The sequence below is a fragment of the Phodopus roborovskii genome, unplaced genomic scaffold (genome assembly GCF_943737965.1).
Source record: "Phodopus roborovskii unplaced genomic scaffold, PHOROB, whole genome shotgun sequence".
In the NCBI taxonomy this organism is placed as follows: Eukaryota; Metazoa; Chordata; class Mammalia; order Rodentia; family Cricetidae; genus Phodopus; species Phodopus roborovskii.
The window spans coordinates 9144702-9276249 of record NW_026126625.1 but is presented as its reverse complement, the minus strand read 5'-3'; the positions used below and the strand labels follow the sequence as shown (position 1 = coordinate 9276249).

The window sequence follows — 131548 nt, the reverse complement described above, 5'->3', positions numbered from 1 at the left end:
GTAGTTTTATTTTATAAACCATAGTCCTTTGGGGATATTCTCAGGAGCAATGTCTCTGGGTCCTGTGTTAGTTCTATTTTTATGGTGTTGAAAACCCAAGAGACAGATTTCCGAGGGGGCTGCATTAGTCTGCACCCCTACAAACAGTGTATAAGAGTTTCCCTAGTTTCCTATTCACCATCTGGTGGTGGCACATGCTTTTAATCCCAGCACGTGGGAGGCAGAAGCAGGCAGATATCTGTGAGTTCAAGGCCAGCCTGGTCTACAGAGCAAGTTCCAGGACAGCCAGGACTGTTACACAGAGAAACCTTGTCTCAAAAAAAAAAAAAAAAAAAAAAAAAAACCAGAAAAAAAAGTTTCCCTTTCTCCACATCCATGCCAGCATTTGTTGTCACTGGTATTCATGATGATAGATGTTCTTACTGGGGTGAGAGAGAATATTAGGGTAGTTTTAATCTACATTTTCTCTGATAGCTAAGACTGTTGAACACTTTTAAAAAGTGTTTCCTAGCAATTGCATTTCTTTTGAGAACTCTGTTTTGTTCCATAGCTACTTAATTTTTTCAGTCAAAGTATTTGATTTCTTGGTCTCTAGTTTTTTGAGTTCTTTATGTATTTTGGACACTAATGCCTCTGTCAGATGTACACTTGGTGAACATATTCTCCCATTCTGTGAGATGTCTTTCCACAAAAGATAGTCTTCTTTGCTGTATAGAAGCTTTCCCATTTCATAAGATCCACTTGTTAATTTTTGGTCTTGGGTCTTGTACCATCAGAGTTTCATTTAAAGACTCTGTTGCAGTATACCCCCTACTTTTTCTTCTAGAAGTTTCAGAGTGTCAAGTCTTATGTGGAAGTCCTTGATCTATTTGGAATGGATGTTTGTGAGTGGTGAAAGAAAAGGATCTAGTTTCCCTTTTCTGCACATTGATACCCAAGTTTCTCAAAACAGTTTTTTAAAGATGTCTATTTTCCAGTTCATATTTTTGGCATTATCATGAAAACTCAGGTAGTTGTAGTGGTGTGAACTTATACCTGGCTCCTCTGTCCTATTCTACTAATGTATGTGTCCATTTTTTTTTTGCCAATATCATGAAAGGCTTTTTTGTTGTTGTTACTGTTTTTTTGTTTTTGTTTTTCTTATTTGTAACTCCAGTTAACTTAAATTCAGGTGAAGCACAACCACTGCAAAAAAAAAAAAAAAAAAAAAAAAAAAAAAAAAGTCTGCTCTGGCTATATTTGGTCTTTTGTGTTCCTTTATAACTTTTTGGTTTTTTTTAATTTGTGAAGAATTATCCCACACTTTTGACTAGGATTGCCTCGAATCTAGAGATTGCTCATGAGTGGATAGGTATTTTTACAATATTAATTCGTCTGATCCATGAGTGTGAGAGATCATTCCATCTTCTAGTACCTTTTTTAGTGTCTTAATTCTAAAGTCTCTTCATTGTAGAGGCCTTTTATTTTCTTGGTAGTTTAATTTCTAAGTGTTTTAATTTATGTAGCTATTATAAATGAGAACATTTCCCTGACTTTATTGTTAATATCCTTCTTATTTGTACATAGGAAGGCTACTGATTCTGTGCGCTGATTTTGTAATCTGAAACTTGGCTGAAAGTCTTTACCAGCTCTAGAAGTTTTTAGGTGGAATCCTCATTGTCTCTACTGTATAGGAATATGCTACTGGAAATAGGAACACTTATCTTTTCATATTTGTGGCCCTTTTATATCCTCTTTTTTCTTATTGATCTATCTAAGACTTCAAGAACCTTATTGAATAGAAGACATGAACACTTCGTGTTAATTCTGGTCTTAGTAGGAGTGTGTTGGTTTTTTCCAGTTAGCATGATGTTGACTACAGCTTTGACATATAAAGTCTTTATTATTATGTTAACATATGCCCACTCCATTCTCTCTCTCTCATCCTTCCTTCTTTTCTTCCTTCTTCCTTTCTTCCTTCCTTCCCTTTCTTCTTTCATTCTTTCCTACGTCTTATCTAGTTTTCATGTCAGGGTAACACTACCTTCATGAAAATGTTTATTAACAATCCTTCCTTTCCTACTATAAAGCAAGTTGAGTAGAATTAGTGTTAACTCTTTGATGCTGTATTTACATTTTGTTCAATCCTAGAATATATTATTTTATTTTCTTAATTTCTGTAGAAACCCACACAATAGTGTGTTGCTTAATATCTGTGAATTTGTGTGTTTTTTATATTGTCTCTTAGTGTTGATTTCTAATTTTATTTCAGTGTGCTCAGATAGAATATAGGATGTTACTTGAATTTTCTTATATTTGTTGAGGCTTGCTTTGTGTCATGAGATATCATTTATGTTTATTTTGCACAAAGTTCCATGAAATGCTGAGAAGAGTGTGTAATCTGCTGTGTTTGGGTGGAATGTTTTGTAGATTCATGAGGTCTGTCTTATTTATGGTTTCATTTAACTCCAATGTTTTCTATTTTTATTTTTCTTTCTAGATGGTCTGTCTATTGGTTATTGTGATATTGAAATCCTAACTATTAAAGTATTGGGGTAAATTTGTTCCTTTACATCTTGTACTATTTGTTCTATGGAGTTGGGTATACCTGAATTTGGTACATATATGATTAGAATTGTAATATCTTTTTGGTGGGTAGTACACTTACTGAGTATGAAGTAGCTTTTTTTTTAAAAAATCCTTTCTGACTAGTTTAACTTGGAATCCAGTTTGTCTGATATTAGAATAGATATACTTTTGTAGTTCTATTTGCTTAGAGTATCTTTTTCCATCCTTTTACCCTAAATGGTATCTACCATTAATGATAAGATGTACTTCTTGGAGTCCTATTTTCTAATCCAGTCTGCTAGTCTGTGTCTTTTCATTGATGAATTGACATCATTAATATTCAGAGTTGTTATTGAAAGATGTGTACTCATTCCCATCATTTTGTTAGTTTTGTGCCATTTTCTTAGATTTCTTTGGGTTAACTAACTTAATGTTGCTTAATTTTCCTGTATGTTCTCTTGGAATGTTTATCCTACTCTTCAGGCTGAAACAATTCTTCCAAGATCCTTTGTAGACCTGCCTTAATTATTCTTATATTTTTGTTTGTGAGCCTAGCCTTTAACGGCTGAGCCATCTCTCCAGCCTGGTACTATATTTCTTTAGTGTGTTTTTTATCACAGAAAATTTTTAGTTTCTCTTTTGATTACAATAGATAGTTTTGCTGGGTGTAATAAATAGTCTGGTTTGGCAATTGTGATCTTTTAGAACTTGGAATATATCTTTCCAAGCCCTTTGGGCATTAAAAGTTCCCATTGATCAATCATCTGTTATTTTATTAGGTCTGCCTTTATATGTGTCTTGACCCTCCTCTCTTGCAATTTTTAGTACCTTTTATTTAGTCTATATTTTTATTGCTTTAATTATCATATGTTATTCCCTTCTGGTCTTGTCTATTTTATATTCTATTTTATATATACCTGGATGGGTATCTCTTTTTCTGGTCTTGGAAATTTTCTGTGGTTTTAATGACAATATTAACTATGTCTTTATCCAGGAATTCTCCCCTTTTCCAAGTCCATAAATAGATTTGTTTTTTAAAGGTGTCATAAAGTTTTTGTGTGTTCATCGTGTGTTTTTATTGAATGATTCAATGTTTCTACTTTGTCTTCCATCCCTGTGTTTTTGACATGATTCATTCTGTTGGGAGGATTTCCACTGAACTTTTATTAGGATTATTGAGTTTTTCATTTCCTGTTTCATTTCACTCTGGGTTTTTTTTTTTTTTGTGATTCTATCTCTTTATTGAATTCAGCTTTCATATCCTGCATTGTCCTTACAATTTCTTTCATCTATTTGTCTTTTTTTGGATTTCAACTATTTTATCCCTGTTCTCTGTAGGTTCATTTAGTTGTGTCTTGTCTGAATGCTTTAAATTTGTTGAACACATTTGCAATTGTTCTTTTGCATTCTGTTTCTTGATGGAGAGCAGAGATGTTGATTGATATATCATGTTGTTTGTATTTTTACAATGTGGATTTAGCACGCTGTTTGTCTTTTGGTATAAATTTTAGCCTACCAGGTTGGAATTCTGAGGTGGAGATGATAGAAATGGTGGTTTGAGGGCAGCCTCAACAGTGTGAAGCCAATGCTAAGAGGCAGGGATGCTAGTGAGGGTAAGGTCTCATACTGGGGTCTGGGTCAGAAGGAATGAGTAGAGTAACTATGGTGTATAGGACCTAGGGCATTATGGTGTTCAGGACAGACTCTGGGGCTAGAGGGACTGTATAGTACCAGAGTCTGGGGAAGTGGCAGGGTTGCTTACCACACTGAGGTCAGAAGGATCCTATGGCAGCTGTTGGGCATGGGACTAAAGGTGTAACTGTCCAGATTTGGATTGTATTGGAAAGTCGATGTGGCCACTCAGAGTTATAAGATAAAATATATAGACCCAATTTCTATGACTATGATAGAGGGAGAAGTTGAAGGTTAGATTGGCAGAAAGTAAGAGAGTTTTAGGGTTACCCTGGATTCATAGTACAAGAACCTTAAGCAGAAAGTGGCAGAGAAACAGAGAGGTCAGTATCTACCCTAAACATCTTAGGGCTTGAGTTGCACATAATGATAATTAAAAGGCTTTGGGGTAGTTTGGAAACATGGACTTGTGTACAGATGATGCTAGGAGAGAAAACATGCAAGGTCTCAGAAGCAGTCTCTACCAATCAGATTCATGCGCACTGGCTCCTACACAGATTCCATTATCCCCAGCACAATTTTCCTGTCAGCTCACTCAATGACCATCAAAATTAATTCATTCATGTCGAGTTCCTCTGACCTCCTAATGGACGCTCACATATCCCAGAGCTGAGATTCTTCTCCAAGCCCCCATGTCCTCCATTTCTTTTTGAGTGTGTGCGCCTCCAGAGGCAGCACCCATGCCACTCAATCACTACTCAGCAACACCAAGTGCATATTTGGAATAAATGGAGGTAGTTCTTTTTGGTGATTGTCATTATATTTTGTTTGTGCTCTAACAAATAAAGCTTGCCTGGAGATCAAAGAGCAAAGCTAGCCACTAGTTAACCATTGAAGTCAGGCAGAGGTTGCATATACCTTTAATTCCAGCATTTGGGATCTCATGCCTTTGATCCCAGCACTAGAGAGGAGGAAACAAGAAGTGTTAAGACTGGGAGGAGAGAGGAATATAAGGTGGACTTGCTCCTTTTCAGGCTGAGAAGTTGGCAAGGTAAGAAGTGGCTGTTGTCTCCCTGATCTTTCATGCTCTGATCTTTTATATTCTGTAATACCTGATTCCAGGTTTTTATTATTAAGACCAGTTAGAATTTGAGCTACAGGTGATGGGATTGAAGTTCAAAGTACCGACTTACTGAGGTCAACACAAAAAACGCCAGAGATTCTGTAGTGTGAGTTGCTATCAGTGTGGGCTCAAGGAGATGAGGGATTTGGGGAATGTGTGGAACGGTGTGTGGCCATGCAATGGTGTGGTGGTTTCTCTGATGTTAGGTATTAGGGAAGGCTTATGCCTGTGGGAGAATGGATAGTACTTTGGAGACACAGCCTAAGAACAATGGGATGTGGGCTCAAGTCTCATAGGGACCAGTATAGGGGAAAATGGTGGTGGAAAAGCAAGGTAGCAGCAGAAGACCATAGAAAGAAAGCTGTGTCCTGGGGCTTCAGGGCTGCCTTGGTTCTTCACAGGATAGGATGAAAGTCAGCTTTAATGGAATCATTGCAAAATGCAAGGACAAGAAGAGACTAGGATTCATGGTCAGTGGTAGAGGAAGGTAGGGGCAAAGCAATGGAAGGAAAAGAAGGCCAACTATGTAGTTATAGAATCAGGGATATGTGCTTTGTAGACAGTACAAACAGAGACAGGAACCCACATGAGGGCCAAGCCTGCACAGGAGCCATGTCTACTGATTCTTACAGAGACCTGGAGTCAGGAAGCCCAGTGAGCATCAAGCTGACAGAGGAATTACATCCCTTTATGATCATAAAGACATAGGGAAGGAAACCCAGGTGAGGGCTAAACCTATGGTAGAGCTGATGTTAGGGATGCTTTGGGTCCTCACAGCCTCACTAGTGACTTCCCCTGGCATTGCTGCTTGTGTAAAAGAAAGGAAATATGCCAAATGCACTTGGGCAGCTGACCTGGTGGGAGTGGGAATGCCTCAATGCCATCTTTCCACAAGACTCAGTCTGTGTTTTCATCATTGAGCTCCTTTTGCTCCGGTCTCATGCCTGACCTCAAAGTCATGCAAGCTACCCACTCCCTGTGTTCCTAGTTCTCTGATTTTGCCCTTTGCATTTAAGATACAGTTTGTTTTCTTTCTTTTCCATTTTTTGTTTTTGTTTATTTGTTTTTATTTTTTGGTGATTTGACTCTGGGCCTCCCTTATGAACTGATCGCTAGCCCCTCCGCAGCCCTTACATATATTTTTGATTACCTCAGAGTTCACAGACCATGGGTCTCTTTCTAGTTGGAAACCATCCATGCACATTTAGTTCTCCTGGAGAGGTGGGATTCAACAATAGACTTTTGTTTCTATGGCAGTCTCCATCCCAGCATTCCAGTCATGCTTCTACCTCCTCCAGTTTTCTTCAGCTGTGGCCAGAGTCAACTCTCTCAGAATAGGCTGATATCAGGTAGGAAGGGCAATACTAACTTTTGCACAGTGGGTTTATCATCCTTTACTCCTCCAAGGAGAGAATAAAGTCATGATGTTCCAGAGAAAGCCCTTTGCTTTGGTTCTGTTAACCTAAGTTATTTCTGGTTTTCCCAGATACTCTCTGGGTCCCCAATTGCTTCATGGGTCCCTCTATAAGCTCATACTTGAGTCATCTCCTTGATTAATTAATTAATTAAAATGCAGGTTGTGTATGCAGGTGCATGTGGCCATGTGGTACATGTGTGTGTGTTCAATCTTTCACTGCTATGTCCAATCTAGAATAACCTGTCGATTATTTTGTCACCATATGGGATTAGGATGGCTAGCAGCTGCTGCCTCAAATTGAAAGGGTCAGAATAAGAGTCGGTATACTTCATCCCTGAAGAAAGAAGACAAGCTGTTGTGCAGGAAGGAAAGCCAGAGATCCTCCAGGAATGGTCAAAACATTGGTCAGTCTCCCATCATAAAGAAGCTGGAGAAAAAGATCAAGACTTGAACAGGAGTAGAGAGTGCTCATGGGGAGGAAACAGAGGCAGAAAAGACAAAAGACTGGCTTGCAAGTAGCCTTATATTGCTCAGCACCCTCAGTGGAGTTGTAGATCTAGCAAGAGCTGACTTGAGTCACACCCATGAGGATGGAAGAGGGCATTGAAGTTGGGTGGGCATATGGATGCCCAGCTGGGACACTGCAGCATCAAGTCTGGCCTAAGGCGTGTGCCAAGAAGTCCTCGCAGCATTGAACTGACTTGCTGGTGACTTGGCTAATTTCTCACTGTGACCCATGCTTCCTCTTGGGAATTCATGCATAGTTCACAGAGTATTTTGGAATTTTGTGTGTTGGCCATGGATGAATAATAATGAATATGAATTTATGTCTGTGCACGAATGTATACACAATGCAAAACATACATAATAGAAAACACTTGCAAAAAAGCAAGAAAGGCTTCTAGAATTAAATGAGACACCATGTTTTTGAGTCTTCAGAAAAAAGTCTATACATTGAACATAATAAGATGCGACAGGTATAAAGCACATGGAAGGTGAATTAAGGTTGGATCCATTTCTGCAGTTTGCTGAAAAGTCCCTGGCCAGGGATCCCTGCAGACAAGGCAGCCCTGGACCAAGTGTCTTTGACTCATCTTGCTGGTATTTGTGGACAGAGAAGTATAGCGAATGACTCCTTAGCCACCAGCACCGGGGACCGAGTTGGATTTAGGGGTAGATTCCTTGTCTTTAAGAAAGTCATTTCTCCTTTATGCTTCAGTATCCCCAAGCTTGTGTTGAAAGGCCACCAAAGAATGAAAGTCTTTGCAGGTGCTCAACAGGGTTCTGGGGCCTGCTAAGGTAAGGATGAAGACAGCAATTGTACTCCTGTTAATCATTCAACCATAGCAAACTTCACATTAGTCCATTTCAGTGCTTGCTGTTCTACTCTTTGAGAAAAGAGGTTGGTTCTCTGAAGACACATGGCTTACATCCTCCAGAAATGGTCATCATAGATCTGTCTGGGTACCAAAGATCATTGCTGTCTCACCTGGAGGCTGATGTGATGGGACTTGTGATTGATTCAGCTATTTAGTTCTTGGTTGAGAAACTGGTTGGCACTTTTGGCTTGTTTTATATGAACACTGTGTGTAAGCTCCACCTCTCTATTTTCTTAATAATTCCCTAAGATCTCTGAGCATATGTTTCTATAGTTTTAATGAGGGAAGATGAGGCTTAATGACAACATCTGTGCTGTTCCATTCTTTGTGCTGCATGAAGTGAGCATTAGCTGCCAGCTAAGCATGTGTTGAGGTCTCTAATCATTTACAACCAATCAGAATTTGGGGGTTGTTTCTCTTGACTTGTACTTACCAATCTCTCAGGTTAGAGAGGCAATCTGTGCATTTGTTCTTCTTTGAATTCTGTTTGAGGCTTAGCTTATCATTGCCATCAATGTTTAAAAATGAAAAAGTATTTAAAATAACATCAATTGATATGACAGATTGTTTCTCATTCCTTGAGTTAAAAAAAAAAGATAAAGCCTATGGGCATTTAAAAAATTATAGGTTGGTTCAACAATGTCTAGTGGTGATGGTTAATCTATATTGTTAACTTGACAAGGTCTAGGATCACCTATGAGACAAATCTCTAAGTGTGTCTGTAAGGGAGATTCCAATACAGTTTAACTGAGGTGGGAAGACCTACCTCAAATGTGCACAGGACCATCCTTTGGAATAGGGTCTGCACTGATTAAGAGCGAGAAATTACACTGAGCATGAACATTTATTTCTCTACTTCCTGACTACTGACACAATGTGACCAGCCACCTCATGTTCATTCCTCATGCTGTACCCTCAGATTATGAACTGAAATAAATGACTTCTTGAAAATTATTTTGTCATGGCAATGAAAAACATAACTAATAAAAACAGGAACACTGATCTTTAGGTGAACTTAACATCCTTGGGTTGAAAACATGTGGTTTAATGCTTATCATTAGTTCCCAACTATTTTCCTGGGTTTTCTGAGTCAGCTGCAATTTTCTTGGGTCTCTGTCACTTATCACTACATGTGGCAGGCAGCTCTGTCTGTAAGAATGTGTGAGGATGGAAAGTCTTTGCTGATGTCTTCTGAGGACAGAGCCTGGAGGACAGCAGGTCACTTGCTGTATAGACCTTTGTGGACAGTGTCTTGGAGGTCTGTATCACATTTGATTTGAAAATGCCAAAGGGGAACACAGAAACCCAGGACATGGGAGTGAGAGTGAAGTGGGATATCCACCATGGAGCAACATACTCCTCCCATTCCTGAACAATGTGTTTAACTGATTTGTTTGGCATGGATTAAAACAATGGCTCCTTCCTATGTTGTGGGGTTAATGTAAAGGCCATGGGATGTACAAAGGAATATTCATGAAAATAAAAAGCAAGTCGATTTTACTTCTCCAAATTTAATTTTGTGTCATGTAGGTGGATGAGCAACACACCTTGTTTTGTAAACTGTCTTGCTCACTTAGCATAATCTTATAGACCTCTTCCTGTGAATATAAATGTCAGCATGTCTCCCTTTTGTATTTAGTCTGTTTCCAGGGCCACTGCATCTGGGGACCATGAAAATGGCAGGCAGGATGAGGCTCTCTTGATGCATCCTACAGGTCCATCATCTGGGACATTCACTACTTAATCAGCATAGAGTAGAGCTATCAGCAGGAAGTGCCATTCTAGGTTCCTACCCTTACCCAGGGTGACTCTCAAGGAGCTGTTCTGACCTTAGGTGCTGATAATAGGGGCCTTTCTTGTAACCCACATTGTTGCTCTGAGAAACAATGATGATCTTGACCTGTCTTCTTCAAGTGTGGGTATCTACCCCAAATAGGATCACACAACTGAATGTGAGGGTTGTGGAAAATTTGTCAAGAGTAAAAGGTTTCTGAAGGTACAATGATCAAAATCTAATTTAAGTCAAATACCAAATTTAAGATTTTTCTGGAGGTTCTGGCTTGTGCTCATGGGGGGGGGGGCTCTCACAGCTTTATAACCACCTATTATTGTGCATCACAAAATCAGCCACATAATGCCAATAAACATTGTCTGCAAAGTCTCCACTCAGATGTGAGACTATGCCATGAACTGCAGGGGCTTGCACAGTGCACCCAATGCTTTCTGTTCTCTTTTGAAATGTAATGGGTTAGTTACAGATAACAAAGGTTTAATATTTCCACCATACCCCAGCACGTATTAAATATGTAAATCTATGGACTGCATTGTGAGATACTATGCATTGGTGAAGGTGAAGAGAGTGAGGCTGTGGAATATTCAGCCTTAAATGGGACATCTGTATCACAGTCTCCTCCAAAGGCTAAAGGGACAGTGAAAAGAGGGTGGAGGGTGGAAAGACTGTCACAGGTAGACGCAGTGGGTGGCTACAAGCAAAGAGTGTAGCTGCACGTATGAAGTCACAAAAATTGTGACACCACGAACAAGATTTGAAGCCATACAAAATCACAGCGTACATAGAGGAGGTGCATGCCAAGTCCATCCCAAGCTAAGGAGCATTGACAACTGATGGCTGCTGGGAGAGAGAGGATCAGTTTTCTTTTCTTTCTTTTTTTGAAATTTTTTATTTACATTTGAAACAATGTCAATCCCAGTTCCCTCACCCTCCTTTCCTCCCCTATCACCCTCACCAAACCCCAGCCCCCAGGGCTGCTCCCCAGGGAGAGTGAGGCCTTCCATGGGGAGTCTTCAAATCTGTCCTGTCTAGGTTGAGAAAGTATCCCTCTATGTGGAATGGGCTCCAGAGGTCCATTTGTATACTAGGGATAAATACTGATCCACTACCAGAGGCCCAGTCCTCCTAACTAACATCCACGTTCAGGGGGTCTGGGTTGGTCTTATGCTAGTTTCCCAGATATCAGGCTGGGATGCATGAGCTCCCCCTTGTTCAGGTCAGCTGATTCTGTGGATTTCTCCAGCCTGGTCTTGACCCCTTTGCTTATTATTCCTCTCTCTCTGTAACTGGATTCCAGGATTTCTGCTAGTGTTTAGCCGTGGGTGTCTGCTACTGCTTCCATCAGCTACTAGATGAAGGCTCTAGGATGGCATATAAGGTAGTCATCAATCTCATTATTGGAGAAGGACATTTAAGGTAGCCTCTGCACTATTGCTTAGATTTGTTAGTTGGATTTATCCTTGTAGATCTCTGGGCATTTCCCTAGTGCCAGATTTCTCCTTAAATCTATAATGGCTCCCTCTATTGGGATATCTCTTTCCTTGTTCTCCTTTATTCTTTCCATGTCTCAAGGGTCAGTTTTCTTTAAAGGTGTGGCTTCTGGTATATGAGCCTTGATCCAGTGGATGCTTAAATGCCCAAGAGAATGTGAGCGGAGCAAATTGGACTCAAAGCCTTTAAAAATAAAGGGAGGGAAGATAGATCACAAAATTGGAGGAGGGGAAGGAAGGGAGAGTGAATCTTGGAGGAAGTGTGGATGAGAGGTGAATATGGTCAAAATGCATTCTATGGAGTTCTCAACGAATTAATTAAAAATTGCTATCAGTTACTGATTGAGTTTCATTAAAGATCTATTACATGTATTTCTTCTTGTGATTAGAACAGAATTTGCAGCCATTTTTGAAATAACCCTAAACCTGTTTTGCTCCATAATGATACTAAGCAGTATTCTCCAAATTGATGGTCACACATTATTGGACAACTCTACATTCTGCAGCATCAAATACTCCCCTAAGATTTACCCCTTTATGTAAAAATAAATTCTTTCTCATTCATATGCAAAATTGCTTTTTTCTTTAATAAGTGGTAAAATAGTAGATAAGTCAAATAATTGTCTTACAATAAATGCCTTTATGATTTGTGTTGTACTTTAAGAAAAGCAGTGCTCAAGAGAAAGATGCCATGCAACAGGGTTCAAGCCGGCAGTTTTTGTTGTTGTTGTTTTGTTTGTTTTTTTTGTTTTAATTAGGAAAAGGAGAAAGTGGGGAGGGGAGAAACCAGCCTCAGGGGACAGGAGCATCAGGAGAGAGGAAAGAGAGGCAGAGATAGATAGATAGAGAGAGAGAGAAAGAGAGAGAGGGAGAGAGATAGAGAGAGAGAGGAGGAGGAGGATGGGAGGTGGCCTTTTAAAAGGGAACAGAGTGAATAGGCACAGGTGGTGCTCTTAGTGGCTGCAGCTGAGGGTGTATCCTGTCAGCACCCCAAGAACAGACCAGTACAGGTGCCTGAATACTAACAATTTGTTGATAGATGCTTGATTTGAATATCTATCTTAAACACCTATATTCCCAAGGATATGTAAAATTTTCTTGGGTGAAAAGGTGTCATGAGAGAGAGAGAGAAAGAAAAAAACGACTTTAAGAAGCCCCAATCTAAGGAGTATTTGTGTGTGCACAAGTGTGTCACTTGAGTAGAGTGACAGGGGTTCAAAGGACTCAGGGCAACCACAATAGGAGTTTATTCTAGGAAGACGCAGGTCTCTTGACAGGTACATCGAGAGCTACACCAGGGTCTGTGTCACTTTGTTCCCTTGGATCCTGAGTCCACTTTCAGTTCTGCTCACCCCGCTACTATGTATCCCTTTGTCTTTTCATTGAAGAAACCCAAGTATTTGTTTAAGCCAGCAGTCAAATTGGTCACTTAAAATAACAGTACATCTTGTCCAAGTCCAAAAATACTACCCAGTGTAAGGAGGCAAGCAGGGGAAATTGGGCAGAGGAGGCTGACGACATTTAACAGTGCACTGGAACCCCTGCTCTTTGATCCCTCTTTTTCAGACATAGGGCAGGAGCCCAGATCCTTCTGTTTGTCTTGATTAAAGTCAGCCTCCACCTTCCCCAGAGCCCCTCTGCCCTTCTGGGGACACAGGCTGCATTCACCAGCAGCCACTCTGCCCAGACCCTAAGCACACTTTATGAAAGGCGTTTCCCACTTGGATTGAACAGGCGCTGTGTTTGTGTGTGAGGGAGAAAATGAATCACTGTAACGTGGGGCTAGGATTTGGGGTGTTGTGTTTGTCCCATGCAAGCACATAAACACAGCAGAACTCTCTGGAAACATTAGGGGCGGGCACAGAAACTGGAGTGATTCGGTGGCCCCAGCAGTGGGGCACATTTTTCTTATGTCTTACCCCTCTGGGTTCTGCCCTCTCACAGCATTCTCCAAGTCCACAGCAAAGGCTGAGGTTTTTGCATTTCTGTCTGTGGTCCGGGGAAAAGGCATAGGATCTGAGGGCTCCCTCCAGTCCAGTGAAATACACACTCATTTCACACGGAGGCCGGAGTTGGAAGCGACCGTTGTGAAACGTTAAAGATTTTCTGGCAGTGTGAAAGGGATTTTTTTTCCCTTCCTCCCTCCCTGCCGAGGAAAAACAGTTCTAAGAAGAGAGTCACTTTGTAGTTGTAACTCCCATTCAAAGACTACGAGTCCTGAGAAGCTGCTGATTTCTGTGTCTCTTGCGCGTGGTCTGTGAGAGACTGTCACTGGTCCTTACCACCCTGCTCATGAGTTTGCCGAGGACCATCTTCCCCAGGAGGGAGGCCGGTAAGTACAGCCTCTTCCTCTATCTCTGAGGACTTGAAGGGGCCTGAACTTTTTGGACATCTTCCCAGAGGGGTGGGAGAGCAGTTTTCCTTACTTGGTATAGCCTGTGTGTGACTATGTGCACACGTGTGCTATGAGTCTGTTTGTCCTTGCAAAGGCTGGCTGGACTCTCACCCTCCACGCACTTGGCAGAGAGGTGAAGTGCATTATCACCGGGTCTCTTCCCCAAGGGGTGAACACACCTGGCTTTCTCTGTGGCTGTTGCTGGTAAGGAGCAGGGCCATCCATGTCCAATGCTGGAGCTGTCACGGTCCCCACAGCAGAATACAAGGGACTTGTGCAGTGGGGTAGGATAGTGAAACAGATGGATGGGGACCTCCCAAGTCTGGACACTGAGGGTCTAGGTCAATCTTGCTGGAGGCCCTGCCTTTCTGCAGGTACAGCCCATGAGATGATGTCATTTCTTATGACAGCCCCCTGAGTGTGCTCTGGAAACAGACACAAACAGGCACTGGACAGCCTAAGTTAACCCCTCTGCCCAACTGTGAAAGCCGATGAAACTTGGGTTCCACTTTAACTTTGGCAAAGGGAATGTACACATGTTTTTCTTTATTGAGAGAGAGAGAGAGAGAGAGAGAGAGAGAGAGAGAGAGAGAGAGAGAGAGAGAGAGGTCAAAGTCACAGGCTGACTTTTCGAGTTTCAGAAAGATATGGACAGAACTCTTGAGAGCTTTTGATTAGCTCCCATAAAAACCTCTGAATTCAGAGGGAATACAGAAGAGGGGCAGGCTACCACCCGACCTGGGGTGTGGTGTTTGCAACTCTAAAGGACCTAGTTGGCTTCCTAATCTTGGAAAAGGAGTTTACCATTGCTCTGGCTCAGTTTCCTTTTTTGCAGATCAGGAGTAATCCATTCCTGTCTGAAAGGGAAAGAGAAACAATGTCAGAGCTTAAGTCTGTGAACATTCTGATTGGCAAGGGCTCTCCTAGGTGGCCAGCACCTGAACTGTCACAGGCACTCAGGCTCTGGAGTGAAAAGCAGAAGTGGTTTCCTCTGGAGCAGGGAGCAGGCTTCCATTCAAACACCTCTTTTTAGAACATGTGGATGTGTCTTTTTCGCTGGGGGGGGGGATCTGTTCCAGCAAGAGCTGACCTGTACTTAGCCAGTACTTGGTGCAGTGCTGGGTAGAACCATCTTCTCAGCTTTTATCTGGTTTCTGTCTCTGGCCCTATCTCCTTCAGTGAGGTTTCCCTGGCAACAGACTGAGGCAGAGCTGTGAGAGTGGGAAGTTCCCTGAAGAGTGCTGTGGGTACAGCACCCATGAGGGTAAAGGACACAGCAGGGAAGGCAGAAAGACAGGGATGGAGCTTCAGCATTGGCTCTGGCTGATGTGTCTGCTCCTAGAGAACTTGGTGCCCTTGCTGTATCAGTCACTACACGTAGGCTGTTCCTGAGTCTGGACCATCATCATGGGCAAGGCAGCTTTGGGAAAGGCTAGGAGAGGTCAGTGGCAGTCTGTCCCCAGCAATTTTTGCATTGGTTGTGGGAACAATGTCATAGTCATGGGGTAAGGAGATTCTCTGAGTGACAGCTACTCACTAAACCTGACTGAGTGCCTGGTCTTTTATGAGTTTCCTTATCCACAAGATTGAGCATTAGCAATATGGCCACCTGTCTAGTTGAATTCTTACAAAGCACTGTGATCTTGAATAAGTCTATGTCCATCAGAGATGGACTAGAGATGACTCCAGAAACCATTCCAGCAGTACCAGCAGTAGATTACTGCTAATGTAACCATGGTGGTTGCCTGTATCTGTCTACTCATATGACTACAGGTGTTTTGATTTCTTCCATTAGAAATTCGGAACTCAGACCCTTGCAGAATCCCTGTGCACAGAGCAGCTAGCATAAGGGTGTAGGCTTGCAAGGCAAATACCAGTTCTGCATAAGCCTGACAGCAGGAGGGGCTGGGACTGGAGACTTGCTATTGACTTTCCCTGCCCCAGGGAAGGAGTCCAGCTGTATGAGACACCATGCATGTCTTCAATAGTTCAGAGCTTTATAATGTTTCCTGGGACACATGTGGATGTGGTGGGCTTTGTCTAAGTCTAATATCTCCTTCCCCGACCTCTTTATTTTCTGGTTTTCTTTTCTTTTCTTTCCTTTTTTTTTTTTTTTGTGGACAACACTTGTAATGTTCACTTCATTGCATTTTAGCTTACATTATTTAAAAATAGTTACACATTGAAAGTTGTATTAGCAAAACCAAAAAATAGTAGATATGTTGAATTTAATTGATTGGTATATTAAACAATAAAGTATAAATTTAGAATAGTATTGTTGAAAATAAGCAGGAACAAGTTGAATATAAGTTATCAGGAAGAAGTTCCTATTGCAGTTCCCATGAGAGAAATGCATTGGATTTCAGGCTTTCTTACATATGCAAATTTTAATTTTTATTAACTTTGAAAGTTAGTAGAAAACACAATGGGTTTTATTATGCATTTTCATATGTGTGTCATTACGCTTTGTTCTAATTCATGTCCCCCTTTCAATTTAATTTTCAATACATGAAGATTGAAATCACTTTCTTAAACACTTGGGATTCATTTACAACACATTACTTGTCTAGAGCATTCTGTGCTCCAGGCACTGTGCTGGGTGCTAGAGAGCTAATGGTACATATTAAATAAACAACAGGCTTAAAAAACACAAAGCTGGAGGATCTGAGAGGCACTCGTTGGGGAGACCAAACTAATGTGGTGGGTCAGAATAGGCTTCTGGAAGGAAGTCTTATGAGCTTTTGTTTTTTCCAGGGTCTGTGGGTTTAAGTCAGGGGCAGGTCTGTTGTGGTGGGGTGGTGCATTGACAGTAGACAATTTGCATAAGATGATGGGGTAGGAGGACTAAGAGTTTGAGACCAGACCTTGCTATACTTTTCTAAATAGGTGTTGTGGTGTACACATGTAACTCCAATACCTGGGAGACTGGGGCAGGAAGATTGATGAGTCTGAGGATAGGCTGGACTACAAAGTGAGTTTAAGGCCAATTAGGGCTAGATAGTCTCAGTAAACAGCACCATCATCACCACACGGGTCAGGACAGAGGTGGAAATGCAGGTCCTAGGCAAAGGGTACTCAATAGTGTTGGACCAAGGGGAGACAGTGGCCCCAGACCTCCCCACTGAACTAACCACTGTATAGGAGGATGGTTTTGCTAGTGGGACAAGATTCTCCCTGCCATCAGCCAACTGTTTTTGTTCCTGGTCCCAAGTATGCATATTATTATGAGGCCTCCCTGTGCCTTCTGGAACACCCTTTGTAAGGTCAACTTCCTCTTCTTCCTCTGGAGTATGTTCAGCAGAAATGACTTGTCAGGGCCTCCCTGATCAGAGTTTACCTTACCTTCCCCACCATGCCAGAGCATGGTGTACATGTTTCTGTTTGATAAATGACTTATTGCAGGCACTGGGAGTTTCAGAAAACAATTTGGGGTAGGACTAAGATTTAAATACTAGCCAGTGTGTTTCATGTATTGAAAATCATGTATTAGTATGCCACTCTATGGCTGTAAAGTAATATTCACATACATGTGTGACACACACACACACATGCACACATGCACACACATGTATACACATATAGAGATTTTCCACAGATGCTTCCATTTGACATTAAGTCTGGATAACTCCTTATCCTTAAAGGTACTAGAACCTAACCTTGATGGACTAAAACAATATTGCCAGGGATTATTTTACTATTTCTTATATTGATGCTTCAGTTTGCTTTTGATTTTGTGTTTTCCAAAGCAGCATTAAGAAGGGTTTCAAGCACACAGAGAAGCAGAATCCATTGCACTAACCATTTAGTCAGTGTTCTGTTGCTGTGAAGAGACACCATGCCCATGGCAACTCTTATAAGAGAAAACATTTAATTGGGGGCTTGCTTATAGTTCTGGGGGTTTAGTCCATTATCATCATGGTGGGGAATATGGCAGCTTGCAGGCAGGTGCTGTAGCTGTTGCTGAGAGAGATAGGCTGGGCACAGCATGGGCTTTTGAACCCTCAAAGCCCATGTGTCACACTTCCTCCAACAAGTCCACACCTCCTAATCCTTTCAAATAGTGCTACTCCCTGGTGACCAAATCTACTAGCCTATGGGGCATTCTCATTCAAGCCACCACACTAACCATGCCTGTATCCATTAGCTACATTTGATTTTGTCATCTTTCTATCATTGTATCTACCAATCGCTTAGTCATCTTCTCCTTCCATGCTCCATCTTTTTGATGTATTTGCATATGTGTCAGATATCACTAAACTCCAGAATGTACAGAACTACCACAACATTTGACAATTTACAGACAGTGAAATACACAAGTCTTTAAAAAAAGGATTTATTTATTTCTATGTACATTGGTGTTTTGCCTGCATGTGTGTCAATGCAAAGGTTCCAGGTCTCCTGGAACTGGAGTTACAGACAGTTGTGAGCTGTCATGTGGTTGCTGGGAATTGAACCCCAGTCCTCTGGAAGAGCAGCCAGTGCTCTTAACCATTTAGTCATCTCTCCAGCCCCAACACACAAAAATCTTAAGCCAATGTGTAGGGTACTTTGAGAAGTGTGTGTACTGGTGTGAGACACAGTGATAGGGAATATTGGACTGGAAATGCAGCTCAGTTGGTAGAGTGCCTCTCTATCATGTGTAAGGCTCTAGGTTCAATCCCTAGCACTTCCTAAAACGGGCATAGTGGTGCAATCCGATAATTCTGGCATTTGGGAGGCAGAGGAAGAAAGATAATAAGTCCATTGCCATTCTTGGCTACACTGTGAATTTGAAGATAGCTTGGGCTACATGAGACCCTTGCCTCCCCTGGTTCCCCCAAAAGCCACCATACAAGAAAACTCTTGTGTGTACTTTCAAATTGCTTGGTGGACATATAACATGCCACTAAATTTAAAGGCTTATTCAAGTAAACTGTAGTGTCTGCTTCAGCATCTCTTAGCTCCAAAGACAGAATTTTTACATGTGGTACCCTCATAATGGGTACAGTGGAAATCAGATTCTATAGCATGGGGCAGCTCCAAGAGGCGGGTAACTTTCCACTCAAGGGACTAAAGGAAAGTTATACAGAGACTGATACAGGCTCTCACTAAGAGCAGATGAGGGTTGCAGCTTTTAGTCAGATAGTAGGATGAGATGAGCCAATTGGGGCAGGAAGATGGAACAGGTGGACTATGGGAGCAGATCAGGGATGATGAAAGAACTACATAGAGTCTCTATGCATATTTGTGTCTTTTCCAGGGCCTCAGGGGCCCCAATGGATGCTGGGCAGGTAGCATGTGTTCATCTGCCTCCCAGAGGCTGCCCTGTGTTTCTTGATACAGCCCAGCCCAGCCTGGCCCCAGCCCCAGCCCTGGCAGCAAAGATTTGCTTTTACTGGAAAGTACACTAGAAGCAGCCGAGAGCAGGCAGTGTTGGGGACAAGCTTTCAACTGTCTGAGCAATCGAGAGATGTTGTGACAGAGAGAGAGGGTCCAGTTACAGGGCCTTGTGGCTGCTATGCCCTGCTGGTTCCTCCTCCCCTCTTTGGAGAGCAAAATGGGCACTGTAGTTAGTACCATGGGGTCCAGAAAAGCAAAGCTGGTATTTGAGCTGCCTGTATGTCAAGGAGCAGGCCATTCTTAATAACCCATTTGCAAAAGGGAATCTGGCACTCAGACAGGAGAATGGCTCGTGGTGGGTCACACAGCCAGTGAACAGCAGAGCTGAGGCCACAGGACACTGGACTCCAGGGCTAGTGCTCCGTTCCCTGTCTGTCTGCCTTCTTTTGCCAGGGTGTGAGCACACGAGCCCAGCCTAATGCAAGCTTAGCCTCCTATTTGTCTACCCTGTGTCCATGTGTATGGGTCTGACCTAGGCATCCTTGTCTCCTGCTTCCCTGCCCTCCCTCCTCCCTGTCTTTTCCTCTCTTTTTTTCTTCCTCCTCTAACAGCTACTTAGCATACACTTTGTGCCAGCCCTGTGCTGGGTTCCAAGGCTATAGAGGGAGACGTCCCTGGCATGGGGAAGTCACAGTGTAAGGCAGATACACAAATGAAAGACAGGCATGAAGTGCTTTGAGAGGGTGGGAGGGCAACCCTAACTTCAGTGATGTAATTGGCAGGCTATGTCATGGAGGGCTTCCTGGTGGAGGTGACAGGGGCAAAACTCAAAAAACATACAACTTTGCTGGGAAGCAGTAGCTAGTTAGTCTTTCTGTCAAAGGGGTGGGCTGTACTGACCCTGGGAGGTGGAGGAAGTAAGGCGCATTTGTAGGAGACAAGTCTATGACCTTGGCAGAGATTTAACATTTTTATATACCAAATCAGTCATACCAAGACAATAACAAATGAGGAAAAGAAAGGATTTCTTCATCTTTAAAATGTTGTTTTCTGATACGAGGCAGGAGGCAGCGTTCCTCAGATAGTTGTGTGGGCAGAGAAAGTGTGGCCAGTTACTGCCTGGCACGACTAGGCACACTCCTCCTTGGATTCTATCTTTCCCAGTCAGCTGGACCCAAACCCCACCCCTTGGAACACCTCTGACACCATTAAAAAGCCAGAAAAGCCAGAGGAGATTCGGCTACCTCCCCCTAGTTTGGAGCCAGCAGGACCCAATAGGGTCCCAACTATCGCCAGGGCTCTGCTGGGTGGGGCTGTTTGCTTTCTCACCCTGTATATGAGCCAGTGAGAACTGGCTTTCCATTTTTTTTTTTTCCAGGTGGAGAGGTTGGCAGGGTGCTGGTGCTCAGTAAACTGCCCCAGTCCTGTCCTTAAAATAGCACCACCCAGGCTGGGACCACTCCCTCCAGCTTTGTGTTAACCCTTTCCAAACCTGCCTAACAGATGGGGACCTTGGGACAGTCAGAAATCTCCAGCAGCTCAGCTTGGGAAAGTGTACTTCTTCAGCCATCCAGAGGATGCTGGGTTCACATCTGGCCTCTGCATCCTGCTGGGTCTTCTTAAGGGAAAGAGTGGGAGCTGCAGCACCTTCCAAAGGCAACTAAAGAGTGGTCATTCTCCGGGTTACAGCTGAGCCTCTGTGAGTTCTGTGCAGGGAAAACTGACCCCACCACTCAGGTTCTGCACCTCCAGTGACTTCCTTCATCCTGTAGCTCTGAAATAAGGTCTCCTAACTAAATTCTGTTCCCTCGAGAAGAATACACTCCTCTGTTTCCGTGGCCTGAGGCCTTGAGGGGCCAGGAGTGAAGCGTATGCTTTTAAAGTGCTATTTAACCTGAGTCTAATCATATGAGTTAGATGAAGGAAATGTCTGTAAAGGCTCTTTGTAAACCGTAAAGTACAAACAAATGTGGAAAGCCCATTACAAGGCACCAGTCGTTTATTTATTCGCTCAGTTATGTGTTGACTCATTCTGTAAATGTTTATGGAACCCTTATGTGGGCCTGGTGTGTTTGGGGGACCCTGCGGTGAACAAAGCAGATGAGGTCTCCGTCTGGGGGACTATAATCTAGATGGGATAGATTGACGATTCACAGGGACTCAAATAGGCTAACAGGTCACCCTCCAATGGTGGCAGGTTCCCCCAAAGGAAATAAACAAGGGTAGCATAGTAGAGAGCTTGGGGGGTGGTCACTGAGGCTGAGTGGACAGGACAGGCTGTATTCAGGACAGAGCCAGCCTCCAAAAGAACTGGAAGGGGAGCTTTCTTGGGACAGGAGCAGCTGTGGCAACATAAGCTTGACTTGTTTGAGAACCAATTCAAAGGCCAAGGTGACTGAGGATTCTGTGAACAGGAGGTTCCCAGGGTAAGGAATGATGGCAGGAAGCACAAGGGCTGCAAGCTTCTCCTGCCATTACACATTCCTAGACCTGTTAGCATATGCCACCCCCCCCCATTATCTCAATAACACCCTGAACTTGGAGTTTCTGATTTCCCTTCTTAGACCAAGTCCGGGAGGCTGAGCTCACAGAACTCAGTTCCCGAGTTCTAAGTAAGGCCTAGTTCCCCAGCTGCTGCTTCTTTGCTTCCTTTGGGCAGCCATGAGGCCTGCAGACTTCTGGGTAGAGAGGGAAGGTCCTCTCATTCAGAAGGCCTGATGTCCTAGATATGATAGAGTTTCCAACTTGGGGCACAGATTACATATGAGTCAGGGTCAGTCAGGGTCCTGACTATACTTGGGAATGAGTTTATGTTATGAGAGAGAGAGAGAGAGAGAGAGAGAGAGAGAGAGAGAGAGAGAGAGAATATGGATTATGGGAGGGTTTGGCTCTGATGCAAGGGATACAGGTTCTTCAACCTTTCTGCCAGAGGGGAAGTAGCCACAACAAGTAATGCTTGTTGGGGTCCCAGTTACACTGTCTGGATACTTCAAGCGAGGCTATGGGTGCACAGAGCAGGCAGTACTGACCAACGCCCCCATCACATGTACTTTAGAAATTCCTGCACCTTCCTCCAGACTTAGTCCCACAATAGAGGACTGTCCCCATGCCTGCTGACAAAGGCAGCTTTGTGTTCAGAATGCCCTCCCAGGACATCTCTTGTGACCACCCTGGCTGCCTAGCAATGCATGCACCTCCACAGTCTTGCATGGAATGTCAAGGGCATCCCGCAGTTTGCCCCCACACCTTTGTTAGTGCATAGGGACCTGGAACATTTGATAGAACATCAGAAAACATGCCGGAGAGGCCGCATAAGGGTCAGCCTGTTGCTCCCAGGGGGGTATGCTTAAGGAGAGGTATATGGGGCATTCTCTTGGGGCAGATGCCACCCTGAGATCAGACTCTTTGAAGGGACATGGCAGGGAAAGATATGCTGGTCACATGATAATAAGCACTCAGGAGGGCATGTCCCTTGGGAATGGTTTTCAATGTGCTTCATGGAAGTTAAGTCATTGGTCCCAAATAGAGCATGCTCAGTATCATGAGGCATATCTATGGCTGTTGCAGAGCTGGACACTTCTTCTGGAGGATGTGGCTGGGGCCTGAGACTATTCCCACAGTCAGGAAAAGTATGGCAGGAAGATGGGAGAGAGCCCTGAGTGGCGGAGTGAGGAATACTTTGTTGAGAGCTCCCATGCAGTAATTTGCCAGCCATGACCTTGGAGAAAGTTTCTTGACCTTGCTGATCCAATGTTTAACTATGACTCAAGCTCACCAAGCACAGCACAGAGTGAGTAGGTGTACCCTGAATTTTTGAGTGGTGTCTTTGTGACATGGTTATGATAGCACTTAGGTCGTTGGCAGGATTTTGTGTGTGTGTGTGTGTGTGTGTGTGTGTGTGTGTGTGTGTGTGTGTGTATGTTTTTCAGCGTTGGGAATCTAACCCAAAGGCTTATACATGCTAGGCGAGTACATGGCTGCTGAACTACCATTCCGTGTCTAAATTTTGTGTTGAGATAGCCTTGCTTAGTTGCCTAGGCTGGCCTTGAACTTATGATCCTCCTGCCTCAGTCTCCTGAGTAGTTGGGGTGTCAGGTGCATGGCCATCATTACACTGCTGTGCAATAATATTTATAGAAAATTCCTGAGGGTGCCAAGCCTTGTCTGTAGCCCTCTTGTCTTTCTAATCATACCACTGCTGCCTGAGAATGTCAGGGACACTTGGGGACAGAGCAGGAATCTCACTGTGCCTTGGAACGGGCTACCGCCTGGGTGCTCCTGCCAGCCCAGATGGTGGACTTTGTTGGGAGGTTCAGCTCTCTTCCCTGCCTTCCCTCTGTTTGGACAAAGCCTCTCATGTGGAGAAGTCAGATGGCTCTGGCTGGGAGGGGGTGTTCGCATGAATCTGTGCCAGGTTGCACTCACTCACCCAGCGTCACCTGTCCAGAGCAGGTGGTGAAGGTAGCATCTGACAGGGTGTGCCATTCCTCTGAGCTGGGATGTGACTCGGTGTGAGAGAGGCCTCAGTGTGAGAGAGTATTCCTCACTTACTCCTACCCGGGGCCTGGTGCCCTGATAGTGCGGATTATTGGTGTTCTGGTCCCTGCAATTTGGAGAGAGAAGCAAAGGTGGAGACATCCTGAACGGCTGCACCAAGAGGGCCAGGTGAGTGACTGGCCCCTCATTCAGTGAGTGGAGCCACTGGTCATTCCCTGTAGGAGGGAACTGACTCTTCTGAATGGGGAGTGATTTGGTTGCTAGGATGTAATGTCCTATGGAGGCTGCAGGGAAGGCTCAGTGGGGAGACTTGTTTGTACACAAGCCCCGGTGTCACCATGTTGCATGATGGGGCTTTTCTAGTCATGGTGGGTGGTTGGATGCCCTGGTTGTGGGTTTGGGGGTTTCTGACTCCCTATTTGGTCATGTCCTCATTGCTGGGGTGAGGAAAGAGTTAGAAAGTAGAAATAGGTAAAAGGCCTTGGGTACGTAAAGGATGTTTTCCTGTTGACCTGGCTAGGTGGGTGCCATGAGTATGTATATATGATGGCCTTGATGGCGAGAAGGAAATTCACCATGCTTGTGGACTCCTGCACTTAGCTTTTGACCAATTCCTGCTCTAGTTCCTTCCCAGAGGTGCTAATCCCATCCTCTAGCTCCTAGTGTGATTGCTTCCCATTGTTGGGGACTCAGGTGACAAACATGAGGGTAAAGATAAGCAGGGCAGTGTCTCTCTGTCTGCTCTTATTTGGGAAAATTGTCTCTTTCTGGTTGAGCTACCCAAAGATGACAACGGCATCCTAGGAGCCAGCTGGAGCCATGTTGGAGCTTCCAGAAGCAGGCTGGGGTGACCACCCTCTACAGTTTCCATTCTTATTTAGTTAGCTCCCTGGAAGAAGGTCACCAGATCTCCTTCTTTGTCCTCCTCTCTGCCCCGCAATTACACAGTGGCCAGTTCTTCTGAGCCCAGTAGAGGCCCTTCCCTTGCCCAGAGGCTGCCAGAATGCCCTGTGGAAAGCGGAAGTGGAAGCTCCAGCTAGTCACTTATTCCTTAATGGTGCTTTCTGCCTTACCCTTCTTAGGCACTCTTCCAGCCCCAGACACTGTGCTGACTTCTTTTCAAACATTGCCAATGAAGTCATATGGTGTGGCTCCCCCTGAATGTTGGGGCTCACTCAGGGGTGCCTTCTGGGCCTTAACTGTAGCATCTGACTCTAGGTTTCATGCTCATTACTGTCCCAAGACACACCTCAACAAGAACAAACTGGTCATATATTCACAGAGTAAAAACATAACAGAACAGTGTTCACTGGCAAGATGGCTGGGGGCAAAGGCAGTTCCTATACAAGCCTGGTGACCCGAGTTCAATAACTGGAACCTAGTGATGGTGGAAGGAGAGAATCAAATCCAAGTCGTCTTGTAGTTCTCCCCATGTGCATGCTTACACACACACACACACACACACACACACACACACACACACACACACTTAAAAAAAAACTCTATTGGATCACAATCCCTTGGAGGTTTTGTGTGTTTGTTTTGTTTTGTTTTGTTTTCAAGACATGGTTTCTCTGTGTAGCCCTGGCTGTATTGGAACTTGCTTTGTAGACCAGGCTGGCCTCGAACTCACAGAGATCCACCTGTCTCTGCATCCTGAGTTCTAGGATTAAAGGTGTTCACCACCACTGCTTAGCTTCCTTAGAGGTTTTAAATACTCCTTACAAACAATTTTAGAATTCATTTCTGAATACTCATATACAAAGAACTGAGGCAGAATTATTTTTAGGAAAAATCAGACCAAAAGCCAAGAACCTGCCTGCTTTTTGTCAACTCTCTGTTTCCTGTCTTCTGGATCCCCTCATGAGAAACCTGAGAACTTGGGGAGGTGGGGCGCCCTTTGAATTGAATTTGGTCATAGCACAGAGCTAACTTTCCTGAGCAGCACCTTAAACGTTAATTGCATCCCTGTCCCCTCTTTTCTACATTCCTAAGCTCAACTGCCACCGAGAGATTTGTCTGATCTAAATGCCAAAGGGCCATGCTATCTCTGACCCCGCATTCAGGTCCCAAGTCTCTGCGCATGGGTGGGTCTTTGGTGAGATGCTTCAAAGAGTCACATCAGCCATAGCACTTAACTCAGGCCTCTGCTGCAGAAACTCCCACACTAGGAATAGTGTCCACCTATGTCTTTGGTCCCCAGTAGGCTGCAGGGGACCATGTCTTTTTCCTGTGTGACCCAAGTGCCTGAATCACAGTGAACCTTAGACACTGACTGTTGTGTGGATGAACACCAGCAGTGATATTAGAGACTAGAAAGATGCAACAGTGGTAAAGTGCTTGCTACCCAAGCACAAGGACCTGAGTTCAGATCCCCAGTACTCACATAAAAGTGGGCTCAGCATTTTGTGTCTATAAGCTTTGCACCGGCCAATCTATCCAAAACAGCAAGCTTCAGGTTAAAAAGTAAGTTTGCTAGCAATAGAAGAAAGACATCTGTGTTGACCTACTGCTTCCAAGGGTGCATGCATAGGGGTGTATATCCATGCACACAGCTCTTGAGCATGTGCATATTGTAGCACACACACACACACTTTATTAGGTGAGGGAATTCTTTGTGTTTGCACTGCGTTATTAGACTGGCAATACATTTCTGTGAGATGGACTTCATCTAAAAACACAGGTCACTGTTGGCAGCCGCACACTCCCATACATAGGTAACAAAAATCCAAGACAGCAAAAATAAACAAATGGCTCTAAGAACCCCATGGTTCTGTTTAGGAGACAGCTTGGAATTAGCTATGAACTCCAAGTTCTTCTCTCAGATCTCTGCTGAAATTAGGGCCCATCCGTGTCAGTCTTGTAATTAGACAAGGTTGCTTGGTGTCTGCCAGAAACATGAAGAGGTCCCTGCCCGAAAGAGCACAGAGCAGATGGGGTTGCTGAGCGCAGCTTGTGCGTGAGCACGCCGCCTGGGGAGAGAACGGCAGAGAATCAGAAGCTGTGGTGCCTGCTACATGCATTGCTGGAAGAGAGAAGTAGATGCCACAGAAGCAGCTCCTAGGCTGCTAGCTCCCAGCACTGTGGCCCAGATGTCAGGGCCCATGCAGAATAAGGATCTTCATGGGTCTTGCACTGTGGGGCCAGAAATATATCTGTAATGGACAGGTGCAGCTAGGATGTGGCTGCCCTGCTCTGCCAACTGGAGGTGGTCACCACCAAATTGCACTTTGGCATATCCACAGGCGCTCCCTGCTGCTGGGATGCCAGGGACTGGCACCCACTCTCTTCTGCTCATGGCATCTCTTACCTGGCCAGGCTAACCGTGAGTAACTCTGAGCCCTTTTCTCAATCTTGCCTCAGCATAGGAAAAAGCCCAACAGGGAACTTAGCCTCCAAAAGGTGACAGAAAAGGGTCCATTAAAATCAGGGTCCTTCTACATCAGCCAGTGCTGTGAGACCCAAGGGCACATAGAGAGACTCAGGGAATCCAGTGAAATGAGAACTCCAAGCACTCACCCCACAGGAACCACCTGGAAACATCAAAGGGAGCTTCAGGCTCACGGTTTCCAACATAACTCTCAAGTAGATTGGAAATCAATACAGATGGCGAGAAATTCCCTTTTACATATAAAACGAATAGGGTAAACAAATGTAGAAGATCCTTTACAGAATCAATCCTTTTGCAGGTGTATGTGTGTAGTGTGTGTGTGTGTGTGTGTGTGTGTGTGTGTGTGTGTGTGTGTGTGTGTGTGCCCATGTGTAAGCATACATGTGGGTGGCTGCCTGTGTATGTATGTGCTCTTGCTCATGAAGCTCAGAAGTTGGTGTGGGTATCTTCCTCATTGCTCATTGAGCAGGGCTTTCACTGATCAATTTGACTAGTGTAGTTAGCTGGCTTGCTCTGAGGATATCCCTCGGCTCAGCTTCCCACATGCTGAGCTTATAGGCAGGCTGCCACACCCACTGTGCATTCCTCTGGGTGCTTGGGTTCCGAAACTCTGGTCTTTATCCTTGAAGGGCAAAAGTGCTTTACCACTGTGGCATCTCTCCCCCACAGTCATATGTTTCATAAACTTCCTACTGGGTTTGTTTTCTAGCACAGTAAGGGTATTATTTTGTTTTAGTTACATAAGTTTATTTATTAATTCATAAACATTTGCTTACCTGTGTATCTTATTGTAGCTAATGGCATGTTCCATGATATTAAAAAAATATAAACTCAAACTTTGATTCAGATCATAAAAGTTTAAAAAGCAGTATTACAGGGCCTCAACGGGACAGAGACGTATGGGGTGTGATCCTAATACCCTGGAGTATACCAAACTTCTCTTTTGGCCACAGAGGCCATCTCCCTGCTGTCCAAGGCAAGGACTTCTGGCCCAGTTAGCTTTGAGCTGTCTTTTCCTTTTCTGTTCTTATGTTTGCCTAACTGGGTGAGTAGCAAGGGTTAGAGGTCAGTGTCTGGTCCAGTCTTACATGTCTGCCCTTCCTCTCTTCTCCTCATCCTCCAAGGGTGGCTGTTGCTACTTCCAGTCAAACCACAGGAGCAGGAATAGTCACAGCAGTTGCTGAAGGAGGTGGGGGACTGCCAAATTTACTGCACACGTGATATCTGGGCAGCTGTTTTCCCAGCACTGAAATAATTGTCAAAAGCAGATAATGAAGTATATCTGCATGTGTGCATGAGAGGGGTGGGTGAGAGGCCATATGAGCTGTTAGCCTCTCTGTGCAAATGATAGTTCAGAGAACACTTAGAACCTTACTCATCTAATATGCCATCTTACAAAGTCAACCTTAACACATGCCAACGAATAAAAAACACATGCTCAGACACATCCCTGTGGCTACAAAACAATTAAGCTGGAATTTTCTAATAAAAAAATAAAGAAACTGAAAGATGCAAAGTTGAAAGTTAGTTGACAACAACCACAACGTCCTTGACAAGAATGGAGTTTAAGCTGAAGGTCAAAGCTTCAATTACTGACAGTCTAAGAAATGATGTAAGAGGGCTGGGGCTATGACAGCACCTGCCTAGGCTTAGTTACTAACCAGCTAGGTAAGAACAATAAGACACGTGACTTTCAAGATTCCTGTGGACGCAGGAGTCAGAGGAGGCTTTTTAGCCTTAACTAATAGTGACAAAGATAGCAGACATGGTGACAAGAGTCAACTGACAGATTGCTGTATTTTGGAAACTGGAATACTTACCATATCTTCCTATTCAGCCTAATTCCAACAATTCTTTTTACTTTAATAAATGTATGAAACATTTCAAAGATTCTTTAAATAATATTTATTACTTCTTTGAGTGTATCATACATACCATATTTTGACCACATTCACTCCCCACCCCCAAATTCCTCCCATATCCATCTTTACCTTCCCACCCACTTATGTTGAGTTTTTTTTTTTTTTTAAAAAAAAGCTCATTTAATCCAATTTGTGTTGCTCAAATAATTTTGACGATGGAGCCATCCCCTGGATTGTGGTTGACCTCCCAGGGGTCATATCCTTAAAGCAAACTGACTCTCCCAGGAACTACGAGTTATGAATAGCTCCTCAGGTAAGTGTGGAAGTTCCTGTCCACTGCCACCATCCATGCTTGGATTTTGGATGGCTTGAACCTATATAAAAGTCCTGTGCATGCTGTCACAACCACTTTGAGTTCATATGTACAAGTGCCACGCTGTATCTGGGAAGCACTATTTTGTTGTTGGCATCCACTGCTTCTGGTACTTACAATCTTTCTTCCCACTTTCCATGATGATGATGGTGATGATGACGGTGTGTGTGTGTGTGTGTGTGTGTGTGTAATGTAGGTGTCCTATTGATGGAGGCTTGAACATTCTACTGTCTTTTATTCTCTACACATTGATCAGCTGTAGGTCTCTGTGTTAACTGTCTATTATAAGTAGACTCTTCTCTGATGAGATTGATAGATCAGTGATCTGTGAGTATATTGATAAGCCATTGGGAGCTGATTTAACACCATGAACATTTAACTGAATAATAATGTAGGTTCTTCCATAGGGCCTGTGAACTGTCTAGCCATAGGTTATCGGCCCTGGTAAAAGTGCCAAGTACAGGTTCCATATTTTGGAAAGGGATTTAGATCAAATCAGAAAATGTTTTGCCACTTGAATAATCACTATTGCATCAGTGGGGGTGTCTTTCTGGGCTTATTATACCTTGTAGGGCTCACAGATGTATGACACTGATTGTTTCATTTTTCCTCCAGTGGAATACATAGCAGCTTCTAGCACTATGAGAGCTAGCCAGTAGGGATAAATCCTCCAAGTCAGTACCAGATGATTAAAAATTAGATGTAGCATAATATTTTTGTCAGACCATAATCTTGAGTTGTGACTGATATAAAAATGAACCAAACACAGAAAACAATTATATAGAAAGGGAAGGCTACTTCTAAACATATACGCCAGCATTAATCACCATCTGATTAATCACCTTCCAAGTAATCACCTTCTGAAAGTGATTAGTAGTTTGCTGTTTATTCAGGAAGGTAAGGGTTTTTTGTTTGATTTTTTTTGAAATTAAGACTAAGTTTATATAATTCTTTTATGATATTTCTTAGCTTTTTAAGACTTCCACCATGTTTACACATATAGATCAATTTCATTTCTATTATTTGCTGTGTAGTATCCTAATAATGCACTCTTACCTATTTAACAAAGTCTCCCACTGATGTACCTTTAGATTGTTTACAGTTATTTATATTTTCTCATTTATCCTTTTCTTTCTGACTTTCTTCTATCATTGTTTCTTTCTTAGTTTCTGTGGACAGAAGTTTCTGTCCTGTCTGGTCTTGAAGTTTAGTCCCAAATAAATACACAAAGTCTTATATTAATTATAAACTGTTAGGCTAATGGCTCAGGCTTCTTATTGGCTATCTCTTTCTTATTAACCCATTTCTATTAATCTGTGCATCTCCACTTGGTCTTGGCTTACGGTGATGCCTGGGTCTCTTTTGTCCTTGGCAGCTACATGGCATCTGTCTGGCAACTCACTCTCTACATTCCTCTTCCTAGAATTCTCCTTGTCTGGTAGCCTGGCCACATCCTGCCTGTCCATTGGTCCAAACAAAACAGCTTTATTTATCAATCAATATGAGAAACATACATTCACAGCATACAAAAGGATATCCCCCATCAAGTCTGTCTCCTTCCTTCCTCCTCCCCTCCCTCCATCTCTCTCTCTCTCTCTGTCTTCCTTTAGAGAAACAACCTCTCTGTGTAGTTCTGGTTGACCTGAAACACACTATATAGACCAGGGTAACCTCAAGTTCACAGAGATAAGCCTGCCTCTGCCTCCTGAGTGCTTAGATTAAATGTGTGTGCCACCATTCCTAGCCCATTCTTATCCAGGCTTTCATTTATACTATTTTGAATGTGTGTAGGTGCATGTGTGTAGTGTATGTGCATAAAATTTACCGAGCAGTTTAAGTCCTTGTCTGAATTATTTCCCTCAGACCTCCCAGTGGTTAGCATAGCTATCTACAGTTCATGGGTAACTAAGCCACACAAAACATGCCTTGCTTAATAGTGCAGAGGTAAGTGGCAGATCCACCATTCAGATGAGGTTAGCTCAGAGTTAAGTCTTTGGTGTTCTATTCATAACCACACTCATCATTTTTCTGACTACAACTGTGCCCATGAAGCTTCCTGCAGATGGTCACTCAAATCATTTTGCAGTGACAATTCTCCTTGGATCCTGGAAGTGGGAATGTCATAAGCACTGAGTCTTAGCTAGCCCCTCCAGAGTGTCACTGGCTAAATATGCATGCCGAAGTTTTCCTAGATTCTTCTTAAGATCAATTGCATGTTTTACTTGTGCCTCCTTATACTGTTTGCCCAAGGGCCCTGTCCCACCTAGTCTTATGCCCTCCAACTTGGGTGGCTTTGAGACAGCTAAAGATGCCCCAACCCTGCCTGTGCCTTGGTGATTTAGGGCTACTTCCCAGGGTACCAAAGATTTAGCACCTGTGTGAGATATTCATACTGGCCTCTTAGGTACTTTCCAGAGTCCAAAATGTCTTTTTAGATGGCTCTTAAGGTCAAAAAGGTCAGCTCATGTAGCTTCTAGTCAGTCTCATGTCTTATGTCACTAGAGTTCTCAATGAAAGACCCGCGGAGCACGTGGATCCTCACGCCCCGACTCAGGAAAGACCCCCCCCCACCCAAATCACTCATGAGAAGCGGTCTTGATGCAAAAGCATGAGGTCTTTTTATATTCTATATTCCAGTGCACTGGGGTCCGCAGCCATACTCCACGTGGGGGTAGAGGATTGGGAACCCTGGGTACAGGATTGAGACAGCTTTTGTAGGGTTACAACAAAGCCCACACATCATAAACCAATCATTTCATAGCATCCAGTGCAGACCAATTAATTTGAATTATCCAAGCCCACACATAGCCCAGGAAGTCTGCTTTCTGCACGGGCTTCTGGGTGAGGTGACAAGGCTCATTTCCTGTGTTCACTCACTCACAGGTGCTGTCGTAAACAGCCCTGTCGTAAACAGTCAAGAATGTGACCTTTTGCCTACTCCTGGGGTCAGTGGAGAGTTAGGCTAAATTTTTCCATCCTTACATCTCCAGTCTGTGGTTCTAAGTGGGATAGTTTTCCCAGTGTTGGTTCCAGCGTCAATGGGAGGGGCCTCTGAGATGCTCTTCAGCTATTAGTCCACTGTATTCAAAGTCCCTGCATTGTGCCAAGTCCCAGGCAGTACAGTCTCCTAGGGGATGTAATTGGGTAGAGGAAGAAAAATGACAATAGAGTACTCCAACACAGCCTGCTTGACTAGTGCAGTTTCTAAGGCCCAGAGATGCTATCTGTCTTCCTGATCCTGTGTAATATATATATGGTCAGACTCAGTGGTGGGTCCCATGAATTCTATTACAGATCTTCTTTGGGTAGGAGAAGGGACATTCACCTCTTCCCTTCATTTCTTATCTCTGAATCACTTTTCACTTCAAGACCAAAAAATATACCCCCTGGGCTGGAATGGCCAGACTTCAAAACTTCCTTTGAAATAGGACACTGTGGGAGAATGCAGAAACTCCAAACACATTTATCAAAGCGTTTTCCTCTTGCCACATGGTGATTTAAAATCCTCTCCAATCCTCCAGTCAGCAAATGATAGTTCCGGATCGAAATGTAAGGCCGCATGTGAATTAGGAGGAGGAGGGAGAGGGAAGGAATGGAGGAAGGAGGGAAGCGGAGAGCAGGCAAATGGGCAATGGGGAAGGAAGGGAGGAAGGAAGAGAGAGGAGGTGAAGGACTGCAGAAGAGAGGGAAGGGAGACTTCTGCCACAGCTTGTATGTGGTCTGGAATTTTCTTCAAGGCTCTAAAGGAAGCAAGTGTCCACTGGCCTGTAGTCCTGTCCTCTCCCTTGGCACCGTACTCTATGTAGAGGACAGCTCAGCTGTGGTTAGTTGTCCTAGCTACTTGAGGACAACAGTCCCTACCCCTCTTCTCCAGGTAATCTCCTGCATGACAGGATGAGGTGACCCTCATGTAGCACCTCCATTCTGTGCGAGGCCTGGCATAGAGGACCAATAAATCCTCTTCCAGTGTTTGGAGGGACACTGGCCAGGACTTGGGAGAACAATTTTCTGGTCTGTTGACCTTCTCTGGGCTGGGAAGGCAGGAGGTCCCCTGAGGAGTGTCATGATGAAGCCCTTCTGTGTGTAGGAAACCTCAGGGCAGCCTCGTGCAAAACCCTTGAGGGACAGAGGAAACCTGGTAAGACACTGGCAAGGGATCCCTGGGCCTGGGGGAGGCATGTAAGAGAACGGCTATTGGTTTGAACTCTCAGAGAGCGCTGAGGAGGAGGGTGGCACAGCTGGCCCCCAGCACAGCTGACATTTGGTTTCAAGAGAAAGCAATAGCTGGTTCCAATGTCCTGAGCACAATTGCCAAGGCTAAGCGGAGCCATGCCATGCCATGGTTTCAATTATTCTCTCTCCAGCCTCTGGCCTCTGCCTATCTTGGTGCCAGGCCTAGAGGGAAGTCCCTTCCTCAGAGGCCCAGCTGTCCATTTCTGTGCTTGCGCTCCTTTCCTTTTTACATTTTCTGGGGTGGCAGGGCTCCTGTGGGACAGTCTTTGCTCTTAGATGGAGGATGAAGACCTTGCCCCTCTGCTTCCTCCCTCCCATCTCATGGTCCCTGCCATCTCTCAGGAGAGCCCAGCCTTAGAAATGGCCTCTCTCTGTAGAGTAGCTTGCTTTTTACAGCTGACAGTACTCAGTGGACACATTCCAAAACTTATCACGGGACGAGCAGTTTCCATCAAGGAATCTGACCTTCATCTGGCTGAAGTCCTGCATGCAGCCAGTATCCCCAGCCAAGGAAGCCTATAGCTTTACACCTCAACCTCAAAGGACCCATAGCTTCTTTGCTCTGGAAGATGCCTAGCAGATGATTGGTCATGGCTGAGGGACATGTGGGTTAGGAAAGAACATAGGGGAGAAAGGGAATGGGGTACATAATTCCAGGGTCTATGGAAATTGTTGGACCAAGACTGCCAGAACCAGATGCTATAAGTGGGAAAAGACAGAGAGAAGGCGAGCTTTGACTGGAATGGAAGCAGCTTGGGAAATTCTAAGGCCCTAGGAACCATTATTTTTCACAATTTAAACCTCTAGCGGCAGACTAAAATACTATTATTCCATGAAGATATAGTTTTAACCCCAAACCTGAATATGTTGATTCACATAACAGACTGAGTACCACAGCTTCAGGTATGGTTGGATCCAGCTGCTGTGTGACAGCATCTAGGCTTGGTTCTGCACACATTGCCTCTACCCTTCTGTTCCTGGTTCTTTTTTCCACTTCCCTCCTCATCTGCATGGCTTCTGAACCTTCTGTGTCAATGTTGCTCTCCACAGCATGGTGCTCAGCAACTCATTCTTACATCTTCCCTGCCTAGTGCCAGAAAGTCCTAGAAGGATTTTCACACAAAACTCATTAGTTTTCAAAGTTTCAAATGTCGAGTGTGCTAGTGCTATCTGTGATACACACACACACACACACACACACACACCATATACACATCCCACACACTACATATCCCACACATCACATACATATACCATGCATGGCTCATGCATGCCCAACAGGTTGGTCTGAAAGGAAGTTCAACTTAAGTTGTGATCTTCAGTGATTCTGGCATTGAGCTCCCAGTTCTGGGAACTTGAAAGGACAGAGAGTTGAGACATGCTGGAAACATCAGCCCAAGGGCAGCTGCGATGGTTTGGATTTGAAAGGGGATATCTGAAAGAGAAACAAGAGACAGGAAGAAAATGGCACTGAGAACTCAAAGACCGGGAATAGACAGGGAGCAATCCTCTTAGACAGTGAATTTCAGTGGAGCCGTTTGTAGCCTCTGGACTTTGCCATTGAGGCTCCGGACACATTAAATGTGGAACTGATACAGAGTTTCCATGGCTTTGGGAGAAGGAAGCAAATCCGGGTGCTGGATCTGAAAGCAGTGGTGAGTTGTGGAGAGAGAGTAGAGCACAGAGCATTTATTCAAGAGTACCACAATGTGGGGACAGGAGCCAGATTTGTGTGTTTCTAACCCTAGGGTGGCCTTGAATTCACTACATAGCTGAGGCTGGCCTTGAAGTCCTGATCCTCCTGCCTGTGCCTCCCAGATGCTGGGATTACAGGCACCACTGTGCCTGACCTACCATGTATTTTAGGGACAGAAGAGGATTTAGTGTGTTCATACTCTGATCATTACGACCCGGTGTAGATGGCAATGCCGGGTAAAGGTGAGCAAGGCAGCAGTGTGGGGCTGTGAGGAGCCAGCCTGAAGGCTCAGGTGCTAGCCACACTGCACAGTTTATGATGCTCACTGCCCTGTGCATTGGTTATCTTTCTGTGACACAAGGGCAGTATCAGAGCCCACACATCCTTTCCTCAGGACTACATGGTAAAGCAATCAGAACGCTGCCTGGCACACTGCAGTGACATTCTGAAGTAGTCATCACTGAGGGCATGATGGAGGAAATATGGAAGCAGCACATTCCTTGGCCAGCACTGGAGCCCAGCTGGTGGCCATGAAGGTTTCCTTGTACCAATCTGCTCAAGAATGAGTGTGGCCTGCAGGGCTCAGAAGCCTGCCACCAAGCACAGTTGTCACTACAGGCTCACTCCATTGTGGCTGGAATCCTCTTACCATGTGAACTAGAAAGATAGAGAAAATTGAGCTTTGGGATATTGGCAAGGGGCACCTCATGAAATGGCCGATGCTGAGTTATGTTCTTTTTTGTATTTTTTTTTATGTAGTGTATGCAAATGTATGGTTACAAACATTTACACCGTAGCATATGTGTGGAGTTTAAAAGTCAGAGGACAACTTGGAAGAGTCAGCCTTCTACTGTGTGGGGCCCAGGGATCAGACTAAAGTCCTAGGCTTAGTGGTAAGCACCTTCATTTTGCTGAGACACCTCATCTTGTCAGCCCAAGATGCAATAATGCTTTTGGTTTGCTTGTCTTTTTTTTTTTTTTTTTTAACATTTTGTGTGTGTGTGTGTGTGTGTGTGTGTGTGTGTGTGTGTGTGTGTGTGTGTATGTTCTATTGCCATGGCACAGGTGTGGAGGTCAGAGAACAACGTGTAGAGGTTGTTTCTCTCCTTCCATTATGTGGGCCCTGAGTATCAAACTCAGGCTGTCATGCTTAGTGGCAAGTACCCTTACTTACTCTTGCCATCTTCTGAGTTAATTTTAACTAAAGCATCCAGCACAGTGCCTAATACACAGACAGCTGCCAAATAGTCACACATCTAATTATTAATACTGAAAGCAGTTAATGGGCTGGGGGATGATTCAGCCTGGAAAATTCTTGCTGTGTAAACAGAAGGCTCTGAGTTCAGAACTCTAGCACCCAGGTAAAAATGCAGGTGCAGTAGTGCCCACCTGTAATCCCAGTGTTGTGAAGACAGACAGGATGTCTGGGGTTCACTGGCCAGGAAGACTAGCCATATAGGTGAGCTCTGGGTTCAGTGAGAGACCCCATCACAAAAAACAGGTGGAGAATGGCAGAGGAAGACACCAGGTGTTGATCTGTGGCACAAGTGCATGCGTGCATGCTTGTGTGTGTGCATGCTTGTGTGTGTGTGTGTGTGTGTGTGTGTGTGTAAGCCAGGTGTTTCAGACAGTATCCTTAGAAGGCATTCTCTTTTGGGGGGTCATGTGAAGATGTTTATGTGATGAAATGTTAGAAGTTCTGTGCATCTCCTGATTCCATCCTGCATCCTACATGTTCACAAACATCAGGATGCATTGCCAAGAGCATCCCACAGTTTGTTGTTCTGGCAACAGGCTTTATTTTGTGGCTTGGACCCAAGTCAGAACATGTTTGGCTACAGCATCGGGCCACTTTGCCACATGTCTCATGGACACTGAATCCATGGGAGGTGCCTCATGGTAAAACAGTGTGGATGACTGACAGAGTAGGCACTCATAGCCGTACGTGTCACATTGGTGAGGGCGTGTTCTTGGGCCTGAAGGAGGGCACACATATTTGTCAAGAGGCAGCTGTGTGCTAAACTTTCTGCACTCACCACAGCCACAGCAAATTAGCCTTTCAAAGACTCCAGTCTTCAGATCTTCACCCGGGATTAGACTACATCAGTGGTCCCTAGGCTGAGTCCTTGGTTCTCAGATTCCTTTGGAGACACTGTAAGAGATACTAAGGAGTACAAGGGGACCGAACAGTGAGCTCCATCCTTCTTGACCTCCTCTTTGCTCCCCTTGCTCTGTTCTACAGACTAGAGCTTCATTTAAAGATTAGCTTCCAATTTTAAAAGCCTTACAAAGCCACGGTCCCTTGGAACAATTTAATTCTAAACCTTTTCCCATGACTGATTCTTAGCTCTTTTGCTAGACTCTTGGATTTAATTTTCTGTTCTCTATTCCTCAATTTCCATGTCTGTAGGATGAATTCTTGGATAAAGATTTTAGGCTTGGTCTCTGTGAGCCTGGGACATGGAGAGGGTGTTAACTTCTTGAGTTATCTAAGTCCATTTGGCCTGCAAACTGGCTGGGTCCAGGGATTTATCTGTCTTGCTTTGTGGGCACCCATAGCTCAGTTCCAGGAGCTGGCTGCATCACACACCACTTCTTCCCATTTCTTTTTCCTTTAGGGACTCATGCAGTGGCTGCTAAATCCAGTTCAGCTGGCACTCACCGGCCAAGGCTCGGAGAACAGGAGAGGAAGAAACGTGGCCTTACTTCCTCTCTAAGGATGGAGCCCCACAGCCACTCCGGAAAGAGCCGGAAATCCACAAAATTTCGCTCCATCTCTCGTTCTCTGATCCTCTGTAATGCCAAGACCAGTGATGACAGCTCTAGCCCTGATGAGAAGTACCAAGACCCTTTTGAGACGTCGTTGTGCCAGGGAAAGGAGAGTTTCCTTCATTCCTCCATGCAGTTGGCAGACACATCGGAGGCTGGGCTCAGCAGCCTTCCAGATCTGGCACTGGCCTCAGAGGCCGCTCAACTCCAAGCAGCTGGGAGTGATCGAGGCAAACACTGCAGGAAGATATTCTTCATGAAGGTATGGTCAAGATCTGCATCTCTGTCAGGGCCCATCATTGCTGTCTGATACCATGAGCTAATCTTTGGGTCCATTTAAGCAAAATCAGAAAAGCAAGTTCTCATTTTGAATAGCAACAAGGGAAAAGTTGAGGCAGGACTGACTAGAGCTCATAGCATCTGGTACAGCCAACACTCTTCTCTGAGATATTCGGTGACAGGGGTGTCAGTTGGAGATAGACTGAGCCTAGATCCCTGGTTAAAAAAAAAATGCCAGCAACACTAGCTCTCATTGCTACACAAGCATCCCTGGACAGAGTATAGACAGGTCAAAATACACCTATCCTTTATACCCAGAAAGGTAGGGACCTGGACACAAGAGAGGCCTTGGGAAAGCATGCCAAGAAGCATGGATGAAAGCTAGCTTCCAGAATGTAACTGCGAGTGTTTTCCAGGTCCCTTCAGTCAATTTGAATGTTAAGTGTTTGGGACTTGAGAATGTTATCTCCCTGTTAGATGGCTGTCTGTCTGTGATAGAGATCATGGGGGTATAGGACATCCAGGGTAAAGATGTGTTGTAATTATTCCCTAAGGGGTACCATGATTTTGTTTTTGTGCCATCTATGGAAGAAGGGACATCTTAGGGTCCAAAGAGTCCTGGACCTGGAGTCATGCTTCCCACACAAGATGGGCAGGATCCAAGAGGTTTTTCCCAGTCTATTGCCAAGATCCTGAGGAGGTCATGTGGTCAAGCAGCAGAAAGAGAAGGCATCCTGCTGCCTTGGTGAGGTCTATACTTTTGTACACATTGATCCTCAGGAGGCAACTCACTTTTGAGTACTTACCTAATGTGTACTGTGAGACCATGCTATGAAGCAGATAGAGGTGATTGTCCTAGTAACATCTAGACACTAAAGTCCTGCCTAGAGTAGGCTGTACCATCACTTTTGGAGTAACTCCCACTGAAGAGCCTTGAACTCATGGAGTAGAAGGCAAAGCCAGCATCTTGATGGGCTTCAGGTAAGCTGTCCAGTCTCTCAGCTTGCCATGAATGAGGAGAGATTTACTCACCTGGGGGTTTCATATATCCCAGGCCTGCTTTGAATTTTCTATGTAACTGAGGAAGAACATGAACTTCTCATTCTCCTGTCACCATCTCTCCAGCGATGAGATTGCAAGTGGTGCTACCACATCTTATTTCTTTAGTGCTGGGGATCAAATCTAGAGTTTATTAATCACAATATGAACTTGTGCAGATGAAAGCTCAGGTAAAAGAGATTCCAAAATCATCTGGGAATCTCACCAACTCCTACTGTGTACTTTATTCATTCACTTTTGTTTACTCACAGGGCATTTTCTGAGCACCTACTATGTGCTGGGCACTGTGGTGATCCAGATCCTTCCCATAAGGAACATGTTTAGAGTGTAAGCTATACTCCAAGAGGAATGTGGGTCTGTAGGAGGAGCTGAGAAATAAGGAGCAGATCTCAAGGGGGTACTGGCTCTCCTTCCCCAAGGCAGTATCTATGGGTGTACCTAGCTAGAGCAGGAATTAAGTGATGGATTGTCCTGGTGTGTCTTGCATCTGGCCAAAAGATGCAGATATCAACAACTTAATGAATGATGTAGCATTTGTAGAGAAGGGTAATGGAAACTCGTTGAGCAGGGCCAGGGGTGTGTGGGGTCATAATGAAGCACAAGGGTGCTGTTTGTGAGACACGTGTTCACAAAGCCTTCTCTGCCAAGCAGGCTCTTGATCAGGATCTCAATAGCTTTGAGGATTCACTCACTGACTATTGCAGCAAGAGCATCCAAGACAGAGGGGTATCATATGCAACAAGGGGAAGAAAAAAATATTCTAGGAGTATTCAGGAGGTTGATTCAAGAGGATGGCTGTAAGTTCAGGGCAAGCCTGGGCTACATAGTAAGTTCAGTTCAGCTTGGGGGTACACAACATTTTGTCTGAAAAGTAAGAAAGAAGGGAAGTGTGTTGTGAGTATCAGAAAGTCTAGAACACGAGGCAGAGAGTAAAGGGGAGAACAAAAGTGTGGGAAGCCAAGGTAGCAGCCAGGGTCCTAGGCAGGGCTGTGGCAAAGTGATGGAGATTTATTGTAAGGATGGGAGGCAGGGAAGGGACATGGTAAGGATGCTTTAATAGGAACACTCAAGGGCTTGTCAAACAGTAATGGGGGCCTTCTCAGGAGGCTACAGTGATAACCCAGGCCAGGAATGATATGGGTTAAACTGAGGTAGTGGTGGCAGGTCCCAGGAAATAGTAAGAGCAGGGACACCTATGGGCCAGGCAAAGCTAGAAGGGCTTGTTGATGGGGGATGCAGGGTGTGAAAACATGAAAAGAGTCACTTCAACTGCACATTTGACCAGAGCCACAGCCCAGAAAGGGGATGTGTTTGAGAGCAAGACAGCATGAGAGTGAGAGCAAGAGGCGGGGCTGGAATAAGATTACGAAAAGCAGATTGGTTCCCTGAACAAGGTACCATTTTCCAGGTAGAGAAAACTGCTTAACAAAGGAGGAGAGGATGTTTGAGAGCTTGGGTCTTGTCCACTAGGCACAGATGGGCATGCCCAAGGCTCCATTGATGTACTTGTCTGGGTGAGGTATCTGTCGAAGGAAGGAAAATGGAAAGAGTCCAAAGATACTAGTAAAAGTACAAACAAAAAACCAAAAAACTTTCTTTCTTATCCTCGCTTATTCTCCTGTGCTGTATTCACCACTCTTATCTCTTCGGCCTTCATCTCCCAAGACCCTAGGAGTGAGGCAGTCATAGCCTCATTCCTCAATAGCATGAGGTGGGAGTGAGTGTGGGCTCACTACTCTAATTGCCTGAGCTGGAATCCAATTTTCCCACATATTATGTGCCTGATCCTGCCCGGGTTGGAATAAAATTTTCCCATATACTTTGTGTCTGTTCCTGGACAATTCCCATTTTTCCTTTGCACCTCGATGTTCTCATCTAAGAAATTGAGAATGCTAGTCAGTAGAACATGCCTAATATGAGTCTTTGAGATGACAAAGCTAGGTGTTTGCATGAGAAAGTTTATCTGTGCTGATACTGTGGACATAGCAACTGCTTGATAGACACCATCACCTCTGTTTTCAAGGGTGAAAGCTTCATTTCTCAGTAATTAATGAATGTATTCACTAACATTTACTGAGTCCATTCCAATGTGCCAGGCAGCATGCAAGAGTTGTGGCTTTGATGGTGCTACAGGGTAATGGGGCAGACCAGACCATTACAGTTCCCACCGTGGTCAGGGTAGAGTGTGGCTATTGCAGAGATTGAATTTGGAGAGGGGTATTATAGCAGGAATGACTATAGAAGCCGGGTGAGTAGGGTAAACATTCAGACCATGAGGAGTATGGGTGTGGCCTAAGCAAAGGCTGGGAAGAGTGTGGCAGGGTACAAGCTAGGGTGACCTGAGAGCTCAGGTCAGGTGTGAGCCAGGTGTGAGCCAAGAGTGGAGAGAGAGGTACTGGCTGGCTGGGGGTTGGAGATAGGGTTCCTTTTAAGTGCACACAGGTGAGTCTTAAAGACCCATGAATGTGCTGCAAGCTAGTAAAGGTTTTTATCAAAGATGTCAGGTCATGGAGGTCAAAGCTCACAGCTGGCCCCAATGGCCTTTTGTGGAGGCCCTTCAGAATAACCCAGGCCACCCACTTCTTCCTTTCAGAAGGGACATTCTGGTCCCTGCCTGGGCTCCCCTCTTCCCTCAACAGAAGCTCCCTGTACTCAGGCATGACTCAGTTGGCCCAGATGGACTTCTCAGCTTCCAGCAGTGCCATGGTTACAGTGATTTCAAAACAACATCTGGAAGAAGCCCTGTGATGTCAGCCCCTGCTCTAGAAATGCCTAACGTGAAACTCAAAGAGAGGAAGTTGCATAAACAGCTAACTTGGAAAAAAAAAAAAACTTAAAAAGAAAGCGTCATTGGAAGGTTGTGTGTGGCACACCCAGGACTGAGCTGATTCCTGCCTATGGATGTACAAAACCAGCGGGAATGACTGGAGTGTAGTAAGTGTGGATGAGCCCCAGGGTACACTTGCTCCAGGGCCAGCTTTCCAGAAAGAACCTTGGTCCATCAGACCTAGAACGTTTACAGGACGAAATGAGTGGGTTTCCCTGACACTTTAGACTAGCTGTCTTTTTTCATGTAACAACTGTTTTCTTTTTTCAATTCAATTTCTTTCTTTCTTCCTTCCTTTCTTCCTCCATCCCTCCCTCTCCCTCTCTCCCTCTGTCTTTCTTCCTTCCCTCCTTCCCTCCCTCCCTCCCTCTCTCCTTCCCTCCTTTCCTTCCTACGTCTTTCTTTGAGTTATGTGGAACAAAGATGCCCTTGAATTTTTTTATCTTCCTGCCTTTTGCCTCTGGGTCATACCCTACCAACCCAAATTAAGCAATGAGGAGGATGGAATCCAGGGTTTCCTCCATACTAGGCAAGCATTCTATCAACTTAGTTGTATTTCTAGCTTCAGAGTATTTTTAAATATGTCATTTGAGCAGAATATCAAGGCTAAGGAAAGAAAGCTAAACCAGACACTGGCAGGTACTCCCTTCTAAGATATTGTCTGGAGTAAAGAAACAAATCTGTGGGCTGGAGCAAAGGCTCAATGATTAAAAGAACTTATACTTCTTCCAGAGAACCCAGGTTCAATTCCCAGCACATACATGGTGGCTCACAACCATTTGCAACTTCAGTTTGAGGGGATTTAACACCCTTTTTAGCTTCCATGGGCACCAGGCCATGTGGTACATAAACATATATACAGGCAAAACACCCATGAGATTAAAAGGTTTAAGGTTTTTTTTTTTTTTTTTTTTTTTTTTTTTTTTGAAACAAATTTGGTTCTACACAGTCAGGGGCCTTGTGTAGAGATGAGAATTGTAAGCATAATGAATCTTGTCCCTTCTTCCAAACTGCTCATGCTATGTTCTTAGACACAGTATTAGACAGGCACTTCCTGGCTACTGACTGCTCAGCTTTCTGTGGTATAACAGAATACCACAGACCAGATAAATTACAAAGAAAAGAAGGTCGTTTGGGATGTTCAAATTCACCTAATGTCAGAACTAAGGAGTGGAGGCAGGAGAATTGTGAGTTGTTGGCGTGTCTTATCCTTATCCCTCCCTTTATCTTTGACTTGTGCCTGTACAATTAAGGTACAGGTTACATAAACAGTACACAATTATTTGCATTTGTCTATAGATAGTGTCATTTCTGGTGTGTTAGTGACTATGTCTACCATCTTGTCATTTGGTTTCTAATTGCCTTGGGTATTTTATATTCTGCTTTCTCTCATCTTTTAGATTGATATATATGTTACAGTTTCATCTGGGTTAACTTGCTAAGTTATGGGTTTTCTCTAATTATTTTTATTTTATCACTAAAATAAATAAAACTACACCCTAAGCATTATAATCATGACTGCACCCAAACAACACTAAGACTGTGGAACTCCCATTCCCATTGACATTGCATTCTCTTTGATGTCATTGCCATGCATTGCATTTCCAAGCATATTGTTATTATTACTCTGTGAGTCCGTGTTCATCTGCATGGATGCTCAAGTTTATCTCTCTACCATCCTTCACTTCTTCCTGCCTTTCTGTGTCTCACTGAAGTCTTTTCTGCCTGAAATAGGCTTCTCTTTAACAGGGACAGGACCTAAGCTGAGAGCACAAACGATATCCACAAGCTAAATGCCTAAAATGTATTCTTCTGTCTTTCCACTTTGACAAATGGGCCTCCATAAGAACCAGCAGACCACTTCCAGTTAAGGGATTGAACTCCTCAGAGTTCTGCTCTGGTGGCTGGGAGGTCCATCTCGACTCTCTGTCTGGCCACCCCCATTGTCCATCATCGTAAGGTGGTCACTTACAGTTCCCTATTCACTGCCCTCCTCCAGCAATCGCTGGCAGTGCTTGAGCCCAGAGGTATGAATATTCATGCTGTGATATGCTCTGGACGGCACACACCTCAGGGGGAGAAGGGATTGGTGAAATTCTATGCCATCATCCACATGTACTCCTCATTTCCTCTCCAGCTGGATCATAGCAGGTCACCGGATTGGCCTGAAAACCTGTCTGCTCACTTGGTATTCTTCAGAGTTGGTCCTCTTCATTTTTAAAGTTCTGTGGGACACAGCCCTTGTTGAGACCGGGAAGTGGTACAAAGTGATTGCCCTATAAATGTTTATGGAGAGAACTATTTATGAATCGACACATTGAGACCACCTTTAAGACAGAGCGTCTATTAGCATAGTCCCTTTCTTGAGCTAACATATAGGGTTATACTAGACATTCTGTCAGCATCCTTTGGCTGGGATCTAGAGTCATTGAAGCTCAGTCCGGGAGGAGGACAGCAGCTAGAAGGCCAGACATGTGTGAGTGTATGTGTGTGGGAGGTTCCTGCCCCCCAAGGATGTGAAACATTTGATCCACAGTGTGGTACATCCTGCTTTTCTTTACAAATTTAAAATACTGGTTAGGCAAAGTCACCACTCATATACTGTGACTCAGTGGTAGTGCAGCCATCTCAACCATCTGCATCTCTGGCATGTGCTGTGGGTGTGGGAGGAGGGGTCAAGGCCTCTCTGGGCAGACCAGTTCTTTCACTACTCTGCCTCTGAGCAGCCCAGTCTGTGGCTTGAGGCCTAGGCTTTCTTGGCTAGTATGAAACCCTATATACCCTGGCTGCTTGTCACTTCCTGCCACAGAAGAAACACTTGTGGGTACTGAGAGCAGTCACTGTGAGGGAAGCTTGGGCTTCCAGGACTCCCATGGAGCTGCCGGGTCCCCAGAGTCTATGGGAGGACATGGAGGGAGGCAAGGGTGGTCCATGTGCAGGAAGTGGGGAGGGACAGCCCACAGGTATGATTCATGCCCACTTGCTGATGCTCACCCAAATTCCATGTGATTTCTAGTTGTTTCCAATGCTAGAAGACATTTGGAAATATCCCCTCAGAAGTTGGCTTCATTAGCTGGCATTTTGTATCTCACTGGTTTTGGCAAGACACCATTTGGCTAGTAAAGAGTTTGCCTGGGTAGAAGGAGAATAAAGGAACCTGAGACAAATCAGTGAAGCATCTACCTTTCCAGCCACCTTTCTGGTGTTCATCATCATCCTTTGCATGTAGGTTACAGCCCATCTAGGCTTCTTCCCACCCCTGCACATGGTCCACTCATCACCTCCTTCAAGAGTTTGACTCTACTGCCACCTCTGCCTGCAATACTCATGAACCTAAGCCTGTCACCCTTGAAGGCCCAGTGTGTTAGCCAGTTTTTCAGGACTATAGTAAAATACCCAAGAGAATGAACTCAAAGGGCAAAAGGCTTCTTTGGGTCCATGAATCCATAGGTCTCAGTTCACAGTTGTTTCATTTGCTTTTGGACTCATGGTGGGATTAGAGCATCATGGTGGCAGAAGCTTGGGGTAGAAGAGCATGCTCACCAATTAGCAGATGAAACAAGGAGCCAGAGCAAGAGTGAGAGCCAGAGTCGGGGGTTAGGATCTTGCTTTGGCAACAAAGTCCCTCCTTGTAAGCTCATCGAGATGCAAATAGGCAAGTGAGCTCACCCCTTGGTGAACTGGGGACCAGTGGGAGAATTGGAAGAGCAATACTGCTGCAACATGGCCAGGAAATCTTCCCTCCCCCTCCTTCTCCTCCCTATCCCCTCCCCTCCCCCTCCCTTCCCCTCTCCTCCCTCTCCCTCCCCCTTCCTTCCCCTCCCCTCCCCTTCCCCTCCCCCCTAGTTTCTATTATTCCAGTTGAAACAGCAACCAATACAAAATATTTACATGCATCCATCAAAGACTATGTTCTAGGTGCCAGGTGCAGGCAGGAGGAAGTCGATTTGTGCTTCTACTATGAGCTTAGGAGAAAGTTGCAGGAATATTTAAGGCCTCATGAGGTTCCATGGCTTACCTGAATATATCTTTTTTTTTTTTTTAAGTTTAGATTTTAAAACTTTTTATTAAATCTTGAGCATAGATAAATATATATATAAAATGTATTCATACTCTAAAAAAGTGTTCTGATTGCCTTTATACAAAGCATCAGCATTAAGAAATAAACCTGAGCTGGGTGTTGGTGGCATACACTTTTAATCCTAGCACTTGGGGGAGGCAGAGGCAGGCAGATGTCTGTGGGTTTGAAGCCAGCCTGGTCTATAGAGCTAGTTTCAGTACAATCTCCAAAATAATACAGAGAAACCCTGTCACTAAAAAACAAAAAACAAAAAACAAAAAAGAAAGAAAGAAAAGGAAAGGAAATAAACCTGGCAACTAACTGAGGTCCTGTGAGTGTCCCCATCCAATGCTACCCACTCTGCCTCTCATGGGTGACAGGTGACACTACCCTTTGTTTTGAGTGAATTATTTCCCTACTCATCTGTATCCTTTGCCCTATCTATTTACTTGAATTTACCAGCTCTTCTTATTGTTGCTTAATGTTTGCTTGATATTTTTGCCCTTTTAGTTCTGACCTATGTCATAATGTTTCATGTGAGTTTCTTATAAATAATTACGTCCTTTATTTTTCAATCCTGACAATTAAACCCAGGATTATCTTATTCTGCAAAAGTACTCTACTTCAAAGCTACCCTGTTGAGAGTAGGTTTTCCGTCAGCCTGGTCACACTGCTGCACCAGCCCCAAATAACACACAGAGACTCTGTATTTGATATTATGCTGTTGGCCTGTTACTTGTTTTTTTTTTTTTTTTTTTTTTTTGGACCGGCTAGCTCTGTCTTAATTATTAATCCATTTATATTAATCTAAGTACTTCCATGTGGTCTTATCTTACTGGAGAGTGGGGGCCGGTGGTTCTGTTCTCTCCAGTCTCTCCATGCTGATTCCTCCCTACTACTTCCTTGAATCCTCCTTGTCTCCTAGTCCCACCTATCTTGTTCCTATTGGCCAACAGTGCTTTATTCATTAACCAGTATGAGAAACATATTTATAGGATGACATCTCCCATCATCTCCTCTTTTCTGTCTAAATAAAAAGAAGGGTTTTAACCTTAGCATAGCAAAATATATCACACAACAGTTATCAAATAAGAATCACAGTTTACAATATTTAGTCCATTAACATTTAGTAAGACTTAAAATATTTTATCATTTATCCTGTCTTTGTGAGTCTAAAGTCTTATATGTAACTTATCTTTAATCCTAACAAAGAAAAACTATAACCATAACTATTTGTCTTTAATTCCTTTAAAGACCACAGAAAGATAATATATAGACCCACCTATCTTGCTTTCCTATTGGCCAACAGTGCTTTATTCATTGCCCATCACTACCCCTCAGCTCTCTTTGCAGTTTTTATTTTGGAACAGGGCTTCCCTAAGTTTCCCAGGCTGGCCTTGAACTCACTTTGTATCACACCCAGGCTTTGAACTTGCAATCCTTCTGCCTCATCCTCTAGAGTGGTTGGGATAAGCAGGCCTACCTGTCAGTTCCAGCTTAATTTTAAAAATCTATATCCACTCATCCACTCTAATAATCTCTGTGTTTATACCACTGACATTTAAGGTGATAATTTATATATGAGAACATAAGTAGGTTTACCTTTTTTTTTTTCTGTTCCTCCTCTTGTCTTCTTTTGCTTGTCTGTGCATTGTTGCACACTGTTTTAGAGTTCCCTTTGCCTTATTTGGTGCTTTGATTTTATTTTATAGTTGTCACAGTGGTTGCTATATGTATGGCCCTTTACACCGCACAGGACTTGTCAAATTACCTCTTAGAACTGACTTTTATCACTTTGATTACAACCTTACTTACACTTATACCTGTCTTAGTTAGGTGTCTATTGCTGAGATAAGCACCATGAGCACAAGCAACTTACAGCAGAAAGAGCTTATTTCATGGCTTTCAGTCATGAAGGGAAGTCAGGGCAGGAACTCAAGGCAGGAACCTGGAGGTAGGAACTGAGGCAGAGACCATGGAAGAATGCTGGTGGCCAACTTACTCTTCCTGGCTTGCTCAGTTAGCTTTTTCATACACCCAGGACCATCTTTCCAGGGATAGCATGACCCACCGTGGGATGAGCCTTCCACATCAATCATTACTCAAGAAAATGGCTCACAGATTTGCTGAAAGTTGATGAAGGCAATTCCGTAACTGAGTTTTCTTCTTGGATGGCTCTGGCTTGTGTCAAGTTGACAAGAACTAGCCGCCATAGGTTCCTTGACTCTCCTAACTTTTATATCATCTTCCCAATAATTTCCTTTATGGCGTGAGCACCACATCAGAAGATATGACATTTTCTTTAAGCATAAACATAACTAAACTCACACGGGAGAGAAGAGAATCTATTCTGTTTGCTGCAGTTTTCACCACCCCTCCATTCTTACTTCCTTTGTGAAGCTTCCGGCCCTTTTGTCATTTTCTTTCTATTTGGGGAGATTTCTTTAGATGACCTTTAATTTTAAACTGACCTGAAATACATTCTTTTTATTTTCATCCATCTAAGAACTTTTTTTTATCCATTTGTACTTAAAGTGTGATAGGAGTTTGCTTGTTTGATTGAGGCAGGTGTTCTTAATATATAAGCTTCTAACTCAGGGTCCTCTTCCTGCCTCAGCCTCTTAAGTGCTGGGTTTATCTGGGAGGGCGGCTTTCACAGATATCAGATTTCTGGCTGACACTTTCTGTGCTTAGAGTCTGGAGTATCTGTCCTTCTGCCTTCTGTGTGTTCAGATGATATGTGTCTGTATAGATGTTGTATCATTGACCTCTATGGATTTTAAAGCATTTTCCTCTGCCTCTGAATTTAGAAGTTTGACTATGAGGTACCTTAATGTTAATTCTTTGGACAGTTAATTTGTTCAGTTCTTGCATCTCTTGCGGCTGCTTTTTGAAAACATCTATTTCTTTGGTGTTGCAGTTCAAAGAAGAAGCCTGTCTCCTATTATTTGCCACTTTAACAACGTGACTATGTCTAAGTTTGTTTGTTTCTGGGGAATTTGTAAAGATTGAAGAAGCAGCTGCTTTATAGTCCTTGTCAGATAACTCCAACACCTGACTCATCAAAGGATTCATTCACTGTCTTCTTCCTTAAAATATGTGCTTTTGGTTCTAGATACTATAAATTTGACCTTCTGGCGCACTTTGGACACTTTGGTTATTTTGTTAGAGATGCTGCTCTTCTGTGTGGCACTCTGGCTATGTGCAACACCTAGTTCTGGTCAGCTCTGGTGGATGTCTGTTGTAATGACACTGTAGATTTGTTGTGCTTCTGTTCTGCTCTGTTTCATTCATCCTTCTCGAACTACCAGACTGCTCCCTCAGTCCCTGAAGGAATGGAATGCATGCTGGGACAGAATAACCTCCCTTGGGTCTGGTGGGTGACCATTTGCTGCCCAGGACTGGGGACAGGAGAAGTTGTAGGACCTAGGTTTTTTCCACCATGCTTTCAGGGGGCAGGAAAAACTAGTCCTCAGTAGCTTGGTGGTTGCCTACCTGCTGTGTCACAGAGATAGGGGATGGTGGTGGTGGAGATGGATTTGTTGTCCTCAAAGTAGCATGTTAGACAAACCTGTGAAACCTGGGTCAATGTTCCATGCCAGGTACCCACAGTTTTCCCTTCCTCCTGCTGTTTAGCAGCTAGAGAGAACTTGGTTTCTTGACTGCTCTCTTACTTTGCCTGTTAGCAACTGTGGTTTGCAGGGCTCACAAGCCACTCAGATAGGGTAGTACTCCTTCAAATCCTTGAACCTGACTCCTGGGATGTCTATGCAAACTAGGCGGTAGGCATTAGAATCAGAATGTCTTCCTCTGAACTAGAAAATGCCAAGTTAGCTTCTGAAATGATTGGACCAACCTGCTCTTCCATTATCAGTTGTAAATTTATTGCTTATTCTGTATCCTCCTCGGCTCTTAGCAAGTCTTTGTAGCTACAGAAAAAATTTACTCTAAAGTTTACATGGAAATGCTAAGGTTTAAAAGATAGGAGTTACTCTACTCAGTTCCAAGACTCATTCATCACTACAGGATGAATCCGCACTGTGGTGTAAGAGGAAAGACAGACACAGAGAAGAAAGAGCCTATAAAGAATCTTCTTCGTAAGCATGCCTAGCTGACTTAGGACAAATGCCCAAACACCATGTGGGAAAGTACAGAGCAGCTTAGATCAAGTCCCATCTAGCACAAAACAGCAAACCTGAAGTGAGCTTACACATAGACTGTAAAGCGATAAACATCAGAAAGACTAGAAGAGATGGCCTCTAAGGCTACAGAGAAACAAATCCTGTCTCAAAAAGACAGAAAAGGAAAAAAACAAAACAAAACAAAAAACCAAAAACCAAAAACAACTAGGAGAGACACTAGAGGCAAGAATGAGGGGGAAGGGACATAGGCTGTTGAGGGATCTGTATGGTGGTGACCATGCTCATGACCTAACCATGACACTGTGCTGTCATCTTGCAGATGTTAATGATGGAGGGGAGGGAGATGGAGAATGGTGTGAAAGGGCACACATCTCTCTGCATTGTTTTCTTACAACTTTATGTAAATATGCAGAAACAAAATGTGAGTCAAGAGAACCAGTTGAAAATTGCATCCCATATGCCAGAAAGCAGCAGTTTGGGAAAAGCATTATTTAGAAGATAGCATTTATGATTATATTAGAAAATATTTAGGAAACAATTTAATGAGAGATATATTACAAGTTCTTATTGAAAAACAATTACAAAACTTTACTGAATGGCATTAAATAAGTCCTGTGAGTAGTGGAGATGTTTGCGCATCATGCTCATGAAAATGAAATAGGTATTAGGTATCTAGTCTCCCCCAATTTTATTGATGAATTTAACTAAAATTAAAATTTTTTAAATTAGCAAAGTTTTGTATATTATTACAGCATTTTAAAACAAAGTATTTTAGTAGATTCTTCTGTCCCTTTACTTTCCCACCTTCCTGAGCCTCTATACTTCCTGTGACATCCCCAAGTCTCCTTTGTTTCCATGTTGCAAGTGTCCCCTTGCCTCTCCCCCCGGCACCTCTCTTTATCCTCTCTGGGTCTCCTTTCTGATACATTAGGCATTCTGCATTTAAACCCATTCAGATATGTACGGATGTATGTGACATGCTAGGATTTGAGGATGAGAGAGAACGTGTGTGTGTGTGTGTGTGTGTGTGTGTGTGTGTGTTTGTTTGTTTGTTTTTGTTTTTTGTTTGTTTTGTTTTTCTTGGACCATCTTCCTTAATATATGTATAATGTGTTTTAATGTTGATTTATTGTGGTTCATCCTGTTTGCAACTTTCTCAGCTTCTTAGATATGTCATTTTCTATCTTTTCTTCCATCTGGGGAGTATCAGCCATTATCTCCATGACTACTTCTCAAGCTTATCCTCTGCCTTCCAGATTTCACAACCCTGGAGACCCAACATGAGATCTTTTGCTAGTATTCTATAGGCTTCATGAAAATTTATTTATTTTAATTGTATTTTGATTTATCTAGTGCTTTTAAGTAGGTCTCTTTCATACTCTTAAAGGCATTATGTTTAGCAACTTTCTTGTTCCAGCCTCTAATTTATTCTTTCCTCTGTCCTTTGAACCAGTCCTCTGGTTTGTTCAGTTAGGTAAGTATACATTGCAGCTCTAAGATTTTGATATGATTATTCCTTTCTCATATTGCTTTTCTGAAACTTCTTATTTTTCATCATTTTTAGGCACACTCATAATTTTTTTTATCACAACATTTTTTGATTTCTGCTTAAAGACCTTTGACAGTTAACTCAAATATTTCTGTTATCTAGATGATGAGATCTGTGAATCTTTTTTTTTTTTTCTACTCATTTTGAAATCTTTTCTGGTTTGGGTATGAATCAAATACTGATACTGTTGTAAATGTTATAACTCCTGAATCTTATTTAAAATTTCTATTTTAGTTGTTTTTATATGATATTCTTCTTTAGTCTGTTGATCTGTAGGTTATTTCATAATTTCCCAATAGTAAACAATTTTTTTTAATCTTTGGATAGAGTTGACTACTATTTTTGTTTGTGATCTTGTGTTCATACGTGAGATTCCACACAGTGTTTCTTATTCTAGTTCCAAGGTCAAGTGCACCTCATGATTGTAAGGATTCAGGAATTACGCTGGCCTGCCCCTGTCACCTGGCAGAACGCACTCAGGCAGTACTCTGGTCAGCCCAGTGATCCATGAGTATTAGTCTGCTGGCAGGTGTAAAGGACCCCTTTAAAAGTCAGACCCTTACCCACTTACGCTCATTTTTGCTTTCTCTCTTCTCTCTCTCCTGTTTTCGGTTGGCCACCAGCTACCCCCTTCTTCTCTCCCCCCTCCCCCTCTCTCCTCTTCTGTTCCTGGTGCCTCCATGTCTCTTTTCTTCTCCCTCACTCCCCTTTCTAAATAGACTCCTCATTTAAGCTCTATCGGCCTGGTGTGTTATTCCCTCTGCCTCACCTTCTTGGTCACCCTCACCTGCTATGGAACCTGCTATGCTCTCCCATGTGGTCCCTTACCTTGGGACCCCGTTCAGTTGGGACCCTCACTCAGGGCCCTCCCCCCTTCTCCAGCCTTTATTCTTATAACTGTATTGAAAGAACAACAATGATGATACCAGACTTCCTTTCTTCTTTTCTTCCATTGTTTGCCATCCTTTCTGTGCATTGAAGTTTTCTAGCTTGGTATGTTTTTGTCATTATGACAAATACCCAGGAGAAACAGTTTAAAAAGTAGATATTTATTCTGTCTCATGGTTCCAGTGATTTCCATCCAATGTCAGCGGATGCCATCTGTTATTGTGCCTGAAATAAACTTAAGCATCCTAGGGGGGGCAAATGATGGGTCAAAGCTATTTTCCTCATGGCAACCAGGAAGCAGAGAGAGAAGGAGAGGGGCAGGAGACATGGTACATCTCTCTGAGTTACACACCCAAGTGACTTGTTTCTTCCAGCTAGTCCCACCCAGTACCCACTCCTCCAAGTAACCGTACGAACCCATCAATGGATTGTCCACTGATGATGTAGCTGCCTTAGCATCCAATCATCTCTCAATGACTGGATCCACCAATTGGGAATCAAAATTTCAACATGTCTTCGATGTTTATTGCATTTTATTTTTTAGGGATAGTTCATATCCAAGTCACATAAATATATGTGATGTGGTCCTTAGTTACCACAGTCTCAAATTACTTATTTCTGTAATGATCTGTAACACTTAACAGTTTATGCCATCTGGAATTAGTGTTTTCCTTGTGGGAAGACTTACTATTCAACTTGTTTCATTTTCTGACAAGGTCATGAAGATTTCCTAATTTTTCTGGAGTTTATTTTGATAAAGCATGCTTTCTCCAAATTTCATCTGATTGCTCAAATGTATATTGTGTCCCTTTGCCATCTTTTGACTCTTGAGACAGTGTCTATAGCTATGTTCCTTTATGTCATTTATGTTCCCTGTCCTTCTCCCCGGGTCCTCTTCGGAGCAACACCAACATTTTAAAAAGCTTTGCATAGAATCAACTTTTAATTTGTTCAGTGTCCTGATTGTGTGCTCATTATTTTAGAAGTTCTTCATTATCTGCTCTATTCAGTGTCCTTTGATGGTTATTTTTTTAATTTTTCTTATTTTACATAACAATCCCAGTTCTCTCTCCATCCCTGCCTCCCTCTCTTCCACCCTCCCATGCCCCCCAACCACCCTCCCATCCCCCGAAAGTTTATCTCTTTATTTTTATCTTTTCTTTTTAATACAAACAGTGAAGATAGTAACTGTTTCTACATATGTTGTTGTGTATTTAGCCGCATCCCAGAAGCTTTGTTAAGTACAGTTTTGTGTCCATTTAGTATTAAATGCCTCAGATTTCCAATGTGCTTTCCTTTAAGGGCCACAAGTTCCTTAAAGGATGTGTCTTAATTTTCAGATGCACAAATATTTTCCAGTTACCTTCAAAAATGCATTTGACAACTTTTTTTTTTAAATGACTACATGTTCACAGGAAATTGCAAACACAGAGAGGTCCCCACAAGTTTTCTACAACAGTGCATAGTACAACATAGAAACAGCAAGTTTGGGGCTGGAGAGATGGCTAGGCAGTGAAAAGTATGTATTGCTCTTACAGAGAACTCACAGCCTCTGTATCTCCAGCTCTAGGGGGATCTAATGCCTCTCTGACCTTCAAGAGCACCTGCATTTATGTGCACATATTCACATACGTATACATGATTTAAAATAGTAATAATGAACTTTTTAAAATGGAAAACTTGATATTACTATAGTACATGTGTAGTTTTGCGCAGTTTTTTTTAAAAAATATACTTATGGTCACTACATCAACCAAATATGGAAGTGATAATTACCAAAGAAAAATCTCCCCAGTGCTACACCACCCTTTCCAACCTTAACTACCCAAGCAATAATCATTTCTAGAATGGTTTGATGCTCCTGCATATGAATATTTGTGGAAACATTTCTGTATATGTATATGTGTTCTGCAGTTACCCTAATAATTTTTGCTGATTTTGATCTATCGGTTTCTTAAGGTTTGAATGGGAATGCCCTCATAGACTCTGGCATTTGAATACTTGGTCCACAGTTGGTGATACTGTTTGGGTAGGCGTAGGAGGAAGTAAGTCACTGGGGTTGGACTTGGAGTCACTTGGAGATTTCAAAGTCTGGATCCACTCCCAGTTCACTCTCTCTGCTTCCTGCTTGTGGTTCAAGACGTCAGCCCCCAGCATCCTGGTCCAGCCTGTGGCCTGCTGCCATGCTTTCTCACCATGAAAGACCCTTATCTTTCTGGAACAATGAGCCCAAATGAACTTTTTTTTTCTCTAAGTTGTCTTGGGCATGTTGTTTATCACACCAATAAAAAAGTAACTAATACATAGGGTTGAAGTTCTCACATTCTATATTCCTTTTAGTTATGTCAGCAATTTGTGAGGCTGTACTATGGGGTGAGCACATTCAGAATTATTATATTTATTTTGTGATTTAAATGTTATTATTTAGCAAATTAATCTACCAATTTTTAAATTTAAAAGAATCAGCTTAATTGGGGTTGGAGAGATAGTTCAGAGGTTAAGGGCACTTTCTGCTCTTGCAGAGGACCTGTCTTGGTTAGGTTTCTATTGCTGTGAAGAGACATCATGGCAACTCTTATAAAGGGGGTTTAAATGGGGTGACTCACTTATAGTTTCAGAGGTTCGGTTCATTATTACCATGGCAGGGAGCATGGTGGCATGCAGGTAGACATGGTCTTGAAGAAGTGGCTGAGAGTCCTACATCTTGTAGGCAACAAGAAGTCAAACAACTCACTAGGCAGTATTCTGAGCATAGGAACCCTCAAAGCCTGCCCCACAGTGACACACTTCCTATAATAAGACCATATCTACTCTTATGGGGGCCTATTACATTCAAACTACCACAGGACCCAAGTTCAATTCCCAGAACCCCTGTGGGAACTCACATCCATCTGAAACTCTAGTTCCAGAGAATCTAGTATCTCTTCCGACCTCTGTGGGCAACTGGCACAAAGTAGGTGCACAGACATACAGGAAAAACAGCCACACGTAATATAAAAAATAAATTTGTATTTTTCTATTACGTGTGCCAGTTTTATTTTGCTTAGCATTTATTTCTCCCTTTTTTATTAAAGTTTTAGTTTTATTTTGTTTTTAATTTCATATATGTATACTTATTACTATCAACTCGGCCCACAAATCCTTCTATATCTCCTACCCCCTCTCAAATCTGACCTCTTTTTATTTAATTATTTGCATTTAATTATTCATTATGTGTATGTATATAAATGAATTAACATATAAACACAGCCTCCTGGGTCTCTTTTGTGTTGCTTGTATGTACATGTTTTTAGGCACCCGTTTTTTAATCTATTTTTTGTTCATTTTTAACCTCACTCCACCCCACAGACATATGGTTTTTAATGACTTGTTTCCTGTTATTTGTCTTACACAGTTCCTACTGAGAAGTGAGTTAATTATTTCCTGTTCAAAGATAGTTTCTCTTTTCTCTCTGCCTGCTTCTCAGAACAATTAATTTATTTGTGTGTATGCGGTTTATGTTTGTGTGGTGTTTGCAGATGCATGTGGATATGCAGGCTAGAGGAAGATGCCGAGTTTCTGATTCACCATTCCCGACCGTGTGTGTGTGTGTGTGTGTGTGTGTGTGTGTGTGTGTGTGTGTGTGTGTGCGTGTGTGTGTATATCATCCACACTTTCAGTGACCAACTGGGAATCTTAGAATGCTCAGCTGTGAATAACTGGAACATCCAGAAGTTGATGAATTTCATTGTATATAGAGAGACTTTTTTGCTCAGGATTTTCATCTGTCAGTAGTACCTGACTTGTTGCTTATCTCCCATCTCTCTCTCTCTCTCTCTTTCATATATCTATATACACACATATATGTATAAACACACAAACTTTATTTTAAGGCTAGGGTGTTTTGCCAGCATGTATTGTCTGCATATCACTTGTATGCTTGGCGCTTGCAGAGGCTGGAAGAGGAGAATATTGGATTTCTTGGGACTGAAGTTACAGACAGTTTGAGCTGCCTGTGGGGCCTGAAAATTGAACCTTGGATCCCTGCAAAAGCAGCTAGTGATCTTAATTGCTGAGCCACCTCTCTAGGGCCCCAACCACCTTACTCTTTTTATACAGAGTCTCTCACAGAGCATGGAGCTAGACTGGTGGCCATGAAGCCCCCAGCAATCCTACTATCCCCACCCCTCCCCCAAAGGCTGAGAATACAGGTGTACACATGACCATGCCTGGCATTTCACTTTAGCTCTAGGATGCAAACTCAGTCCTCATGTTTGCCCAGCAAGTATTCTTACCCACTGAGCCAGCTCCCTAGCACCTGCCTACTGCGTTTAAGAACTACATATCTGAGTGGTTTTTTTTTTTTTTCTCCTCAGAAATTTTTTTGTTATGTTTTCATTTCCATTTATTTTACTTAGGATTTGTTCGTTTGATGTGTTTTGTGGTTTAATGTCTTTCAGATGTTGTCATGTGAAGTATTAGATAGATGGATAAATAGATAGACAGACAGACAGACATAAATAGATGATAGAAGACAGAAAGACAGATGATATAGGTTTCTTCATTCTGGAAATTTGCTAAGTGGGCAGGCTTGTCACTGTCTAGGATGCTGTTTTAAGCTCTCATTCGTATTTTCCACATCTTTGTTGCCATTTGGATATTTTTCAAACCTATGTCCCAGCTCTCTTGGCATCCCTTCAATGCTGTCTAAATACCCTCTTCAGTTTGTTTACTTCTGAATATTAATTTATTTTTTGAGCCTGCTGGGAGATTTTCAGTTTCTGCTCTGAATTTTCAATCACTTCCTTAAAGTCTTTAAAACATGAAGAGTGTTACTTTTGCAGTCTGTGTAGGTCTGGCTTTCACATGTGTGGTTCTTGCGGCTTTCTCTGATCAGACCATGTTGCAGTTGAGTTTTATTTTTACTTGACTGTTTGCTCTGATGACTCCTATGTCCCACCACTTTCTCCATGGGTGTTTGGGGGCCCCCAGGCAATGCTGGTTCTTCCACAGAAGATTCAAATTGCTCCTGTGGGGTAGTTGGGGCATCATTAAGCTGGAGCAGAATCAACCAAATTCTTGTCTAGAGGGTTGTAAGGGATCCATGTGGCATCAATTAGGGCTGTGGCTCCTACACGTGCTCACTGGTAGTAGTCAGTTCTCAGGGGATTCCTCCTTCTCTCAGAGCTATATCTGGACTATAATCTCCTTTCATTTCCTCGGGGGTGGCATGAATTCACTTTAGTTCATACTTAAAATAAGGAGACAATCCTTTGAACAGTCCACTTGATGCAAAGGGGATGTTAAGCTCCAGCCACTGAGATTACTCTTGGTCTGTGCATCACATAATGCTACAAACAGCAAAGTCCAAATTCAGTGGCTGAGCAAATGATCTCCGAACCACAGCAGAGTCTGGGCTTTGCTTATTTCTCAAAAAGCTATTGTGCAGATTTTAATGTAGCCCTGGCCTCCAGCTATGCCTGGTAAGGATGCTTTTTCATTGGTAGGTTTCCATCCCACTTAAATCTGTTACTTGGCTTTTGCTGAAGGATCACAGTCAGTGGTCACCACAGCAGGGAATGCATGATCATCCCTCGTCCTTGAATGTTACACCTACCAGTGTTTTCTGTTTTACAGGTATGGTGATGAACATCCTTGTACAAACATCTGTATGTATTTTATACAATTATTTCCTAAAATAAAATTTGAGAATAGGAGACTGAATACCAGGGTTCTTGATGGTCATCACAGGTGCTATTATACTTTGCTCTCTCTCTGTGTTAGATAGGATAGGATCTTGCTACGTAATACAGGCTAAACTTGAACTCATGGGTGATTTAAGAACTATCTGCCTCAGACTCCTGGGTTCTAGGAGTGTAGGCACATACCACCATTCTGGGTCTCTTTGAGTGGTTTTATTATACAGTTCATATATCATGTAATTAAAGTATAATATTCTGTAGTTTCATCATATCTGTAGAACTGTACAACCACACTCCTAACTAAACCATTTACCACCTCAAAACCATTTGCCACCTCAAAAGAAACCTCACAGGCTTTAGCAGCTCCTCAGGGCTCACATCTCTGTCCTATCCCTGTTCCGTATAAAGACCATGAGCTTCAGAAACTATGATCATACCCACTCCATTCCCATCAGCATAGTGCTGGACATCTCATAGATAGTCATACATATGTAATATTTTCCACTGGCTTATTTTGATTATTATGACAATTTCCAGTCATTTGTGTTGTAGACTGAATTAGCCCTTTATTACTTCTAATCAAAATACAATATTATAATTTATGAATATCCTACATTCCAGCCACTTACCTATCATTACTCAACACTGAATATTTTTCTATTTTTGGATAGTATGAATAATCCTTCTTTGAGCACCTGTGTAAGTTGTTTTTTTTAAAAAACATGGGTGTGTGTTTTCAATTGTCTTAAGTATATACCTAAAAGTGTAATTGTTGGATGATACTGTATTACAATTTTTGACATATTGTGCTAGGTGTAGTGGTACATGCTTTTAATTCCAGCATCTTGGAGGCAGAGGCGGGTGGATCTCTATAAGTTAGAGGCCAGTCTGGTCTACATAGTGAGTTCTAGGATATTCAAGAGAGACCTTGTCTTGAAAATTCACAGCAAAACAACTTTGATGGGAGATGTCATTCTGTAAATATGTTTCTCTTATTGGTTAGTGAATAAAGCATGGTTGGCAAATAGCAAGGCAAGATAGGTGGGATTAGGAGACAAGGAAGATTTGGGGAGATGTAATAGAGGGTCAAGATGTAGGATATGAGAGTAGGAAGGTGTCCGGACCATCTCTCCAGTAAGATAAGATCATGTGGAAATACTTAGATTGATAGAAATGGGTTAATATTTAAGACAGAGCTAGCCAATAAGAAATGCTAGTAACTGGCCAACAGTTTTATATCTAATTTGGTGTCCCTGTGTGTTATTGGGGCTGGTGCAGCTCTGGGACCAGGCTGGTGGGAAAACTGCTCATAACACAACTTTTTTTTTTTTTTTGTCAAATCTTCAACTTGTTTTCCATAACAGTTTCAGTGCCTTACATTTATATGTGTATATGTCATACATATGTAGATTCATGTGGGTGGGTGGGTGCAGGCTCACCTGTTCCCAATTCATGTGTAGACTACAGGTCAGCTTAGGGTGTCATTTCTTAGGTGCCATCTATCTTAATTTTTATACATTCAAAAATATTTTTAATGTGCAAGTGAGACAACTAGCAGGTCATATGAAGAGATTAATGGAGTTTTCCTCAATTATTTTAAAGCTGGAATATATTTGGAAAATTATTCTTTCCATTTCCATTCCCAACACCATGACACCCACATGATATCGGCGCACATGGATGAAGGCTGAAAGCCTGTACTGTCTGCTTGAATTTTACACCACTTTCATGACACAGAAAAGTTAGTTTTATCAGCATTTTTTACTGACTGTCCCCGTGGTGGTGGGAGATACAATGTAATCCACCACTTTCTTTTCTTTTATTATAAAATTGTTTAATTGTGATGAACTCTAAAATGAAAATATCACACACAGCTAGATTAAGTTAGCCACTCAAAGACTTGCCCAGCCCCCAACTCTGTGCTTCTCAGGAAACAGAATGCCATTCTGAAGTTGTGGGATGTGGATTAGAGTTTCATACTTTCACTATCAATTACATCTTTATACACCTACACATCACCTGACATCCGCCCTCCCCCGACCCCTGCCGCCAAAAAAAAATCTGATAGAGTTGAAACTATATACATACATACATACATACATACATACATACAGCATTTGTAGCATGAATAATAAAAACCTAGAGACAGATATTGGGGTTCAAGCTGAAGATCAGAGAAGTAAAGCAGTCTATAGCTCTTACCTCTACCAAGGCTGGGGGAGGGATCCTGTCCTTACCATCTCTGGAGACTAATTGCCAGGGTACTGAATACTGAATGCCCCACTCCTATCTTATATACTTCTCTAGTGCTGGGATTAAAGGGGTGAACTCTGCTTCTCTTTTAAACTGATTCACTCTTGTGCATCCCTGTGTGGCCTTGAACTCACAGAGGTCCATTTGTCTCTGTCTCCTGAATCCTGGGATTAAAGGTGTGTGCCACCACTGGCCAGCTTCTATGGCTGTGGCTATCTTTGCATTCTGATCTGCAGAGGCTTTATTAGATCATAAGCAACATATCACCACAAACATTAGCAGCTTTATATCTTCTTCCACAACTCTGTGTCCTTTTGCATGTTTTCTGTCCTTCCCCTTCACCTAATAGCACTCTTTCTTGACCTCCTTTCTAAATAGTTACATTGTGTGTATGGTGTGAGATAGGAGTCCAACTCATATGTAGAAATTCATCTGTCCTAGAACTGTCTGTTAGAAATATTCTTTCACGGTATCAGAGACCATTATAGTAGACTGAACTGGGCCCGGACCTTGAACTGTGACAGGGGTGAGAATGGTGCTCTGGGGAGACTTGAGAAGGTGGACTTACAAGGACCTGGTGACAGTGGTCATCCTGCAGATGAGAGGAGTGGACATCTAAGGGAAGTCCTGGAAGTGCTTGTTCAGATAAGCAGCACCATCCATGTGACCAGGTGGCTGCCCCAGAGCCGTCTGCTGGAACCCACTCATGTATGCTTGCGACTTACATATCAAAGCCTGTTGCTGCAATGTCAAGCCAACCATAGGAAATGGACCTTGCTGGGCATCGTTGGGTTATGCTGTGCAGTTCTCTCAGAGGCAGCAGTCACAGCAACTCTGTTCAAAAGCAAACGGAAAGGTTTCCATTGAGGAGGAATGCAGCCAGCAAGCTCCAGAGTGCCAAGTTTGTCCCTGATGCCAGCTAGACGTCCACATGCAAAATGGGCTCTCCCAGTGAAGCAATGGGACTTGTAAGCCTCGGGAGAAGTTTAGCTCTGGAATCATTTTGCTTGTAGAATGCAATGCCCCCAAATTCATCACATCATTCTGGGTTCGTCCTCTCATTCCATGAGGACTATGTACATTTCCATTTATAAAGTTGGCTGTTTGTCCCTAGAAGTGATATGACTGATCTTAATGTTGGCGAAAGTACTGTGAAGAGCTTGCTGCACAGTGAACCCCAAGGCCATTTGGTCCCTCTGGGACTGGTTGGTTCAGAGATGGATGACTAGCTAACGGAGGGGTACATTGCCTACAGAATGGCTGTCATGGCCATAGAGTCTGATGAAATCAAGGGGAAGTGTGTTCTAATGACTATGTTAGCCTTTTGACCGCAGTGACAAAGCCCCAGCCTGGAGAGAAGCCCCACCTTGGGAGCAGGAACAGAAGTGTTCTGTTCTGTGTACTGCAGAGGGAGGCCTCCGTGGACTTGCTACAGAGACTCCTTTGATAAGAAGCTGCCCCACCCAGGACATGCTTGTCCAGAGTGGCCAGGCTCCCCTGGGAGCCAAGGGAAGCAGTCTGAGACTTGTAAATCATTTTCTGATGTGCGATCATTTCAGAAAGGGAAGCAGCCCGGAGGCTTTAAACATACTCATCAGTTGCACTGAGAGTGCAGAGCAGGAAGTGGTGGTGAGGGATGGCTGTATACCTTTCAGTTTACAGAAAAGGAAACTGAGCCTGAGCAATGGCATGACAAGTTTGGACTCAGGAAGAAGCCAATACTGCTGGTCTCACCACCCTACCTTCCATCTTGACACACATTTCCGGCTGAGGAGGTCGCCACGTTTGACATCTTAAACATATGAAATTTATTTATGCTATGTGTGTGGGTATTTTGCCCGATATATATCTGTGTACCATGTGCATGTATGCATCATGGAAGCCAGAGGTTAGCATAGAATCCCCTAGAATTGCAGTTACAGATAGTTTCTAGCTGCCATGAGAATGCTGGGAATTGTACTTTTTATTTCATTATAGTCAGACTATTATAAAATATTTTAAAACTTACAGATAATGTATAATTGCACTAAAAAACTCTTTTAAACACTATTTTAAAAATAACTTTAGCATGTCTTGTCTTGTGTGTATCCCATTTACTTACTTTCACATTATTAAACATCTGAAAGTGGGAATATGCAGTCTGAATACATGTCTCAAAAATTCTTTAAGAACAAGGGTCACACTTGGTCCCGCCTCAATGAGATGATGGGGCAGACTTAGTAGACTTCCTAGGGGAGGCCTTACCCTCTCTGAGGAGCAGATGGGAGTTGGGAGGAGCTGGAGGAGAGGAGGGAGGGGGAACTGGGATTGGATTATAAAAATAAATTAATTAAAAAATTAAAGCTAAAACAAACAATTTAGTGAAGTAAAAATAGAATGTAATTTCAAAGCAAGCAATAAAGATCTAACTATCTAATAATAATAAAAAAAAAAAAGATAAGGGTCACCCTTGGACAAGTAGACCAATTAGCTGCTTGTTTAGTAGGCTTGCAAAGGTCCCAAGGCCACATTAGATCGGTACTTCTGCCATCGTTGCACTGGAGTGCATTAAATGCAGATGGTAGAGGAGTGAAGTCTTTGAGGTAGAGTTGGGACACGCCCTCTCCCTACTACTGTCATTAAGAAGCATCTTTTTCAGCCTAGATATGGGGGGAGGGTGGGGGATTGGTACTTTCTCAAGTGGTATGACAGACTTTGTTAATTCCCCATGGGAGGCCTGGCCCTCTCAGAGGAGTGGATGGGTTGAGGGTGTGGTGTGTAGAATGTGGGGGTAGCAGGAGATGGGAGGGAGAGGGAACTAGGATTGGTATGTAAAATAAAATTGTTTTAAAAATAAAAATAAATAATAAAAAGAAAAAATACCATTAAAAAAAGAGAAATATCTTTTAGATATTAGGGTGGATATTCCAGTGTGTTCAAAGAAGGAGATCATATACTTAATTATTTAAAATTAGATTCTCAAGAACTCAACAAAATCAACTGCCTCCTGTATTTAATCACAGCTTTTATAGCTTGTAAAGAATTTATTGGGTTAGCACAGCTTAAAGATGGGTGATTTTGTTCTGGCTAACACAGCACCATCTGTTGCTAAAAAGAGAAATGACTGCCTAGGAGTCTGCCCAGACTTTTCTCTGATTTTCACATTGGCTTACACAGGAAGTAAAGGGGAATTGATTTGTGGTTTCTTGCATGAGTTCTTGCGCCAGACTGGATATAGCTTAGTTTTGAAAGGCTGTTAGTGGGCTTCTGGATCCAGGTTGCTTACAAAGCTCACCTGGTTAACTCCACCACTGGGCATAAAATTCTTTCAAAACTCAAAAGGAGTGTGCCCCTCAGGAGAAACAATTGTCCAAACAGTTGCCATGGAGGGGGCCTAACTGTACTCTGGAACCCGTGAGAAGTTGCTGTGTGTCATGGTGCAGGTGGGGTGGGCCCAGGGTCACTAGCCTGCCATCAGTGACACAGCAGAGAGCAGAGGGGAACCCTGAAAGCAGCGGGGCAGAGGCCATCAGTGTCTTCAGTGCAGGCCTGCTGGTGGTGGTGAGGCCTGGTGCTGGCTGCTGAGCGCTGCTGAGGCCTCAAGGAGGTACCCCACGAGAGGCAGAGCAGAGGGCATTCTCTCTGTTCTCTGGCCACGCACCAGGTGCTGGGTATTGTACTCACTGGGCACATGCAGTTAACCAGTCCCTGCTATCTCTGCCTTCTCACAAAGGTGGTCATGTCAGATAGACTAGGAGTCTCCAGGACACTGCAGCAATAAGTGCCTGCCCCCAAACACCTACACTGTCTGTAGCTATACTTCCAGGTCCAGTGACAAATATCCAAAGGTCATTTACCTAGTCATTCAACCGTAGCTGTGCCTACCTTTAGAGAGTTTCCCACCTACCGCTTCCCTGACACACACACACACACACACACACACACACACACACACACACACACACGGGAGGTTGCAGTAGTAAATGAGAAGCAGTGTATCTCAAAAAATTGTCACAGTCTTTGTAAAGTTACAAAGTAGAAAGACCCAGGAGCTGAAGTAAAGTAATCCTTTTACCCTCACTGTCCACTTGTAATATCTCAAAGAAAAGAGAGAGTAGTCCTTCTAGATTCTTTTCATACAAGGAAGTCACATAGTTTCTTCCACCCTGATAGAAAAATGAGACCAACTATGTTGTTTAACATACTCAGTACAATGAAAATTTCATGCTTGACTCGTGTGTGTGTGTGTGTGTGTGTGTGTGTGTGTGGTTTATGCAGTGTGTGTTGTTTGTGTGTGTGGTTTGTTTGGTGTATGTGTGTGTGGTATGGTGTAGTGTGTGTGGTTTGTGTATATGTGTTGTTTGTGTGTGGGAGTGTGAAAGTATTATGTGTGTATGGTGTAGTGTGGTGTGTGTGTGTGTGGTGTAGTATATATATATACTATTTGTGTGTGTGGTTTGTGTGTGTGTAGTACATATATATATATATATATATATATATATATAGTATAGTATGTGTGTGTGTATAGTTTGTGTGTATGTGTGGTGTGGTATAGTGTGTGTATGTGTGGTGTGGTATAGTGTGTGTGTGTGTGGTGTGGTATAGTGTGTGTATGTGTGGTGTGTGTTGTTTGTGCATGTGGTGTGATGTGGTGGTGGTGTGTGTGTGTGTATGTGTGTGGCCTGTGTTGCTTGTGTGTGTATACCTATGTGTACATGCAGAGATCAGAAGTCAACACTGACTACCTTCCTCATTCACTCTACACCTCATGTTTTGGAAACAGTATCTCAAACTGAGCCTGGAAGCTCAGATTCAGCAAGACCTGGCCAGTGGGCCCCAGGGTCCATCTGTCTCTGTTTCCCCAGCGCATAGATGACAGGCATAAACTGCTAAACCTGGCTTTTTATATGGGACTGTGGATCCAAACTCCAGTCCTCATCCTTGTGCAGCAAGTACTTTATAGATTGAGCCATCTTCCCACCCCTAGAAACTATTCATATAAAATCATTGCTATAAAAAAAGTGAAATCATTCAATATGGTAAGGCAGAAACAAAAGAGAATTGTAAACAATTTGACTTGATATTGACTTTTAAGGCTCTAAATTAAATGCTGGCAAATAGAAACCAGCAATATAATAAAACCACAATACCCAGAAGAATACATGGCTGATTCAGTGCTTTAAAACTCTACTGTCAATAGTAGTTTTGTGAGTGCCTATCTCAGCACGATGTAGCACCCCCATCATCTCTAGCACGGGTCTCCAGGGCTCTCCATGCAGGCCACTTGTCATTCTCTGTGGTGATCTTTTACCTTTGTTTCCTGATAGTCTTTCTTTACTAAAATGCCAGTTATCCAAAAAGTCTTTGCCTGTGTTGATCACTGCTGAATTCCCCAAGTCAAAACCCTGACATATGCATTCAACATTTGCTGCATTCCTTTAATAGTTATGTAATTTCTATTTGTTAAGTACCTTTGATTTAAGTAAATGTTTATCTGTGAATAAATAGTTAAGACTGGTCCTAAATCCCAGCCCTCAAAGTGCCTGCTATTTCAGTAGAGAGACAGACAAATCAACAGATATTTCTCTGGTCCATGACAATGCCTCATTATGCTAAACATTCATTTCAACTCTTAATTTGCTGAATAAAAAAGATGGAAACTGTTTTCACAGGAACCTTCTACAACTTCCTCTAGAGAAAAGACTGGAAAACCAGACGCACAAAGTAGCAACTTCCTGTTCCCTAAAGCCTGCCACCAAAGGACACGCAGCAACTCCACCAGTGAGTATCTTGCCAAAATATTTCCAGGAACAGATTATATTCGTTTCTTTTCTGTTGCTGTGGCAAAACACCATGACCAAGGCTACTTAAAGAATGCATTTATTCTGGCTCATAATTCCAGAGGGTTAGAGTCCATCATGGCAGGAGGAGACAGCAAACAGTCATGGTGGCAGCAACAGGCTGCTGAGTGCTCACACCTTGAACCCCAAGCACAGAGCAGAGGGAGAAATGGAAACAGGAATGTTTAAATTCTCAAACCTGCCTCTCATACTTCTTTCACCAAGACCACACCTCCTAGGCCTCCTTAAGGGGCACTTGAGACCAAGTGTTCCAATACATGAGTCTATGGGGGATGTTATCATTCAAACCATTACAGGGCTTAACTGCTCCTGAACACCAGGACTGTCAGTGCTATGGGGGAGGCCAGGGGGCAGGGTCCTTCCTGGGTTATCAAGGGTAAACCAAGGTAGCAGCTGTCTGTCTCTCAGAGAGCATGCTTCCTGGGTGTGCTTCCCAGGGAGCTAGAGAAGTTCTGCATTGGCTTGGCCATGTCTCTGTGGACAGCTCTTCTGGTTGCTTGACATGCTGGGAAGAGCTGGTCTGGGGAGAAGAGCAGAATGTTTGTTCCTACCCTGAGTGCTGGCACACTTCCTGTGCTGAGCCAGCCTTGCCCTACCCCAACCCCCCTGTGATATGACAGGGCCCAAGATCAGAAGACCTCAGTGTTCTTGGTTACTGTAAATAGAATCTGAAGAATGGAGAAAAGCAGCAAGAAATTCAGATCACACTAGAGATGTTAACATTAAGCTGTGCTAACATTTTTCAGTTAATTCCACGTGACTACAGAAAACTTGTATGCACAAGTCACTGGAAATTCCATTCTAAACACCATTTTTAATAGAAATACAGAATTTCATTGTATGAACAGTTACAGTCTAGTAGACCAACTCTCTCTTATTAGATATTTGCATTATTTTCATTCTTCCATTAGTATAATCCACATTGCTTACTTTATACATGAAATTATTTTTCCACCCATACTGATTCCTAAAGGGAACTCCAGTTAGCCTCCATATCTGTAAAGGGGAAATACCTGAAAAAAATCACATTTTTACAGAAAAAAATGTGTGGATTCTTTTCTCGTTGTCTTATAAAAATCTAGCATAAGTAGTGCACTTATATGCATCTATTATGTGGTAATGATGCAGTAAGTTTATACAGAATGTGGAGAAGTACCTAAATTTTTTTTGTGTGTGGGGTTTCTGGATGCCATTAGTTCTTGTGAATATTGAGTGACAACCCCATAGGAGGAAGTGATGGGTGAATGACTAAGAATACTTGAAAGCTGAGTGTGGTGGTGTCTATAGTCCCATCATATGAGCCCTAAAGATTGGATGAGGAGGAGTCCAAAGCTGGCCTGGACTCTATACATTGAGTGTGTGGCCAGGCTGGGCTACAGCAGATCTGTCTCAAAACCAACACACTCCCCCAACCAAAGCAAAATGAAAGACAGCACATTTGAGGGCCATTGTGTCTAGATTGGGATCCAACTTCCTTGGAAGTGATTATCTGTTTGACTTTGGGGCATTTCTTTTGACTCTCCAGGCCTCATTACTCTGTGACACCTACAAGCCATTGTTTGGATGCCTGTATAACTTGGTTTCTTGTTAGTGTAATGGCCTGGGAGTTGGATTTTGCTTTAAGTGCTAGGTAGATACAGCCTAAGGACTTGGGTCACACTGCCAAACTAGCCTGACGTTCCTTCAGCAGCAGACATGATCACCCACTTCACACTGTATTATTATTATTATTTTAAATATTTGTTGCACAGGCTTTCTGTCTGCCTCTTGCCTGTTTCTGCTTCTCTGCCTTGCTTAGCACCTGGGACCACTTACACACTTTGTGGGGGGCTCTGTCTAAAATGAAACCAAGGAAGCCTGTTCAAAATTATTATTAAGAATTTCAAAGTGGCAACAGCCCAGCATTAAACCAAGCTGGGAGTCTTCTGACCACAGGCCCGGTGACTGCTCAGGCCATATGTCCGTGAAGCCAGCCATGCTGGTATCCTGGGAACTGATCCCCCAGATAATAGCACAAACCTCCCAAACTTCTGGATCCAAACTGAGTTCAGTTACTGAAAGAATCAGTGGCTGTCTATAGGCTAGAGCAATGGTATTGCTGTTCTCCCTGGTCCCTTGACTGTCTATCACTTAAGTGGCCTGTCTTCCCTGGCAGTGGCTCACTGGCTTTCACTGACACAATTTTTTTCCTGTGCCCTTCAGGCCCTAGAAGGTAATGGCCTCCAGGCTTGCAGCATATCTGGCTGGCTTTTAAGTGTGTGTTTGGTTTCTTATGCAACCCATTACTTACTTGCACATGGGCTTACCAAACAGCTGGAAAACAGGTCTCTTTAGGTGGACTGAAAAATTTTTTTCATTTATTTGGTATATTTCTTTTTAATTTTGTTTTGGTGACTCTTACTAGTTTTCTATTGGGGTCATCATTGTCTTACTAATTTACAAAACTTTTGGTTAAATTAGTAGTTGAATGTTGGATTTTTCAAATACACATGCATGTGTATGCATGCACACACACACACACACACACACACACACTTCCACTAGTTATGTAGTTTTTCATTTGGAGATGCTTTGATTTTTATACTATCAGACTTGATCTTTTTCCCTTTTACCATGAACTTTCTCCCATATTGGAAGAATATTAAATATGTATGCATCTTAATTTGCTTTCTGTTGCTGTGTTGGCAAGAAGGGTTCATCTGGCTTACTTTACTATCACAATTCATCAACGGGGGAAGGAAGTCAGAACAAGAACTCAGGCAGGCCCAGAGGCAGGAAACATGGAGGATAACTGTGTATAATCCTGCTTGCTTATATAACCTGGGTCTACTGCCCAGGGGCAGCACTGCCAAGCAGTGGGCTGGACCCTCCCACATTAATTAGCAACCATTAAAATGCCTCACAGACTTGTCCACAGTCTAATCTGATGGAGGCATTCCTCAACAGATGTTGCCTTTTCGCAGGTGACTCTGGTTTGTGTCAAGTTGACAGAAACCAACCAGAATTGTGTGTTTATATTTTTCCTCTACTTTATAAATGATTTATCTCCATATCAAACTTGCTATATTTATAATGTTTAGCATTTTATATGAAGTAAGAAGCATTGTATTTTTTCCTAAATGATTAGCTGAAGACTAGCATCACTATTGATGGTCAGTTCTTGTCCATTCCCATTAAAAAATATTAGCATGTGTGTGTGTGTGTGTGTGTGTGTGTGTGTGTGTGTGTATGAGAGAGAGAGAGACTGACAGACAGAGAGGGATGGGGGAGGGAAGGAAGGAAGGGAGGAGAGCAGGGGGCATTTGCCACAGAGTGTGTGATCATATGGAGGTCAGAAGACAACTTGAGCATGTGGGACCTCGAGATCAAACTCAGGTGGCCAGGCTTGTCGGCAAAGGCCTTTACCCACTGAGCCATCCGGACAAGACCCCATCCTTTATTTGTTCATTCTGCATTGTGTTCCCATAATAGCTTGTTTTCTGCCTCTTGGTGTATCTTGTTTCAGGTTTCTAGAATCTGTTCAATTCTATTTCCACTTCAGCTTTTCTTTAAATTTAAATTAACTAATTAATTTATTAAACTTAATTAATAAATAAATCAGAGTAAAATTTCTCAATTATTCCTTTTATGAGAGACAAAGAACTTAGTGTTATTTATTTTAGTTCCTTTGCCAATTAACTCTTCCAGCTCATAATTCAACTTAGCTTCAAAGTGCAAACTCGTTATTATTGTTGCATATTCCCCTCAACTTACAGATACTCTTTCTAAAACTCTTTGGGCTTCAGAGCTGGGTTTCTAACCACATCTACTATCAACCCAGCCAGTGCTGTAGGTCTAGCAGGTTTTAACCCTCCCCCCATTGGAGATAATAATTTTGATGCATTTCTCTGTTGGCTGGTGCACACCCACAAGTAATTTTCAGGTAGAGTGAGGGAGAGGGAGGACTCAGACCAGCTAGAGCATTGGAGAGTCCTGCTCTGGCCTCCATTTATTCAGATCTGAATCCATGGCAGGGACATAGCACCTAAAAGCACAGTGACTGCCTGGGTCAAGAAGGGCAGAGCCCAGCTCAGCATGGTCTTAACACCTTGCACTGGACTTGCCCATGGCTCTGTCATCAACCTACTGTCAGTCTTTGCTAATGGCAGCCTATTTATTTGTCCTTATTTCTCTCCCTCTCTTTCATCCAGTAGAGGTCAGTGCTGTGGGCAGAAGCCACAGGACCCCAAAGGTCTGGTTTATGCTCTGGACTTATTTATAGCTATGAGGCCCTTGATCCTCTGTTTGCTCACTTGAAAGCAAGGAGTACATGGGGGCTCCCCAAGGCCTATGATAAACTGGCTGCATCACCAGGAGAGTTGCCTTAGTCCCCATCAGTGGGTCAGTAGGGGTGTGATCGATCTGCATTCCTATTAAACACTCACTAAAAGTGGTGCCTGGGCAGATTAGGAATCGGTGACCTCTGGCTTCCTACCACTTCTGATGGAAGCTCTGCATCCTGTCTTGACAGTGCAGCTCCCTCCTGGCCCATCTGGGAGCAATTGGTCCCTGCAAGTTACAGAAGACGAGTGTATCATTCTGAAGGGACTTCTGGAAGCAACCACCTTTGCAGGGAGTTTCCCCAGCTACTTTCCAAGCACCAAAGAACCCAAATCTCCCCCTTTCCATGGTGCCTCTGCCTCTGTCCTTTATCTTTAGGTATTTTACTTGCTCCTCTGGGGACTCTCATTCTGAACCTGTCCTAGCTAGTCACTTCCTCTCTTTAGTCTATAAAAAAGTCTTTCCTATTCCCTGCCCCTACAGAAAGGAAATCTCAACCTTGATCCATCTTGCATTTCCTGTGAACCACCACCAACCTCACTTTTTCCTTGGGATGGGGGGGGGGGCTGGGCTTTCCATAAAGGTCAGTCTACTTCCTCAGGCTGAAGAATGCTGGGTAAATCTTGTCATCATCATCCTGCCCCTGTCACCTCCCCCCTCCCAGGTCTCTGGAACCCTGCCCCCTGTGTACTGGCCACAATGACTTCTGAGCACATGGATGCTCCCTGTAGAGAACACAGAAATTTTAGAGAACATGCCCAACTGAAGACTAAGTACAAGGAAAAATAGAACATGAGCTGCTCATTAATCTTTTTACATATTGTTTATATGTTGGAGGGACATAGTTTAGACAGAGTGGACAGAATAAAAATATATTAATATAATTAAACCAGTCACATCCATTTTCTCCACTTCCTCCTCCTTCTTCCTCCTATCCTTACTACTACTACCAATATTACTATTATTGTTATTATTATTATCCTATTTGAATTGGTTCTTTGAGACAGGGTCATACTGTGTAGGCCAGACTGTCCTGAAACTCTCTCTCTCTCTCTCTCTCTCTCTCTCTCTCTCTCTCTCTCTCTCTCTTCTTTTGTTTTATTTAGATTTTTTTTTGTTTTGTTTGAGACAGGATCTCAGATAGCCTAGGTTCTTTTCCAGTTTAGTATGTAGTGGAGGATGATCTTGAACTCCTGATCCTCCTCTCCCTACCCTGTGGGGGGCTGGGATTACAGCTGTGCACCACTATGCCTGGTCCTCCTTTTACTCTTTCAGTGTGGCTATTAGATAAATTTAAATGACCTATGCAGCTAACTTTGTATCTGAGCTGGAGAGCTCTAGACATTAGGAGTTAAGTATGTCAACCCTAAAGGTTTTCAAATTGACTGTGAGAGTCTGTGGTTGGTGGGTGGTGGCTAGTTTGGTGGGTGGTGGGTGGTGGGTATGGGTGGTGAGTGGTGGGGTAGGTAGTTGAGTGGTGGGTGGTGGGTGGTGATAGAGCCAGATGAATGACAGGAAGATTGAGATCCCCATATTCCAGGGAGCTGATAGTTTGCATTTCCACAAATCCCCAAGGATTCAAGTTGTCTGCCTATGTGAGGGGTATGTAAGAGGCAGTACGGGAAGATGGAGGACCCCTGGGCCCTCTGCCTGTGTGTGGGGTGTGTAGGAGGCAGTAGTCTGTATGGAAGATGGAAGAATCCCCTGGGCCCACCTTCTCCCTGCCTAGTCTTCCATATAATCACTGATTGGCTCCCTGCTTGGCGCCAGGCTCTGTTCCTACACCAGGAACCTCTGTGCTGTCTCCCTCCTTTGATTGGGATTGGAAACTCTCTGGCAGCCTGGACTACAAGTATAATGTGGCATACCATGTGACATGTACACCATGCAGGAAATCCCTCTCACCCTTGCTGAGTTGGACAGGGGTGGAGCAGGAACCCACTCTGGTAAAGAAATCTGTTGCATCCTGAAGCACCAAATTCAAGATGAATAGTTAGAATGATGCTGTGCCTTCTTCAGTCTGGAGGACCACACTAACCATCCTGGGTGCTGGATGGTCTACCCTCACAGACCCCTACCTAAAGAAGGGCTGGCGATGGATGTGCGAGGTTGATTTTGTCACCATATGAGTGCACACACATGAAATCTTCCTTTTTGTTTCCTGACTCCCACCTCTGTTTAGGTGTTAATCCCTATTGCACAGGAGAAATTGATTTTCCAGTGACGAAGAAATCTGCAGCTCCTACCGACAGGCAGCCGTACTCTCTCTGTAGCAACAGGAAGTCTCTCTCTCAACAACTGGACTACCCAGTTTCGGTAAAATGGAGGGGAGGGGCCTGGACATATGGGAGGATGAGAGGCTATGTATTTTCTGCAATAGTGCCTTTCTGCCCACTTCGGAGAGCTTGCTAAGGTGGCTAAAGCATCTCACTAGGCAAAAATCATCTAGGAAGGCCTACCTATCAGCCCCCCCTTGTGCCAGGTACATGTAACTGCTGTCACTTCTATGCTTTTAGGAGCCAATAGAGACCCCCACCTCCCACCCCAGTTCTCCAGGTCTCAACCAAATCTTCCGGAGAATCCCTTTATTTCACCTACACAATACATCTCAGGTGAGAAGACTAGGCACTCTGGATTTGACAAAACAAGGAATGTATTGTCATTCACTGTGATAGTATGTAACAGAACTGGACTTGAAGTTGCACCTTTTTTTTTTTTTTTTAACATCGTCTAGAGCCTCTGTGTATGTTTGTGTGGGGCTGGTGGGGAGTGCAACAGTGTGCACGTGGACGTCAGAAGAAAAGTTATGGAAGCTGGCTTTTTCCTTCCATTATGTGAGTCCCAGACACACACACACACACACACACACACACACACACACACACACACACACACACACGGGGGGGAGGGGACAGAGAGAGAGAGAATAATATAATGCCTTACCAACTACATCTCTGGCCAGTGATATTGATAAGCCAATTTTATCACTGATGCCCATTCATGGTCTCCCTTTATCTGCATAGAGACTTCCAAAGGAGTCAGCAAAGCAGGATTCCAGAAGGGTTGTTTCTGGAATGGGGGGTGGGGCGGGGAGAGACAGTCTTGTGTGGGGCTTAGGGACACAAAGCTTCAAGTCAGCAACAGGAAAGACTAGGGACAGGAACAGCAGGAGAGGGGAGGGGAGGTGGGGTGAGGAGATGAGCTGTTTCTTCAGGGGTGATGGTCTCAAAGCCTGCTTTCCCCACAGGCTAGTTATGTGTGTGCCTCACCTTGCAGCACCAGACCTTAGAGAGCAGGGATCCTTACACACTCTTACACACTCTCCCTTACACACTCTTGGCTGACATGGCCAGATAGGAAACATGAAAGTCACAGACTGTTGAAGCATTACATAGCAAAATAAGGATGTATAGGCATTTCCTAAGGATGAAGCCTGTGCTGAGCATCTGCATAGTTAGCATAGTTAATTACTCCTCAAAGCCATGCACATAGGCATTTTGAAAATGTTCTTCTACTGAAGGAAACTGAGGCACAGAGGGACAAGGTCATTTCTCCAAGGTTATCAGCTGATACCTGGCAGAGCCAGGAGAACTATCTGGGACATGGATGTGGCTTCCAAAGTGTCAGCATTAACAAACACTAAGCCATGCTGCTCCCCACTGAGGCTCTGGGACACAAAACTGCTCTTTGGTGACACCCTCTGCTTCTTCGATGCAACTGGTTCAACTGCATTGGTCTCCCCTGGAATTCATCTTCTCCTTTTGATCTTTGGGTTCTACACTGTACTTGGCACAAGCAGGGCATTAGGTAAACGAGCTTTGAGCTGAGCACAATTTATAGCGATGTTTCAAACTCAGCTGAAGATCTTGCTTGGCCTCCAGGGCCCATTCTGGAGGCAGTGTGGTCTGTGTGTTATTACCCTTGGCTTACTGCCTTCACAAGCATGTGTGAGCCTTTACTGTTGGTCTGCAGCCAGGTCACCTTGAAAAAGCTGCCTGCCCAAGCCACCAGAATCTGAATGATGTCCCATGAGTCACCTTCCAGCTCTTATACTGACCATCCTTAGGAGGTAGAGGGTGGGGCTCTTGTCCTTGGCTGATGTCACAGGTGGCTCATTCCTGCCCTCTTGGGTTCTTCATTACAGGGCACCACAAGACCAACTCGGTCACTGAGCACAGCTCAGCTCGGGCAGCTGTCTGGGGGTCTGCAGGCTTCAGTCATCTCCAACATTGTGCTGATGAAGGGCCAAGCAAAGGTGGGCAAAGATCATCACCAACAGGAAGCCCTGGAGCAATGCTCTGTTCTAGGAGCTGTTACTCCAAGGCAGCGTGGAAATGGGGCTGTGGTCCACTGAGTGCAGCAAGGGGGAAACAAGCTCATAGGCACTCTCTGGGCTTTAAGCCAACCTGATTGTTCCAGTTCCTCTCAGAGGATGCCACAGCAATGTTCCCTGACTGCTCCAGCACTCTCCAAGCTTGTTTCCTTATCCTTCTTGACATGATATTCTCCACAACGTTATCTCACCTGATGCACAGACTAAAATCCCTTACATAGAATTATCGGGCGGGAGTTCACCTCCACAATCAGATGTTGCTAGAAGAAAGTTGGACTCATACCCAGATTTTCCAAACTCTATGCTCCCTGTTCCATACAGATCATTCGATGGCCATAGACTTCTGGCCTCTGCTGGAGCATCCCAGGGAGTCCGAATGGACTCTGCTTTGTCTGGACGGTGACACATCATGCTATGTTGCCCCATCACCGAGATCTATCAATATAGGGAATGAAGGAGTGAGCAGTGTGAGAATGTTCTCCCCTTGTGCTTACCCCACAGCATACTAGGTACTTTGTATTAGGTGCTTTCTGGTGGCCATGACCTGACAAGAAAAGGCTTAAGGGAGGAAGGGTTCATTAAGGCTCACAGTTGAGTGGCCACTCTATCATGGTAGGTGAAGCACTGTAGCAGACGCTGCTCTTGCCTGTGGTTTTGGGAGCATGAGGCCCCATGCTCATACCTCAGTGGATCTGGAAACAGGCTGAGTTGGAAGTGGGGTTGGGCCATACATCTATGACCCGCCTTCCAATGACCTACTTCGCCAGGTAGGCCTTGCCTTACTAAATGTGCCACCATGTCTCAAAACAGCACCACCAGTTGAGGACAAAGGGTTCAGACATTTCACATCCAAACAGTAACAGACTTGCACATGCCTAAAATAACTAGGGCAGACACAAGCACCTGCTGCCACATTTTCAAAGCAGTTTAAAGGGCTCAGCACTCTGATGAACAGTGGGCTTATTTAACCTACCCAGCTACATTTCAGTTGATGACAGTAAGGGACTAATGGCCACTATGTTCTAGGGAGGGACCTCACCATGTACCTGGAGTCATCTTTCCCTCTGTCGCCTGTCCCTTCCCATTCCTGGGAGATCAGCAGGAAATACAAAGAGGACTCCTCAAGTCAAAGGGAGAAAGAGGCATGTGTCATAGCTCTCTCTGGACAGTCCCAGTTTCTGACTGTAAGTCAGGCATTTGGTCACAGTGACCAAAAAAAGTGCCCAATACAAAGCCCTGGAAATAAGCATGTTTGGGGATGAATATAAGAGACACTTGGGGTGATCTCCTACCACTGAAACTTCTATTTCCATGTGGATTTTGAGAGTCCTAGGTCTTTGATGAACGATCTATGAATAGTGATGCCATTACCAGCGGCAACCATCACTTCAAGGGTTTGTCCAGAACTGAGCTCCCAGGCCCACCTAATGCCTCTTGAACAACAAGATCTGCATTTATTCTCCTCCATTTGTGTCTTGAGCACCTGTCTAAGTCCAGTCATGGAAAAATGAGATTCACTAATTTCTAGTAGCTCACCATTGAAATGGGCGTTCCCTAGGACTGAACTGGGAATTGCAGATTCCTCCATCTTCAACATAATGAATGGAGCCAAAGCTGTTTCCTTTGCTACTACCTAAGCCAGTCCAGATTGTTCCACTAATCTCTGGCAGGTCTGCAGGGGAAGCCAGACCTCCCCTCTCCTCTCTTCTTGCTGTTGACGTCATCCTTACCTTCCATGGGGCAGCTCTGCGTTGGACCCACCTTGGGCACCTTGTAGCTGTTCCCACAGCCAAGGCTACCTGCTTCTCCCAGTGATACCATTATAATCCTAAGACGTGTTAGTTGGCTCCTGAGAACGACCTAGAAATAATGTCAGGGAGGACAACACCTGTAGCAAGAGCAGGTGACTGGTGTCCTTAGGTGTCCTTAGGCAGGGGACAGGTTTGACACAGAAGGAGGGGAGCTAAAGGCCTTTGGAAACAGAAAGGATTTGTTCCATGGCATAAGCTGTTATTGTTAGTACCATTACTGTTGCCTTGATGTTTCTGGGTATTGTATTTTACTTTCAAGGAAAGACTGTGACTTCTATGATCTTATTTTACAACACATTTTCCCCCAACATCAAAAGGAGGAAATGATTGGATGAAAATAGTCAAGTGGAGAGAGTGAGGTACTAGTCTCTACCCAGCGTCCACCTGTCAGCTTTGTGGGCAAGCCTCTGATACTCCATAGCCCAAACTGGCCACAAACTACTTTCCCAACTTTTTGGTTAACCTCTGAGACTCAAGGGGCTTTGTTTCCTCCCTCGTTCTATTCTTTGGGACTTAGGCAGGACCTTAGAAAAATAACAGTCCAAGAAGTTGGGATATTCTACTCTAGCCCTCTCTTCTTTCCCCAGGGCCTGGGCTTCAGCATTGTTGGGGGAAAGGACAGCATTTATGGCCCCATTGGGATTTACGTGAAAAGCATCTTTGCAGGGGGCGCAGCTGCAGCTGATGGACGGCTACAGGAAGGTAGGCTTCCATCAATCCAAGTTTGGTGAGAGGTCACAAGCACAATCCAAGGCTGCCAGGGTGCCGAAGATGCCCAGAGTTGAAAATGTGTCTTGTGTCTTGGACTTTCAGAGTACATTTCTGTGGTTGGGGAGGGGGATGCTTCTCCATTTTCCAGTAGTAGCCTTCTTCCCTCAAGGGCTCTATCACAGTGAGGACCAGGTTATCATCCCTGGCAGCCACACCTCCCTCTGGTTCTTTTTTCAACCTGCAATGAAGCCTTTGTTCTTGGCTGACTCCGTTCCTCCCATGTCCATGTTCATTTCCTCAGACTCACTGACACCCTCTCCTTCACCTTCCCTGCCCCACTCCACCTGAAACCATGGGACACCAGGTCCAGCACTTCAGGCAGAATAGTGGGTACAATTCACAGCGTCCCACCAAGCTCTAGGCTACTGGTTTTCAGCCTTTCTAATAATGGCACCCTCTAATACAGTTCTCCATGTTGTGGTGAGCCCCCCCCCAACCATAAAATTACTTTGTTGCTGCTTCCTAACTGTTGTTTGCTACTGATATGCATTGTAATGTAAATATCTGTTTTCTGAAGGTCTTAGGTAATCCAGTAAAAGAGTCATTCAGGGTCCCCCTCCCCCATGTCATGACCCACAGTTGAGAACCACTAGGTTCTAGAAGCACAGAGTACATGGCACAAACCACAGTTCTCACACCAATGAGAATAAGAGGCAGTTTATTCTGAGCCACATATGAGTGACTGTGGCCTAGGAACATGCATCTAGATGGCCACATCCATTGTAAAAGGGGACATGTGAAGTCCTTTCCGGTCACAGGCAAAAGGAAGTCAGAAGTCAAGGCCTCTTCACATGGAGTAGTGGGAACACCAGGCAGGTAGGTTATGGAGAAGTAGGTGAAATTCTGCTCTAGGTTATAGAGGACATATAACAACATTCATAGCTTTTAAATCGGTGGGAGGTAGTGATCTGCCGAGTTAACACATTCAAAAAGACTGTATGTGGTAGTCTAAAAGACATTAGGTCAGCCTCAAAGGTGGTGAGTGATACATGACTACTAAGGCAACTAAAGATAGCCTAAGATAACTTTGGCTCTTGATCTGCAACATTCCTACTCTCCACAGTGAGACAGTTCTAAACAGCCAGTCATCCTGCCGAATCTTCAACAAAGATGTAACTTTGGGGGGAAATTTATCCACAGAAACTCCTTTGAACTGCTAATGGCTTCTGCATTGGCCCTCCTCTCTGCCTTCCTTCCTCTGCCTGCAGTTCTTTTCATATCTTCAGAGGACAAAAGCTCCCTGTAAGTGAGCAAGAGGCCTGAGGACACAGTCATCAGACCCTTACTCCATACTTGATTGAGTCTCTGTTTGGATTATTGGGCAACCAGCTTGGACCAAAGAGACCTCAGGATTTCCGTCAGGTGGCAAATTTCAGGACAAGTAGTGGGGAGAAGAGAAGGATTTCTTCCTTGTCAGAGCATCAGAGCAGTGTCTGTAAGCCAGGCAGGAGCCCAACCACTGTAACATCCTAAAATATCAAGGGGGCGGCTGGGACACTATACTATAGTCCCAGTGACCAGGCATATATCACAACAAAGGAAAGCTTCTACCTCTCTAAATTATTACAAACATTCTGTCAGGGGCTGAGGCAATGGCTCTGTGGTTCCTAGCACTGGCTGCTCTTCCAGAGAACTGGGGCTTGAATCCCAGTACCCACACAGTAGGTCACAACCATCTGTAACTCCAGTTCCAGGGGATCCCATACATCTTCTGGCAACTGAGGGTACCAGACACACATGTGGTGACATACGGTATACATGCAGGCAAAACACTCATACACATCAATAAACCATCAGTCATTAATCAATTAATTAAAAGAAACAGTACATTAAAAAAAAAAAAAAAAAAGCATTCTATCTCTGGGTTGTGGTGGCACACACCTTTAATCCCAGTACTTGGAAGGCAAAGGCAGGTGGATCTCTGTGAGTTTGAGGCCAACCTGGTCTACAGGTTCAGGACAGCCAGGGGTACACAGTAAAATCCTGTCTCAGAAAACAAAGACAAAACCCTCAAACAACACACACACACACACACACACACACACACACAATTATTAACAATGCGATTTAAAAAAATTCTACCTTGTTTTTTTGTAACGCACAAATTACAACAGGATTCAAATGTTAGCCATGTTCTTTTGTATGCGGCCATGGCTGCCTTGATGCTCCAGCCCCGTGTTGAGTCATCATAACAGAAATGGTACAGTTTGTGAAGATTTAAAAATGTATAATCTGGCTCTTTACAGAAAACACTGCCAACTCAAGCGCTATGTGGCATTGAGCAGTAAGAGGCTTTGCATTTATCCTTGGAGAGGCACTGGATAGAGAGGCCATGGGCTAGTCAGGAAGGAAGTAGAGAAACAGTGTATAGGATGCAGTGGTCTGGCAAGAGGCAGGAAGCAGAAGAGCTGTTCAGAGGCTGGCCTGGGAGCCTGGCACGGGGAGGCCGGCGCCTGTGCCTGCTTAAGGCTGTCTGGAACAGCAGCCCTTCCAAGGACTAGAGTCAATGAGGATGGACAAAGCCTGGGGAGAAATATTAAGTGAATAATGGAGACACGTGAAGGTTTCTAGTTTCAGTCAACTGGAGAAAAGGAAGAGGCCAAGGAGGAAGAGAAAAAGGGCTGATGGAAGAGGGAACTTCAGGAGGGTGATGTACCTGGCTGAGCACTAGATGGCGCTGTCTGGCAGGCCACTGAAAAGTGGTTGCCCTTTGAGGGAGATGGCAGTGTGTGTGTGTGTGTGTGTGTGTGTGTGTGTGTCTGGAGTGAGTTAAAGAACAAGAAAGGTGTGAAGAAGGAGGATGGAGGGGACCAAGGGCAGGTTTACATGAACAGCCCAGTCAAGATCAGGAAGAGGAGCCAGGAGGAGAAAGTGTGGGCCAGAACCCAGGGTGTGTGCTTTGGTGTTTTGTTACTTCTGTACTCTTGGAAACTTTCAATGTTGGGGGGGGGGTGTTGTCTCCCTTTAATAGCAATAATAAAAACAGAATTCGAACCAGCCAATTCCTGGCTCTAGCTTCAAATAATTGGCCTAATTGTTTTCAAAAGTGGCTTTCTCAAGTCGACTCTGGGGGAATATGCTGGTCATGACAGGCTTGCTATACAGATCAAAGCTACTAATGATTTGTTTTTCTTCTCCTTCCCAAAAATGATTGTGTTAAATATATTTGGCACAACCTAGGCTCACCAATGTTCACCAGATACAGCCAAATGAGGACACGACTGATAAGCCCAGAACTGGGTTTATTTGGCCTTTGGGGACAGATGTTTTAATAATTTAGAGCTAGGCCCTGTGGAATTAAAAACAGGCATTCTAAAGTCTTGACTTTGCCTGTCCCTTTCTTGGCACACATTTAATTGCACGGTGATTTTTATTTGTTTAATAGCCCTGGCTAGTCTTGGACTTGCCCAGGCTGGCCTCCATCTTCTGGTGATCCTGTGCCCTGTGCCACAGGGATTACTTGCCTGGAGTAGTTTTAAGTACTTTTGTTGTATGTGGAAGTACAGGCACATCAGATAAAACAGTATCTGGCATGAAAGGAAACAGTTATGCCAAGCTGCTAGGAAACAATGCTAAACCCAAGTGACAAAGTTGGTACTTCATGATTAGTGGTCCAGACACTGCTCAAATGTGATGAACCCTAAAGGCCAAGGGCTAGGCTTGGAAGGCACAAATAGGGGCAGGGCATAAAGTCTGGAGTATATTCCAAAAGCCCAAATAAAATTTGTTAGCTATTTTTTTCTCTCCCTCCCTCAACAGGTGATGAAATTCTGGAACTCAATGGTGAATCAATGGCTGGCCTAACACACCAGGATGCCTTGCAGAAGTTCAAGGTGACTTTTTAGCCTCTGTCCACAGTCTGGGGCCTTTGATCAAACCCAGCGTCACCTACTTCCTTTGGTCCCACACAATTAAAAATTGGTCCTTTATGGGGACCTAACCTTTGCCTAGTTGGTGCTGCCCTTAGGCACAGCATTAAAGAAATTTCTCTACAAATGATAGTAGAATCAGGACATTCAAACTACTAAAAATGTATAAGGCTATCTCAAAACAATCCATGTGTTTACCATTGAGGACTAATGGATATGTTTTGAAGCTTTGGGGCTTTTTTGGAGGGGGGCTAGAGACAGAGTTCACTGTGTAGCCCTGGCTGTCCTGGAACTCACTTTATAGAACAGGCTGGCTTGGAACTTGGATATTTGCCTGCCTCTGCCTTGTGGGTGCTGGAATTAAAGGCGTGCGCCACCACTATCCTTTTGACTTTTTAAGACATTACTGAAAGTTATTTTGAGTCTCCATCCAGTTAGTTCAGTTCAAGAGTCTATCTGGGCCAAGCACCCATGCCACATGTCATATAACATGGATACTATGGGTGTATGTGTAATTATGTGTCACGTATAACTTACCACATGTTTGTATACTACACATGCACACCCACCAACATTACCTTGGGGAACATCTATCATTGTTACTGGTCATCTGTTTTTCGCCTGTCTGAGAATTGCTCCAAATACTGTCACTCTTTCCAGCAAGCCAAGAAGGGGCTGCTGACCCTGACAGTGAGGACCCGCCTGACAGCACCCCCATCGCTGGGCAGCCACCTGTCACCCCCTCTGTGCCGTTCCCTGAGCTCCAGCACGTGTGGTGCCCAGGACAGCAGCCCCTTCTCCTTGGAAAGCCCAGCGTCCCCTGCCAGCACCGCCAAGCCCAACTACAGAATCATGGTGGAGGTGTCCCTGAAGAAAGGTAGGAGTGCTCTGCCAGCCTTTCCCACTGCTGCCATAGGGAAAGAGCACAGAAGAGGTTCACTAGCAGGTGCTACTTTCATCCCGCTGGGCTTGCCATCAGGGCTCATCCTCCTCCCTTCCCTACCCCCATCACTACTTTCTCTTTTCTTACTTATTTTGTGTATATTTGTGTATATGCGTGTGCACACCACACAGAGAACTAGTGGGAGTTGAGATTCTCTCCTTCCACTATGTGGGTTCTGATGATTGAACCCAGTTCATCAGGCTGAGCCGTATCTCACCGCCATTCATCCTGTTTCTAGAAGCTTATTTGTGCTGTCCAAACCCAGACAATGTCTTTTGATGAGACAGTTAATAAGCACATACAAGGGAACTACACATTCTCACACATGCACATATGCACACACGCGCACACACACACACACACACACACACACACACACACACACACACACACACAAAGAGGGCGGGCAGACCCTGAACTCTGCAGCTGATATCCTGAGACCTTGAACAGCTCACTGACCCTCTTGGCCCCATTTTCTTGTTTCTGTAAGAGAATGGAGGGATTTTTTTGTTTGTTTGATTTTTCAATCAAACTGACTTTCAGAGATCCACAGCCATTCACTCTGTCACTCCAGGTGGATGGCTAATTCTAGAAGGTTCTGGAGGCCCTCTCTGTTAAAGTGCAGCTGAGCTGAGACTGGAAGGACAAGGGACACTGTTAAGTGCAGATCTGAGCTCCAAGCACAGTGATAAGCAAGTGTTCTGGGAGCAAAAGGAAGGCCAGCATGGCTGGTGCAAGGTGGGCAAATGGAAGAGGGGTAGGACTGAAAGGTGGAGAGGAAGAAAGGGGTTTCAAGCAGAGGTTAGTAAACCAGAAGGAGGGGTGTGTGTGGAGCAGTGTGTGTGTGTGAAAATGGGGACCAGAGGATGCAATAAAACCCTTGCCTGAAGTATTTCTTAGCTCCTCTACAGGACCATAAGCCTGTTGAGCCTCCAGGCATCTCTGGTGCAAATACTCAGTGGCCATAGTCAATTGGGTTCCTGCACTAAAGTTCATGGATCATGCCTGGCATGGTATGTGGGTGAGACATGGCTTCAATGTGGTGCTCCTTCTGAGAGCTTCCACAGTGATCACTCTCTTTAAATAGCCAAGTCTTAGCCTCTGCCCCACCGACTGTTTCAGCATTGTTTGGGATGAATCTCAAGGACCTACACGAGACAGATCCATTAGTCTAAAGAGCCTTGCTCTGGTTAGGAGCCCTGGATGCCAGGATTGACTCTGACCCCTGCACAGTGCATGTCACAGTCCACATTTCTTTACCTTTATAACAGTGACCTACAACATCCATCCCTCATGGTCCATCCCTGTTGGTCTTTCAACATTGAAAGATGGAAACATAAGAGTGATTTGTAAGCTATGTGTGCCCCAAGAAAACCTGAAGGCAGCTCTTTCTCCTTCCCACTCTCTGGCCCCCAAATTGGTCCATGTTAGCTGCCACGTCTTATTTCCAGGACCTTTCCAATCAAGCAAACCCTCTGACTCCCTTTCCAAGTTGAAGATCCACATAGACCTAATAGCATCCCTGTTTGTCTGGTCCCAGGCTGCCTGTGCAACCCCCTTCTTCTCACATATTCCCAGTCACCTTCAAGGGCATCATGGGTGCCTGAAGGGCAGAGCTTCATAGATCTGGTCCTTCCCAGACTTCCCTGTTATATAGCAGCATTGACACCCTCCAGTCACTCAATCCAAGACTTCCTTTGAGATGTTTTACTGACCCAGTCCTTATATTCCATCCCTTTGGAATATATTCCATTTATCTCTTCTGCCACCCTCTTTACCCTCTGGATCTTTTCAATGATCTTTGTTCTTCCATTCCTAACCATCAACAGTTATCTCTCCATATAGAGCATGGTAGTTACATTATGCCAATTCCTCATTCCCGACTGTCCCATGGCATTTCTTCTAAGTTAAACAGAAGGTATGTTTCTGCACACCTGTGCATACAAGACCTATTAAGTCTGGCCCTTGATCCCTGCACTATGTCACCTCACCCCACCCTCCCCATGCCTGCCCACGTTCTGCCCATACTGGCCTTTCTGGAACTATAAAAACAAGGCACACTCCTCCCAGCCTCTAGCCTCTGCCTGGGCTGTTTCTGCTACCCAATGCTCTGCCCCAACTCCTCATCCTGGCTCTATGTTGTCATCCATGGTTTACACCAAATGTAGTCAGTGAGGTCCAAAGGGGAATCCTGCCACTTTCTAGCCTATTTCCCATTCACTTCCTGAATAATACTCATTGCTGTCTCCTTCTTTCCCACGTCCTCTTGCTCATCTTCCTCTATCTTCCTTCTCACAGCCTCCCCTTTCTCATTTCCTAATGTTTATCTACTTGACCTTACTGCACACCCTCCTCACTGTCTGCTTTGGCCATCACTTGGTCCCTAAATGGCCTCTGTGCACAGTGACACTCCACACACAGGCATGGAATGAGTGTCCTGACCCAGACACTTGCCTAGCCCCGGACACCAGGTGTCAGAGGCATCTAATAGGAAAGCTCACATCCCCCACCTTTCCTCCATTCTGCGTTCCAGAGGCTGGTGTTGGCCTGGGGATTGGCCTGTGCAGTGTCCCCTACTTCCAGTGCATCTCAGGCATCTTCGTGCACACGCTGTCACCTGGATCCGTGGCGCATCTGGATGGACGGCTGCGGTGGGTCTTTGTTTTTCTTTCTGAATAGACCCCTGGCTTAGAGCAGAGAAAACATCCATCAAGAGAAATGGTGAATGATCCAGGCTTGATTCAACTGTGCCTCAGCAGCAGTTACCAGGACACAGGGAAAGAGGGCAGGGTACACAATCTCAGCAGCCCCACACCAGAGCTGTAAAGTCCAGCGTTACTGATTCCTCATAAATCTGTGTGCATGAGCAGTTTAAGAAGCATGGCCTCTGAGAATGTCAGACTGCAACAGAAAACAGGAAGGAAGCTTACTTCAATTCAGACTCAACCATGGTGTCACGAATGGCCATCCCGATGGGGTTTATCTGTGAGCTCTATGTGCAGACCCAAGTGTTTTAAGTAAACTGGCTGTGTGCATGCACATCTTTGCTGAGAAAAGCATAATAATTTCAGATAGAAACTGCAGTCACACCTCTCTATAAAAGGCTTCTGCCTTCAGTAAGCGATCTGATTGGGTAGAAGTCGTTATGTCAATTTAACCCATTACAATACTTTCACAGCCATTATAACATCTGCCCGTGGTACATATGCATGTTTCACAAGGACACACTTTTGTTAAGCAGGAAGGTTCTGCCCTGTTTTTAATCCCTCCCCGCACCTCCCATGATTGCAGTGTAGAAAGGCAAACCCACTTTAGGTGATGTCTTCATAGAAATTGAGCTGGAAACAGATCTGTGCTGCCATCTGCAGGAGAGCCACTGCTACTGCACTTGGGACACAACTACAAGGATGGGTGGGGGCTGGGGGTGGCCGTTGCAGGGCTGGGAGACGTGGCCTCAGGCCAGGGCACCTAGCTGCATGGTTGGGGGGGGTTGCCTGCAGAGTCGGGGTGATTACTACTTTATCCCTTCTGCCCTCTCTCAGAGGCCTGCAGTGGCGTGGGAACTGCTCTGTGTTGTGTGGCAGGGTTGTTCAATTACATCCAGAGAACATGAATCACCTTAGCAAGAGAAGGAGGTCAGTTTAGCAGAAACACAGAAGGAATCAGGGGACCACAGGAGGGGATGCAGAACCAGAAGACCTGAGTTCTTACCATGACCCTGCTGAAACCCTGAAAAAGACTGCTCTTAACCTTTGTTTCCACACATCTGTTCTTGTTCACTGTCTGTGGCTGCAGCTGTCACTCACAATGGCAGAGTTGAGCATTTGTGACACAGATAGCATGCCATGCCAAATATAAAGTATTTACTGTTGGCTCTTTACAGAAAAGTGTCCACCCCCAATACAGGCTGCAGGGGGAAAGTTATTTTATCTTGAATGCCTGTTTCTCCATCTGTGAAGGGGCAAGGACTTTGTTCACATCTTAGAGTCACTATTGCTTTGATGAACACCATGACTAATGCAACTTGGGGAGGGAAGGGTGTATTCCGCTTCTGCTTCCACATTACAGTTCATCATCAAAGGAAGTCAGGACAGGAACTCAAGCAGGAACCTGGAGGCAAGAACTGATGTAGAGGCTGTGGAGATGCTGCTTACTGGCTTGTCCCTCACAGCTTGCTCCACCTGGTTTCTTACAGAACCCAAGACCAGTGGCCCAGGGATACCACACCTCCAAATGGGCTGGACCTTACCCATCAATCACTAACTTAGAAAATGCTCTTCAGGCTTGCCTTCAGCCTCATCTTCTGGAGGCATTTTCTCAACCAAGGCTCCCTCCTCTCAGATGACTTGCCAACTTGGCCAGGATAGTTGGTTGGTATCAACAATCCAATCGAATCCTGTCTTTGCTAGCTTGGTTCTTTTTCTGTGTCAGCAAGCCTTCTGTTACTGTTGCAAACACCTCAGTCATCAGCTTATACGAAGAGAGGGTATTTTGGCTCACAGTTCTGGAAGGTCTATTTGTGTCTGACCGGCCCCACTACATGTGGGTCTGTGGTGAGGACACACATGATGGCAGGGAGAGAAGGCAGAACAAAGTGTTCACCTCTAGGCTAGACCTCTGAAAAGAGAGGCAAGGGCAGAGTCACACTGCAGAGTTCCCCTGCAAAGGCACATTCCCAGAAACCAGAAGGGCTGTCCCTGGCCCCCGCTCCTACAGTTTCCACCACTTCTCAGGGCCTTTGGAGGGTACCCATCTAAACCACAGCAGTTGCCGGTAACTAGCGCCCTATGTTGGAACTAAAAGAAGTCTCCATGGCTGCTGTCCTTGCTCTCTCCCTCCTCTACCATTTCTTACAATTTCTTTGCCTTTAGCACACCCTGCCAAGTCCCCCCTCCTAGCCACTCTACTTCTGAGGACACTGAGGCCCAGAATGTGATGAGTTACTTCCCGTTTAAACAGTTAGCAGGGGTAAACCACATCCTCAGTCTTGATCAGGTCAATGGGAGGCAGTGGGGGAAGGGACAGGTGAACTTCTGTCTATGTCTAGGTATGAAACACTGGCCACTCAGTGGTCCACAGTGACAGGAATTTCACAGCTGTTTTGTTCTGCCCCGTCCTGAGTTTTGGTCAAGTGGTAAAGTCTACTCACTGAGATGTTATGAACAGCCTGGCCAGGAGTTGGTTACTGAGAGGTGGCCCTCTTTCTGTTGTAGTATTTGTTTTATTTTGAGGCTTCTATGGGTGTTTTTGCAGGTGTGGTGATGAGATTGTGGAAATCAATGATTCTCCAGTGCATTGCATGACCCTCAACGAAGTCTACACAATCCTGAGCCACTGTGACCCTGGCCCCATTCCCATCATCGTTAGCCGACATCCAGACCCACAGGTAATGTGCCACTGGGCTTTTCTCTGCCCAGGCTCTCTCTTTCAGTATGAATCAGGGCAAGAATTGGATGGAAACAGAGATGTTGCTGGCTAGGATTTAAACACTACTCCTCCACGCCTGTCCAGGCTATCTGTGGGGGGAAAAGTGTTTGTAGGAAAGCCCACTGACAAACTCCTAGACATCAGAAGAAATGGTTGTTCACTTAGGAATATCTTATAGCTAAGTTATAAGTTTTGGGGGAGGAAAACAGAATCCCAGAGTTCCATACAGCAAATGGAAGAGATCTATTTGCGTGTGTATCTGGTGGGCACTTGTAATGGGAGTATCTGGAGCTAGGCAGTAAGGATTCAGAGACAAGTAAACTTACAGTAAAGAGTTTTGAATAAGCACATGGCCTCAATAAAGAGACTGACACGCAGAAGGAGTGGGGGTTGATAAAGCAGAGCTTGATAGACCTTAGGTTTCTCGAGACAGGAACTACAATCATTCCAGCATATGGGAGCACTAAGTTCAAAGTCAGAGTCTGAAGGGACCATCTATATCTGGAGAGTGGATGGCAGGTTTTGTGAACTGGGTGAGATTGAGAACCGACACTGGCCAGGATTCCTCCACATTGGTGCATCTGTGTTCTTTCCTGGACCTGGTGAGGAGCTACAGGCCAGAGCTACAGATGTAACAGGTTCATATTTATTGTTCCAACCTTTGAACAGAGTAGAGTGGGTGGAGTGTAGGAAGGAATGCATGGTGAGGCCCTGGTCTACACAGAAGGCATAGGAAGAGACTAGAGAAGAAGAAACTCAAAGTCATACTTGGGAAGAATCAGCAGTAGCTCTTAGCTACTTAGCTTTGGGCTAAGAAATAGAATGCAACTAAGGAATGCGACAGGAGACAATGAACAAGGAGTTGTGGGTAACCTGATGGGGCTTAGATGTCTGTGGGATGTCTAGATACACTCCATAGGCAGCTACACTGAGGGCGGATGCTGCTATGACATCCAGGCCAGACCTAGACTTGAGACTCAATGCCATGGTGAGAGATTGGTGAGATCACCTTGGGGAATTTGATGATAGTCACTCCCACTCTTGATTTAATCTTTCCTCAGTGTGTGTCAGACATGTTTGCCAAGCTATAGTTCACTAATGAGAAACCCAGGCTTGAAAGGAAAATGAACACAGCTTACAACGAGTCAGAGAGACAGGCAGTCGGGGATATGTAGTTCAGAGGCATGAAGGCCACCACACTGTTGTGCAACCACTGCCAAGTTTTGTCTTGAGAAACTGAACTCTGACAATTAAACAATCCCCTCCCTACAGCCCTTAGTAATCACTTTTCTCTTTTGCCTACATACCTTCTATAAGCAGAACCATGACACATTTGCCCTTTTGTTGCAACTTTAAGTCATTTATATTACACTCTTGTCCATGTCATAACCCGTGCCATCTGCCTTCCATTCTAAGGTTGACTAATACTCCCTTGGATACATATGCTGCCTTTTGTTTAAGCACCCAGCTTGCAATAGATAGTTACTTGCTTCTGCTTTGGACTATTGTAATAATGGGGAAAAGAACATGAGACGTATTCATGACTTTGAGGTACTTTTTAATTTCTTGTTTATTTGAGACAGAGTCTCACACTGTGGTTCAGGCTGACCTTACACTCACTGTGTTGCTTAGCTAAGCTTGAACTTGAAGCAATTCTCCTCTTTTATACTCCTGAGTGCTGAGATTTTTGGCAAGAACCACCATACCTGGTCTATTTGTTTGTTTGTTTGTTTATTATTATTTTGTGTGTATGTCCAGATGTGGGTCATATGCTAATTCTATTTTTATTATTATTTAAGGACTCTCTATACTGTCTTCCATAGACACTGAACTATTTTACATTTCCATCAACAGTGCATAGGAGTTCCAATTTCTCCATGCCCTTGCCAAAATGTGTTATTTTAATGTGGTGTGTGTGTGTGTGTGTGTGTGTGTGTGTGTGTGTGTGTGTGTACCTGGAGAAGCCTGAAGAGGGCACTGGATGGGTTGGGAGCCCAACTCTGGTCCTCTGAAAGAGCAGTAAGCATTCCTAACCACAGAGTCTTTTCTCCAGCCCCAAGACTTGTCTTTTTCGTTTGTTTGTTTGTTTGTTTGAGTACCTGACTTAATGGATGTGAAGTGGTATTTCTCTGTGATTGAAATTTTCATCCAGTATTCAGTGGTAGTGAATATCTTTTCATGGATTTGTTGACTATTTGTATATTTTCTTGGGAGCAATATCCACCCAAGTCTTTTGCCTTTTTATAACATGAGTTTTGGCTTTTGTTATTGTTCTTTATATTCTGTGTTTTAACTTTTCACTGGATATATGATTTGCAAGTATTTTCTCTCATTTAGAGAGTTGTTGTTTCAGTCTACTGACTGTTCTCAGGATGCATACTTTAAAGTTTTTGTGTTCGTTGATTTTTTTATAATTGATTTTTATTGTTCAAAAGTATGTGTATGTATGTGTGTCTGTGTGTGGGTGTGTGTATGTGTGTGCAGGTGCTCTCAGGAGCCAGAAGCACTGGGTTTCCTGTAGACTGCTGAGAGCTGCCCAGAATGGCTGCTGGGAATTGAATTCTGGTCCTATACAAGAGCATATGTACTCTTAACTTCTGAGCCACCTCTCCAGCCTAGGAATTGTATTTATTGTTTTCCTTTTTTTGTTTCCCATATTTAGGTTATCAATTATTTATTTAGCAAAATATGCTCTTTCTGGAGATTTATACTGTTTATAGTTTGTAGAACAAGAAATTAAGGCTTAGAAGTATAAGTATCTAGATGATAGAGAAACTGCCATGAGGTATAAGCCTGCTTCATTCCTAGACTCACACTGAACTCTATTTATTTATTTCTATGTGTATGGGCGTTTGCCTCCTTCTGTCTGTGTTATATTCATGCAGTATACAAGGAAGCCAGAAGAGGGTGTCATGTCCTTTGGAACTTGAGTTATAGCCATTTGTTAGCCACCATGTGGGTGCTGGGAATCCAACCCTGGTCTTCTGGAAGAGCAAATGGTGCTCGCCAGTTCTGAGCCAGCCCCTCACATTTAACTGTTACTGTGAAGGGACTAATGGCTTGTGAGGCACAGCACAGGCCTTATATTGGTCATGGTGATGACTGTGACACTGACGGTGACATCACTGCTAAGGGAATAGCTTTCAGAAGTATATTATGAAACGGTGACTTTACCTGGCGTTTCTCAGTAGTGAGGAGAAGGTTGGAGAACCAAGGGGATTGATGGACATGCCTTTATTGCTAGACATGCAACAACACCTGGAAGACCCTGGGGGAGTGTTGATGCCCAGGGCACTTCTGGAAGCTGAATTTGTCTGCTCTTTGCAGAGTGGAAAGTAGAAGCCATGGGCATGGTAGGTACAGTTTTTGGAATCTGCTTCTTGCTTGAGTCAGTGATGGATCTTTTTCCAGGTGTCTGAGCGGCAACTCAAGGAAGCTGTGACTCAGGCTGTAGAGGGCATCAAATTCGGAAAAGAGAGGCACCAGTGGAGCTTGGAAGGTAAGGGGAGTGGTGAACACTTACTTGGAAAATCTTTGTCTCCTTAGAAATCTTGGGGTTCAGCCATTAACCCACCATCTACCTCAGCAGCATGAGATCAGTCATGCTGCACATGTGTGCCATTAGGCAATGACGATTGAAAGACAGGCGCTAGGCTCACCAGTGAAATTGGCTCATTTCTGCCTTGTGTGCAAAGCACAAGGCTTGTATTGTTTTAAATGTGGCAGGTGCTCTGCAGGCATCTCCATCCCTTTCATCACCTGCCAGACTGTCTTGCCCACATAATGCCCCTGCAGGCTTTGAATTTGCAGTTCCTAATCTGTAATAAGAGACACTGAAAACTCCTAATTAATCTTAATGTATTTCCCACCACATCCTCACATCTAATTTTTATGTACATGTTATTAGAATAAGAGAGACCCTGGAAGGCTCTTTGCCAAAGACATATGACCAGTACATGAAGAGATTGGTCAGGGGATCAGGGACTTAGCTCTCTAGGTAGTTCCTGTGTTTAACCTTTGGACATTAGCCAGGTCCTAGGCCAACCTGAAGAGTTAACACTGATATTGGCAAGGAAGCTGAAGTGTATAATGTGAGTTCTAATAGGCCTTAATAATAAAAGCTGGGAGTCAGATGTAAGGAAAAAAGGGGAGCAAACCCCTTTACCTCACTAGCTTCCCAATGGAAAAGAGCTCAAAGTTCCTCTTTCCTTCAGCCTACAATCCTTTCTCTGCCCCATCATCTCACTTCCTGTCTTTCTGTTAGCTAGTGAGTGGCAAGCTCCACCCTCTGATCTTCAGGCATGCTTTATTGGTACAAACAAGATATCACCAACAAAGTGTGTGGGAAAACATTCAGAGGAAAGGGCAGGACCAGGCTTTATTTCCACTAGGCTCCACCCACCCCGATGCACAGAAACATAAGGGAATTGACCAGGACACCCTTCCCACAAGCACTTACAGTGGTAGGGGGTATGGTGATTAGACACAGGGGAATGTTAGCTTCCATGCCTTTCTTTAGTGATTTAGGTTTCTCAAATATGACCAAGATAGAGCAAAAAGCTCCTCCTTAAAGTGTGTTTGGCTCCAATCCTGTTGGATTTATTGCTTTCTCATGAGGGTCGTTTTAGCTCTCCTAACTGCACCAAATGAACCCACAAACAACCAGATCTCTGTGGCTCCCAGTTCCTTGAGCTGCAGTTTCAGGAAAGGGGTACCTGTGACCATTTGTCACTAGAAAGAACAGCGTCTTAGAGATGTGTAGATGCCACTGTCCAGAAAACCATGGTGTGGGGGATGGGAAAATATGAGAGAGGGGAACTGGGCTGCGGCTTTGCTTCACTTCTTTCGTCTTCAGGTGTGGGGTTCAGAGATCCTCTACATCTTTTCTGTCTTTTCTAGTGAACCTCACTCAAGGCAAGCCCAGCAATGTTAGCATTGCAGCCCCTTTGACACACACACATACACACACAAGTGGTGTGCCATCCTCCTCCCAGGAAGATAATGCTGAGGCAGAGCATAGTGTGTCAGATGCCTTTTAGGTTTCTTGGGGATCCACTCCTATGCAAGGAATAGAGGACCTGAAGTCAGCCAGCCCTGGCCCTGCAGCTAGCATGGTCCACTCAGGCTGCCTCAAGTTGGCAGCGATGGGTAGCTCTGTCCAAACCACCCTTGCTTCCATCAGACCCTGCGACTGGGCTGCTCCCACGTTAACATGGTGTCTCTGCTGCTGCAAAGCTGGCCACCGGTGTCCGCATAACTGGGACACCCAGCTCTTGCACAGAATGTCAAGTCTCTGTGTCTGGCACGTCACATGCAGGCTCAGAAAGGGTGAATGATTTTCTCAACTCAAAGTTTGAAAATTCATAGGAGTTCAAACCCAAGGCTGCCAGGCTCAGAGTCTAAGGTGCCTGCCACTGAGTAGTGGGATGGATGTACAGAATGCTGCCTGCAGCCCTAGGGGTTCTGGTGGCCTTCTGAGGTTCAGCTAGGGGGGTTCCTTGTGCTTCCCATGCAGGTGTCAAAAGGCTGGAGAGCAGCTGGCATGGGCGGCCCACCTTGGAGAAGGAACATGAGAAGCACTCAGCACCCCCTCATCGAAGGGCCCAGAAGATCATGGTCCGCTCCAGCAGTGATAGCAGCTACATGTCTGGGTCACCAGGGGGAAGCCCCTGCAGTGCAGGTGCGGAGCCACAGCCTTCTGAGAGGGAAGGCTGTACACACAGCCCCAGCGTGCCCCCAGGGCAGGAGCAAGAGCCCTGCCCTGGGGTCCCATCCAGGCCTCATCAGGAGAGCCCGCCCCTTCCCGAGAGCCTGGAAAGAGACAGTCACCCACCACTGAGACTGAAGAAATCTTTTGAGATTTTGGTGAGAAAGCCGACATCCTCCAAACCCAAGCCTCCACCCAGAAAATACTTTAAAAATGGCAGCGAGCCTCAGAAGAAACTGGAAGAGAAGGTCGCAGACCCTTCTGGGCATGCCTTGCCCACAGGCAGCCAGGTAGGAGGGTGTGCGCAGTGGGACACGTGTCCCCTGCATCGTGCACAGCTGCCCTTGAGCGTTAGAAAATATCTTCAGGTCTCCTGTACTCTGGCATCGAGAAACACTCTCTAGGCCCACTGTGGAGAGACACTGGAAGCTTTGTAGAACCAAAATGGAAGTTCCGGGTCCGCTAGCTGTTGGTGCTAACATTCAGAGTTCTCTCTGCATGGGTCATTTGTCTGGAGCTCGGCACACCAGCAGCAGCAGGGTCACTCCATAGTGGTGAGGCTGAGCCTGGGAATCTTAGGTGTTCTGCTTACCCACACACAAGTTGTCACCTAAATAACTAAGAGATCAACAATTCTGTGGGGATACCGGGTGATTGTGAGAAACTAGTCCCATTACTCATTCTTAACTTTGTCTCCCTCCTATAAGTGGGGACACTGGGGGAACTAACCTCTCTTAAGTCTAGGTGTCTTTAGCTACTACTTGGGGCTTCTTTGAGTGCCCCCTCTACTGGCTGTTTTGAGAATTACATCCTCCTTCAGTATCTAGCAGTCTACAGCCCCATGCTTTTCCTCACCACCTGGTCAAGACCTCCTTCCTCCAACCCTGCTCCACAAGGAAGGCAGGTGGGTAGGACAGCAGCTATTGAAATTTAACAAAGGGCTCTATGCTAGATATGCTTATAAGTATTGTGTCAGTTCATTCTTGCAAGGGTCTGAGGACGAGGGTCCTAATTATCAGAAAAGGAATTAAATTCACATTGCTCAGGAGGGAAGGGGAGGGGGGAGTGCATGTGTAAAGTAAGGCCTCTGGGAATCCCCTAGAAGCCAAAATGCAGGTTGACAAACTTCAGTGAGGTAGTTGTGGGAGGAAAGTCTTGAGATCTCTGGTGAAGGCACAGTAGAGGAAGAAGAAGCTATGTTACCAAACAGGAAGTGCAGTCTCTCAGACAGCTGAAGGGGCGGGGCTGACTAGCAAGCAGGAATGGGCTATCCTGTGGATATACTTCTGTTACCACCCCTGCCCCGCCTTTCAACAAATATGGCATTGCTTCTGGGTCTGAAACTGAATCTAGAAGGCAAATCAGAAGCAGGCAGGTGAGAAGGTAGACTTCGCTTTCCTCCTCCAGACAAAGGAAAGGGGAACAGGTGCCCAGATGGTGCCCTTGGACTGCCTGATTGGGTGGGGCCCCTGTAGGGCAGGGAGCATTGCCAAGTTAGGCAGCCAGCAGAGGAAGCAGGTTTTCTGCTGGGAAGAGCAGGCAAGGAGCCAAGGTATTAAAGATAGCACAGAGGCACATATAAACACATGTGCATGAGTACTCACACACACCGGTGCACAACACACACACACACACACACACACACACACACACACACACACTGCTTTCTCAGATTCAGCATCCTATCATGAGCAATTTGTCCTGCCCTGCCTTTGACTTCCTCCCTGTCCTCACCAGTAACAGGGTCCTCACTAACACAAAGGCCATTCAGTGGCTGCTTTTGTTTTTTGGTCCACTCTCCATCATCTCCCACAGCCAGCAGACCGTTCTGTAACTTATTCACACAACCAGCAGAGCATTGTTGGGCTGGGAGAGAGATCACAAAGACAGGATTTTAGCCTGGCAGAAAACAGGAAGCAATTGACTTTATGCACTATTCTTCACACATCCTAGCCTTTCTGAGCGGATCTCCTAGCCTTTCTGAGTGGATCTCCTAGCCTTTCTGAGTGGATCTTGTTGCCTGTGGTTCCATATTCAATCCCTCTTGCCCACTCTCCACTTTCTCCCTCTTCTTTTTCTCTTCCTGCATTCTTCTCGTATTCTGCTTTGTAGTCTTTTTCCTCTAGGGTGCTTAGACCCTTCTCAAGCAGATATGTAAGAGAGTCTATGCATGTTTCCCATTTAATGAAACTTTGCCCATGTCAAAACAACAGCATCAAGCCAGCATGGGGAGGCAGAGACAGGCAGATCCCTGGTACTTGGTGCCAGTTAGCCTAGCCTATTTGGGTCACTCCAGACCAGGGAGAGATCACCTCAAAAACAAACAAACAAGAACCCCGGCAGATAGCTCCTGACAAAAAACACCTGAAGTTGTCCTTCTAGACTCCACACCCATATATACACAGGCATGTAAGTACCCACTTGTATGTATACATACATGTGTGCATGCACATACACAGGAAAGAAATGAAGGAAGAGGAAAAATGTATGTATATATATATATATATTCACATATATGTATACATATATACACACATATATATGGAATACTTTTCAGCTCTAAAAAAATTTAAAATTTTTCAGGAAATCATTTTTCGAAAATGGATGGATTTACAACTTATACTATTAAGTGAGTTGATATAGTCTCAGAAATAAAACATGTGTTCGTCTGAGAATATATGAGATCTAGCCAGTAATATGTATGCATATGTGAGCAAATGTACAGGCAGGTGCAGTTTGAAAGTATTTATTAGGCTTATGGTTCTAGAGGTTAGAGTTCATGACCATAACGATGGGGAGGATGGTAGAAGACAGGCAGACATGGTCCTGGAGCAGTAGCTGAGCGCTTACATGAGAGAGAGAAAGAGAGAGAGAGACAGAGAGAGAGCTGGAATGGACTTGAAACCTCAAAGAGCTTACATGTTGAGACTACAGAGAGAGACAGAGAGAGAGCTGGAATGGACTTGAAACCTCAAAGCCCACCCCGAGCCCGAGTGACATACTTCACCAACAAGGCCACACCCCACAATCCTGCCCAAACAGTTCCACCAACTGGGGACCAACCATTCTAACATATGCACCTATGGGGGCCATTCTCATTCAAACCGCCACAGGCATACATGGGGTCTTTTCCAAGATGACTTGCTGTCATTGGCTATGCCTTTGTATAAAAGCACCAACAGTCTGTGGATACCGATGACTGTCACCTCACAGAGCCCCTATCAGGGCACAGTCAGTTTTCCTGTGTGGTGAATATCTTGGAGAAGAACAGATGTTACTATTGGCTTACTGTTAAGTGCTAATGGGAACAGTTCAGGGAGGCTTCTTTGGATGCTCTGACCTTCATATTCCAGAACATTCTCTTAAGTCTGCACTCTGAAACAGGGACTTTGGGCTGGTCAATGACTGTGACCTCTTTCCAACTGTTCCAGTTCTTTCTTTCCCAAAGAATGTATGGGGACAGCAGAGACACTAAGTCTGAGTGCCCAGCAAGTGCTCCTGCTTCTGTCCTTCCTCTGGAGGACAGCCTTTAGCCTTGTCACCTGGCCCATTGTGACCTGACTCCTCAATGAACAGGACTTGGGAGCCACCCCAGCATAGAAAGATGTTTCTCTTCCATACAAACATGTGTCAGAAGCATCATCTACATGGGCCTCAGTGTTGCCTTTTCTTCCTAGAGAGCGCACCATTCTTGCTACCATGCTTGGTTGCCTGGATTTGTTCCAGAACCAGATGCAAAGCATTTCTCAGGCAAGCCTTCAGTGCTTCTGAGGTCCAACATGCCCTCTGGACTCTGCATCTCACTCAGACTTTGTGGGAATGCCACTTAAATAGTAGATGGATACTTGATGCCGGATCCAGCTCCTCACAACCTGTTTTATGGAGGTTCCTGAGGCAGCAGCCTTCTCCATGGAGAAAGAAGTCTGAAACTGATTGGTGGTGTCTTTCTAGGTGCTGCAGAGGGAAGAAAGGGCACGGTGCTACTAGATTCTAATTACCTTGGTAATATTGGTGTGGAGCTGTCACTAGAGTGCTTTCCTTGCAGACAAGAACCCAAACTAGTGTGGTGGTACATGCCTTGGTGGATGCAAGTGCATTGGGTTATCCTTGACTAAGTAGAGAGCTTGAGGTTAGCTTAGGATACTTAAGACCTTGTCTCAAACAAAAGAAAACAAAATTGCAACTGGCAAGAAGGCCCAGTGTGTAAAGATGCTTGTCGCCAAGCATGATGACCTGAGTTCAATCCTCGGGAGCCATGAGGTAGAAGTAGAGAAGTGATTTCCACATATTGTCCTCTGATCTTCATGTGTGTGTTGTGAATACAATAAATAATGTAATTTTTAAAACTTAAAACCAACAAGGGAAGCAACTGGCATGCTTTTCTTTTGAGTGGTCTTAAGTTAGGCAGCACTAGAGGGCAGTTTCTTTGGCTCCTGTGTGTGCCTTTGGGTCAGGTAGTTGGCCAACATGCTGTTGTAAGCAAAGCAGTGCCAGCACCTTCCTTACCCCCACCTCTTGTGCCCGGCACAGGTAGCCAGTAACTCCTCGTGCCTATGATGCATGCCCATATTGGGCCCAGCAGGTTGTTGGAAGCCCAGGGATACCCAGAGCATCCAAGGGAGATTAACTGTGCAGGGACAGCCCTGTGTTGGGGAAAGAACCCTTCCTCACGACTGCTGTGACTTTTCCTTTTGAGGTGTCTCAATATTCATTTTCAAGTCCGAATCAAAGAGTGCCTTGCCTCCTGGCAGCTTGAGGCTACCGTTTTGACACAGCCTGGCTTCCTGTTTACACCACAGGAAACCAGAGAGCTGCTGCCTCTGCTGCTACAGGAAGACATTGCAGGCAAAAGCCCCTGCACCACAGCCTGCTGTCCAGGACCTGCAGTCAGCACACCGACTTCGACCTCCACCACAGAGGGAGAGCCAAGGAGGAGTGCCAGTCCAGGTGAGCCACCATGGGGATCTTCCAAAGGAAGATCTCTCTGAAGAAAGTTCTACGGATCAAGCAGGAGCTAGAGTTTGGTCTGAAGTCAGTGCCTTGCATAGACACAGCAGATACAGCCAGTGCCTAGGGTTGATGGAAGGTGAGGCTTCTGGGGCACTGGGGCAGAAAGATAGGGGAAGTGCTTTTCAGAGTGAGAAGTGTCCTGGTTGAAGCTGTGATTCCAGGGAGGTGGTGGTAGCGATGCCTGCCATTCTTGAGGGTCCACATGGGAAGATGTCCAAAGAGTACAGCTAACCCAGCTATCCCAAGCAGCTGCATTACATGGGCATCAGCAAGACAGACAGTATACACCATTCATTATGCTCAAATCCGAGAGTGCAGCATGGGAAAAGCAGGGCTTGCTGATGGTTACCACACCCAGGAGGTGGGTAGCAAGTGGTCCAGGCGGTATGCCTGTCAATGCAATGGCATGGCTTGAGTGTTTGTTGGCTTACTACAAAGGACAGAAGATCCTGGGTTCACCCTTCATTCTGGGCAATTTACTTCGCTTTTGTGGGTCCATTCACTGGTCAGCATAAGGTTCCATATGGCCCTTTAGGCCATATGGAATCTTGACATGTGACTCACTGCATCGAGCACACAGTGAATGGTGGGTGTGTGAGGCTGTGTTTGGTGCCAAGGATGAGGGAGGAAGGGATCCTCCAAACAGGTTCCTGGCCTGAGGAGCTCCCAGCATGGCAGATGGGTGAACAGGGAGGCTACAAACCATATTCCCTAAGCACATGAAGGCCTTTGGAGAGTAAAGGACAATATGTATGGAATGATCTGGATATCTCACCCAGAGAGGTGCCCCACCAAGGGAGAGTCCACCACCTCACCCTCCATTCCCTTTGTCGTCCTAATTGAGGACACACCCTTGTTTGCAGAGGACTAGCCTGTAGAACTTTGGACTCTGAATTGTTACCATACCAGCCCCTTATAGCTGAACAGTTTGTAAATGCAGAAACAGCATAAGGGCCAGTCCTGAACTTCATGATCAGGCACAGCTCTTCTTGGGTGTCATCAGAATTCAGTGTTCTACTTCTCTTGAGACTGGGCATGGTAAGAGGTGGGAGGAAGCAACATTCCTCAAACAAGGGTGCTTTCTCATATGAAGACTCCCTGAAACACGCAGCCCAAGCTGTCTAGTCTTAAGCAGAGAAGGATGAGGCATGGGAAACACAGAGGACTGACAGTGACATCCCTCTTGAATGCTAGGGCTCAGAGACCAACTTCCCCATCCCTAGGGAAAGGGGTTGAGTGCAGAGTCTTCCCAGTCCATGCTGGTAAATGTCAGTTTAATATTATCTTCTTCCAAGAAAGCTTCTGCCATGCTGCCCCTTGGACATGGCGACCTGAGAACATCATGGGCAGACCGTGGATGATACAATGAAATACCTTTGTGGGGCTAACCACATCCCGATTGCCAAGATTATAGCCCAGTTATATCAGCTCAGAACTGAGAAATGGACCCTTCAGATTCCAGTGTAGAACCAAAATTCAAAATCAATGGCACATAGCTTTTTCTCTACCTGGGACAGTTTAAACACTTCTTTTGATTGAGAAAGCTCATTTTCCAAGCTGAGTGTGGGCAGAGTATCACACTCACATGACTTCCTGGCTTCAGGAGCAGGTGGGTAAACAGGTATGCAATGTGCCTTTGAAATGAGAGAGCCTCAGTAAGCGGTACACATCCCACCGGTAGGCTCACTCATTCTTGTCACTTTTGAATGACATGGATAGTCCAAATCAAATATGCTGACCAACATGAGACTTATAGAGTGAAAGTTTAACAGGCAAAAGAATTGCTTTCTCTCAACATTTCTCCTACGTTATCTGTGTGACTGCTTTAGACAGTAGAGAGGACATTAGAGTGGGCAGAGAGGTGACATGGGGCCTGGCCTGACTCTGACAACCCTGGCCCCTCATCTTCTTGGCTGCTAGAGTCCTCTCTTGTCAAATGATAAAGCAGGTATTTCCCAAGGACACATCTAGTTCTAGGATGTTAAGATAGTAGAAGGTTCTGTCCTCTGCTTCTATCGTTTTCCCTGTTGGCACCCCAATTAGGTGGCAGCCCTTGGAGCCAGCCCCCTGCATGTCCACTGTTTCTACTCCAGATCCCTTCAGCATTGTAGCTTGAATTTAGAAAGAAATTCTAAATTCCCCAATGAGGTGTCACGCTCAGGTCTGCCTTTGTTCTGCCCGCCAGCCTCACCAGGAAAACAGCCACTGCTGAAGAGGCAGGCGCGGATGGACTATAGCTTTGAGACCAGCACTGAAGATCCTTGGGTTAGAATCTCTGACTGCATCAAAAACTTATTTAGCCCCATCATGAGTGAGAGCCATAGCCATATGCCACTACAGGCCACCACCAGCCTTGGTGAAGAGGACGGAACACAGGGCCACTCAGAAGGGGTCTTGCCAAAAATGGACGCTGCCAATGGTGCTCCCAGAGTTCACAAGTCAACAGATGGCTGTGCTGTGAAGAAGGGGCCCCCAGTGGCCCCCAAGCCAGCCTGGTTTCGTCAGAGCTTGAAAGGTCTGAGGAATCGTATCCAAGACCCCAGAAGACTCCCGGAAGTAGCCTCAGCCACTCAGACAGGACCTGTTTCCAGAGAGCCTTTGGGGCCACACTCACAGGCCTCCTCCTCTTCTGCTTCCTCCTCCATCCGGCAGAGGATCAGCTCCTTTGAAAACTTTGGCTCCTCACAACTGCCAGAGAGAGGAGTCCAGAGATTGAGCCTGCAGTCCAGCTCTGGGGAGACCACCAAACTTCCAGGAAAGCAAGATGGAAGACAGTTTTCTGGTCTCCCAGGGCGAGTGGCTCCAGTCTCTGATAAGTACAAACAGGTAGAAATACAGCCTATACCCATAGGCTTTCCTAACACCTCAGAGGTCAGAGACCCCGGTATGTCTGAGTCTCCTCCCCCAGGTCAGCGACCCAGCCCAAAAGCTCTCTCCCCAGACACTCTCCTGAGACTGTTGGCTACACAGACTGAGGCCACTCAAGGCCCAGGCTTCAAGATGCCAAGTCAGCGGGCAAGGAGCTTCCCCTTGACCAGGACCCAGTCCTGTGAGACAAAGCTGGTGGATGAAAAGGCCAGTAAGCTTTACTCCATCAGCAGCCAGTTATCATCAGCTGTAATGAAATCCCTGCTGTGCCTCCCATCCTCAGTCTCCTGTGGCCAGATCACCTGTGTCCCCAAGGAAAGGGTGTCTCCAAAGCCACCTTCCAACAATAACACAGCTACAGAAGGTCTTGGTGAAGTCATTGCCTCGGACACAGGCTTTTCCCTCAAGTGAGTGTCTGTGCCCTGTTTACTCCCCAGCGTCCTCTGTTTTATGTTATATAGCAGTTAAACATTTCTCAGCTACATTTCTAGTTGAAAACCATTTCACCTCATGTGAGTGTGTGTGTACACATGCACATTGTAGCTCTGTCTTCCATGCTAAGAAGTTCTTTACACAACACCTGACCTTGGCTGGGATGGGAAATGGGGGGGGGCACTACCAGACCCCTGGTAAACTGTCCACAAACACACACGTGGCTGATGCATATCTGAAAGGCCCACTTTCAGCTTAAGGAGCTCCAGGTGAGGTCAGGAGATGCTCTCCAACAAGAATCCATTTTGCTTTTCACATGGGCCCAGGACCTAGGCAGGGAGTAAGGACATTTACCCCTGTTTCCGTCCAGGCCCTTACCCTTATTACTATGAACAGACTCCTGCCCTGTGCACCTTGCTTCCCTCTTTAGCTGGAGTTAGGAGGTAGATGAGACCTGCTTCACAGACTTAGTAGGGGGATCTGAAGCCTTCTCCTGCAGGATTGGGTCTGCCCCACTTGGAGCAGCTGTGATTTATTTATTGTTTATGCTGCTGAGGATGGATAGGTCATATCAAATAACAGAGTTTCTGAAGCGCTGAGCCCCTTTCAGGATGCAGTATCCTGTTCTTCACACTGTGTTATTTGTTCGTGAAAGCCTTTCAGAGCTGAGAGAATATTCAGAGAGCCTCACCGAGCCCAGGGAAACTGAGAACAGGGACCACTGTTCTTCTCAGCCCGGCCAGTCTGTCATCTCCTTGCTGAGCTCAGAAGAACTGAGAAAACTCATCGAGGAAGTGAGAGTTCTAGACGAGGCGACATTGAAGGTGGGTTTCCTGTGTGCACATCTGCAGTAACAAGGGCTCCCTGTAGGCTGTTGTGGTCATCTCAGTTGGGGCAGAGGGGCGGAAGTAGCTAAAGAAGTTTATGGGCCTCAAAGCTTGTCATGGTGTTGGTATCAGGTCCAGGTTTTGTCCTGTCTATGTTAGAGGGACAACACCTGACCTTAGCTGGGCTAGGAAGTGTAGTGTTAGTGTGTGTGTGTGTGTGTGTGTGTGTGTGTGTGTGTGTGTGTGTGTTGTGTTATGACCATGCCCTTCATTTTATGAATGAGAAGGGAGTTGATGATCACAAAGCCAGGGTGCTCTGTCTCTAAGTTCAAGTCCAGTGCTGTGTCAACATCCCAGGGACCGCTGCCTTGGCATGAGTGTCCAGAGAGAAGGTGTGTGCTACAATACCACCTGTGCTGAACAGCATAGGTGAGGTAAGCTCTCACCTTGAGGCTTTCATTATTTCCGCTGCACCTCAAGGTGCACTCTGGAGGGCCTCTGTGCCTCAGCCACCTCATTCGGAAAGCCCCACATGCCCTGTAGTTGCTGAACACAGCCAAGGTATGTAAAGAGGAAGTGGCCCAGCCAGAGCCTGCAGTCCAGAGGGGGCTCATGAACCTCACTCTCTGGAAGCTTGTTGGGGTCCGTACACTGTCCTACACTGAGATAATGCAGACTGGGGAGGGAGGACTCCCCTTTTCTATTAGAAGAGTCATAGTTGAGGTCAAGGGTGCAGGTGAGGATGATGATTCCAGATGCCTCTGGGCTATAATTTCTCCTCTGTGGTTCTCAGTAATCACTTGTAGCCTGCATGAGCCACCAATCTCCAGGGCCTGACTCAATTCAAATAACATGCTAGAGGTGAAACTTCAAGTTCAGAGCTGCCTGTCTAATGTCTTAGCAGAAGACATTTATTTATATATTTAGTTAGTTAGTTAGTTAGTTACAGCATGGCAGTCACCTACAGGACCTCCCCCCAAAAAAGCCTGCAAATAATCCCAAAGATGTGGGCAAGCATAGTGTCAATGGGACCTTTACACCCAGGTTACTCCTCTGTCCTGGGAACTCCCCATTAAAAGATGGCAGAAGACTGCAAGTCAGGTGTGCAAGTCCCACGACCAAGGCACTGCTTTGCCTCATTTTTATTTCCTAGTGCCATTTACAAACAAGTGACCCAAGAGCCATAGGCTTGAAAATAAAATTTACTTGCTCTTTTAAAGTTGTCAGATTCCAGAAATAAGTCCTGAGATTTCTGACCCAGTAGCACTGGGTCTGCCTTCCTCAGAATTACATGTGCTTGGCTCTCTGTGTCTGTCACTCATGCCTGTCCATCTTGCCTATGTATGTGACCTCCATGGCTCTTGTGGGCTCTGGAGCTCCAGGTTCCAGCTCTAGGCTAGAATTGGATCCTTTGCCTTTGGGTAGTGCAGTGAGGTTTTTCTGGCTCCAGACTGGGAGTTTCTGTTTATGCCTGTGTACGTGTACACATTGGTACATGCTTGTATGGTGGTGTGAGATGCCATCTAGGCTTCTTACTGTTACTATGCTGGTAGAAGAAGGAGCAGCTGGCCTCTGAGAGTCTGACCCAGATCACACCACCTGCCCTTGTCCCTACAATGCCATAGGAAAGCATCATCTTCCAGCCTGAAGGCATCTCTGGCTGATTTAGCTGTGTGCAGCCCAGTCTTGTGGGGGTTGGGTGTGAATGGGTGAGTAAGAGAGGAAGAAGTCTGGGCTTGCTGTTTTACATACATTAGGTTCACCTCCTAAGTGTCCTGTAATTCCTGTGCGATAAAACTGAAGTCTGAGGAGGTGGTAGTTCTGGCCCAGCTGGTGTTTAATAACGCAAACCAGCACGGTGCTAAAGCTCGTATTAAACTGTTCCTGCTGCTGCAGTGCAGTGTTTGTGAATGTATGCATTTTTCATCCACAGCAACTAGACAGCATTCATGTCACCATCTTACACAAGGAAGAAGGCGCTGGTCTTGGGTTCAGCTTGGCAGGAGGGGCGGATCTAGAAAACAAGATCATCACGGTGAGTGGCCCAGGAATCAAAATGCCAGAGGCAGAGTGGGCTGCTATGGGTGAAAAGACTTGCCTGGAAGGGGTCTTGTGCTGAGAAATATCAGGGTAGGGTAAAGACAGGGGTTTTAAAGGGAAATCATTGGGACCATTCTTCTCAAGGGGCTCAGTGTAGGCTCCTATCTGATCCAGACTTAACTCTTTGACATTATGTGCCTTTCACTGAAGAAGGTCTCTATGTACCCTAAATGGCCCCAGTGCACCAAAACAAACACTAATTACACACGAAGCATCAAAAGATAGTGTGTGAGTACATGTGCACACATGCAGTGTATGCATACACACGTTGTACACCAGAACATCTGAATGGAAAGTTTGCACCATTTAAAGCCCTAATACCTATATTTTTAAAAATATGTACAGGATGCATTAAAAATGGAGGCGACTGGGAAGATATCTCCATCAGCAAAGCATTTGCCTTGCAAGCATGGGAAGCTCAGTTTGAATCCCAGAACTTGTGTTAAAGAACAGCTGGGAATAGAGGTGCATTTATAATTTCAGAGCAGGGGAAGCAAAGACAGGTAGATTCCCAGCTGGTCAGCCAGCCTAGCTACTGAGAGACCCTGTCTAAAGAAACCAAAACCAAAACAAACAAACAAACAAAAAACCAAAGGAAATGATGCCTAAGGTATGACAGCTGAGGTTGTCCTATGGGCTCCCCATGTGTGTGCACACATCATATGTTGCTGCAAAAACACACAAATGTGCATACCTGTGTGTGTGTGTGTGTGTGTGTGTGTGTGTGTGTGTGTGTGTGCATATACACAGTGACTATATACACAATGAATTTGGGCCAACTTTGGCGAGTATCACATAATTTCCTTTGGAAATGTAGATTGTGGTGGTCATTAGGATTTGGATAGGTACAATTTATAGCAACAGGGCATTTTTTAAAGAACTTGACTAGGACTGTTGACTTTTCATATCATGTAAAAAGGATCCCATAGAAGGCAAATCCTAGCATAGGAAGGGACTACCCTGCTTCTGTCTACCTGCAGAATGAAAATGTTGGCTGAGCTCAGTGGGATCCAGCCAACAGGTGGAAGTGAGTACTTTGCCATGCACAGGCTACACACACCAGTGTTTACACAAGTCTACAGAGCTTGTACCACCCACCTGTTTTGCAGGATCTAGAGCCTGGAATAGCATGGGGAGGGCAAGAGATCTGTACTATAGGCATCTTTCTTTGTGGACCCATAGTTGATCCTGGCCTAGTCGATCTGACCAGCATGGGCTACTGTCCTCACTCACAGCCTCAGGTCACCAGTTGCTGACTGGGATATTCTGAGGCCCTCTGACTTCATGATACAGGCTGTGTGTCATTGTATCAAACTCAGGCTTCTAGGTATGGTGGCAAAGACCTTACCCACTAAGCAGTCTTTCTTTCTGGCTATAAGCTTTTTTTTTTTTTTTTTCTGCCAATCATGCAGAAAAAGGAAAGGGACCAGCTAAAGAATGATGTTGATGGTATCTAGGTAGTCTAGGATAGTGCCTCAAGTACTTCCTGTAGAAAAAGAGACCTGAGTGCATCTCCAGAAGGGATAAGCTCTCCTGAAATGTGAAATGTGTTTGGGGAGTCACCATGTTATTACATTGGTTACTCAGAGAAGCAAGATGTAAACTGGCATTGTAGGGTTGCTAGCATCTTTAAACAATGAACATCTGAGGAGATTTCATTTAACGTGGTGTCATCCAATTTCTTTTTTCTTAGAATCCTGTCCTTAGAAACACACCTCAATGTCAGGAAACCATTCTTAGAAATGTGATCCAGGATAGATAAGGAGGATGATGTTCTCTGGGAGTGGATGGAGCTGGAGGATCAGTCAAGGGCATTGTGTGGGAAGAGCATTGAGGTCTCTCTGGCCATCACTGTTGGTGGTTTCTGCCCTGACTAGAGAAGAAAAGGAAGGAATGCTGGCCCAGATCTGTTGCTCAGTCCCGAGATATAGTCAACCGTTGTTGTCTGTAGTGATATATTATCTGTCAATTATTAAAGCCTGAGCATTCAGAAAGCATCTGGCCCTCAGCTTGAACCCCAATATCTGTCCTGGGTCTTTAATTTATCATGTTATAGTTATCTTTGGCCTAAACTCCTCTGGGGTTGGTTGGATACCTGGCTTGGAGTGCCCTGCTAGCACAGATGGGGATCTGATTTGTGTAGTTTGGGGGTTCTGATTCCTTTTGCTTGTTTAGGTTCACAGAGTGTTTCCAAATGGCCTAGCTTCCCAGGAAGGCACAATTCAAAAAGGCAATGAGGTTCTTTCCATCAATGGCAAATCTCTCAAAGGGGCTACCCACAATGATGCCCTAGCTATCCTCCGCCAAGCTCGGGACCCAAGGCAAGCTGTGATTGTCACCAGGAGAGCAGCTGTGGAGGCCACTCATGACCTGAATTCCTCTATTGACTCTGCAGCATCATCTTCAGCAGCCAGTGACATTTCTGTAGAATCCAGTAAGTGTTCCCAGTGCAGTGGGATGGGGGCTGGTGTGGAGAATGGCCCCATGTGAGCCATATTCTGACTGCCATTGGCCATTTAGACCCATTGTTGGTGGCACTGTGTGGTAATGTGTGGCCCCAACATACCTTCCCAGCTTGCCTGATGTGCTGCAGAGATGTGAATCGGTGTTTCCACATGTGTGTGCATTATTAAACAGCTGCCATCATTCTGGGCAGCTGGGCCTGAGAGAAGAGCAGAGCACTGACCAAGCCCATGTGCTTTTCTCTGCAGTGGAGGCCACTGTCTGCACAGTGATACTGGAGAAGACTTCCGCGGGGCTGGGCTTCAGCCTGGAGGGAGGAAAGGGCTCCCTTCATGGAGACAAGCCTCTCACCATCAACAGGATTTTCAAAGGTGGGCATGCAGCAAGCACTCCAAACCCAAATCTCCTGAGACCCTTCTGGGCCACTGTGGATTCCCACGCCCTTTGAGTCACGTGTTGACCCCTATACATTCAGTTCTGCTTTTCTTACCTTGTGTCCTTGCTCAGCTGTGCCTTTACTTCTCTTTTTTGTTGGGTCCTCTCACATGACCGAGCACTGGGCTTGTGTAATGAGTCCTCTCTGTTCTGCTAGCCAGCTCCCAAATAATGACACAGAAACTTATTATTAACTATGAAGCTCGGCCTATAGCTTAGTCTTGTTCCTAATTATCTCTTATAACTTAAATTAACCCATTTATGTTAATCTACATTCTATCATGTGGTGTAACCTCTCTTCCATCTTGCACTTCCTGGTTTCTCTCTGTGTCTCCTGGCATCTCCCCCGCACTTCAATGATCTCATTTTACTTCCCCTCTCTGTCTGGAAGTACCATCTATACCTTCTGCCTAGCTATTGGCCATTCAGCTCTTTATTAAACCATTCACAGCAACACACTTTCACACAGTGAACAAATATCTCACAACAGGCTTGGTTCAGCTTCTCAGGACTAAGGACAGGAAGAGACAAGGAAGGCTCTGGCTTGAGGCACAGAGTTGAGGATCACCAAAAGGTGCAGTGAGAAAAGGCCAATACTATTTCCACACAATGTACTTAAAATAAATATTAATATTAAAAGTTATACAGCTGTGATCGCACCAGGCACTCAGGAGGTTAATGTCATAATGAATAAAAGGTCAGCCTGGGTGATTGAGTCTGTCTCAAACCAACCCACCAATCCTTGATGCATCAGATGCCAATGTTTTGAGAAAAGCCAGAGGCTGGCAGCCTTGTCTCACAGCCTGGCTAGCTTTACTCTAGTCTTGGATTCACTGATTCTTGTGTTAATTTTCCAGTTGATGTCTTCTTCCTTATGAACTGGGCTGCCAGACAATCTGACATGTTGGTTAGCTGGATATGGATTTTACTGAGAAAATTATGAACAACTTGTAGCTATCATGCAAATCTATCGGCAACCCCTTGCCGATAGGTGGAAGCCTTGGGCAAGGGAACACAGGATGTGGAGAAAGAGGCCAGGCTCTGGGTGTAGCCTCAGCCCTATCTCTAACTTTTTAGGTGACCATTTTTTACCTGTCTAGAGGTTACTTATTGACAAGAAGAGGTAGAAAATATGGGTGTGTGTCTGGGAGCTTTTAGAACTGGAATCCAAAGAACATCCCATCCCCAATACCTGTCCTCATGAGCCTTCATAGCTAGCTGATTTTAAGTTCTGCAGCATTGATGGAAACCCAGTGGGCAGACTGAGTCATACGTGGTAATTAACTCCAAGTGTCCATGTTAACTGCAGCTCTGGGGAAATGCTTTCAGCTCTCGAAGGAGCCAAAGTTGAGAGACCTGGGTCCTAATGTCAATTTCACCATGTCCAATGTCAGGACCTTGGGCAAGGCACTTCACTATTTTGGGGCCATAAGCACACATGGGAATGAGCCTCCAGCCACAGGCAGGTGTGGAACCTGGAGGTTAGAGTTCAAACCTAGACCCTAAAACTGAGACACTTTCAAGTTATGCCTGAGGTTCTCCATCTTTGGTCTCCACACCTGTAAAAAGGAAGTCTATTGGTATGTACCCCCAAGATACATGAGTACAGAACATGTGAGTCAATGCCCACTGTGGTATTTGCTCAATGTTCTTTACTATATTTCCATTGTTGTTTTATGCTCTATATTCATTACTGCCAAAGGTGTCTGATAAATGGGAGGTTTCCCTTCAATATGATCAGTAAAAGAAGATGTGGTTTCTGTATGCATCTTTGACTGAGTGGGTGCCATGCAGGGTTATGTCTTTCTGTGTGGACCCAGAGTTCTTGCCAAGCCAAACTAGCCAAGATCTCTGTGTAGATTGCTCCAGGAATGTTTCACTAGCTCACACCCCTTCCCACCCATTGCTGATGATGTTACCAGAAGAAGGGAGTCAGCATGAGATAGGATAGATAAAGGGAGTCAGGAAGGACCGGGAGCCCCAGGGCTTTTCTAGAAATTGTGAAAGTCTCTCACTGGGCTCTGGATTGGGGCTGCCTGCCATCTCCTCACTTGAAAACAGAACCGAGTCTGGTGTCCAAGCTCTGAGCTACCTTGGCTCACTTTAGAAACACTGACAAGCTCTCAGGGATGGGTGTGTGATCCACTTAGCTGACCTGGTTTCTTAAAGGTGCCTTTTCTTCTTCCTGCTGTCTGTGGAGCCCAGAATCACCTGTCATGTTCCCCTCCTTTATAGGGACAGAACAGAGCGAGACAGTCCAGCCAGGAGATGAAATCTTGCAGCTCGCTGGCACTGTCGTGCAAGGTCTTACTCGGTTTGAAGCCTGGAATGTCATCAAGTCATTGCCAGATGGGCCTGTCACTGTAGTCATCCGAAGGAAGGGCCTCCAAAGCAAGCAGATGTCGTCTTCTGGGGACTCCTAGACAGGGTGCTGATGCTACAACAAAGTGGAGCACGAAGCTCTGTCACTGCTGATTCTCAGGGTCTCTGCTGCCCACCTCACCCAGGCTGGGGAAAGCCCAGGTGTATTACTGGTAGCTGCTGCTCAGGTTTGGACACTGCCCACCAAGAGGTTTGCTGTAAATGTCAAGACAGAGTCACACAAAGGTGGCTAATTCAAACTGCAAACTGTATAGAGATAGCTTAGTGATACTATTCTGGTGCCAAAATAAAATGGATGCATTGCAGTTTTCTATGAAACCCATGTCCTGATTTGAACATTACCCAGGTACTGTGAAAGCCATCCCATGGCAGCAAGTTTTATCTTATGAATCTGTAGGATAGGCAGGACTTGGAGCTCCTTTTGAGCCCACTAAGTATCATCTATAGCAACTCAAGGCTGGGCTGGGGTCCTAGGAAGGGTCACTGCTTGTGCCTCTGGTTGCTGGTGCTGAGTGATGACTGAAACATCTCTTCATGGCCTAGGCTTCTATATCATGATGCCGGGCTGCCTGGTGCACACACCATAGCCAGGCAGGAGCTGCATCAATTTAAATGGCATTGCTTACATTGTACTCCCACTGAGAGCAGGCAAAACAAAAACAAAAACAAAAAACCCAAACCCAAGCAGGTGTTTGCCTGGGTTCAAGGAAAAGGGATATGTTGTCAGGAACATTTTTGTAAGATGCAGCCTGTCATGAAAAACACTTTCAAACACTTCCAAGACTGTTTGGTTGGGTTGAGAAGTGATCCTAGAAGGGGTGGGACCAGGAGATTAGAGTGTGTTAAGGTGTGGACAGATGCGTTCACAGAATGAACCAGCGTGCATATGCTTATAAAATACAAATTACTACTGATGTCCCATCTGTCACATGTCAGACACTCTGCTTGATGTTAAATGACATCCTGTGTGATCACCACCACTTCACCGATGGCGGTCCTGTGCCAGTGTACTGGAAGGTACTGAGCCTCAGGACAATGGGTAGCTTGTCTGATTGGGATGTGGTAGGGTAGAGATTGTCATTCCTTCTGTGACCTGGTAGACATGAGCAGGCCCAGGAGCTTTAAAACAGCACACTAGGGAAGACACCTTCCTAGCCTGTTTGTAGCATGTACACGGCCAATAGAGTATTTGCTTTGGTCATCTTTGAATGTCTGGTAGCCAAGCTCAGGACAACTCAATATGAGTCTTGATAATCCACAGCAAGTATGGTTTAGTAGGTTTGGTCCAGCAGTTCAGATCCTCATCCCCACTCCTCTGTTCCCATGAAATAAGGATGACATAGGAAAGCCTGGCAAGTGTCACAGGCAAAACACCAGAGACAATCTATTTCATGGCACTGCCAATGGGAACTTGCCAGTGTAACCTGCTGGCCTCTCCAGAATCTGAAGTGGACTCAGAAGACCTCATTGGGTTCTTCTCTTCATGCAAAACCCTTCAGTGACTCTTGCATAGCTCAGTCTCAACTACTCTGAGAAATGACAGCCTGGTACAGGAGCTGGCATGCTTACTTCTCCAGCCCACTTGGCATTTGTCCTATAGCAGACAAATAGATGAAGAATTCAGGCTACCATTCCTATTGGCCTTTTAGATCTATTAGAAGTTAAATTTGATCTAACAATAAAAGGAATGGGGCTGGGGAGACAACTGTCAGGAAAGGGCTTGCAAACATGATAACTCGAGAGGCCAGAAAAACAAAACCGAATAAAACAAAACAAGCAAACAGACAAATGGAAACGAAAGAACCAGGTAACCAGGTGTGGTGGCATTCGCTTGTAATGTCAGACCTGGGGAAGCAGAAAGACAGTTCCCTGGAACTCGCTGGGCATCCAGCCCAGCCTATTAGGTGAGTTTTGGTCCAATGAGAAAGTCTGTTTCAAAAAACAAGGTTGATCACCTCCAAAAGAATGGTAGAGCAAGTAGGCTTGATACGGAGACAAAACCAGAAGAGAGACAACAGGAGATCAGCAAACCCCAGGAACAGTGCAACAACAGGAAAACCAGTAGATGCAGACAGAGTGTGTCCAAAGGAGCCCTTTGACTAGATCTCCCCCACCCCCGAAATGATGTGAGGGACAACTAGAGGAAGAGTAGAGGAATTATTAAAAGCTATTAAAGGGGAGAAGAGGTCAGGACTGTGAGGGGCACCACGTCTCTGAAGTCTTTAAGCAATCACAATGTCAGACAACAGAGATCTCTCCTTTCTTCATATGAAAAGCAGGAACCTAAATGTATTTGAAAAGCTAAGGAGACAGCATACTGGAATGGCAGGTTTTGTGGCAATTGTTAGATACTGTAGGCTGGTGCAGTCCCACAGAACTGGAGACTTACTTGTCCTTCCTTCCTAATGGCAGCAAGGCCTGACGGGGCCAGGGGACCAGAGCACTCTTGCCTCACCCCTATGACTGAGGACAGAGTGAGGTATGTGCCAGGGGGCTCTTCTACCCAGAGTCCTCCATGCACACGGGAGCAGCTGGCCCCACTCAGAATCACTCACACAGGACACAAGAACTCCCACTCCCTCCCAAAGACACAATTTGGCTGGGGCAGATTCAAACTGGTTTCATGGGGACATGAACATTAACTCATGAAGGGACAGACAGGAAAAGACAATTCTGATGGAAGATACAACAAACATTAGGTAGAAAGTGTTTTTCCTTAAGGCTTATTCTGTGCTTTAAAACATATTTTCCAAGTTAACATCTTTGCAAGGGAGGGAAAATCTTGTGTTAAGAATTTGTATATAAAATTGTATCACAAAATGAACACAGGAGTCTGGTGCAGAAGTCTGGGAGCTCCAGATGCCAGAGGACTTAGTGACCAGGGTAGACAACGATTCTCTAAGACCAACAGAGAGATGAGGTATCTGACAGCAACCCACAGGGCCCTGGACCACAAGGAACCAAAGGGTGCTTGAGCCATGTCTGTGTTAGGTGACCACAGCAACACCTGCCTTGTCAGGTGTGTGTATGTGTGTGTGTGTGTCCCACTGCACTGATGGACAGCTCCTTCCATATCAAGCCTAGGTGTGTGCCTAGGTGTGTGTGTGTGTGTGTGTGTGTGTGTGTGTGTGTGTGGGGTGTGGCATGTGTACCACTGCAAACTGATGGATAGCTCCTTCCACACCAAGCCTAGGTGTGTGTGTGTGTGTGTGTGTGTGTGTGTGTGTGTGTGTGTGTGTGGTGTGGTGTGTGTCCCACTGCAAACTGATGGACAGCTCCTTCCACACCAAGCCTAGGTGTGTGTGTGTGTGTGTGTGTATGTGTGTGGTGTGGTGTGTGTCCCACTGCAAACTGATGGACAGCTCCTTCCACACCAAGCCCAAGAGGAAGGAGGGGTGTGAGGGGGAAAGGGAGTGCTGTCCTAGGCTTGCTCCCCGAGACTTCCCATTCACTAGGGCATCTCAAGAGGCCACAGGAGCTCTTCTGTGTTCTTTGAGACTCAACAGCTGGAGCTCCTGAAGGGCATTTCTTGCCAATAGGCGACTGTGTCAGTGATGGAACTTCCTCACTGCCTTCTGAAGGTTGGGGTAGAACTCAGCCATGCTGCGAGGGAAGAAGGAGTCTACCACACTCTGAGGGAGGTAGCCACTCAGGTCTGTCTGGAAGAATGTGACCAGCTTGGTTTTGTTAGGCTCCCTGAGAAAGAAACAGCAGTGGTGGGTTAGATCTGTACCATAGAAGCATCCAGGCCAGAGCCACGACCGCAGAAGTGAGTGGCCCAGGCACCGTGTTCATTTCTACTCCTGCTCCAGACTCAGTGCCCAGGGCTCTTCTCAACCTTGTTCTGGATGATGACATATTTTTAGGGGACTCACTGCCTAGCCCACTACAAACACATTGGGGGACTGGTGCCACACCCTGGGTGGGACATGTGCGATGTTCCTTGTGGCTATTAACAGCTGTGTTTTTGATGGCTGGGGACTTCTGGGTCATTCTGGGTCCTTTCCAGGTCAACAAAGTTAAAACTCTTTCCATGCCAAATTACTATGAACACACAGTGGAGTTTTCAGCCTATGACTTGTGACCCCACAGCACACACTGTCACAGGTATGTTTATTAAGTCTGACATGAAAGAAATTGGAAAAGACTGCCATTCTTAGTTTTTATTTAGAAAAGCGGATTTTTCTTTATAAAATGTTACTTGGCATGCAATTCATTTGCTACTGTTTATTGAATAGATTTTTTTTTTAGATTGTTCAATCTTAATTCAAAATATAGTACATCATGGTAACTACAATTTATATGGACTAGAGTCTTGTGAAATCTTCAATCATATTTTAGGGGGAAAATGGAAACTTACATTCAGATTTTGATTTTTTTTTTTTAAAGAGAACTGAGGACTAGTTTCTACACATGTGAGGAGACTTTGACAAGGGTTAGCAGAAGCCCAAATGCAGGGTCCCACCTACTGGTGAAGTAGCAACAGGGTTAATCCAGAAGCTAAAATCAGATTCCACACAAAAGAGGAACTGGGGCATGACCAAACAGGAACCTAGAAGGCTCCTCATGGTCACAAACTCTGCAGTGGTCAGGTTTGGAGAAACCAAGAGTGGCATTTCCCCCGTCCCCACCATGTGGCATTTTATCTAAATGATGCTGTCCACAACTTTGGTCTCATCAGAAACTCCACACAACATGGCACCTCAGAGGTTTTCTGATGTGGAACTTCTGGTATTGAAGACTCTACAGGCCTTCCTACCTCCCAGACAGCTACTGAGGCCTCAAGAGGACAGTGCAAGCTGATGAGCAATGTAGGAGTACCTGAACTGCTCTAGAATGGCAACTCTTTACCCTTGTAGTGGTGGTGGTGGTGGTGGTCTGTGGGTGGAGCTCCCTCAGATTGCATCTTCTCCCTCCTTCACCACCTCCTACCAATTATGGGGACATATTTCTATGTCTCCCCCACACCTCCTCTTCTGGGCTAAGGCCACCCCTCTGTGTCTCCTGGAGTGGGCTCAGGCCACCCCTCATTATCACTCTGCTGTGTTCCCTTTGGAAACTTGAACAGGTAAGTAGGAAATCTGAGTTAGTGACCACATTTCTCTCAGGAGAGCCCTGGGCTTAATAGCACAGCATCACAGGAGAGGTAGCTACAAAGGGAGAGACCCATGGGATAAGCCAAAGTGGCTAAAAGGAGGCCCAGGGGCACCGTGACTGCCCTCACAGAGTGAGCCAAGAGTTTGTCCCGACATGTCCACCCATCAGAACGCATGTGGAGCACGAAGAATGTTCCCTGAATGCACCATAGGTGTACCACAAACGCAGCTCTGATGCTGCCTCCTCCAAACACACCCCTGTCCTCCCAGACAGCTTTCCCTCTATCACAGACGGTCTGAGTCTAGCCACCTCCATCCTGGGCAGGACACAGCTTTACTCCCCAGTGCTTTGATTCACAGTTCCATCTACTCTGGGCACATCAGAGCAGCTTACACTGAAGTCCTGGCATGGCTGCTCAGACCTCTCTAAAACTCCATTACTCAGACAACAGTCTCTGGCAGGGTCTGGCCCTGCTTCCCCAATGACTGTAGTTCCTGGCCTCTCCCCTGATCCAACTCAGTGGCTTCCTTCCACAGTTTCCCTTGTACACACATGTGCTTCCACTCAGAGGGACCCTGCATCTGCCCCTGATCTGTGAGGCTCTGATCAGGGAGGTGTTTGCTGACCTCCTGGGTCACTCCCATCCTACCCCAGGTCCGTTCATCATCCTTTAGTTTTCTACACAGCACTTAATATGTAGTACTTCCTAGTGTACATATAACATAATTACTTTCATTTGTGCCTTGTTTATCTTCTCCTGCCCATCAGAATTAAGGCCTTACAGAACAGGTGTTTTTCTTATGTCTTTTTTTTTTAAACACAGAAAAAACAGTCACTATGGAAGACAGATGCCTGGGCTTAAGCTGTGGCCTTATCACTTGCTGGTTTGTAATCTTAGGCTAGTTAAATAACCTCTTCATTCTACCCACCCTGTCTGAGGGCCCTGGGCCATCACCACTGTTACATGATCTAAAGCTTGCATACTGGGTATTCCCTAAACCAGCCCTGAGATTCAGCCTCAAGGAGAAAGGGCTCTGCTCTCAGACACTCTGCTGCAATATTCCTGGCAAGCTAGAAAGGCAAAACAGGTCTCAGCCTGACTGCTGGGAAGAGAGAAAGGAAAGTGGTCAACAGTAATTTCCTAGGCCCAAGCCAGTGAGTCTGGCCTCCTCAGTACTGGAACTCAAGTTGTGTGCATGTGTGCATGCTGAAGCATGGCTTTACTGCTGTCAAACTCAACATTTTGTGACATTTAAGAGAAGCCCTCCAAGAGATGTTTGGAGAGCCAGCTTTAGCAGACACAGTGTTCTGATGGAGTGCTCTGTCTGGGTTTTAGTAATATCCTGGTCATGGAGACCTGCTTCCTGGAACTGCATGAGGAAGCCGACACCTTCCCCTCTGGCTGTCTGCAGGAAACACAGGGCCTCATCAGCAGGTGCAAACCCTCTCCTCGTTAAATCTGTGACTTTCAGGTAACTCATTACCCACAGAGCTCCTGGCAAGATCCTGGCTGTGTCTGTAAGTGTTGTCTGTAAGTGTACTCAGGGCCCTTCAGCTCCTTTCCAGGGCTGATTCACAACATGATCTTGGAACTGTCCCATTTCTTGTAAAGGAGAAGTGGTCACTAGGTACAACATAGGGTGGGGAATTTGTCCCTGTAGCCACTCTAGTCTGGTGGGTGTCCTTACAGAATACGGAAGATTCAGAGCTCAGGCACTGCACTACACCCCTGGCCTTTGACCATGGACACATCTCTCATCTAAGCCACAGTTTCCTTATTTGCTCAGTGTGACTGGGACATTTGATTGACCTGTCCTGTGGGGGCGGGAGAGACTCCTCCTTACAGCTTTCCCAGGAACCACCCACAATGGCACATCACATCACTGAGTGCATGTGTGTGACAATGCCTGTTGTAACATGGAAGTTATTTTTGTGGATTACCATCAAAGTGCCTGTTTTCTGGGTTCACAGAGGTGTTGCAGTTAGGTCTGGGACAAAGTCCTCCACCCACTTTCTTACCCTGGGAGCGGTTCACAGAAGCACCCGCATGGATGGTTAAATCCTCGCACAAAACCTGGCTTTGGAGGACACAGTGGATGTTCCACGTGGGTAGCTAGAAGACATGAGGTCAGTGGATTCAGTTTCAGTCAGAAGGGTCACCCCTACCATCCCTGAAGGGTCCCCCATCTGCACAGGCCCAACAACCAAAGTCCAGCAGGCTAGCAAAGGGTTCTGCTCTGCTACCTGTCAATTTCCTTATGCCTACATCCAGTTCACACACACACACACACACACACACACACACACACACCCCACCACACACAAACAAGCATGCACAGGTGTATGCAAACACATGCATTCACTCCCACACAGTTTTCTCCAACCCTTTAAGAATTTCAGAAGAAAAAACATTCCAGAATATAAGGCTCAGGGTAGGAAGAGAAAGATTCTTCTCTCAAATTTCAGTCCACCGAAGTAAGGATGTGTCCCCCATCTTCCCCTAGAGGAAATGCAGAGGAATTTCGGGGCTCTTTTCCCACAGGGCACGAATGGGCAGAAAGCAATCATGTGATTAGGATGCTTCTATGAACTCCACACACTGACATACAAGAGGTTATCTGCAATCTGTATGTTGATGACATGAGTTCAGCAGGAATACAAACAGTGCTGACAAAATCTGGGATGTAATAAAGCCCAGGCATTAGAAAGCTCAGGCATTTGGTCTCCCCATTTCATACCTTCTTGTATAAAATAATCTCAATTCTACAAGGGGAGAAGATGGAACACATGAGCTAGCTGATGGTTCCTAATCACCCAGCTGTCCTGGATGATCTAGAGGTGCATAAGACAAAGACTGCAAAAAAAAAAAAAAAAAAAAAAAAAAAAAAGACAAAGCCTGCATCTAGGACAGCCAGCAGATACTCACTGTCCCTTACCATTGGAACTGATGGTGCCATCCTCATATTTCTTCACTAACACCAAGTCCACAAAGTCCCTGGGAGAAATCAGCTTCATGGCAGCCGAGGGTGTGGATGTTCTGCTTACACACAGCACCTGATGAAACAAAGCAGGCTCAGATCTACTGAAGACAAATCCATCTCATACACAGGAGTGTAGGGAGCTGCAAGCAGGAGAACCCAAAGAAGCCCAGGGCACTTGGGCACTTTCCAGTGGGTGCACTGAGGCCAAATGACTTCATCTCCATGTTTTTGTTGTTGTTGTTGTTTTGTTTTAAAGACAAACTTACATGAGAATGGTGTGTGTCTGCAAAGAGGTTCTTCTCCCCTATCCATCTAGTATCATCCTAGATTCACTGCCCAGGATACAATCCCTTGTGGTGCTTACAATCTGCAAGAATGCCAACTGGAATATTTGGTCATGGTGCCACATACTGGGCTCAGAATGTCAGTTTCCCCTAAGCACAGTCCAAAACACGAGTTCATTTCTGAAACTCCCTATCTTATAGCAGGCATGGTAGAAGTAATCGTGTAACATCTGCTTCTGATTCCATCTGGAGCCCAAGAGAAGAGTTTATTTTTAAGAACACTAAAGACAGAGTCACTTGTTATAGACACAAGTTCACTCCAGGTTCCTGTCTCATCCATACAACAATTACCCATTATCTATTAAGAATTAGGGTGCTTGTGAGCTATCCAAATCACACCGATGAATGCCACCTGAAAGAAAGGGTCTTTGCCCCTTACCAGCCCTGTTTCTCCTACGGAACATGATCCTGCTCCTCATTGGCTTCTCTGCTTTTTAGAATTACTATGTTCCCTAGCAGCCTGTGCTTTCTTTCCTGTGTCTAGTGTCTGCTGAAGGCTGTGTGTCTCTGGCAACAAGCCAAATATTTCCAGGGACACGTGAATTAATGAGAACAAAGAGTTCCCACACATCTCATGCAGAGATGAGAAATACTTTTTCTCTTTGTGTTTAGCCATTCTTCATTCAAATTTTCAAATGTAATTATTTTAGCTAAATACATTACACTCATACCTTCTCAGTCCAGCTCTTTTTTTTAAGTCTTGTGATAAAAAGAATTACATAATTAAAAAAGTTTTTTCCAATATACATGAATAACTCTAATAAGATTTGGTGATGTCCAAGGAAATACATGCATTACGTGAGGGATAAAACGGAGTGAGATGCTGGGCCTGGTTGTATTAGCATGTAGTCTCAGTACTTGGTAGGCAGAGGCAGATGGATCTCTGTGAGCTCAGCCTGATCTATATAAAGAGACCCTGTCTTAAACAAACAAACAAACAAACAAAAACCCTCAGTGTGCTGTGCTGCGTAAAACGCAGTTCAAGGAAAATAATTATACTCTGATTCAGAAACATTTACTTCTTCTTGTTGGTGGCTTGCTTTGTTTATTGAATTGAAATGCAACCCTGCCTAGCCTGGAGCTCCTAAGTAGTCTGGCTGTCCCCAACCCTATGATCTTCATGCCTCACCTCCTGGCTGCTGGGATTACAGGTATGAGCCATTTTAAAAATGGGATGTAATAAATAAAATCCAATATTATTTAGACAGAACTAAATGCCATTGCTTTGTTCAAAACTAAGAAACAGTATGCATCACAAATCTAGGCTTCACCCTTTAGGAAAATTAAGCTGTGAACTGAATGTTAGATAATGACATGTGTTGGGATGAGACATAATTTTCCAAAAATCTGTTAGAAGAAACACAAGCCAAAAGTTTGCAGACTCATGCATCAGAAGGCTGGCTGGGTTCAGGCAGGGGATATGGGGTTGCTGGCACTGACACTGGCCCAGCCCGTTCAGGGAAATGGATGCACCAGGGTGAGGGTGTCTGTGTTATCTGCAGCATCCATCCCACACAGGGAAACAGGCACAGGCATGGACAAGCCAGGGTCTCCAGAGGAGCCAGAAAGCCCCGCTAGCACCAACCATTCAACCATGTTGGAGAGCTGACAAAGAAGGCAAGAACAACATGCACTGAAGAGAATTCCTCACAAGTGAGTGCATGTGTATTGGGGACATGTGGTGCCTAGAAAGCAGCACTGGAGAAAAATGTCCCCTGTGGGAGGAGCAGAGAGATAAAGCCAGAACTGGAACTGATGTGAAGGTGAGAAGTAGCACTATGACAGCAGGGAGCCAGCTCCTGCTTTGATGTAGCCAGGAACAGAACATCCAATACCTGCCTTAACAGCACTGATGGGTCAGCCATCATATGGTTGCTCAGCCTATGGCTTTCCCACCAAGCACTGGCCTGAGACCTAGAGGTGCAAATATGCTCAGGAAATGGAGCCACTTTCGAATTCCAAAAGATGATGTGCAGTGCTATGGGGATGGCTTAGTGGGTGAAGTGGTTGCTTTGCAAGTATGAGGACTGGTACTTAGATTCCATGGAACCTACATACAAGCTGGATGGGGAGTGGTAATCCCAGAAGAGAGGTAGAGGCAGGAAGTCCCTGGAGCTAGCTGGCTCTAACTGCAAGCTCCAGATTCAGCAAGAGATTCTGCCTCAATCTATAAAGCAGAGAATAACTACAGGAGACACTGCTTGGGACTGAACACACACATGAACATGCATACATACACATATACCCCCACACATATATGCAAGTCCTTCAGTTATAATATTTGCATTGTATATAAAAGACATTAACCAAGGGTTGCTAAACTTTAACCATGTTTTGGATTGTTATTTGCATTCTCTCTTTGAATTCTTTTCTTGTGCTGGTGACACTTAATCCAGAAGAAGAAAATCATATCCATTTATTGTGGTTCTAAACGAAGTTTTTTTTAAGTATTACAAATGAAAAACTGTAGAGAGGAAGGAAAAATCACTTGTCACAAATTAAAGATAAATTGCATGCCCAGCCCAGGCTACCTATTGGTCTCATAGTAAGGGACAGCATGAGTTAAGGAGTGTCAGAGGCACGCAAGTGCCTGAGATCTGCTCTCCTCTTACTGGTATCAGAGGGATGAAAGAAGGGTTGGAAGTGCACCAGCCTCATTGTGTGTTTTGATTCCATCTTTGACTGACAAGGACATCAGATTACCTTTCTTCCCAGGGATTTCTGTCCCAGCCTTCAAACAAGTCTGACAAACTCCCACGGACAACAGACCCAACCGAAATGAGGCCAGCATAAAGACACCTGGCTCCACAGCTCGGCCAGCTGCAAAACACCGAGGGTTCACAATGCCACCTGCTTATGTCAGCACCAGACAGTGCCAGAGAGGTCCCAGGCAGTGGCACTAAGATGCTATCCAAACTACACAGCTTAGCCTCCCCAGAGTGGCTCGTGCATGCATTTTCACTGTGACTTTCTATTCTCCTGAGCTTCAAGATCTTAAACTTACAGATGATGCCAGGGCAGGCTCATCAAGACTGTAGCTGTCTGCTGCAACAGCCCCTTGCTCATGTGGCTATTTAAATTTACATTTAGGTTTGTTAACTGAATAATTCATTTCCTCAGACCAGCCACCTTTTCATGCTCCATGGCCCTGTGGGAACTTGAGGCTCCCACTCTAGACAGGGCAGTTGCAGAACAATGCTGCCATATAGCAAGGCATCTGCTGGGCTGGGCTGTGGGTGCATACATTCCTATCACAGACACTGCAATCCAGAAGTGACCACATGCAGTTTTCCTCCTGTGGACAAAGGCTCTCTCAAAAGGCAAGGCTTCAAACTAGATCTGGTAGTCTAAATCTAGGCCTGCCTCGGTGCTGGGGGAGCCCAGGCCTGCCCCAGCAGCTAGGAGTGCCCTGGCTCTGGTGGGGATTTCTGGTCTTCAAAGTCACACTGTTTCCAGAGGGCCAAGGCTGGATGGTGTGCAGGGCACTCCTCTTGCCTATAAGTGTTATAGATCCCTCTTCAGAGGACATGGGGTCAGGGTCTTGCAGCAGGACAGGCACTCTCGATAACAGGATAAGACACTAAAGATAACATAGGCAGAGACACTTACATCTGTGATGCTTTGGACAATTTCAAAACTGGTCACGTTGTCATCCCACTTCTCCCGGAGACCTCCAGCAACTGGCTTTATGCAATTCCACACCTCTTCTGGTGTCCCACACAGAATCCCTTCTCCTCGGTACCTGGAACATGGAGAGGAATTTGACCCAAGGCATCAATTTAACCTGCTTATTTTAGGATTTTACCTCAAGTCCATTACATGTCTGTCCTAGTTCTAGAGCCAGCTGACAGAAAAGAGGCTAAAATACGCTAGCTCACCTCCCCTCCAGCCTGCACCAACAGGTGCTAAGCCCTCATAGAATACAGCTTGCTAGAAACCATTCAGAAGACAAGCTAATGCTTTTCTGGAAGATGACTGATTCCCAGAGGGCCAGGGTGAGTTGGAATCTTTCATGAAGCAACCCCAGAGAAACCAGGAAGGGAGTCCAGGCTGTGATAAGCTTTGTTAGAGGTGTGCACTTACAGATTCCCTGGAAACTCCTCAGATGGCCTCCAGGAAACTGAAACTCCATTCTGTCAAAAGGCACAGAATTGTAGAATTTTAGAGCTAGAGGAAGTCTCGGAGACGAGATCTCAAGACATGGTTTTCCAAGGTCACCCAACCCATTCTTGGCACAGCTGGGATTAGTCATGGATGTAGCTGCCCCCACAGCAGGTGATGAGCAGAGGGATCCTGGCTGGCTGGCTTCAGGAGTTGTGGGAGGTTCCCCAACCTCCTTAAACGCCACCAAGAACTTTTGTTTCCTTAAGCAATTTAGGAATATTTGTTTAAAAAAAAAAATCAGAAGCATCAAGGAAGAAAACTTGCCTCACACTCTCTGGGAGAAGGGATTGTACTATGAACAGAGGAAAGAAAGACTTAGTACTTGGAGTTTCAGGTCCAATCCTAACCTCATACCAGTCAGGTGACCTTGAATGTGTTCTCATTGAAAGCGCTAGGGATCTCCAGGAGTCCCAGAGAGCAGCCACCTCAGTGGAATAGCTCTTTCAACCCACCTCCGGGGGCTGGGGTGCAGAAAATGACAGGGAGAGGAGAAGCCTGGGAGATGGGAGGACTTCAGCTTCCAGGAGCCCTCTCCGGATCCCTTTCCCGCCCAGTTCCTCACTCACGACTTCCCGGCACTTCTTCCAGCCCGACTCGTCCCGTCGGTACCGGAGCACCTTCTCCGCCACTGCCTCACTCTCTTGCGTGGCCCATGACACATCCATTGCACCGGTGTGAGGGTCCCAGCTGTGCAGCACCAGTTCTGCTAGGCGGAAAACCGGGCCTTGGGCGGAGCCTGGAGCCCCGCCCCTGGGCTCCGCCTCCCTCTCAGAATTGGTCTTTGCTCTCAGACAATTCTGCTCCTCCTAGAAATTAGCAGATCTCCACGTGGAGGCCAGCCCTGCAGTACGCGTCATCTCTGGGCGGGTCTCAGGAAGCCTGAGCAGGCTAGAGTATGGAGTGGTGATTTTTCCGTTGGTGCTCTGAGGCTTTGGCACCCACTGAGACCTTGTAGTTTTCATAGCAAACAACTCTCCAGGGGGATAGTGTGGATGAGTGAGCAGTGGAGGTGGGCAGGAGGGAAACTTACCCATGACTGTTCACCAGGCCTGCGCAGGGATGTCTGCCTCTGATAGTAGAGACTGAACCCCCTGAAAGTGCCACGATTGCCATTTTTTAACCTTGTCTAGCTGGTGCCTTGGTTGAGTAGAGGAAGGCAGAAGTTCGAAGGGGTTGGGGGAAGTGCTAAAACAAATGTCGGATCTATTTAGTTCCAGATGCCCAGAGAGCTCTAAGTAGACACACATATCCAACAGACAGTTCATATGTTGGCATCAGGGGAAAATCCTGGCTTTCCCTTGAGAGATTTAATCCAGATTCCGGAGATGGAAGCAGGAAGATCACGGATTAAATATCAGCCTGAGCAATTTAATGAGACCATCATCTCGAAGTAGAAAGAGGGCTGGCAACAAAGTGCAGTGATAGTATGCAACCTCGCATGTGCTAAGACTTGAATGCAATCCGGGAATCATCAAATAAATAATAAGCAGACCAGAGTACTATCAGTAACTTCTGGACATAGAGGTAGCCAGGCCAGTGGGAGAATGGGAACACCATTCCCTCTATAACAGCTGCCCAGGTTTCCTCTTCTTCAAGCCTATCTCCAACCGATTGCTTGAAAATTGTGCACTGTTCCCCCCCCCCCCAATGGTTAGGAAGGTAGTATAGGTAGTTACTTGCCTTGAAAGTCCCTTTGGAAGAAGTGAGGGACTGTCTTTCTGGGTGAGGAATCTAGGTACCTTGAGGGCCAGATCCAGTACTGACTATGTGGGTTTGGGAAGGTAGTTCTCTTAACATCTTTGAATAGCAGTTTGCTGTGAGGTAAGATGTTATAATAACATGAATATCCCTGTGCAACTATGAAAACACATGAAAGAACACATGCGTGTTATTCTAGAAGTTATAAAACAGATGTTTTGCTTTGTTGTGCTTTAAGAATGAAGCATATAAAATCATAAAAGATAATAATGGGAGTTGTTTGGTTATTTAAACCATTGAGAAATATCAATCAAACTTAATACAAAAAGAAAGCATCATACATGGAAAGATGCTTTATGACAAAATAAATAACCAAGAGACAAAAGATGCAAGGATTACAAACTAAATAAGGAGACCCTTTTAATGCACAAACAGGATAAGAGTTGTCAGTACCTTGTGTCAGTAACAATATGGGAGAAAGGGTTTTTCCTCACTGTGGACCATATTTGCAAGTGTACAACATTTTGCAAACAAAGCAATGATACATATTAACAGTTTTTGTACTTCCTCTTTAACCCAACAACCTCACCTGCACAGAGGCATGGAAGATTGCCCTTGTAATGGACATAATCTTATTTGTCAATGCATTGAGCCAAGTTACAAGAGACCCATTATGTGGGGTATTGTGTAACCATTAAACTCAATATAACCCAGCCAATGGAACTGCTGCAGGCTCATGCCATGGAGGATTGCTCAAGAGAGCAGAGGCCCAGGCTGAGTCTAACAACACAGCTTGATAGGAGGCAGCTCTTCTCATCAACACCCATTTGCTGTTTGGAGGACACCGACAGAGTTTAAAACTTAATGAATAAAACATAAATTCTTATCTTTCTCCAAATGTGATCTCTGTTTAAGAACCAACAGGGAAAGATGGCCACATGCTACATCACATAAGTCAAAAATACAAGTTGAATGATAACAGTGTTGTGAATACAAAGGCTTGTGCTTAGAACCAAGCATAGCAGCACATTCAGGAGGCAGAGGAGGGAGGATTACCCAATTCTGATGCTAGTGTGGTTTACATATTGAGTTCCAGGTTGGGCAGGTTTATGGAGTGTGATCCTACCAAGAGAAAGCAAGCAAGCAAGCAAGCAAGCAAAAAAGCTAGCTGGCAAACCGTTGGGCAAGTGGGTACATACAGCTCAGTCATATAATATTTGCATACCATGCTCAAGGTCTTGGGTTGCATTTCCAGTGGTAAAAATATTATGAAAGTAATAAAGTTAAAGCCAACACTCATCAGGTCACTCAAGTCACAAATTATGTTGGCAAGTGTATAGCATTATTAGCAAATGAGTAGCCATTCCAGGCCTTAAATTTTTCTCTCTCTTTTGTTTTTTCATTTGAAAAGTAAAATAAGTAATAGTACTAGCAGTTGAAGCAAAGATCAAATGGCTTAACAGTGAATAGTAATCAGAATGGCATTTGATGTGCAGTAAGCATTTACACACTACATCATATCTATGTTCAATTAAGTACTTACATGTCTTGAGTAAGAAAGAAGTATGTGTGTGTGCTACATAGGCAGCATGTACAAAGGTGGCCTTATAAGATAATGTTACCCATCACCCAGTGACATTGTAGGCCTCTTGCACTTTATAACAATGCACCATGATGTCACACAATGACAAAAATCACTTCATGATACCTCTCTCAGGACATTTATCCTCCATGAAGCACTGCATGCTAGGGAAGTTTATATGTTTCAGGGCTCAGAGTGTTCCAGTCTAGTAAGGAGTGAGCTTAGAACAGAGTGCAGTCAGCTGGACACTTCCTTTATGTTTCATATCATCATATGCTGCCTCATTAATTCATTCACTAACAGAATGGTTTTAATTTTAAATGTTTGTCTTAGGGCTTTTGTTGCTGTGAAGAGGCACCATGAACAGGGCAACTCTTGTAAAGAAAACATTTACTTAAGGGTGGCTCACTTACAGTTCAGAGGTTCAGTCCATTATGATCATTAAGGGGGGAGTAGGCAGATATAGTGCTGGAGCTGAGAGTCCTACGTCTTGCAGGCAACAGGAAGTCGACTGACTGTTACACTGAGGGGAGCTTGAGCAAAAGAGACCTCAAAGCCCGCCCCCACAGCAACACACTTTCTTCAATAAGGGCAATAGTGTCACACCCTTTGGGGGCCATTTTTTCCCCTAGTCACCACAATGTCTAATTAGAATTCAATAAATGTATTCCTAAAAATTTCTGTGACTCTAACTTGATCGTCAGACTGGGACCTATTAGAAATATTTTATTTTGAGCCTAAACAATATGAAAACAAAAATGAAGGAAAGTAAGTCTTGACTTGTATTTTCTTTATGCTGGGTGTGAACTCGGGCATGCGAAGCAAATGCTCTACCACTGAACTACATACCAGACCAGGAAAGCCAATCCTGATCTAGAAAATGACTTTTAGTAACTATCAATATCCAAGAGATGACTACAGTCACAGAGTGTAGTTGGCAGCTTTTTTTTCCTAAAAAAGTGTTGCTTTTATTTATGTGTGTGTGCATATGTGCATGTATGTATTGATGCCCACAGAAGCTAGTATAATATACCACAGAGTTGGAGTTTCAGCTGGTTATGAGCCAGCCGACATAGATAGGTGACAGGAACTGAACCTGGGTCCTCTTCAATAGTAGAATGTGCTCTTAACTACTAAGCCATTTCTCCAGACCCTACAAAAACAAAACAAAGTTAATTACAATTAACTTTGATCCTTGTTCTCCGAAAATGGGAGGTCCTGGGTAGACAAAATATTTGGAGAAGTAAATTTTCCATTCAAGGCCTGTGACAACGTCCTGCAGAAGACAGGAGAGATCTAAGGTAGCCTGGAGCTGCTCTGTCTATTTTGTGATTGGAGGCAGGCCCAGGGGAGGGAAAGCAACTGGCTGGAGCTGAGAGGAGCTAAGCAGTACCCACAAACCACTCCCAGGGGCACAGACAGGCACACGTTTGGAGTCTGCTTGAGGCTGTAGTTGAGAGATGAAGAGGAAGAGGAAGAATGGAGCTCTGCAGATTCATTGGTCAATGCCATCCCACAAAGACCTAGCCTTTCAGGCCACCAGGATCCCTCAGCAGATCTCACAGGACCCCTGGATGACTTTGAGATAGGTGTTCAGGGCAAGGGTGCCACAAACTATGTATTGCATTAGCTCAGTACACCACGAATCTAGTAAGTAAGTATGGAGATGCCCATTTATTGTTCCCTTAGCAACACTTCCTGTTTCCTCAGTTCACTGTTTGCCAACTGCTGTCCTACACATGTACTTTACCTGGATTGAGTCATTTAGTATCCAGTCAATCTGTCACAGTATGAGGAGGTAGAGACCAGTGGCTCCAGGGGCTTGGAAAAGATAAAAGAAACCAATCACTTGCAAACAAACAAAGAAAGGGAAAGCACATTTACTATGTAGTGATTTTTAGGATAGATATTTTTAAAGATTCATTTTATTTTTAAGTGTGTGTGTGTGTGTGTGTGTGTGTGTGTGTGTGCATATACACATGAACACAGTGTTCAAGGAGGCCAGAAGAGGGCATTGGATCCCATGAAACTAGAGTGAAAAGCAATTATAAGCCTCCCAACATGGGTGCTAGGAATGGAACTCAGCTGGGCTGTCTACTAGAGTGTATGTACTTTTAACCACTAAGCTATTCCTTCAGGCCCTGGAGTTGTAACAACACATTGGGTCATGCTACCAGTAATAGTTTGATGACAGGACAAGAAGGCAGACAATTTCCCTTGCCATGGACCATTAATAAATTACACAGGCATCTTGTGAAACCACAGTTACATAAGCAAGCTTGATAAGGCAGCCTGGTAGCTTTCTGCTCTAAAGCAAAGATAAGAGATGGTATTACCAAAGAGCAGGGAGATGAGTGATCAGCAAGCCACGCTTTTGTTAGGACCTTCATGGAAGTTCATTCACAATGATGGTGGTGATGCTGCAGAGAGAGTGAAAGTGCTGAGAGGTGATCACCTATCAGCCTGAGGAGAGTCAAGAAAGAGGAAAAGGAGCAGGGTAATTAAAACCACTTGATTTATTATATTTCCATCAGATTGACAGAAATTACATACTGTGGCAAGATTAAGTTCTTGGTGAGACTGCAAGGAAAGCATTCCAGTCATCTGCCAAGGCAGGAGTATGCAACATCTGGCCTTGGAAAGAATAATAAAGAGGAAACTGGGAAAGCCTGATAGGATTGTCTCCAGCAAGCTCAGATTTTTCTTTATATGACTGATAACTTCAAAGAAGACAAACAAAAGAAATATAGTGTGCCTTTTTAATAGGAAAGATATGGAAATTTCTTCATATTCCAATATCCTTTGTGTAGTAAAAGAAGAGACATTATGTAGTTCGCTCTAATAATGAAATACTAAACAGCTGTCATAGGGAATTTCATCTGTGCACATTTCTGTAATAGATTTCAAAATGCAATAAATACAGTGATAGATCTAAGATAATGGCATTGACTTAAGACATGCTTCTGTAATACACACACACACACACACACATATATATATATATTCATACATAAAATATCTGTAAATATGACAATCTATTAGATGCATATATACTGAGCTCATGACAATACAAAAGGAAGGACTTCTAGTATGGGGGCTAAAGAATAATTTGATTATCTTTCTCTCTTTCCCTCTCTCTCCCCTTCATATTCATGTGCAGCTCAAACTAGCCTAACACTATGTAGCTCAGGTTGACCTTGAACTTGTGGTCCAGTCCTCCTGTATCAATCTTTCAAATCCAGCTCTGTAGTGTTTTCTTTATTATTAATAACTAAGTGGCTCCTTGGAAATAAAATACAAACCATTGTTGAGCCTCACAAGGGAATACGGATGCTCATCACGCTCTGTTTTGTATTGTTAGGTGTCCTAAATTTCTCCAAGTGGGAATCACCTGAAACAAGGTGCCATATAGGCGCGCTCTGAACTCACACTTCAGTCCTGGATACGGACTAAATGGCTCTGTTTTCTTGGTATGCGCCAGTGTCTGCTCATGTTTTCTCCTCCCCCTGTCACACATCTGTTTCTGAAGATGTCTGGAGGTGGGTCTGGCTTTCCTAACCTAGTTCCATGTCCCAGGAAAGTCTAGGCTTCAGTTTTAATCCCAGAACCTGGGGTAGGAGGCCTCCTCACTGTGGCACTGATGTGGGTTTCTCTGCCACTAAAAGACAACCCAGGCACTGCAGAACACTAAGTCTAGACCATCATCTCCTAGTGACAACATGGTATAGCATTTGAAAACCTGTGCACTCCTCCCCATGGGTTTAGTGAGGAGGATTATCAGTGTGTGCTTTACAAATGACTCAATATTTATACAAACTTTCCTCTTTAGAATTGGGAGTTATCTTGGCCTCTAATCCAGTGGCCTTGCCATATGTGATTCAGACATCAATATGGTCTATTCACCCATACAGTAGCATCTATCTAAGAATTAAGCATTTGTGCAGATCTCCAAAATCCCTGCCTCCGTGGGATGAATGGCTTGTAGGATGTTCTGAATAGTATGAACTTTCACCCCATGACTGGGCTATGATAGGCAGTAAGGATGAAGTGATTTTCATGTTGTGATTAATATTCCCCATAAGCCAACTTCTAGTAATCAGAATGAAATGTTTTCTGGGTGGCCCTGTCCTACTCAAGCCACTTATTGAAAGAGGGCCCATGTATCCCTGCCAAAAGGGACTGGAAGACAAATGGCCATACTAAACTACCAGTGAAGATCTACCAGCCATGCTCCGTAGAGTATTGTGCAGCAGGGACATGCAGGAAGCCTCTAGAACCTCAAGGACTGGACATTTGACCAAGAACCCTGTGAGACAGGAAGATGGCCTGGAACCTTTGACGAGATGTCAATACTTGCTGATGCGTCAGCTGCTGCCTGGTGAGACCCGGAGGAGAGGACCCAGTCAATCATGCCTGCACTCCTGAGCCATGGAAACTTTGTGATGGTTAGTGTGCATCCTATCAAGCCACTCAATTTGTTGTTGTGGGTTGAAAGTCACAAGAATCAAGGTGGGGTTGCACTGACATTTAAGTAAATGAAGCACGGGGGGTGGTGGTGAAGTAGGGGGATTGCACATGCACTCAGCCACAGAAAATGATCACAAAATTTGGCCAGACCACAGCCTGGCACGTAAGGCCACCACAGTTTTGTACAGACAGTAAGTATCTCTGCAAGCACATCCCTCTGACCTTGGGCTGGGTGCCACCTTTGCTGTTGATCTATTGACAAGGAGAATTGACTGCAACAGCTCATGCAAGATCCATTTGCTTGTGAAACCTTTCCTTTGCTCCAGACCTTGTATATGCCTGTGGCTTACAGTGCTAGTGGTTAATCAATGTGATGTGCTCTGTTTTCAGAGAAACCCTGTTTGTGGAGAGTCTCTATTGTTATTCTGATTGAGAGCTGTGCTAGAAAACACACGTGGTATCTATTGTGTGTCAGTTACTGGGAATGTAGAACCATGGTGCCATTTTCATTCCAAAGACACTTGAAGTATAGTAGAGGAGTCAGAAATGTTAAAAGTGAGAGCTTCTAAAATGTGATCTGGAAATAGGAGTCAGGGCACCCAGCTGGTTACTGTGGGATGGGGCACACAGAGATGCTAAGCCCTACACAAGGCCAGTCAGAGGCTTCAGAGAACAGCTCCTTGAGAGACACAGGGAGAAGTAGGCAACATCAGCTCTGCTCTTTCCCTGGGCTTATTGGCTGGAAGCCCGGCATCTCTGTGGTGGTGAAATCTTCACCTCCTACCTGAAGGAAGTCTTATTGGCAGTGGGAGAACACAAGTCAGCAAAGACAGAAACAGAACTGAGCAGTAAGATGACAGGTATTCTTGGGGACATTTGAGCCTTGGTTCTAGCTGAGCATGGTACTGTGTCTCAATCCCTATTCTTCTCAGTGAAAAGAACCAAGCAAGGTGTAAATTTGCGATCCTTTCCACTTTGTGTCCTGATTAACTAATACTGAGTTAGATATGCTTGCAGTGTACTG

At 44.7% G+C, this 131548-nt stretch overlaps 2 protein-coding genes across 2 annotated transcripts; one reads left to right on the top strand and one right to left on the bottom strand.

Moving 5' to 3' along the window:
• The first annotated feature begins 13635 nt into the window (after positions 1–13635).
• Il16 (interleukin 16) lies at positions 13636–110499 on the top strand. Its single transcript, XM_051206673.1, has 19 exons — positions 13636–13712; positions 37765–38177; positions 66305–66413; positions 72996–73129; positions 74958–75068; positions 77545–77659; positions 81488–81561; positions 82258–82474; positions 85074–85191; positions 87794–87926; positions 91379–91466; positions 93483–93964; positions 98474–98621; positions 100870–101959; positions 102640–102808; positions 104745–104846; positions 107087–107345; positions 107623–107745; positions 110045–110499. Exons 1-19 carry the CDS (start codon positions 13673–13675, stop codon positions 110230–110232), a joined length of 4113 nt encoding a protein of 1370 aa, XP_051062630.1. The 5' UTR covers positions 13636–13672; the 3' UTR covers positions 110233–110499.
• Positions 110500–112886: 2387 nt separating this feature from the next.
• On the bottom strand, positions 112887–123512 carry Stard5 (StAR related lipid transfer domain containing 5). Its single transcript, XM_051206674.1, has 6 exons — positions 123344–123512; positions 122697–122746; positions 122223–122355; positions 118225–118342; positions 117308–117401; positions 112887–113887 (listed from the first exon to the last, which is right to left on the bottom strand). Exons 1-6 carry the CDS (start codon positions 123440–123442, stop codon positions 113740–113742), a joined length of 642 nt encoding a protein of 213 aa, XP_051062631.1. The 5' UTR covers positions 123443–123512; the 3' UTR covers positions 112887–113739.
• Positions 123513–131548: the final 8036 nt, after the last annotated feature.

What these genes read in the sequence shown, in the direction of transcription:
- Il16 (XM_051206673.1), top strand. Translation starts at nt 13,673, where the DNA reads ATGAGTTTGCCGAGGACCATCTTCCCCAGGAGGGAGGCCG. An exon ending in CATCTGGATGGACGGCTGCG is followed by an intron (nt 85,192 to 87,793) that starts GTGGGTCTTTGT and finishes GTGTTTTTGCAG; the next exon opens with GTGTGGTGATGAGATTGTGG. An exon ending in CATCAACAGGATTTTCAAAG is followed by an intron (nt 107,746 to 110,044) that starts GTGGGCATGCAG and finishes CCTCCTTTATAG; the next exon opens with GGACAGAACAGAGCGAGACA.
- Stard5 (XM_051206674.1), bottom strand. Translation starts at nt 123,442, where the DNA reads ATGGATGTGTCATGGGCCACGCAAGAGAGTGAGGCAGTGGCGGAGAAG. An exon ending in GGAAGAAGTGCCGGGAAGTC is followed by an intron (nt 122,747 to 123,343) that starts GTGAGTGAGGAA and finishes GCCTTTTGACAG; the next exon opens with AATGGAGTTTCAGTTTCCTG. An exon ending in TTCTGTGAACCGCTCCCAGG is followed by an intron (nt 113,888 to 117,307) that starts GTAAGAAAGTGG and finishes TTTCTTTCTCAG; the next exon opens with GGAGCCTAACAAAACCAAGC.